Raw genomic sequence first — 138,346 nt, 5'->3', positions numbered from 1 at the left:
GTCATGAGGCTGGGACTGTGTTTTGATAGAGAGGCATCGTGGTGATTAGATTTACATTGTGTCGTGAATTTGTTGCAAGAGGGCCTAACATTGAAGCTCTAGGTAGGAAGGAAGAGGTATTCTATGGGATATTATAAGTAGGCATAATTAGACACCAATAAGATATATGAGATTATTCACGGCATGGTATAGACTTATGGATGTAAATCAACAATTTAGACAAAATCTAATATGTAGCAATTACTACATACAACCTGGAACTTCTACCATCGGTGAAATGCCAATCGCTGCCGTGGACATCAAAAATCATATACACGTATAACCATACAAAAGTGACCAGAACATGTGTTGCCACCGCCGTCATCATGGGCCTAGAATCGACGCACAGACAAAGAGAACCCTCGAAAACATATCAGAGTATCCTTCACCGCAGGGTCCTGCAGGTAAACTGCAAACACCCACCACCATTTGTGGGCACCCGATGAACTCGGGAAAAGTGCCTGAACCACAGCACACATATCAACAGTAAGAAGTAGAACGGTCGAGGAGAATTTGCTTTAGTCGTGAACCTTAGATTTGGGAGCTGCGAGCAGCAATGTTGAGTTCTGAGCAATGTTGAGTTCTGGGACTCATCCGAAATGTCGTGAATGTATTTTGGAGTCGACGTGCATCTTAACCTTAATACCAAAGCCGGACGTGGCCATGAGATAGGCAGAAGATTGTCCACCATGTTGAGAAATCGATTGCAAAAGAGCAGACAATGAGAATGATGTGATAGGAAGATCGAGTTGTGAAATTTAATTGATGCTGAATCCAAGGCATGTAGTTGTATTGTGTGTAATGAAGTTGAGGTCGAGGGACCGACTGAAGTAAAGTATCAAGTAAGTGTAGTTTGGGATCATGGACAAGATATAGATCTAAAGGTGCTTCAAGTCTTTGTCGGGACGTCTCCGTTCAAAGCTCAAAAGCACCTAAAGATCCAAAACGAGTCAACACGATCGATTATACCGCAGGTAACTGTGTGTTCTTGGTGCTGAGTCTCTTCTTATGGTTTGTCGATATTGAGCTTTCAGCAAACGGGGACCGAAACTTTGGAATCATTCATCTGCCCATTAGAGCTGAATCCACCTTAGGAGAGCCACTCCCAAGGCTTCCTGGCTCCCTCTGGGCAGGTTGAACATTTTCTTGTTAACCGACGGCCTTGCTTCGTTGCTCGGGCGATTCGCGTCATGTGCTAGACATGCTGATCTAATGGACAGTCTACTGCCTACGGACATCTTCAAGTTAGTTGCTGGGCTTTGTACAAGGAAATTTAGGAAATGAAGTGGCAACTGACTTTGGATGTGTAAAGCTACCTATGGAGATTCCTCAATTGGGCCAGGAAAAAGAGGTATGTCAGGTGTATCCCACAAACGGCGATTAGACTCATAAGTGTTGGGTGGATCCGGTGACTTGGTTGTGACTGATGGTGAGGCGTATATGAGAGGGACGGAAGAGCCGGTTCTCTGGATTTGTCATTGTGTTAGCAAAAGAAAACTAAAAGTAGCCTCTAGGAGACCTTCAAGGTTGCAGTGAGATATTCTTACCTTTGGGTTTGATGACCTCGAGCCTGCGTCAGACGTTTCTTCAAGTACTTCGCTCATTCTCATATCTTCCGGAACAACTTCAACGGACTCGATAACAATATCGCAGTCCTTGACGACATTATTACGGCGATCCTGCAAAACTTTCTGCAACTCGGCCGCGGTCTCGTCCGCGAGCTTCTTTCGCTTTGCTGCCAGCTCCTCATCTGTAAAAAGCGGTTTACCGGGATTAACAGATATAAATTCAGGAGACTAAGCAAAGTTAGCAGAAGCATTCATCCCTCACGATGAGGGAAATCTCACTTTTCGACCCTCAAACAATGCATAAGAAGCCTGGTTGACGTCTATAGCTTTGAGTGTCTTGTATTTGGCTTCAAGTGTATCGTATTTTTCTTGTAATTCCGCCAGCTCTGTCTCCTGTATTGCCACAACAGTACATTGCTCTTCGAATTCAGTCTTGACTGCTTCATGTTCGGCTTCGAGGGTTTTATATTTTACTTGTGACTCAGTCGTAACTGTCTCAAGCTTGATTTCAAGAGTCTTGTATTTCTCTTGCAAAATATGATAGCTTTCAAGACCACCAGAACTTCTTTCTTTCCAATATTCGGCATCTGAACGGTACTTCTCAACTGCGTCTTTTAGCTCTACCTCACGAGCAGCATCCTCGATGTAGAGTTCATCTCTGACCTCAAGCTTGATTTGTAATCTCATTATTTCTTCATCTTTCTGCTCAAGAAGTAGTTTGAGACTTTCATGATCTTGCTCCTTCAAAATGTCCTGAGAAGTTGCGGACGTGGTATTCTGGGCGACTGGGTAAACCATGTGATGATCATTAGCAGCAGGTGAAGGAGAAGAATGGCTGCGAGGGTCATCAGATAGACTAACAGAGACATGACCAGTGGAGCCTTCGACGCGCGAAGTTGTAAACAAGATTGGCTTAGATTTACCTTCGCTTTTGCGTTGTAGATGGTCGATTGAATTTTTGGAAGGAGTGATCGGGGACTCCTCGCGTCTAGTACGCTTGGTGGGTTGCTGCTCATCGTTGTTATCGAGCTCGATGTCATGCTTGCGGGTGTCTCTTGACGATGACGAAGTGGAACCCTGTGTGCGGCGAGCATCTCCAGAAGCTTTATTGTTGGTAGTGAAATTCATGTTGGCAATTTGTAGAATGATCTGTCAAACAAATGTGTGACTTCAAGAATTTACTAGTAAGTAGGGCAAATTTGAAAGGTCTGTTTCAAAGAGTCATTGAAATTTGGATTTTTTGTGGATGTAAGTTTTGGTCTTTGAGATCTGGAATTTGTTACTTTGTAATTGTTGCAGGTCCAGATTCTGAAAAGTGCGAGATTATATCAAATCATGAATTTCGAAGCTGCCGTGTCAATTTTTAGTGGAGCCAAATATATGCGATTTGAACGCGCAAAATTAAGGACGATTAGCGAAGTCTCATTTTATTAATTACAATATAAGTGAATTTTCGAGATTCAACCAAATACTTTCATGATATTGCCTGCATTTTTTAAGTTACTACCAATTATAGTAGAGAAATAAGAGCTACGAACTCCAGTTGCTCCGCTACCTATGAGTATTCTCAAAATTCTCATGGCTACAAGTTACTGCTTCTAGTGAACCATGGAAAACAATGAGTCCAATTAATACCACGGAAACCTTGAGAGGGTCTAGTATGAAGTTGTCCTCTCTAAATTCACTTCTCAAGTGACTGCAAGACGGAAGTATGGCGCCGAGCGTATAATTTTAGAATGACTGAATGCTTATAAGTGCCGTTTTCATATAGAGACATTGCTGAGTGATATGGAATCTTGATGGGAACTCAAACTAAACAGCCAATTACGTGGCTGAACAGGTGAGTAGATGCAATCCAAATACACAAGCGTTAAAATATGTGCAAGTACGCTGCGAATTCTCATGACTCTGATTAAATAATATGCAAATTTCATGAAGAGAGGAATAATGGTGATTCACTATGTACTCATCAACTCCATCCTGCTTTTCACTTACACCTTTTTGTCATTCCACAACCAGCTATCACTTCTTGGTAACAATCATGCAGAATATTAATCCCTTCTTTCAAGAAACATGATCTCAACTTAAGACAAGCAGAAGGCTCTTGAAGAATAATGGTAAGAGAAAGCAAATTAGTTTCCTTATGAGAATATTCTATACTCAGTTGACATAATTCTGCAAGCATTAATGAATGATAAGATGAATGTAGTGCATAGAATCTAGCTTCCTCTACTTTTAAGCATCCATGATTCGGAACTCGCCCCTGGGAAATAGAATAGGAGGAGTAAGATCGCTTATAGTGGTCATCAATATTGTCATTCATGTGGTTTATCGAATATAGTCAGCAAAATTCAGAGCTGGGCAAAAGTGGTTTCAAATTAGATCATGCTGCTTCTACAAACGGGAGAATTCGACTGCGATGATACTTTCATCTCTATAGCAAACCCAGTTTAAGATCCCATACATACCCTCAATGAATGATATCAGTACCAAATTTTGATAATGTATTTGCATGAAGCCTTTAGTACTGATTTCCTACGGATAATGATTCTACCTAATTTACCCCAGGAATTGTAATCCTGATACGCACAACTTCTTTCGTCTATTTCTTCCGTAATAGCAACTCTATAAAATGCCAGTAGCACTCAAACAATCGCCTCACATTGCACGAGACATCCAATTGGCGGTCATAAGAGACAAGCACAACTTCCAAGCGCAACAACCCTGGTCCATGCTGCTCTCATCTCCATCATCACCACCACAGAAAGGACTTTTGATGAGCACTTTCGAACCATTGGCATCCGTCGATCCTCGGCTTCTGAGTGTCCCATCTTGTTCCGTTTTGTCTGAAATGTCTTCCATATATAGAGGCTCCCAGATAGGCATGTGTGAGCGACGTTCTTGACTGCCAACTGAATCTAGACGGGGCATATGCATGGTGTTGAAAGGCGTAAGATTCGCTTGCCGCTCAGAACTATGCGAAATAAAAGACGAATCACGGGCCCATGGCTTAGAATCTCGTCGAGGACCTTGTCTGGTTTCTTGATGTGCAGATATGGCGGTTTCATCGTTAGAGGAAAGGGAGTTGGAGCGATGGCCTTGAAGGATCATCATCGCCAATGGCTTATTGAATCGACTTGATAGTGCGATTCAGATAGTGACAAGCAACTGGGAATATCGATGTATCGTGAAGTGGTTAATTAAGAATCTTTTGAAGTACTTGATACGTTAGACCATGAAACAAAATGTGAAGGCCACGGGAAAGATGATCAACCTTATCGACAAATATTCATACCGGTTTAATAAGTGTATCTTCCAAGCGTTCGAACGGATTATGGGTTATTCATGTTACCAGATATGAGGGATACCTTCAAACTTGGGACAAGAAGTCAAGTGAAGTATTAGCAAAAACTACAAACTTTCGGTAACTGCTATGGGCGTCCATAACTACTCTGGAAGGTGCTCTATGATAAGACCTGCCAGATCTTATCATCACAATCTTCTAACCCTTCTTATAAGCAGATCCTCTACTATAGATTGAGGAAGGTCGAGTCTTTCATAATTTAAACATCAAATCCTTGACATTGAAGCACGGATATGACTAATTTGATCTCCACCCACCCATTTGACTCCACACATCTCCACCCACAAAGCACAAGTGATATATACTCAAAATTCAGTCCTATCCACAAGAAATGAATTAAACATTCGTCTCCTTAATCGCTTCTATAGTCCAATGGTTAGGATTCCACCCTTCCAAGGTGGAGGTCGGCGTTCGATTCGCCGTGGTTGCATCAACTTTTTGACTTTCCTTGTTAAGAAATTTCCACACATTTAATCACAAGCCAAATCTGGCTTACTCTCTTCTCCATGTTTGCCGCAAATACTATGTTTTATGTGTGTTCGTTATGGAAATACATAGATCCTCGATTCATAAATCGTGTTTTGTTGGTCCGTGGATTCGTTTTCTCGCTTGATTGCAAAGGGTGGGGTGACGAAATAGGGGATGCATCTACGTCCACGGTTGTGGAGTGGCTATTCTAAAGTGGGAACGACTCATACCACCTCGTTACATAGCGATAAAATTCACGACCTTAGCTGTACATGAATCCGGCAACAAGCAATAGATTGTTATTCCCTCGGGACGTGTTCTCTGAAGGTTTCCTTTGAAATTGACTGCTTTGAAAACTCTCAGCACCGACTGCTGCGGTATCGCCGAAGCGTTTGGGATTGGTAGCTTGTTTGTCTTATCGTTTGATTTTTTATCTAACTTTACGAAGCTGACTTCAGCCTCAACATATCGCCGTCCTTCATTTTCTTGAATTCCGACATTCAGAATTCTGATATCATTTCCCAACTTGCCTTTTCGTGACGTGGTTCGTTGACTAGGTATCGCACGATGTTTCTCAAAACAGCTCAAAAGGAGTAATTCACTTTCCGGTCACAACTTCAAATCTAACTTGGAGTTCATCTCGCGAGGCTTGGCGAATTGGTCTTTGGCTCCTCGTGGTCCTTATCAACTCGTACTCAACTTTCTCCAAACATTTCCTCTCTTCAATCACAACTTTTCTCTTATTCATCATTCGGAACAATAGACAATCAAATTCTCAACATTGATCAACCTGATCCCAAAACCTCAGTTTCAATTGTAAGGTCTTCTCGTTCGTTGAGTCCTAATTTCACCTCTTCGAAATGTCTCTTCTCAACAGTCTCATTATTTTTGTAATCTCTATCTCCTCGCTCCTTCCTGCTGTCATGGGAAATAGCTTGCAATTTCTGTCTCAAGACAACATCGAACGCACCATCTTCTTCACCCCGAATGCCGGCTCTGCTGAAGTTTCCAGCTTATTTGTTCCAGCGACTTCTGTGAACGGAAATGCAGTTGTTCGCTTTCCTCAAGGGTAAGTCTACTACCCAATGAAATATCAAGCCTTCATGTTACTAATGAGAATCAAACTTAGCTGGAGCGGTTCCTTCAAAGCTGTTCTTTCAGGAGAAACCCCAGACGTTCCCAAGATCACTGGTGAAATCACATTCCAGGGCTGGCAAGAAGAAACTTACTACACTGTTTCTGCTGTTCAGAATTGTTGCGATAACTCGGGAATTCGAACCCTAGCGTCCCAATTTACCAGCCCTGTATCTGGTTGCATTCTAGGCCCGTTTCCCTGTACTGATTCTTACTCCAGACCTGGTGATATTCAGGTCAAGAGTTCTCCGCATGTGGATTTAATGTGTCTCTTAGGTGAATTCTAGTTGTTGTCAGTGCAAGTCTTCTAATCCTTCAAACGCAAATTTCTTATCGTTCTCCTCAATTCCATCTACAGCCAAATATCCCCAAGCTAATAGTGGGATCTGCAGTTGATCGAAGGTAAGCTAGTATTGAAGGATTTTCGGGAGACAGTAAACACATCTGGAATTGTGGTAGCATGGACAACACGAATCTGGCAGGAACAGGAATTCACCGGTAATCAAAAGTGGCAAAAGTTGCATCACAGGGCTGGCTCCAATGATTTAGCTCTTATTTCAATCTTCTAATAGCATTGCATACTCGGAGACCAAAGATTTTCATCATAATAATAGGTACAGACCTTTGTGCTTGTTGAATGCTGTTGTTTTGAACCTTTGAGTGAAAGAGCTCATAAACAACAAGATGAAATTATCATAAAACCCACGCAAGATTTCTTATCAGGATGGTAGTGTCTTGATCGTATGAATTTTTATAAACATTTAACTTGGTTTGTTCCCACGCCGCATTCCCTGCCTCGGTTTCAATGTTGCACTAAGATATAGTTTCGTCCCTTCAATGGCTATTTGTAGTTTTGTAACAGAAGAGATGGGGTCTTATGTATATGCCATTCTTCCTTCAAGATTGTAGAAACTTGTGTCTCGATTTTATAGGTGGTCCTCCTGAAATCTCATGGTGAGTGATCTCCTAATTAGCTTTCTTATGTTATCTTTGCTTAATCTATGGGAGGATACGGAGATTGAAAGCCGATCTAAAAACGAGTCATCTGGAGCATTGTAGATGGCAAGCATATGAGGATTTGGTTCGTATTGATATTGTTACATTTGGCTGGCTGTCAAGTACTGAGGCTGCTAGGGGCTGATGGGTGAAATCTGAATGGAGCTCGATGATGATACAAGTGAACACGCACAAAGACTAAAACACAGGTATTAGATTATTACATTGAGTCTTTACGTAGATCTAATCAGTATGTTTCAAATAGCAATATAAACCTTGGTAGGTTAATGCCACTTAACCCTTGATCGACAGTCATTCACGTGAAGACTGAGGAATCAATCCCGACTTCATGATTCACTCTATAGAATAAACGTTGTGGCTATGATGATTCCTTGTTGTATATCAAAGAAACAATTTCTTCGACTAGCCAGATATGTACCGGACTTTAAACTAAACCTCTTCAAAAGACAAAAGAGACTATTGACGCTGATTGTTTACCTTACGATACAGTGGTTGCGACTTTCCTACATCTAGTCAGAATAGTCCCAAACTTATCTTCGAGTAATAAGCTTGATCTCAGGTTGTTACAAATTTGGTCTTATTTGAAGATTCCAAGCCATGGAGTCTCAAGAATTCACAACCCCCAACCCTTCTTTCTATCATCCTAGCCAGCAAAAAGAAATGTTGTGCTCTGTTGAATCACTGGTGAGACTTGACTCACCAGAGCCATACCTAACAACGAAGAAATGTGATGTCAGTCAAACTACCGCAAAAACGATCACTATAGCTATCTCGGGGTGTAGCTCATCAGGCAAGACAACGTTAGCATTACTACTTTCAGAGATCTTCTCTTCTTCTATAACCACAAAACACTCGACAGGCAATGAATCTCTACATATACCCAAGGAAAATAATCTAGACGATGCAAAAGCTACGCATCCCTTTACAACCATAATCCATCAGGACGCTTTCTTCATTCCGAAAGCTGGCTGTCCATTGGTCCAATTCGACAGCGCTCCTAACGACGAAAATTTTATAAGAGAAAGTCTTGCTCCAAAAAATAAGAATCCAGTCTATTTCTACGCCCGAACTGGCACGCATGGGGAAGAAAATGTGCAGATCACAGGACCAAATACTGATTGTATGGAAGCGGTCGATTTTGGCAATCTACTTCGAATGGTTCAAGTTGCACAGGCCAATAATGCTGAGCCAGAGTTGTGTATTCAATACAAAGATGACGCAGACAAGAAGGAACTGATTGAGCAATATTCCGGTGTCATCGAAAGCATGCGCAGAAGAGTTAGAGAGTGCTTAGCCGTTGGAACAGGTAATCGTATGAGAAACAATGTTGTTGCGGACTATAACTATAGATGGGTGTTTGTTGAGGGATTTCTATTATTCAGCAAAGCTTTGCATTCTGACGACAGAAGCTCATGGCTGGATACATCCTCAGAAGTCGAAGACCGTTGTATAGAGCGATCAGAAATTGTACAACAAGATTTCAAGAAAGAAGCTGCGTTGAAGAAGTGTAAAGTCATGAGAGCAAAGGAAGAGAAAGTTGTGGCAAAGGCAGCTTTGATGCAAGAATTTGATATCAAACTATTCTTGCCTACTAGCAAGGAGGTCGCTAAAGAGAGGAGACTGAGCAGGTTCCCATACATCGATTTTCCAGCTGGTGGGAGATTTCCTGGACAGATGTGGAAGTCAGAAGGATACTTTGAAGAAGTTGTTTGGAAGGGCTATGAAGATTCATTCGATTGGCTGTTGAGAGAGACCGGAAGGGAGAATGTCGACGGCGTGTTTGTTAGAACCACTGTCGATGACACAGTTGAGAATACTGTTTACTGGGCAGTTGATATTATTCTTCAGTTTTTGAAAGCAGGCAGCGAGCTGGCGTCGAAGGACAATGCTCGAGGATTTGAGATCACAGGTACTTATCTCGGACCAGAGGGGGTTTTCTGAAGTCTCGTAAGATAGTGAGGATCGCCCTCTTGGCATCTAGGCAGTGAGGGGAGTTGTGTTGGTATTTGGTATATAAGATAAACGAGATTCCTCTAATACCAGCTGTATTTCATAGATATTAATAACAATCAGAAGTCGTAAAAGCGTTCGTTCCAAACTCGCTATTGCACTGTGTTGAAGTTATGTATGGTTGTTGTTGAAAAAATGGCAGCCTTGCGCAAAAGGCTACAATTATATTGATATCTAAACCTCAACAACGTCGCAACCTACATTCCCTCATTTCTTTACAAATAGCAACCATGTCACACCTTTATAATCCTCTTGCAACAGCTCAACAATTATACCAAAATACCTCAAATAACAGACTTCCATCTGAACTTCAAGACAGCATCCGGTTTTATGCCGCACGACTTACACAAGCCGCAGGCATTCTGCTTGGCCTTCCCCAAGATATCACAGCTCAAGCAAACGTTCTTCTCTACAGATATTGGCTCGTGGATGACTTGATGCAATATGAATATAGCGTACGTGATAAATCGGAAGTCTGCCATTGATTTGTTGGAATAACATGCTCTCAGGATGTCTCAGCAGCTACCCTCTACCTGACTGCTAAAGTATCCGCGTCTCCTCGATCCTTTCGTAGCATAACGAATGTATATGCTTATCTCCTCTCTCAATCCGCAAGTCTCACAAATTCTTGCGTGCCCGAAAATATTTCCTCGTCGTACTATCTTTCCGAATCTGCCTACATAACCTACCGTACAAGACTCCTCAACATTGAAGGCCAAGTCTTGAATGCTCTGGGTTTCAACACACACGTCGCTTTACCCCATCCTCTCGCAATTACGTATCTCCAAACTCTCGATATATTTTCACCGGCACATAAAAATGGCAGTGGCAAAGCGGTCGCGAAGAAGACAATACAATATCTAAACACAGCGTTGCTCAGCCCGCAGATGCTATATTTGACACATCAGCCATGCGCATTAGCAGTAGCGGCAATATACCTAGCAGCAAAGGAAGAGGGGATCAAAATGCCAGAAGATGAATGGTGGGAGGTGTTTGATGTTGAGAGGGAGGAGTTAGGGTTCTTAGTAGTTGGGATGAGGAGTTTGGAGGGCGTGGCACGGAAGGGGAAAGAAATATTTGGAGAGAAGATGATGATTGCTAAAGATGATATTATGGAAGAACTGGGGAAACGGGGGCTGGAACCAAGCAATGGGAAGAGTAATGGCCATAGCAAGAAGATCGACGAAGAGGATGAAATGATGAAATTGATGGATGAGAGGATGGAAGATTCATAGACCTTGCGAAACGCGGAAGGATTGGATCTCAAGATGGAAATTGGCCATTTCATCGTATGAAGGTCAACGAACCGCCCCCGAACTTATGATCTCTACAATCATATAAATGTATATTTGTCGGTCATGCGGGGATGCAACATAACCTTGACGAAAGCTATGTAAGCTTTCCAGCTACCAACGCAGAAACCAGCCAGAAAAGCCAAGACGAAGAACTCAAACCTTTCAATACCGCTGGCTAAAAATAAAATCATAGGGAGAAGAGCCAAAGACCAGCAACAAGCATACTGGTCAGGAACACTACTACATATTTAATTCAAAAACTACTGTCAACTTATCAACCAATTTGATCGATTTCTATCGCCTCCATTATCCCAGCCCCTTTCCCTATCTTATTGGCTTGATTGACTTGTGCAAGTGTAGATTGATCCACATTTAACCTCTCATCCGAATCGTCCACTCTCGTTTGTGTTCGCAATATAGAATCATAAACGTTGCGCTTTGGTTTTGATATTCGTTCCAGACGGTAATAACTACTGTTTTCCGTGGAATCGTTCGGGCTTGGAGATTTGAAGAAGGTCATCTTAATGAAGGATGGGAGAAATGGTAAACAGCCGCAGATGATGCCAATGTTCACCTCAGCAATACTATGTATGTATGTAAGTCAATACTCTGAAATGATTTAAAAGGAGTTTCACTTGCCTCCAGAGGAGTATAGGTACTAGGCTATAAGTCTTGTCCATAGTACCGCCAAGATGTAGCGTTTCATAAAGACGCAGAACACTTGCGGTACAGGCTCTGTTGAAAGTTATTAGACTACATTTCTATTTGCGGAAGATACATACAAAAGGCCGGCTCCAAACACGATCGAGACCCCAATCTTCCGCATTGTGCGAGTTTTCAATCCCCAAATTACTGGTATTGGTAGGAACAAAATCGTAAAATCACTGACAATACTCATGGCACAATCCGCAAGGAATATCGAATTCTCGTTAAGACAAGTGCCTTTTCTAGCTAGAGGATCCCAGAAATGGGCGACCGGCCAGCATATGAATATCTTTGCTGCTGTAGCAGGAACATAGTATAGTGCCATCAAGCCGATGAGCGCTCGTATCGCCCACAAAATCTTATTGCTGACACCAAAGATGCGAGACAAGAGAAGTAGAATTGCGACCTTGGCCGCAAAGACCTGCGGCCCGCATAACATCTGAGTTACATAAACTAACTTTGCATGCGATGTCAATACAGCTTTACCTCGTATATTCCTTCAACTCACCTTTCCAAACATTTTGATATCTGTAGCTGGAACATCCCATTGATGGACCCCAGCGCCATACTGGTTCACTATCGTGTATTAGAGTTGTTTATGTATGTATCTTCTTCTTGAGAACTTGCAAGATAAGGCCATTCCAGAATATACAAGGGTGCCAACCTGCATGTCCAGTCAGCCGTTCAAAGCTTCATCAAATGTTTCGCTGAGAAAAATTACCCAAGCCACTATGCAAGCATCTTCTCACATCAGTAAGTTTCTCGACATTCAAGATTGTAAAGCTTACAGTCATCCCCCGTTGTTTTTCGATGTATAAAGACTCTCGTATGCAATCGTATGAGTACGAATACAGTGACAACCGGTACACAGACTGCCTGACAAAGAACATTATATTTAGCAATGCTGGGTGGGTTGACAAAATTTGGAGTCACTCCAGATGGTGAAGGAAGAGCACCTTCAATCGCTTGCCGCCCAAAGAGATTCATGTTGGTGTTTGGTGTAGTATAATGTATTTCACTGTGGAAGAATCTACCGCGAAGTGTGGGTTACACCAGGATCATTGTTTTCCGTCCGCGGATCAAAGTCATCACTTTGACCAAGAGAGAATACCAATGATTAGGGCACTGCCCCTCATTAGGAGTGAAAGTTACCAAAGGACTCTCTATGCGAGATTATTTCAACAAATATTACAAAGGTAAGCAGCTGGGTACAAATCCGCACATCGCTTTTGAGCAAGTCGCAGTTCCAAAACAACAGGATTTACAAAACAATGACTGGTACGATGAGATGCGATATCAAGGTAGCCAATCAAGAAACTGCAAGGATTACCATGCGAGGGTTTGATACCGATCCTCTGGGTCCAATTTAAAAAAAAATTGCTAGCATCATATTCGGTGTTTAGCCTGCTTTGATCTGAAGGTGGGAAACGTGTATGGAAATTCAGGAAACCAGGAATTGTCGTCAACGGGTTTTCCGAAAACACGGGAAGGACGTAAGATTCTCATCTCAAGCGTTCATGACTTTCTATTGAGAGTGAAGGAAAATGTGCAAATATCGTCGGCTAAGTACACGCATATGAGTATATTTCCGGTTAAGTAAGGTTGAGATTCAAGATAGTTGGCAACATCAAAGTGGTAGATGCCATGCGGCACAGCCCTAAAAGTAATGGACAATACAAGCATGGATGTGATTCTTGCCTGAAGACTAATCCGCGCCCCCAAGTCCCTGCAAGTGGGAAATCTCCAGGATCAATGAAGTCCGATAGTGATCAGGTCACTTAAAGCTGGTACAAGCTTCATGGAGTATAGCTGGGTAATATGGATTCAAGGAAGAGGGGAAGTATCTCTCCTTCTGTATCTGCCAAAGTGTCCACACCTTATAAATGGGGATGTAGCTCTATTCTATCAATTTGATTTATATCTGTTCTATTCCTATGTTGCAAGGATGTATTCCAGGGGACAGATAATGATTCACAGATAACACACTCTAACAATATGCAACAGAGGATAAGAATGTACCACGGGACCAAGACCGCGATTCTGCATTAAATTATGTTCCTTTCATCTTACCTTCTGTGCTTGCCGGGCCCTTATTGTTAGATCAATTTCAGTCACTTCATTACATCGAAATGAGCCCGTAAATTCCAACTGTTGAAGACCCCCCTTGTAATGCTGTGGAACCAGTCAATATCAAGCATTCACAACATTCGTCAAGGATCTTTCGTCTTCAATGTGTTCACCCTCTGGGGCCCTTGACCAAATTCCATGCACGTCCGGATTCTTTCTCGTGTAACCGTATCTTCCTTAAGAAGGTCTACCAGAAAAGCCAGTATCTATACTCAATAGCGTGTTATTTCCGATCATCCCCTGGTAGAATGGAAGCTTCCACTCGTTGACAAAGTCAAGCATCACATAATTAAACAAACAGAACTAGCTAGTACATGAGTGGACAGTCACCGATTGGAGCTCAGTCTCAAAACTAGCATAACCGCGGGGCTCCATAGCTGTAAGCTCATTTTCCAAGACGCGTTACTCGAGATCCCCCACCAAAAGCAAAGGAAGTATTAGTTGATAAGATAGCGCAATTAAAAGTATATTTTTGCAGTGTGGAAGCCTCCAACCTCTTTGGCTCAACCAGAACAGACAAAATTTCATTAGAAAGCCCCCATTAAAGTATACTACTCTAATCATCAGCATAACTTCCAATATCACGATGGGTGAGAACATAGTTCGGAGGATTATATGTTCAGTCGAGGATTTCGAGATTCGGCACGGTAGCTGCTCCCCAGATCTAATCGGAGGTAGTTGCAGGCTTTTTACTGATTTGGATAAACTTCATATTCAACATCTGCTGTGGAACATACGCTTAGGATGGCTACCTCATCCATCAATTCTCGTGCCGAAGGCTCCCCAAAAAGAGGATAAGTTCTCCATTGCTGATGTAGGAATTGGCAGTGCGTAAGTATTTCGTCAACAAGTCAATTGGATACCAACACTAAACTGAACTTTATCAATGCAGAGATTGGCTGCTGGAATTATCACAGATAGTCTCTCCCAATTTGCAGCTTCATGGTTTCGACATATCCAAGGAGCTTTTTCCAGCAAAAGAATATCTCCTCTCGAACATGAAGCTTGAGATTCTTGATGCTTTCGAAACGTTACCAGAGTACTTGAAGGGAAATTTTGATGTTGTTCATATTAGGGCTTTCATAATTGTCGTAAAAGGGGGCCATCCTGGAGTTCTGCTAGACAATCTCATTGCTATGCAGAGTAATTAAATCATATCATACTTCGAGAAGATGGATGAGAAGATTAGAAGCCAATCCATGGATGAAACTTCAGAGCCAGGAGGATATCTTCAATGGGATGAGATGGACTCTGCATCTTTCAGTGCCCATTCCCCTAATGAATTCACACCCAAAGTGGATATGGAACTAGTTATAGACAGGTTTCAAGACATTTGCAAGAGTGATCTAGATTTTGGGTGAGTTGCTGATCCTATCAACCCCCACGTTAGACAGAGAAATGACTAACCAAACCCCTCTCATTATCAGATGGGTCTCCAACCTGGCAGAGATATGTATGTAATCAACAAGGGTTAAAACTCGTCGACAGTTTCCGCCTTCCGTGTAACGATATTTTGAGACAAATGTCAACAGATAATTTTTTAATGGGACTTGAAGATTTAGGATATATCGTGTCGGAGAGAGCACTAGGAGAAAGAGCAGCATATAGACTGGCGTTTAATAAAGCTGTGTTGGAGACGAGAAAAGGGGTCAGCATTTCTATGGATATGGTTGTTGTTGTGTGTCAATTGGAGAAGTGATTGCAAAGGAACCAGGTAATAAGTGTCTTATAATCACGAACTGCAATATTTGATAAGTTATTCAGATCAAGCCGTGGAGATAAATCTATTTGATTACAAATATTCCTACCTAATTTCTCAAGACTTCAACTTAATATGAAGAATCGATCCAAGAAGCCCAATTACTTCCCCACAATGTGGTCTTGCTGACTGTTCCAGTAGCAGTCGTTTCCTAGATCAATAGTAAGTATGTTTTCTCTAATTCGTTCACATGTCTATTTTACTCACATAAACCCTCGCCGATGTGCTTGAGCCAGCTCCGGTATTGGCATATTCCATGAATATTCTAACTAATGTCAACACTTTTTCATCAAACAAAAATAGGGAGTGAAACGTACGGTGCAGCATTAGCGGCAAGTGTAGTCCACCCCGCGGCATTAACAACGTCTGTCAATACAGAGTTCTGGAAGATCACACGAGCAAGCGCTCGCCATGGTCGGCCGAGATAGACCTTTCCTGTCAGACTGAACCCGTCTGCTTGGGTGATCTACAAAAGTTTAGAGATTTGTTCGAGAAGTGGGGTGGGATATCTTACGGTACTGCTGTCAATAATATACCAACCAGAATCAGTGGCAAGTGTCCTGGAGTTTGCGGTGATTGCACCACCTCCGTTCGAAGCAATTGTACCTGGAAATGGGTTAGAACATTTGGCTGGCATCTATTAGGTTGTCGCATTGTCCGAGATAACATACATTCACCAAACCAAGCAGCAGCATTTCCAAATATATAATCCACAGCCCCTTTTGTGGTCAGCGATTTCCATTTGTATTCTTCCGGTCATTCAAAGACCTACCTTCAATATAACAATTCGAGTAATATTGCTTGCCAGCTTTTGCATATAAAGTATCTTGGTAGCCCGTAAATGAGCATCCATAATATCCTTGCTGGTCTCCATTGGCAGTTACAGCAACGGCCTAGAAAGAGTCATATTAGTCAGTCAATTTCTCACTGCTACAAAGTTTAGGTTGAGAAAATAGCGAACCTGAACTCCTGCTCCATAGGTATTCGCAAAGTTGACATTATAGGCCTTGAAATTGGCGCTTCTGATATTTGCTGTAGAGCTAGCATCGAGACCAATAGTTGTGGAGTTAATGCCATGCGTAATTGTTACTGTGTTACTTTTGTATGTTCCAGTGCTGGCACAAGTTAGTTGCTTGTCCCCCAAAATTGTCAAAGGGCTTCTACTTTGTGGTATATCCATAGACAGTGAGGTTTCCTCCGTAGCTGATCGTCAACTGCTCGTTGTATGTTCCACTGTATATGAAAATGCATGCCACTGCAGTCGACGACCCAAGCGCAGTCAATGCAGCACCAACTGTGCTATATTCGCCGGAAAGAGTACCGCTCCCTCTCACTGTTAGGCATCCAGACGGTGGGCTAGTTCGGCTGGCTCTTTTGTGCAGTACTGCCGATGCATCTATGGAACCAACAAATAAGAGAATGGCAAGTAAAAAACTAGGAATGTATTTAGAAGCTGCCATAGTTTCAAAGGTAGACCTCAACAGCAAACGGTGAAGTTGGTTGATGTCAATTGAGGAGCGTGTTCTAAATTGTAGAGTAACAGTATTTATACATAATCTAATTTTCCTAAATCTAGCGAAGGAATGAAGCTCGTTCAATTCCTCACCCGCTCCAATTGAGATTTCGAATCTACTTCTCTGATTCCCTAAGGCAAAATACTGTAAATGGATACATCTGCTGGTATTCGCAGGGAATGGTACGGAAACAACACATACGAGCTTATTTTGCGGGGAATCAATCCCCATTTTTCCGCATGCGTGGTAACGGAACATTTCGAAAATCCACACTTCGGTACTTCATTTAAATCTGAAGGTAAGAACATGTCGCTCTCGGTATATTAAGGGGGCGATAGTGACCACGCACATGCCACATGATGATCCTGTATTCAGGCTCAATCCATGACCATATAATTCACGCAACGTTTTCGCGGATCGTGCGGAGGTCAAAAGCATTTTTAAACCTCCGTATCGCAGGAACGTAATGATAGGGTATGAAACAGATAGATTTAAACGCCTCGAAACAAACTTGTGGGGCTGATCCTTTCCCACATTGTAATGGGAATACGATGCCTATACGTGGAAATACTCCAGGAATGGACAATACCTTTTAAGTTCCTTCCTCCTTCTTCGAGAAGGTCGTTTTGTACTCATTAAGCAAATGATCCACATAGATTGATTCATTTAAGTGAACAAGAAAAGCCCGTCGAGCCATCCAAGACAGCCAGCCGCGAATATAAATTTGTGCTCTTCGAACTTGTTGCTCGATCTCAACCACTACATCTGCAATCATGCATCACAAATTTGAATTTTTGGCTTTAGCAACATCGGTCTTCTCGTCAGCCTATGCATCACCAACTGCAGTGAGAAATGAAGCGAACGGTGTCAGTCTTGCCAAACGTGCGACTTGCACTCCTGCTTCTGCTGGAAATTCCGGAACCGATGACGTTCCAGCCATTGCTGCCGCCATCTCATCATGCGGAAGCGGAGGAGTCATTCAGATCCCGGCCGGCGTACAGTATGCAATAAATAGTGTGGTCGACTTCACGGGATGTGCTGGATGCACCCTGAATATCGAAGGTACACTCAAAGTCTCGGACGATTTAGACTTTTGGGATGGGAAACGAGCTATATTCTATATGGATGGCATCAACAAAGCAACTATCCAATCTGTCACTGGAACGGGTGTGATAGATGGAAATGGGCAAGCAGCATACGATTACTTCGCTATTAACTCTTCATACGCTCGCCCAACGTTGCACTATATAACCGGGGCATCTTCCAATATCGCCATCAAGAATCTCAAGGTCAAGAATCCACCCAACGTTTTCTTCAGTGTTACTGGAGGTTCGAAAAACGTCGCATATTCTGACTTAACAATGACAGCAGCTTCAAAATCGACAACGGCCCCAAAGAATACGGACGGATTCGACGTTGGTGACTCGACATTTGTTACATTAAACAACATCAAAGTTACAAATCAAGATGATTGCGTAGCTTTCAAGCCCGGAGCAAACTATACAACTGTGGATACTATTACTTGTACTGGATCACATGGACTCTCTGTTGGTTCTCTTGGAAACAAAGCAGGCACAACCGATTCAGTAACAAACATATACGTCACTGGCGCAACGATGGTCAATTCTACCAAAGCCGTTGGCATCAAATTGTACCCCGGAGGAAGCTCGCACGGATCAGCCATCGTCAGTAACGTAACCTTCAATGATGTTACAGTGGAAAATAGCGATTGGGCGGCTCAGATCCAAAGTTGCTACAACGAAGATGCAACTTATTGTGCCAGCAGTCCCAGCACTGCCTCAGTTACAGACGTATATTTCACAAATTTCAAAGGAACGACAAGCTCAAAATATTCTCCAGATGTAGCGAACCTGAACTGTCCAGCGGGCGGAACATGTAACATCTATTTCTCCTCTTGGTCGGTTGCTCCAGCATCTGGCTCTGCCACTTTTCTGTGCGCCAATGTTGATAAATCAACGGGCCTGACCTGTACTTCCGGTGCGTCGGGATAAGTGGTAGTTCGTGTTTTTGGGTGTTGACAATTTGTTGTACATATTTTGACAGGCATTCATGTCATGGATTATTTTCTTGCTGCTGAATACAGCTTTTCGGTACTGATCCCAGGTAGGAACAGTCATTTCTTTGAGGCCATACTTAGCTTATATATATATTCTTCATCCTGGACCTATAATTATACGTTGGGTATGCTTGTGAGTGAGCCGCGTATTGAAAACTATAATTAATGGATGAGATACAAATTCTGTTCTGCTGCAAAAGATCGAAATCGGTGAACTTCAAGACCCGAGAGGTCCAGGCTAAATCAGCGTAGATCACATCCACCGTCCAACGCCTAACATTGAACTATTTTGACTGAATGGCAAAACCGTGCCCGACTCCGAACGTACACAGCAGCATTGCCATCATCCCATTCTATGCGTCAGAAAAACACATGATTCCAAGCACCTGAGCTACAGCCTCGGCGGGCGCTAATCCGAAACGTAATTCCACCCTCGAATTCACCCCTCAAGATCTGAAAAGAAACTTGCGTAATTTAGCTCAATTCCATCTGAACTATCTCTCGGTACTTCTGCCAATATCTCTTCCCTTATATTCATCTGGATAATAGTTTTGACATCATCGATTCTTGTCAGTACTGCGATTTTTCCCCTTGTGACTTCCTCCTTTATGCCTCAATACTCAAGAGTAGCCTACAAGTTTGGACCATGATGAAAACTATGAGGTAAAGCATACTAACCCGATGGGACTACCTCGAGAGTGAAGTGTACCCTGATACTTTGAGGTGGGCGATGGTGTAGATCGGTTATCAAAGTCGAGGGTGCGCAAGAAGTTACTAAAGAGAGGTGCGAAATCCTTAGTCGCTTGCATTAATCGCCTATTTTTAATGTCACATTAAGACATTAACATCAAGCAGCCTCATATACCATATCGTAAATGTTGTCTGGTCCAGGGTTATTTTTGCCGGCCCTAAGCTCAAGTTAGTTTCTCATGCCACTCGTGATACTACTCTGTAGCTTCATCGAGCAGCGTTAGAATTCTAAATTTTGATGGTTCTTTGTGGGCAGATTTCTGGTAACCAGTAACGAAGCGACTCGCCTACTTGACAAAGTCTAGAAATTCAAAAATTGATCTGATTCGAGGCTTGTATGTGCTGATTTTGGGATTGATTGACTCATTTTAGTCAAAGACTGATTGATACCTCTGAGAGAAATACGGCACTGACTGCGGAAATAAAGAATTTGCATCCAGTTATAGTTCCATGATAGTTTGATTTCAGCGAGAGTTACTCAGGATGGGCATGATACAAAAGGCTCGAAAATATCGTTAAGTAGATGAGTAAATTCAGTAATTACACGGGGCGATGAAGGCAACAACAACCAGAGAAGTCCTACCTACCTGTTCCATTTTGGTTATGGTCAGTAAAATAGGATGGATCTAACAGTGTCAAGCTCATGAGTATCATTCTGTGTGTTGAGCAAAAACATAATTTCGATGTCATGAAGCTTTTGTAAGTCTTAATTAAAATCACTTTTCCGCTGCACAAGGAGACAGGAGTAGCAAGCAAATCCGCTCGAAGTAAGCAGTCATCATTTAGACTGAAACGATGTATCCAGTTGGCATCCCTAAGTCTCATTACTACTACAAAATTAATACGAGTTTTGGAAGCTACAAAATGACCATGAACAACTCACAGTTCCGTCTTTCTATCAGAAGTGGTGTCTCTCTTTGCCTTCTTTGCTTCCGCTTGTGCTTTCGATGGAAAATGTCCTTCCAGATCCATCCATTCAGCAACAAATGCTGTTACTATTTTAGCCCAATCCTCTACTGTACGCATGTCTAAATGCTCCCCGTCATCCTCAATATGATGCCAAACGCTCGGAAATGGGTTGGGTATCATGTGTAAAATTTCCACACCACGGGCCATGAAAGGTATATGATCATCTTGTACACCACCGAAACCAGAAAAGGTAGTCCGACCGACATCAGGAAGGAAATGGTGTTCGACTTTTGTTTGAGCTATCCCAAGCCATCGTAAACGATTTTCAATGGTAGCAAGACTTTTGTATGCCCAATGTGTAGTTTCGAAATATGAAGGAATGCTTGGATTTTCGTGCCCAAGAAGATCAAGAAGAAGAAACAAGCTAATCGAGTCTAATGGATTTTTGTAATTCGACATAGCTGCATGCGCCGTCGCTTCCCATGTTTCCGCCAATGCTCTGAATGGGTTAGAATAAGAATTGTACGGATTGGAAAATATCTCACCTTGCGCCATAAAGAGAATCATCATTAGTCCAGCTCAGGAATGCTTCTTCGCCGTCGAGGAACAGTATTTGAACACCCTTTTCTTCTTCCAAACCAATATCACCTGCCGTTTTCATCGCTTCCCATTTATTCTTTAATGCCTGATCCACACTTCTAGCTGCATGCATAATCATCGCACAAGGAGCTGCGCTGTCAGTTGCGCCAATAAATCCCGTAGGGGTGAGTTTGCTATCGTAGTGTGCCACCAAGGCCAATCTTCCTACATCTCCAGATTTCGCCCAAGGAGGATCGCGAGTTATAATGATATTAACAAATGGCACTTGTTTGTCGCCGGTGACGGGAGTCTTCGAAGTCGAGTTTTGGAATTCAATTGTCCATTCTGGAAGATGCGTTGTAAAGAAATCAACGAAGTGTCTTTGAACAGTTTGAATTCCTGGGGTTCCTGGGACTCTAGGGATCAAAATCGGTGAAAGAATGGCTCCATTATGTATATCAAAATCTGCGCCTGCAGATGGGAGACTACGAAATGTCTCATCGGATAAGGGAGTGTATGCCGTGACGTTAATACTCAAGATGCTGCAAATCAAGATAGCGACTGTTGCGATGTATTGCGAAATCATTATACCGAGTGAGAAGGCGAGCGCCTCTTGTATTTATCTGCAATATCTCCGCAATATCATACTTCCCTAAATGTTGTGTGAGCAGACACTATTCGTTCCTAAAGTCTAACGGTAATCTGTTACAATGATACCGAGATATGTAACCGCGGCTAAATGTCGCGGCCCGTCGCGTCAAACGCGCTTGACTATTGTATCAAATTTATTTCTATGCTGTATCCATCTAAACAATATTTGAAATATTACACAGCTGTCAGATATTGAGATTCGATTCGAAATTGGATCAGCCATCCGGCCACAAGCAGAATAATGATTGATTAATAATTAGTTCCCAAACCTACTAAAAGACACTCTTTCCCCTCGCCATACCCGTGATCAAAAGCAATGATAATATTGCTCGCACGATTAGCGGCGCCCAGGGGGCTGGCTAGCCAAAGACCCTTATCATGTTTTAGAGCAGGTAGTTTCAGACACGCTAGTCAAATTGCGAAGAATAAAATACCACGAGCAGCAACACCACAACCTGTACCAACACCGCAATATGCAAGCAAAAGGCCCGGTCAGTACATCTGCCCCTTTGTATCATTCAAACTAATTCTAAATAGCCTATCCCGAACGTCTGCTTATCTATCATTCTGGGACTGGAAGAACAGTGTTCCTCGGCTGCTTGAAAGTTACAACTATTTTCATATTTGTATTTTTTACTCTAGTTGTAGCGCCCGCACATTACTATGCGGAGGATGAACCTGAATGGGTGGCACCTGCTGGTAAGTTGATGCTAAGCTTTCGAATCTTGCGGAATTTGAGTGCAATGACATCAAAAATTACCGAAGTCTTCTTTTTACTTTCAGAAACTAATATAATTCCAAGTTCTACTATCTGGAGCTGTTCCGGTGGTGTTCGTGGCATACATAACATCACCATTTGTCAATTACATCCATCTCAGATTGCCCAATTTTGCTCGCAATTCACGCGATCTATTGATGAGATACTCAAAGAACCCACCAAAAGATGCACAGGTCGATATCACTACGATGAACTTTGTAGGGAAACCAAGGGTAACTAGGCTCGAAATCTCCGAATTGAAAGCTGTAAAGCAAAGATTTGGCGTTGTGAATTTCTCTCGAGATACGAGAAAAATTAACGCCACGAGAAAATGGTGGATGCCAAAGGCTGTACGAGTATTTGGGGTGCATGGCGGAGCAGGAAGAGTAAGGGAAGGGGAAGCCTGGGAAAACATTGCCAAGAAAATACGAAAGGTCTCTTGATATTGGTAAAAAAAAAATTAAAACCTCAACGGCAAAGCATCTGCACATGTAAAGAGATGTTTTAAAAATCAACGTTATTCTGCTATAGAGTCATCTCACTATCTAACCCGCTAAGCACAATCTCAATCCTCAGTTCCGTATCACTTATGTAACCCCCCACGAAGAGGAGCCAGAAGTGCACCTAACTTTCGACTAGCGCAAAGCCCACTTAACACCGTCTAGTCCATGGAACAACAACAACTTTAGGAATCTTGACTTCCGCAATCTCATGTTTAGTATGTGACTGTACTCCCCACTCAGCGAGTTGTTCACCGACAGCGGTATCATCATGAATGCGCTGAAAAAATGCGGTCATCGCATCTATGCTTTTCCTTTCCATAGATTTAGTCCACGGCCTCCCTCGATGCCTGCTTCTACAATCTGCACAGAACTTTGGAAGGTATTGCGATGGATGATGTAGCATGAGACTTATTTCCTCAAGTTGTGTGAAGACTTCTAATGCAACAAAATATGGTGTTTGTAGAGATTCGCCAATCCTATCGTGCCATTCCCAAGAGCGAACCTCCAAGACTCTTACATCTTTGAAGCAATCTCTCCCTAGGAATCGATTGGCGAGTAATGGGACCATCCAATCAGAACGAGTACAGCACAGCATGTCGAAAATGTCTGTGTACAAAAAGTCCCGCGATGGATCGAAGCAAAGAGGTTTTACTTTGCTGTTGAAAGTGCCTTGTGTTTCTGGCGTCATCCAAACAAGTCGATAGTGCCTGAGTGTCTCCTCTCGACTTTGCTGGTTGACATGCAGTGTTATAGGCAAAGGAGCCGTGTGTTTGGCCCTACATTTACACGAAGGGCAGTGAGGCTCCTTTTGGCGACAAAAACGATTAGGTCGTACTTCGACTCTTCGTGGAGGAGGAAAAGCGAATTTCCATATTTTGATTTGCAACTCCTTGATCAGAGATGGAAAACAGTGAAATGTGTCAAGCTTGTCGGCCTTTATAGGGTCAAGGATCTGAGGTATGATTTTCCCTTCTGGGTCAGGGATATGTAAAGAGAAGATCGATAATGTTGATATCATCACATCTTCTTCTGAGAAGCATGCCATCTCTGCCACTATTTTACAAAGTAAGTGATAGTCTTTGAAGCTGTGTCCATAATTTTGGGGGAGAAACTAACTCGGGAGGTGAGCCTATAAGCTTTTACGTTTTGAAACTGATTTATGATTTCTCTGTTGAAAGGGGTTAAGATAATTTGGAAAAAGGATTCGAGTAGGTTTGAAGCAACTATATATCAATGGACAACAGTCTGAGTCTGACATTTTCTATTCACTTCCTGAAATCAGCTCACACTCTCCCAGCCTCAGATTTCTCCGATCTCAATTGTAGTGAGGTGCAGAGGCTATATTAATTCGTGTCAATGTGGTATATTTTGTGTTTCAGCAATGCAACAGAATCAAATCTTTATGAGGGAAAGCAGGTATATATCACAAAAAGCGTTTGCTAGGTACTTACGCATATCAAAGTAGATCAGCAATTGTGAGAGCATCAAAATTTAGCCGAGAGTGTGAAGTTTTGGATGGACTCATGCCTGATCTAATACAGCGTAGAAAAAGCCCATTGTATCAAGTATTCTCAGCATACCTGCTGTCTCAAAAACCGACTCTTAAACCAGAAAAGGAGAATCGGTTCTACACCTCTATCATGTCTTAGATGCTGAAAAAACAGACCTGCCGGCTTTCTCGAGGATTGAGCATATGGTTTGGGAAATTTTCTTTCTGGTGCGCCAAAGAGCTTTTCTTCATATGTTGTAGTTGGAATATTCCTGTCTTCAATCCATCTTGAGCCCTTACTCCAAGCCAAAAATTGGCGTCTCGGATTTGTGGGCAGCGCTCTTCCGGACAAATCATCTCCTTATACTAACATTCTATCATTCGAAAATAGATAGCAAGGTTTGCTCAATTCATAGTGTGCTTGGTTCGCACAGGTCGCCCGGTGTCTTCTATATTTTTTTTTGATTGGGTTGCTTGAGATATCCCAGAATCATGGACCGTGTAGCTTAAACAGTCCGCCCTGGAACTCAGATGAATCAGTATGGACCATTCATAACTCACATGTTCCAATTCTTCTGATGACTAGGAAGCTTCCCTTCTCTATGTATCAACTTTTGAGGCCCCGCTAGGGATTGTATTCTGGCAGCTTGTTTATGAGTGAACCCAACCCGCTCAATTACTAGTACAGTCCGATCGCTCGAAATGCTCGTGTTCCCGTCAACTTTTTTCAGAGGCGTTAATGGCTTTGCTGGTTTCGGGCTTAAACCTTGTATCTTCTTCGAGTAGACTGCCAACCCCTTTATTCTCCTCGCATTCTTTGCCGTTCACTTGCCCCTCATCTTTTCCTGCACCCGCTACTTCTTTCATATATCGTTTTGCTTCTTCCTCTTTCGCCCTTCACAGAATTTCTCCAGGCAAACGAATGGTAAGTCCAGAGTCGTGTTTCCTCATCAAGTAGTGTGCCTTAAAGACTCTTTCCATGGCATCTATTGACTTCCACCACTCTTTTCCTTCAACACCCAACTAGTGTGGCTCATCGATCCCATTCATCAATCTAAACTTCATGGTGTATTCCGTAGGGTCCCCGTAGTTGGTCGGCCACTGTCCGAGGGTATCTCTCGATTAATCATTCTCGATTCGGTGTTTGATTTCGATTAATATCTTTCCTCTCCGCACCCTTCGCATGAATGTAAATGGATATGGTGACTTGTTAAAATTTAGCCGATTTCTTTAAGATTACTGACTAAGTATCGAATCCCTTTCATCACCCGGAGCTGAATGAGAAGTTCATCATCGATGTGAGGTATGCCGAAATTGACTGAAGTTGGTATAGTTTTCGATTCTCTTCTAAGGGGCACTCCAAGATAAACCGAACATAATATGGTATGTGCCCTGAACTATGTGCAATCAAATGTCAGATTTCGTTTCCTTCAAGCGGCTGCAACGTTTTTCTTCCCAAATCTTGGAAGCGGTCAATGTCCAGTGTCCCACAATGTACCGTTCATCGCTCGGGACCATCGCGCAGTGTCTAGGCCCTGCTAAATTAAGGGCATTATCGGGCAGTCCTGTTCATGCTCGTCTTACTTTCTTCTTTTGTTTGTTGTCGCATTTGAGCATCCAATTTAAGCTAGTTTCTCCCTATTTCTCATTCAGTCGCTTGGCGCACTCTTCATATTTGTCGCAACAAGACGGGATTAAACTGGCCAAGGTCGATAAAACTTATCTTCGCGTCTGCTGAGCTCTACTATCGTGTTCGTTTGAAATTCGATAAAACCCATCTTCGCCTTTCCAGTGAAGTTGCTTCGAAGCAATTCATCTGCCTTTTTGTTACAGAAGTCGATTAGGCTCCTTGGAATCCATATCTGCCACTGTCGTATCTAAAGTTATGGCGTCCATCGAGTCCAGTAAATCATCGTCGCGAAAGCCTGCTGATCAGATTTCATCTCAACTTAAGACACACAAGTCGCACTAAACCGCAATACTCTTATAGTAATCTGAACATCAGCATCGCACTGATATAGCTCGAGTCCGCGGACTCTAATTGGTTCTTCTCTTAAAATTCGAGTTCCATGGGATCTACAGAGTCCATCAATCACATCTTCTCCTGTCGTCGAAATTGCAGTAAAGCCACCAAATCCATCGACCCTTCTGTCGCACAAGCTGAGAACCTCCACAGTAATCTTGTATCTCTGTGTCTGTATCAAAGTCGCTTACACAATATCCGGGAGGTCGGTTTCTCCTCATAGATCGCCAAAGTCGCATTCCTACCATCCAAGTAATCCTATCTTCTGACGTAAAGTTGTATCGAAGCCGAACCTTTTCCCATTTAACCCAGCCTATCGTAGAATACTGCACAGGACATAAGTTCGAAGATAATGGCCGCATTCGTTGATGGTTGGCGTTTGATGATCACAATCAGTATATTCTGTCGAGGTTGAACAAGATTTCAATGTAAAGGTTTTCCAACCAAAATCAAGTTCAAGAGGTTGAAGGTGAATAGCGAAGCCGCGACTTCACGAACCCTAATCACGTGTGACATTCTTCCTAGCTGGCTTCCTTCTTTGATACCTATATATCCTGCGCCCAATAAGCTTTCGAGCGCAAAGCTTGGGTCACTTTCTTCTCTTCTGCTTTCTTTTGCGCTCAACGAGAGCCAACCATTTCAGAAGACGCTAAGAAAAAGATCAAACACTCAGACATGCAACAAGACTTTCCTGATTTTTGGATGTACCCAATAGACTTACGAGCGCAAAGCTTTGCTAACTTTTTTCTCTTCCATTTTCCTCTGCGCTCAACGAGAACCAACCATTCCAAGCGACGCTAAGAAAATTGTCAAACTTCCAGATATGCAACAAAATTTTTCAACCTTTAAAACCATCCAGTCAACAACGAATATCTCTAAGCGTGCTGCGGGAAGTAGTGCGACGCTAGCTATAGCTCCCGCTGCTAGTCTGCGGCTTCTCATCTTCAAATGTTTGCGCTCGTGAATCTATTGGGTCCTTTTGAGCATGACGTCAATCTCGATGTTCCTCAGATATGCAACAAAAAGAATTTGATGGCAATGTAATTCACCTTGAACGCACGTTCATAAACTTCAGACTACACTATAGACTTGCGCTCGTCAGTCCATTGGCTCCCTACTGAGTATGACGTCAATTTCGATATCCTTCAGATATGCAACAAAATGAAATGGTAGAGACGTAATTCAATCCAGCGCCACGTGGAAAGCTTCGAGAACTTTCGGAAGAAACTAGTGTACGATAAGCTGTTCATGAGTACCTTTAGTGGTTTCAACTTGCGCTTGCAAGGTCACTGGCTCAAATAAATCTGTCATCAATTTCGACAGTTCCTACATTTACAAGAGGGGCAATTGAGTAAAGTAAGATTTACCCAAGCAACACAGGCTAATGGATTGCCCCATTGACTAGTAATTTAATGGGTAGTTTAACTAGGTACTTGTTGATATTCAAGTAAATTTTGTGCCTCTTTGCGAGCTAAGAAGTACTTGGCAAGACATTTCCTAAATTCATCAATTTGTACTCTAGAGGTCCCGATGCAAATTAATCAGTCATTGAATAAGCTTGCACTTTGCTTGAATATTGAAATATCCTCGTCATCGAGGCTCCTCACTATGGATCTGTTCCTGCCAAGTCCTCGCATTCTCCGAAATTCGTGCATCTTTTCTAAACAAGTATTCATTGGTATGTTGAAACCGCGACGCTTCGGGCGAATGAGTCGCATGGCTGTATAAACACCACTTACAAAGACAAGTACTCGGATCATCGGATCCCCAAAGAAACGGCAAATCAAAAGGGCAATAATTACAGACGGACGATTAGGATGGAGGATTGAAGGTATACAAAAGATAGGAAAATATTCAGCATAAAGCTAATTGATAAAATCAGGACTAGCGACAGGTTTGTTGAAGGAGCATTGTCGGTTTTCCTTTGGAAAAAAGGTTTCCTTTGGAAAAAAGGTTTCCTCATGAAAGTTGCGTCTTCTAGTGTCACTGGGCATTGCAGAGTCTGTTTGCTCAGAAGGTTTCCAGCGCCGATCGTGGTATCTGCGTCCTTTTCACTTATATATTGGCAAGTTCAGGCAACTGCTTTTACTACCATCACCTCGAGCCTGACATAGAAAAGCAATGACAAGAAGTTGAAGTCGAAATTCTCAGTTGTATATCAGAAAAGCAAACACCAGAATTCGTTAATCTACCACTAAGCACTGGTGTGAATAGCAGAGAGCCGAAATCTATCAGCACTAGACAACTGACGCTTTACCTCCTTCAAACAGCCCTAGAGATGCACGCAAAGAGTACCGCAGAATCGTCATCGTCTATTTTGGGAGGAAGTTGAGAATATCACGGAGAGCAAGGTCATGATTCCAGCATCGAGGAGCGCAAAAATATGATGCAGTTGTCCATAACTTGTACATTACGTCTATCAATTTGGGAGGCGCATCTTTTAGGAAGCACACTATCCAAGAAAGCTTTCACACGTTCGTTCGCACAGGTCCTATTCGCGCAAGCGTTGTGCTATCTCGTCATTTCACTCAGCTTTGGACAAATCCCTTCTATCGTCAAAAAGCCCTTGTTGAAATGTTCACAGTCCTCAGTACATTTTAGCTAATACATCACTTGATTTTTCTTGCCGTAATGCTGGATGTCTGGTGGTACTTTTCACGAGTTGATGTTTCATCGTTTCACAATGGGTTGTCGTCTGGATTAACCTCATCCTGCTTACTCAGCCCCACGCTCACTTGGCCCACACGGAATGTGCACAGACCCCCGTCAAATCAATCTCGAACATTTTCATCGAATGAATCATGGAATTACTACTACCGCATTCTGAGGTTTCCTCACGTCGAGATTTTCCAATGATTGGACTAATAAGAGTGTACTACCGATACCATCTTAAAAAATCCACCTACATTATCGCTACCGCCATGATTAATCCCATAGTTCCGAAAAGTGCAGTCCTATTTGAAGATTGGATCGATCCGAGACTGCCACACCTCCTAACACCTTCTGGAATGAGTGGAATGCACCTATAAAACTTCTACCTGCCTTATTGAAAAGGGTGGTAGAACTCTCGTGATTTCAAAGCAGTAAATTCATACAAGGTCCTCGATCTCCTGGTTCAAGATGCTCTCAATTGTACTTTGAATCGTTTTGCCTGGCCAATAGCTTTCATTTTGACAGTACGAAGCCAGGGTTTCAATAGGTGTTGCACATTCCCCGGCGTTCGACAATATAAAATCACACACCCAGAAATTAACCGTAGCAGGGTATAGTTTCACCGGCTCTACATAGGAGAAAAAAGAGGCCCAAACTAATCACCCCAATAAATTCTATAATAAATTAATCGATAGTAAAAGTATAAAAGTTAAGAACAATAAACAAATTATTGAGTAATCTTCAATTGTACAGTTATTTAAATATTTAAATTCTCCGGATTGGAATGAAAACAATTGGATTATTGAAGGCCTTTGCCAGTGGTCAATTCCGGCCTGGTTTTTCTCCTAGGTAAAGACCGGCAATTCTGTCCAAATGCCCCACAGGTACTGTAGCATCGAGTTACAATACCCTGCACAAAGTTCAATGAATTTTATGCAACGAGGGAACACATTTAGCTATCGAGCTTTGCTTCCACTTCAACGGAGATATAGATCGTCAGGCATGTAGACAAGCGTCAACTGTGGATTCCAACCTTCTATTTGCTATGAGTTGATTTGCCGAATTACATTACTATCTTTTGATGTGTGACGGTCCTTCCCGTCTTTCGGCACATGTTTGGACGAGGTTTGACCGCGACTTGGCACGCACTGGCGGGTATTGGATCTCCACCACATCTCGATTTCTTCAATATTTTTCGTCTCAATGTAACAACTACTACTTGCTCATCACACTCATGTAAGCTGGACTTCATCATCTAGTAGCAGACCTAAATTCAAGCTGGCTTGGTCGATACCCGTCTATATCACTTGCTTATTTTTGAGAGCATCAACATGGCTTGGGGTGTGTTGGATGATTACAAACTGACGAAAGTTCCGGGAACCACTTTGTTCAACAAAGAAGGCGTCGATTTGGCAGATGGTGTTGAAGTCGATCCGAATATCAAGAAGTCTGGCTCAATCATTCTCATCCCTCAACCTAGTGATAGTGTGAATGATCCTCTGAACTGGTATTTGCTGATGAGATCCGGAATATGGTTTATCACTAATTGGGTCTAAGGTCCTCCACTCGCAAGAATGTTATTATTTGGATCCTTTCAATCGCCTCTGGGCTTACTGTATCGTGTGTATACCCACCTACTCAGCAAACAGTAGAGTAACTCTAACAATACTTAGACTCGGTCCTATGGTTACTCCAGGGTTTGGGGAAGTGGCTGCTACATATCATGTCAGCTTCAACACTGTGTCAATAGCTTTGGTAGGGGTTTTGACTTTGGTTACGGGTACATTCACATTCTTCACTTCCGCTGCAGCGACAGTGTGGGGAAAACGACCTCTGTTTATCATATCTATGGTTGTCCTGCTGATGACTTCAGTCTGGGGATTCTATGCCACTGTAAGCTCAACTTTTCTATAATCCCGAAAAGTCTTTAACACAAAGTCAGAGCCTCGTTTCCTTAACGGTGATGCGGGCAATTCAAGGTGCAGCTAGTGCTCCGGTAGAAACGCTGGTTACTTCCACAGTGTCCGATATCTTTTTTGTTCATCAACGAGGGCAAAAGCTGGCAGTATGGGGACTCGCTATGCTTACAGGTGCACTACTAGGGTAAGTCATCTTGAATCTACTTTTGAATTGTTTTTGGACTCATCAGTTTCAGTCAAGTCATTTCAGGGGTAATCATCGACACCATGGGATTTTCAGCATCTTTTGGAATCACCTCACTTTTCTACATAGTAATCATTCCTCTGATGTACTTCTTTGTTCCAGAGACGTCATACCAACGGAAAATATCCGAGCGTACTTATATCTCGGAGAAAGAATCCACAATGGAGATTGAAATCCAGGAGATAGAAGCAAAGAAAACATTCGTTGAAAGACTTTCTCTGTACAACGGTCGTATCTCTGATGCAGGCTTTTGGAAAACCGCAATCAAACCTATTCCGCTTATCGTCTACCCCGCCGTTGTTGTCAGCACCTTTATTTATGCATCATGTACGTCTGCACATACATTCGCCCATCAATAGTGTATGCTAATCCTGTTGTTTTAGTTCAAACATGGCTGATATCCTTCTCTCTCCTGTCCGTCAGCATTTTCTCGGCTCCACCTTACAATTTATCTTCATCACAAATTGGTCTTACAAATCTTCCCCAATTCTTCATGGGGATTGCCGCAACAATGTTGGCCGGTTGGGCCGCGGATAAGATTGCTGCATTCATGTCTCGTCACAATAACGGTGTTTATGAGCCGGAGTTTCGCTTAACTCTGATGATACCAGCAGTCATTCTTTCTACAATAGGCTTTTTCGGCTTCGGTATCTCTGTAGAACGAGGACTACCTATCTATTGGCCCGTAGCATTCATGACGATCAATTCCTTAGCTGTACCCTTTGCGACTTCAGCAAGCTTCACATATGTGATTGATTGCCATCCCAAAGATGCAAATCAAGCATTTGTAACAATCAATTTCGTCAAGGCGATTATGGTGTTTGTCTCCAGCTCTTTCATCAATGGGTGGCTGGAGACGGCTGGGGCAAAGAGCGTTTTTATAACTGTCGGTTTAATTAATGCAGGCATTAGTATGCTGGCGGTGCCAATTTATGTTTACGGAAAGAGACTTCGAAGCTTGGTATGCAATTAGTTCACTTCGTCCGATTCTTTCTCCCTGCTAACAGGTTCATATAGATCGCTAGAAGCTCATTGGCCAAGAAACTTTGAAGAATATGAGTTGATTATGATTTATTTATAACAGGTCTCGCGTTGTTTAATTCAAATAAAATATATCGCGAAAGTCATTTATACCATCCTGCTTCTCATCCTATGATCCGCGAAGATAACAATACATTTCTATTTCCATCCACTTCATCTCAAGATGGTTCACTAAAAATTTGGGCATCAAAGCGCATTTCTCCGAATTGATAATTGCAATAAAAGTGGCTGATGTTTGGCGTTTTCATCTATCTGACTGCCAGGTATTGCCAAGCTAATCGAGAAGAACTCCCTGAAGCGTAGGAAGTTACGCATTGAAGTTGTGTGGCGACTTTGTTTTAGGATGTGGGGATGATGGGATGAAAATCGGTATTTTGGTGGGTCCACGGGGAGTTGCGCAAAACTCAAAGCTACAATAAATCCCTTAGGACAGGAGATTTAACAAAGTCCTGTTCTTTTCGTCGTTGTCTAGACACCCTTCATGGTTAATTTCATCGATGCGTATGTCAATTTGGAGACGGGATGGCGACCAGTCTTTGAGTTGTCTAGTACATCCCCATTTCGGCTTCGAAAATGGCTCAGAAACACCCCGAGATAACTTATGTATTTATCAAAGCCTTTTATGATCGGCTGCCTACTAGGTAGCTCTCAGGATGGGATATAAATTCAAGAACGAAAAGCCATTGTCATGGAATTTGTTGATCCTGTACACAGATATCACAGACAATGTTGAGTATTCAGATCCACCAGCATCATATTGCTCATTAATCGGTTCCGAAGTAACGATAAAACACAGAGCAGATACACCAAAATTACATACAAAGCATATCTAGCTTCATAGCATCGATGTTTCTTACCGATCATCAATCCACAGCCTCCATCCATATCCTAAAGAAGCCCTTCAAAATCGTTGTACGTTTTCCCCATAGAAGATCAGAAAATGAAGAATAAGACATTGACGTTGGAATTGAGAGATAGCGCCACCGATGACACTATAGCTGCTCCAATCTACCTTTACGCTCTGGCATCTGTGAAAGGCCGGCGAAGCACCATTTTGTTATGGTCGTGTTGGTAACGGAAGAAGATGTAATGTAATTTTCCACGTGAACTGATTCGCCAGCCTGGAGACCCTGTGCAATATTCTAATCAGACTGTAGTATAATCTGAGGTTTCTGCTTTGAGGTTCTGAGGTATTTGCCAAAATTAAAGTTCGAGTTGTTGATTTTGAATCGTTAGATGGGGAAGTTGCGACGAGAACTTCAAAGTTCATCTCTACACGGATTTAGAAATATACTAACGAACTTCAAAACCATGCCAATTCTGGTCGAAAGGATGAACTTTCCCGTGTAACTTCTCTGGGCCGATAGAGCTTGCCTCGTTGTCATTTGAGTGTCCTTGAGGTAGGATCCTTGCGATTCTCATCTCGAATCACAACCCCTCGAAGACACAACCAGGATACAGATCAACATAGCCCTCCCACACTTTGAGAACCTATCCTTCTCATCAAGACCCAAGCTGGAAATCATTTTCATTTCTTAGGATACCATTGATCACCGACAGAAGGTCCTCAAGACCCGATATCACATCACCATGAAGAGTCAAAATATCCACAAAGATGAAGCCCATATTCCAATGAGATTCCGCATCTTAATCTACGCATTAGAAAGAGGAATCACGCAGGCTGCATTCGTGCAAGCTTACAGCGAAATACTTTCCAATGTTGAGGAAACAGAGTACGATTTATCACCAGAGATGCGCCAATCAATGGTAGAGCGCCAAGTCTGGATGGAACTTTGTATGCGATCCAACTATTTTGATTTGTTGGATGTATCTAATAAATCGAACAGTCCCTGATGAGACTTCTCCGCCACCACTCGAATTTCCAGTTGCAGAGGGATATTTCGATCCGCCAGTTTCCCGAAAAGCAGTTGAGCAATATCGAATCTGGCAAATAAGTTATCTTGATAGTCAGCAAAACCAACAGAACAATAGCGAGCCACAATATAACAAGATGCAGCAGAATGGGAGACATGCTAAATCCAGCTCTGACATATCAATCTCTCCAGTAATACAGTATGACACGAGAGTAGACCCTGGTACTGAAATTATGATGAATAACTCGACCAGGCTTTCTGACCACATTGCCCCGACATCTGATGAGGATCTCCGCCCAGACCTACCACAACGCGCACGAACATATGAAGAAGCAATGCATAATAGCGATATCATATCAATAGGAGATCCGGCTGTGGATGACTTGACCATCATTCTAAGAGTTGATGAGGGCGGAGCGAGTATGCTCAATCAGTCAATTAGGCCTTCGAGATCCACATCATCGATGGTTGGCCATTTCAATCAACAACTCAATATTCAACAGCCAGAAACCCCAGAATCTGAAGCCGACCTGTCTAATGGTGAAATGGTACAGGTTTGAAGGGTCTTCTTCGACTGATTTGGACGCACGTATTTCGCAATTGAATCAAGACCTTTAGTTGAGAGATCATAGAGGTAGTGAATCTAAATGAGGTCTGTCTGGGGAGTTTGAAGAATACTTTGGAGGGGACAAAAAGTATTGTTGTAGCAGTGGGTGGATACAACAAAGCAAGAAAGAATTATAGGATAGTGAAATGGTTTTCCTTCCGCTTTTGTAATGATTCTCCAATTGCTTGTGCGAAAATTATTGGAATTTTGTTCTGACAGTGTTCATGAAGTCAAGGGATCAATAATGAAAACCAGTCTGCCAAGGAAAGCGCAGTAATAATATCACATTGTTACTTAATCGTGATGTTGGGTATATAATTACATTAGAATTAAGTTATACTGAGTAGTCTACCAATAGACAGTCCAATTTCTCATCACCACTCTGCCAGTATCTTAACAGCTCAAATCATACTTGAGGTTACCATTTCCATCTACAACACCGAACGATGGGCTGGCATCAAAGTCCTGAAGAGAGTACCAGAAAGTGTGTCCCTGGTTGAATGCCTCGCAAGCAACATTCTTCCAGTAAGTACGAGCATTATCAACCGATGCAACAGCCGCATTCTCCTGGGCACCTGCAGTAGGCCATCCACTCTCCGTAACCCAAACCCAAGCGCCACTTTGAGCGTTCTGAACAGTCGAGCGGACTTGGTTTACAGAGTCCCAGAATAGTTGAGAACCCTGGCTGATATCGTTGTTTTGTGTGTTTTGGAAATAGGGGTAACCGTCCAATCCGATAAAGTCACATGCTTTGATAACTTCAGTGTTTCTTCCATCAACCCACATGGTCCATGTATCGACGTGTCCAACTTGTACTGCGCTACTGTATCCTGCAACAGTGCTCAACATTCCTCTAACGTCGTAGATCTGTTGTGCGAGTGTGGAAGCGGTAGTATCTCCTCTGTACAAATCTTCCGAACCAACGGATACTGCAACGACCCAATCGAAACCATAAGTCTGAACGGCGTGCAACAAAGCTTGTTTCTCGGCATCGTAATGAGCGGCATCCTCGGTCCAAACACCTAAGAGAACTTTTCCGCCGGTGGCAATAGCAGCTGGGGCAACGTTGGCAATGGTGTTACAATCCGATGATGCGTAGACTCTTAGACTGTCGAATCCACCGGGGAATGATTGGATGAGGCGGAAATCGTTTTCCCAATCAGCTTGGGTCTTGCAAGCACCGTTTCCGAGGGTAGCTTGGGAGTTGAAACCTTTCCAGTATGCGTTTGCGCCGGTGAGGGTGCTCGCAAGTGCGAGGGCAATAGATGTTGACTTCATGATGATGATATAAATAGAGATTAATTTAAACGATTGTATAGAGTGCAATGAAGAACTCTGGGTAGGTAGGTATGTGAAGGAGGTAGTGGTAGGTAGATTATATAATAGATATTGAAACAAAATAGAAAGAGGCAAGAAGGGAAAACATGAGATACTTATTCAATTGCCAAGAACGACTATTACCACATTTACGAGTCCCTGACGTCTTGCATACCTAGTAAATACTTACTTGCATATGAAGTGTCTTTTTTTCTCGTATTTTCGATGTCGTGTGAACATCGGACTGGGTTATCCGGTGTGTTCGTATTCAACGTCATTTGTTTATGTTGCCTTGTATAAGTAAGATGAAGAATCTTTTCTAGAAGATCAGCATTTTATGCTTGTAAGACCAGCTTGGCGTTACTATATATAGTTCCCATAGCCAATTGGACAATCTGACAGCTGTGGAAATAGTGGGGATTATCATCTAGGTTAATCTTAGAGTTGAATGGTGGTTGGAATCTGTTCAGATGAATTGTTTATGCTTAATTTCTGTTGTGTAAATGGAAGATGTAAGGCAAATTATGAATGGTGTAAGCTAATGACTATTGGATACCAGGGGTATCAGCTACCGGACTCGAGAGAAAAGGAGAAGAAGTATCAGCTGGACCAATCACGAGTCTTCGGGTACGACTGGGCTGTGCAGTGTTACTTAGCAATGGATTCATTCCAGTATTCCGATCTCCAAGTGATGATCATGGCTCGATTGTTCATTCCTTCAGGAGACGGAGTCGAGAGTGTATACAAAATTTCAAAGACTAGCATGAACCTACCACTGTCGGTGGGGTTAATGTCTGGTTGAATTGGCTTCAAAAACAATCAGTAGCTTCGAAAGGGGTTCTCTGAAGTTGATACCTACCGTCTTTCGTTATGAGACCCCCTCTCAAAATCCAGCTGGATCATTCTTGTGCTGCACTATATATGCTTCTTATATGTTCCCATATTTGTCTATATTTGGTAATGATTCCTAGTCTTTAAGACATAGATCTATTTGGCACAATCGTAGATTAGGTCTAGAAAGTGAAAAGGGGGCCAAGACCCTCCTGTACATATTTTGCCGAAAGTAGGTTGTCTTTCATTTTGACATCCCGTCCTCGAACGTTATATTCTGAATGATTCGCCCAGTTGAATCTAAGAATCTTCAAAGCACTGAAGCATTGACACGCGATTGGGAATAGTAAGCCAAATCTAAAGTGAGAGACGTCGGCTTGGCCATTTTTACCTCCTAGTTCTAGTACAGGAGAGAATGAATCGAACGCCAAGCCCCAATGCAAGACACCTTCATCCCATATGATACATAGACGTTCATTTGTTTCTTTTATTTTTGCCCCCTTCCTCATCCACACCCACTGCTCATTTCCTTATCATGAAAGATGTCCAGCCGCCAGACTTCGGCTTTTGTTCTTCCCCGTCAGTCCCTATCCTATCCAGCGGTCCACCATTTCTCTGTCTCTCCTTCTCTGCCTCAAATGCGGATTTGGCCTTATTTTGTATTGCCATTTTCTTCTCCTCGATCGCTCTTAGCACATCACTTTCCCTCTCCCCAAGATTATCGTCCTCTTCGCTCATTGCCTCGTATCCTAGCCTTCTCTCACTCGTCCCTACATCATCTCCCTCTTCTTCTTTCTTGAGGCCCGAGAATAACCAATCCTTACTCTTCTTCCATGCTCCAGGTGCCTTCTTTTTGGCCTCTTCCGCAATCTTCACTTTCTGTTCCCGCTCCTTTTCTCTATTCAAAAACTCGATTTGTGATTCGGTTGCGGTGCCGGATGCTGCGGCAGCTTGTGCACTCTCAAGTGCCATAGCATATTTGAATTTCTGTTCTGCGTAAAACTCGGCGCGCTTTTTGCGATTATATACCATCATATCTCCGAGTGCATAGACTGTGACGCCACCGGCAATGACTAAAAGGAATCAATTAGCACATGTACAGCTTAAGCTACCAGGCCCTCCAGAGTCAAATCAAGAACAATAGATTTCCAACTGAAAGCGGACAACAATGCGGGGAAAACATACATGTAAGTCCAATCAAACTGAAAGCTGTAAACCTATGCGCCTTATCCGCCCATACTCTTCCCCTCAAGAGAAACTTGTCGAAAGTCGAAATTTGTGCATCTCGAGCTCTATCTGCCGCAGCTCTTAACCTCTTGACTCTCTGTTGCGGTGTCTCTCCCGGTGGTCCTGGATTTCTCGATACGGGTTTTGGTTTTGTAGCAGCGTGTGGGGTCGTCGAAGTAAATCGTGTTGCATCTGTTGCTGAGCGCGCCATCCTTTGAAATATTAATCAAGAGGATCTGGAATTGGAAATATCGTAATCTGGTGGTGTCGTCGTATTAAAATGGAGGAGGATTATGATAGAACTTTCAATATCGAATGATTTTTTTCGAGATGTCAATGACCAGTGGGATTTCTTAGCGGCGGGTCATTCCGCATCCCTGCAAGAAGGTTACCATATCTTACCACACAGACTTGATGATGGAAGCTCTTTGAATAATCAATATATACTCGAGTACAATATCAATTCAAATCACATCGTAGCCAATTCATTCATCTTCGGTACAGCATCTATAGATATCAACATCTAGAAGTGATTAAGCCTCATAATTCATGATAGAGACACTTGCAAGGACGATGATATAAACTTCGCGATATTTGCGACCTCTAATCCTTCCTTCAGTCATTATCATCCCCAATCAAGAAAGAATAAATCAATATAAATTTATCAATTCGTCACAATGGCGTCCAATAATACAACTCCAGATCTTGCTTCTGTAATGGAAATCTTAGCAAATCTAGCAAAAGCCAAGAATCAACAACAAGCTCAACCTTCCATGCAAACAGCTTCAGCTCAAACACCAGATATCACGTCACTTGGTCAAGCAATCCAGCAGCAGCAACAACCACAACCACAATGGTCTCAGTCTGCAGCCCCTTCAACAATACATCGTGAATCTGGTCAGCTTCAAGCTCACGTACAGTCTACCAATAATCCAAAGGCCGTTGATCCAGCTACTATCATTGACTGGAGTGCGGGCCTGCGATGTGTTATGAGGACGTTGAATAAACACGATCATGTACTCCAGGAAATTAGAAAGGTTGGTTCTATTTGCTATCAGCAGTTTGGCTTGCTCTAGTACCTGGTTGTAAAGCATTTTACTTGAGCTTACATATACATAGATGATCAAAGTGCAACATGAGCATGAAGAGCAATGGTGGAAATCGAGAGAAGCTCTTATAGAGCGACAGGTTGCTAGAAAGGAAGGACAGAAGAAATTAGAAGAGGTGTTGTGAGTTATCCTACTATATTGATTGAGCTCCGGTGATGCAAATGGCTGATCTCGATATAGGAAAGCTGTAGGTGGAGCCACATCAAGCGGGACATCTAACACCAGTCCCGAAGAATTGGCCAGAGAGCTCGAGACATTCGACATGAAAGTTTACAAAGCTCAAACTCAAATGGTCAGAGAGATGAATGGAAAATTAAGGAATTTAGGAATACCATTCTTCGGGACGAAAAGTGAGTTGGTTAGAATTCCTGGGAAGAGTGATGCCACGAATAGGGCAGCAACAACTGGCACGGAGGGGGAGAAAGGTATGATTGATGAGGATGAATTGGTGGAGCTGCAGAAGAAAATGCTTAATATCCTGGAAGATATGTGCAATGACTGAGCTGGGTTACAGCTAATCAAACAAGCATGTTTCGAGCGAGCTCTTTTGTTGCATGTCGTCAGGAAGAACTCCTTCCATAAAATTTGGCCAAAAGGAGAAATTAAGGAATAGGAAGGAGGCCAAAATGTTTGATTTGAACCCCCGAGTCATTTCAACATCAATGCCAAGGTCGGGATTATTATTTCATGCATACATTTCACCGTGATGGAAGATCGCTTCAAAGGAATTGTACCTGCCGTACCCATTCATATCGATATTCTAGAAACTACCCCAGGAGTTTTGCGGGCACGACAGACAATGATTATATTTTATATTACCATTCCGACCGGCATCTAGATCTCGGACTTCGAATTTCATGTTCCGAGCTTAAAGAATGAGTGCTGTTGGCGGAAATAATAAATAACATGAATGTATGGCTGGAAGAAGACGTTCCGTATTACTTTTCCGGATGCGGATGAAGCTGCTGCGTTTGCGTGATATCCCGCTCCTAAGGCTGGAAGCGAGACGGTTGAGGCTGGGATGTTAATATCCCCTGTCGGTTTGATGTTACTCCAATCAATAATAAGTGTATTGAATTATGTGGATATAGATTTTGGGTGTAAATAATTTATAGGAAATGGGTATTCTTCTGGGTCATGTACATATATCAGAGATATATTAGTGTGGAAAGAATGCGGTGTGTCGTTTGTCTATTGGAATGAATGGGAGGATAACGTAACTGGGACGAGGTGAGATGGCAAGCTCCGGTCTTCAAATGATCTATTTAGTCTTTCTGGGTCAAGTCAAACTTTCATATCACATTCCTTCACCGCAGTTTAACACGTATCTATTGGAGAAGTTTGAAGTGTTGAGATGTGTGTCCCTGAATAAGTGTCCAATCGGATCTTCACACGATGCATGAAAATCGTCCTACATTTAACATCGCATTGTTTCTATCATCCACTTAGTGTTTCTTCTCGTGTTGAAAATCATCCTTTTAAATATATCAATATCACAATCATGATTATATTCACAGTCACAATTTGTGGTAGTAAAGTCCTTGAAAAGAGATTAATTAACTACACTAATTATGCATCACCAAGGAGTCTCAACCAATCCCTCCCAATCACGGATTGAAACATTGATATTTCTTCCCAACCCTAACCCTCCACCCCTAAGAAATCTTTCTGTCACTGGTTGTTACGGCCCTTTCCTTTCCCATGCCATGTCGCAAAGTCACATCCCTTCCCATAATTGCCTCCGAACCACAATCCCGCCCCGCATGTGGTCAGTTGATGTTTCCTCTAATTAGTACCTATATTCCGAGAGAGTACGGGAGAAGGAAGATTTCCTTTCTCATTTATCTTTTCACAAAGCTATCCATACCATGATATTAATGTTTTTCAGGTCCTCAGTGTTTCCCAGGAATGGTCCTTCAGTAATGAAGGCTCTCTAGTCGAGAAGACCGTATATTGGGGAACCTGATGTGCGAGTAAATTATTGAGTCGAACACACCTTTTGATGAGAAGAAGACTTTAGTCTTAAAGAAGACATTGGGGTCGTCAAGAACGACGACAGGACCGATGAGATAGAGTCTTTAGATATTTGCACCCGGCCACGCCTGGTCAACGTTCTTCCCAGGCCAGATAACATCATTAACATTTTCATAGCTATCAATGATGGTATGAGTCTTTCGCATTTCAAAAGGCCATGGATAGAGTTCACCAGTGGTGATGTTTCCCATATCCGGTTTATTTTCTTCGACCTCGCGAGTATAGTGATCCCTATAGTCATCTCTCCAGGTCTTCCTAACTTGAATGTCGGCAAAGGTCTTGAAGAGTCCCTGGAGAGCTTCATCTGGACTAGTAGAAGAAGTCGTGGCAGGCTTGAAGATGACCAGTGTCTCGGCATTCGGATTTAACGCCTTGCCGCATGCAATCATCTTAGCCGGATCGATATCTTTTGAAACTGAGGTTTCTTCTAAAACTCGAATTGCAGAATGTTTGAAGACTTCACCGGTACGCTGGCTACTGGGCTCGGGTGACTGAAGAATTTGGATAGTAAGTGGTGTCCCATATCGATCTCTGTCCAGGATTTGATCAGCCATAGCGTTGATCCGATGAGTGAGGAAATCCGTTGCGTCCGCCGAAGTTGATTTATCGTTCTCATGGAAACATGATGTGGGAGTGTGGTAGCAGAGCTCCTTGCAAGGGAAACTTGTGGTTATAAATCGAGCGATGTCTGCACAACCGGTGAATGAGTGGCCCCAACCTGGTACAACTGTGAGTCTGTCAAGTTGCAGTCCTTGCAAGACCTGCAGTCCGTACAATTGTTCTTCGCCCTCGACGGTCTCAGGGGCTTCAGGCTCCTCACCCTTCATGCGAATGCGAACATTACGGATTCGGCTGATGGTAGAGATTGGTAGAAGGGAGAATTTGTCCAACAGTGGAAAAGTATCCTCAAAGTCGAAGAGGACCCGGCTGATCCAAATGTTGCTAGTCTCTTGGTACATCTGTTTGCAAACGCGGAGGATAGCGAGTGCGTTGCGTGCTGGTAAAACCTTACGATATTCAGAACTGACTTGTCTATGTCCGAATGTAAGACGAGTTGAGTCAAAAAGATGTCCGACAATCATATCCCGTAACTCTTTTGGTAGGTTCAAGAGGCGAGATTCGGTCTTTGGGCGCGAGCTCCTAGTCATGGCCCCGCGATGATTTCTAAGTGGTGATCGGGAGCGATAGGAAACCTGTTGATTTCTGCCAGGGGATCTGGAACGTGAATCTCTTCTGCGTTCAGAATTGTGTTGATTGTCCATGTTGTTGTTGCTGGAAGATGATTGAGAAATTGTGGATGTTTCTCTGTTGAGCGTTGGTAGACGGGAGAGTATTATTGGAATGTCTGAATGGTTTCTTGTTTTTAGTAGAATTTTTTTAGTAGATGATTGAAAGTTGTTCTGTATGAAAAGGTTTAGGAGGAACAGTGGGATAAACTACTCTTTTAACCAGAAATGAAATGGGCTTGAAAGCTCTCTTGCAGCGTAAGTTACGGCATCTTACCAATCATCTAGGCATCATAGACCGTAAACATGTTTTCAAGTTCGCGCAAAGTGGCTATCGACTGTATGGTAGCAATAATCAAAGCGAAAGTCTCGCTTAATTGTGATGAGTGGGGTAAAATGGTTATACTTAGGTAGTTTGAAACGGTGTTTTTTGTTAGGTCACACTCGTGAGACTGCCAATTAGCCGTATATACGCAGAAAAAGGGCCCGTTTGTAATCATTCAGCCTTAAATTTGTAATCATGGGGATAAATTGGCGGTACGGTAGCAAAATGGGTATTACCTAGCATACGCTAAACACTGCTTCTACAATTGCTTGTATGAATCTAAGCGTACATATCTCCTATCTATGATTAAAGAATGTGAATCGGTAATCGTCAAATCTAGATAGCCGTACGGTGATACTGTGAAGCTTAGTATGATACGCTCATTAGTTCATTGCTCATGTAAAGGTAATGCGGCATGAGAAGCAGACAAGCCGTAATAATATGGGTGACCACAGAAGGCAAGAGAGTCAATTAGTGGCTAGTGGTTAGCGGAGGATGAGAGGAAAATGGGATAATTAAGAGGAAGTCACCTTAGATAGAACAGGAGGAGGGATGAGGGAGCAGGGAGGCCGTTTCTTCTAGGGGGACCTGATAGTAGCTTTGTCAACTCGTAATACTATCGATGAGATTTGCCACTCTCTTGTGGATTCACCTCTCTCAATAATACCATTTGCCCCTGTCATCATTCTTCGTTGCCTTTGACTAATCGGAAATCGTACCGCTGAAATCCTCACGAAGGCATTTACGGATGCAGTTCTATTTCTCACTGCATGAACACGCTAAAAGGTTTCAATGTACCATGAGGACTTGCAACAGAAGTCAATACATTTCAGAATATTTGATTGAGGGCTCTGCCATTAATAAAGCTCTAAATTGATTGAACCCCTACACGCTGTGGTGGCCTCTTTGTTATGTCCAAGCTGGATTCCTACATTCAGGGGCAAAGGTTAAGTGGGCAAATGTGCTAACTCATGCTAGGCTTTAAAATAATTGGTTGAGGCCTCCACCAAATGGTTACATTTACATGGCGGGACATTTCACTGGAAAGATTTCGAAGTGGAGGCCTCTAGAAGTTTTACTTATAAGCTTGTGATTGTACCCTCCTTGTGAGATATGCACCATCTGATGAGAGCGTTTTTAGTATCCAAGTCCTCGCTGTGCCCCTCTGAATACTATTCAATCATTTTAGATTTTGCAAACCTGCTACAATACGACCGGTGTCAACAAAATCTGTTCTTCGTGTCTGATAGGGTACGGAACTGCTGATAGATGGGATTTTCACTCGATACCAATGAATGCCGCTTGGGCCTGATACTCTCACCAGCAGTCCGGAAAGCGACAAATTATCAATTTCTGCTCCAAGTGCCTTCAATAGTACACCTATTACTCTCTATTTGTTTCAATTTCTGACATGTCTAAGGTTCGATCGTTCCAAGACTTGCAGAATATACTACACAATCGATCAGTCCTGCATATGATGCCTCTGAGGCTAAGCGCGAGTCTCAAGGTCTTGTAGCTCCATTGAGGAAAGATATACCGTGGAGGTTTCGATCTAAAAACACCGAAGAAACTGTTGAGGATGATTCTTGCGAAGATATGAAAAGACTCGGCATTGGGAGGCCTCAGCAATTTGACAGTCTTTTGGATCAATTCGGCTGTTTTAAAACGTCTAATGGTTCAGTGGCTGTAAGCATGGATGTGGATTGGAAAACTGATATACACGTCAATTTGCAAGATATAACCTATGAGCAGGAAGAAGAGAAGACAATTTTTGCTGTTGAGAGAATTAGCCGTAGAAATTATTATCTTATTGGTTGTGGTACACATTTCGAGACATAAAGGGAGAAGAGCTGGTCGCTTTTTCATTTGAATTTGGATCAATTAGTTTTCTTTTAGTTGGTATCATCAAATAATCTTTCATTACAAGAATTGATTGGCAGTATTGGTACCAGAGGCTTCCCCGTTGTATACGGTATTCAACTATGAATGTCGCCAATGGGAATCATTACCATGCTGGTCCCCAGACACGAATTGAAGCCAAGATAGCACTTCCCCTTGTTCATTCTTGAAGTCGCCGCTCTTGTCACTGGAACCGGTACAGGAAAGTTCTATTCAAACTTTCAGTATCTGCATTCAGTTAACTCCGGAACTTGCATCGCCTGCTTCTTGATTTTCAATTCAGGAAGATCTCTAAGCTGCTCCAGCTGTGACGCGTAGGGATAGGCACTCGGTCAGATTTACCCCAATATGCCCAAATAAAAGTTCCGGGTATTTTGATGGATATTCGATTAGCTGCATATCATATTGTGTAGTGTCCATTAAAACCAGTCATCGATATTTATTACTCATAGGAAATTGTGATAGCGACAGTCAGACCTTGACTCTGACTCTGACTCTGACTCTGACTCTGACTCCGACTCTGACTTCGACTCCTACTTAATTTTTTCGACAAATATCGAAATACAAGCCATGGCAGAGACTGCTGGTCTTGTTATTGGGGGTATTTCACTGGCATCCCTTTTCAATGCGTGCGTGGACTCATTCAGGCTTGTCCAGATTGCTAAAGATGCTGGGATCGATTTCGAGACATGCACGATTCAACTAGATCTTCTGCAACTTCGGTTAATCCGCTGGGGATCTGATGTCCATATCGAAGAGCAAGAGCCTGCCATGGGAAGCGATGACTGGGCAAAAGTGTAAATGGGCCGTGCACACTGCAGAAGGCAGGCAAAAGCTGTTGAATGATATCGTCCTCATTCTGGACTCGTTAGAGAGAATAATACCCTGCTCAAAAGCCATTGAAAATCTTGCACCCATCGAACTCGATGAGCTTTCAAAATTCAACAGCCAGAGTTTAGAAATTGTGGATCGAGCCATGGCGAAGCGCTCCGTTGATCCTCTACTTGAGCAACAACTTGAGAATCTCAATCCACGTCGGTATGCAGCCAGGGCCATGGTCGCTGATAATCATGTGGGAGCGTTTGCGAGATCCGTCGTCGGAGATACAGGAAAGATAGACAGGGGCGTGAAAGCACCTAGACCTAACTCGAATGGAAGCGATGTCCTTGGCAATAGCGTTGACGGAGAGAGGAGAATGCAGGTTGGCGATGATTATATAAGACGCAGTATTTGGGATTGGCGATTAATGAATGAAATTTTTTGATTAGCAAAGGTTGACTTATTCATAGGTGGCATTGTGGTATCGTGTTTTGAGGGAGATAATTAAAAGGCCTAGAATATCAACTATAAATACCCAATCTCAAATTTCACTTCTCTTTCAAACTATGAACTTCAATGTAATGTCTATGAGTGCATAGGAAATATCTCGCTCTTAATCTAATCGTCGCAATTTTTACAGAGCCATGTCACTCTTACAATAAACTACTATAAAGATTTGTGTGCTAGAGGGAGCAATACCTGTAATATAGGTCTAAAGTTTATAGAAATTTTGATTAACTATAATTAAGGTGGTCAGGGTTGATGATTAAGTCTCTCTTGACATATGGTTTTCGGAAATAATTAAAGTATTCATCCTTGAAGACCACTACATATTAGATTTAATGCAACCCCCTACATTGAATTTATAGTAGGTTATAGACTAAGTCTCTGAAGAGATGAGGAAACTTCTGAATGGGTAGACACGCAAGTGTGGCGAGCCTTTTTGCAAGAGTCTTGGCTTTGCCTTGTCCTTGTCCAAAGAAGAACGCCGTAACATCAAGATGAGGCACGAGAAGTGAGAAAAGCTTGAATGTCCCTATCAAAGTTGCCAAGAAACTTTCACCCGTAATGATAATCGGCACAGACAAATTATAAAGCAGCACTCAAGCAAAGCCAGTTAAGTATGTTTAATTCACCAAGAGAAACTTCTGAAATTTGGATTATTGAAATTGAACTGACAATAGCCAGTTTTGTCATACCCTCCGGAAACTAGTCCCCTATTCATCAATTCACTCATACATTCCCGTAAAATATAGAACTAGGTGTTACGTTGAATACTTTTAGATTCTAGAGCCCTTGGTATACGACAAATTGACGAAGACCATGGTCTCTAGCATATTGATTTGCTTTCGCTACGACCCAGGCAGGAGTGTCGGACACGCCCAGATAATTGGCTTTGCCGGAAGAAACGAGGTCATTGAGCGAAGTCATGAGTTCTGGAATGGTGGTTGCATAATCCCACCAATGTACATAGAGAAGGTCTATGTAATCAGTTTGGAGTCTCTTGAGTGATGTTTCAACGGAATGTCTGAGAGACTTAGTTCCGTTGCCTCCAAAGTTCGATTGGATCTTCCCGGAATGATGCTTCTGACAAGGGGAGGAATATTTGGTGGCAAGAACCATTTCATCTCTGCAGTCCCTTGACTTCATCCACTCTCCAAGCCAGGTTTCAGATTGCCCTGCTTGATATCCGTTGGCGGTATCGATGAAATTACCACCTAGACCTTTGAAAGTATCGAGTATCTCAAAAGAAGTTTCCTTGTTGCACTCTCCCAAACGAGCCTTATCTGCATCACCAAAGTTCATGGCTCCAAGGCAGATTGGAGAAACTCGGACATTGGCTGTTGGAGCTAGTTGGCGATGGCGGAAGAGCATAGACTCAGGTGCTGGTGCTGGTGGGAATGGTGGTGCCATTTTGATAATTGTGTGTGAAATCGAGATTAGAATTGAACTGTTGATGGGTTGGACTATGAAGAAGAACTTTGTTTTATGGGAATGATATGTACATCAAGGGGAAGGGATAGAAGAGAACTTTATACCTAGACAAGGACTTTAGATATGACATCTATCTGCCATATTTGCATCATACGCTCGGAGATACAGACGGAGTTCTACCTCTCTAACTCCATGAGAATCATCTAGCATACATCTTGATGAAAGAATGTATTCACCCCATGAACTTTGACTTCATAGCTAGCCATACACTTGTTGCCGAATCGTAGATATTGATATTGATGTTGGTATCCTTGACTACTCCAGGTTGTAAAACCCTAGGGCATTGATATTCGTCCAGGCCCGCAATACCCCCACTGAAGCGCCATTCATTGGTCAATGGCCTATGAATACCACTGACGTATGATAAGCAGGTTGCATAGGACTAATAAGTCGAAGTAAGCTCCGCCGTGGCCCGTGGGGAAGGTCCTTCTTCGAACTTAGCATTATCCTAGGCTTTTGGTTGGATCTTTCAAATTCATCACCCAGAATTTTACCCCTCCAGCTTCTTCAACAATCGCCTACTCATACGAGTTTTGGTTTCATCCTCATTATGCCCGATGTCGTTTGCAATACCAAACTGTAATCTCTAATTCCCGAAAGATTCATTCTCAATTTTCGGACGAAACATAGATGGTCATCGAGAGCTGATTTGCATCATGCCATCCAAAGTCGAGCTCACACGTATGTCTCAACAGACTGGGACCAAATGTATGGACGATGATTGGACCGGAACAAGCGATTCAACAATCAGAAGGAAATTACAGAATCGCTTGAACCAGAGGATATACCGTGAGAGTTCTTCCTATGGATTGTTGGCCTTGAGACTTGGTATTTGCTAAAGTGATTGTCGCTAACTAATTGTTCTGTACGTCCTGTTAGGTCAAAGACGTAAAGCGTTATCGAAAACTCCTGAAGACCGCGAAAACGATTCTTTGATTGAAGCTCCACAGCTCCAAGAGCGATCAATTCTTGGTGAAGCCAAAAGTACACATTCTGCGAACCCCTTATCGATAACGACGAGCCTCCGTAATGAGGAACAATCCAGTCAATTCGAGCGACCAAGCAATTCTTCTACAACATCATCGGCAGATATAAGTATAAAGCGATGGACAACAGGTCGCGTGTCGAGATACCAAGGGTTCTGTGAGATTCGACTGATGCTGGCCACATTCGAAGAAGAAGCTCGTAGGAATTATTCGATGGGCTCTCCACAAACAGATCAACTTCTCACCCTCATTCAATTCAATGTTTTTCGCGCGTTGATCAAAAACACGCGAACAATGGGTTGGAACTTGGATTGGCTAGACTGTACAATCGATCCTCTATCCCCGTGGCTCAATCTTTCCACAAAGTTTGTGCCGGGCGCGCATTGTCCTCAAGCACTGTGTCCAACAAACATTCAGCGCACAATCCCTCATCATCCATGGCTAGATCTCTGGCCAATTCCTCAAATGCGCGACAACCTGTTATTGCATGCTGGAAGTTACGATGAAGACCGGTTGTGTAATGATCTAGTGGAATTTGGAGGCCTCATGAATGAACAATCCGGCCTCATTGTCTAGGGAGAACCGTGGGATATTTCGGGGTGGGAGGTTAGTGAGACTTTCTTGAAGAATTGGGGATGGGCCGTCGAGGGTTGTACAGAGTTATTGGCTTCAACAAATTCTTGGAGGGCGAAAAGAGGAGAGGAAGCTCTTGTTTTTGAAGTCTGAACAAACTGTCTGGCCTTGGGGCGAAGCACCGCATGTTATTCTAAATCAGACATTCACTAATGGGTACTTCCTTCCTACTCGTGCAGCCAGGTATCATATCCAATATCGTATAGCATACACCACCAACACCGCCAACACCCCAACAACAAAGACTACGTGGATGTTGAGTAAGCGTAACCACGAGATAGTCTGCTTGACAGAAATGGCAGAATTACAACTCCATTGGAACACGCATTCGAATAAGGCCTTCCAGGTACCATTTCAGCTAACAATCCATACGCCATATTCTACAATCTACGGGGAGAGATTACGTTACGTCAATCTCAGTTATGGGGGAGGGGAGGGGGCGGGGGGGTATTATCACTCCCAAGTGTTGATACACACGGAGCATCAAACGATCTAAGCTTTATTCATACCTATATAGTTTCGCTGGGTTCAAAAGCTGTTTACAGTTCCAACCTCTCAGGATAAAACTGTATTTTTTCGCCGCACAGCAACATGAGAGAAGGTTCAAAACGCAGAAGGTTCAGCAGGCTCGTGCTATTGAGACAGAGCACAGAATTGACCAACCTCTTTCTCATGGCGTCCCATGATTGGATTTGCGAATTGAAGAGACGAACAAGAATGATGCTAATCAAGGTAACATTTTACGTAGGATACTGAAATCGGTCGATCGGAAGTAGCCTTTCATTGTTCATTCGACCGAGCTGTAGCAGATAAATCTGATTAAGTGAATTTGATTCTCTAATGTGACTTCCATTTCTATTCCCATTTGGTTGTCTTACTGTCAGATGCTCTTGGCACGAGTCAATATTCAACAATATCTCGCGAATCGGCTTGGGCCAAGTTCGGAAAGAACAAACATTTGAAAGAATGTAAAGTTTTTCAATTGCTGTTTGATCTAAATCTCAATTACGACTCGATTTATGGTTTCAAGTGCCAAAGTTAATGTTTCAATCGAGGGCCTCGGAGGTTTAACAATGGCACGGCCGAGTCAAGTGGCTCAGTTGCATACATCACAAAACTCAATGGTTTGAATCAGCCGACTAGCACCAGGACTAAGGCACAACATCAATAATTCTCCACAATTTAGGAAGCAAAGTAAGTACCTAGGTACTAATCGCAACATGCGTCACACGAACTACAAAAATCAAAAGGGTCAAATGGTGGAGGTGAATTGTCCAGGCCTTTCCTACATGACCATAATATGACATAGTCTATTTGTCAGTTCAAAGACATCTCCTGCCTCGGCAGATAAGAAAGATTTTCGTTGTCCAATACAAACTATTGCTTAAAGTTTCTTTTGAATGCCTATGTATCAAGTGATCTTCAATATGCCGTCGATTGGCGCTCTTTCCTGTGGAAACCCGCAACTTCTCATCCCAAAGTGTTCAAACTACCTTATTAAGTTGAGACCTTAAAGATTGAAGAGAACCGGTCTGCACATACATGGCACATATTACCAACCATTTGCAGTCTTGCAAATATTGACAGCTGCTGGGTCCACACTTTCAACGCGCGCTGACCTTGTTTCATTGATTCTTAAATCTCTTGTGTACTGGAACACCTAGCCTCTCTATCCACGAAACTGAATAAAAGCATTGGGGAATCCCTCTTCCTAGAAGAAAATTGGACCCATCCACTCAGGCTCTTCCTTCCCACTCTAACAAAACTTATGATGCGTCGCTCGCTTGTTTCTCTGTGTTGTGTGCTTGGCTTAGCTGATATAGCCATCTCACAATCTACTACCACGCAACAATCTACCGCCAATGCAGAGGCTGCTTTCAAGCAGTTGCAAACATGGTACAACGCCACTTCTGGACTCTGGACCACAACAGGATGGTGGAATTCGGCCAATTGCTTAACTGTCATTGGTGATCTCGCTGCCGTCGATTCAAATGTCAAGTCAGCCGTCACCCGTGTTATGTCAAACACCTTTATTCAAGCTCAAAAATCAAACCTACAAATGATGAAAGTCGTATTAACAGACTATAATTACTTATCAATGTATGGAGATTCTACTGGTGACATGAAAAGCCTTGCTCTGGCAAGTGAATTCCCAGTACATCTAGCAACGATTGTGAATCCTTCGGGCTTCTTGAATGATTACTACGACGATGAGGGGTGGTGGGCATTAGGTTGGATTCAAGCGTACGATATTACAGGAAACGGCGACTATCTGACTACGGCCGCGGACATTTTTGCCGACATGAAAAATGGTGCAACCACACCCTGCTCAACTGGCGCTGCGGGAATTTGGTGGGACAAACCAAATACATATGTAAACGCCATTGCGAATGAACTATATTTGAGCGTGGCTGCTCATCTTGCTAACCGCGCAACGGGATACGATAGTTCGAATTATTTGACCCTCGCCAAAAATCAATGGACTTGGTTTCAAGGGACGGGAATGATCAATGCACAAGGAACAATCAACGATGGCTTGACGAGTTCATGCCAGAACAACGGAGGAACCGTTTGGAGTTACAATCAAGGCGTTGTTCTTGGAGGACTCGTCGAACTTTCCAAGGCAACGGGTGACTCTAGTTATCTTGGTACCGCGAAAAGCATTGCAACAGCGGCAATAGCAGCACTTTCAGACTCAAACGGAATCCTTCATGACGCATGCGAACCAGATTGCGGAGCAGATGGTGCACAATTTAAAGGAATCTTCATGAGAAATCTCCAGAAACTTCACCTAGCATCACCTGATTCCAGTTACCTCACATTTATTGCAAATAATGCAAAGAGCATATGGGCAAACGATAGAAATACAAAGGATAACATCTTGGGTGTTAATTGGGCAGGACCGTTCATCGCACCGGGTGATGCAAGCACGCAGAGCTCAGCGCTGGATGCTCTTGTAGCGGCGGTTGCGGTGGGTGGTGGAGGGATTGCGAAGGCAAGGAGATGGGTTGCTTAATGTGTATGGGAAGTGTGTGTGAGGACTTAAGATGTCGTAATTTTGAACGGTAATAGGGATCCATGGAGTTTAGGTGTAAGCGGTGTTAGGCTATGGTTTTGGGTGACATGGAGCTCGTGTCAATACTTGAGGAGTTTTACGGGATGGATATCTACTCTACTGTGGATACTGGATAGGCAACAGGTGGCATTGTCATGTTGATACCTTGTGTTTTTGAATTGAATACCGAATTGACCATACATCAAACGCTATAGAAAGCTTTCCTAAGTTTCCCCATACAGCAAGTTTCTTTTCGTGATAAGTCGTGGAAATATCCAAGCACATAGTTGTGTGGCAGCAGCAAGAACTTCAGAGTAATAGGTGAAAACTCACATCAAACGCACAAGACGCGTTCTAGATCCACAATCAATAGTCTACAGCGTAGTCGATAGAACTGAATATGTATAAAACTCATCCTTGCACTTGCGCCATCAGGAGAAAAAGAGTCCAAGCTGTGCATTGACATCGATAGCTTCACTATCGCGATTATCTCATGTCCGAGCACCAATCTAGTGGGCGAGTATCTATTGAAGATAAGAGACCCTCGAGCCTTAGAATCGGAGTAATACATGGTAAGTACACTTGGCTACTGATACATGTAATGGATACAGTCTGGACATCGTGAATGCAGAGGCCGGCTTTGTTTCTGAGCGCGTGCTTTATTGGACTTTGTTGAATCTTGTCTTTGTGAAGGACGCAGTCGCGTTTCGTTTCATAGACACAACATCATAAAAAATGAAAGAGATTACAGTATGTATCATGATAGGACATTATTCGTTATTACTGTTCAATCATTAATTACCAATATGGCGTCTACCAAACTGTCTGTCTGTCTGTGTATCCGTATATGCCTGTTTGTACATCAAGATCTATCCAGCAAAATTTTCTCTCCTCCTATTATTATAAATCTTTTCTCTGCTCTCCGCCATAGTAACTCCACCCATCTATCAAACCTCCTTACATACCAACCCCAGATCAGAATTCAGAAAAGATAAAATCTACAACAAAAGAACTGCTGCACCAGCAATCAAAGCAAGCATTGAACCAGCTTGAACAGACGTCGCTGCACCAGTGAAGACAGGTGTGGTAGCTGTGCTTGTGCTCTTTGGTCCGGAACCAGTACCCGATGGAAGGACGCTATAGCTTGGTTTGCTGGTACCGGTAGTGGAGTTACTATATGTTCCTGGAGAACCAGAGCCGGAACCAGAACCGGAACCAGAGCCAGAGCCAGAGCCAGAGCCAGAGCCAGAGCCAGAGCCAGAGCCAGAGCCAGAGCCAGAGCCAGAGCCAGAGCCAGAGCCAGAGCCAGAGCCAGAGCCAGAGCCAGAGCCAGAGCCAGAGCCATGACCTCCTGATGGAGATCCCGAGGGACCAGAGCCAGAGCTGCAATCGGTTGGGGCAGGTCCATCGGCATAGACTGTTACGGTCTTTGGTGGGGCGCACATGGAACCGATGGAAGTAGGTTGGACGAACCAGACGATGGGGTTGGTGAAGGTTACAGTCTCGATAACTTTGGAGATGGCGGTTGTGGTGGCAGTAGAGAAGGCGGTAACAGTTGAGTTCTTGGTCGCGTACGCAGTGGTGGTAGCGACGGAAACAGAGGAAGAGGTAGTGGGGTCAACGCATGATCCGGTAAGAGAAAAGGCATTGGACTGGGCGTAGATGACATAGGTATTGGTTCCGTTGATGAAGTTGAGTTGCCATCCATAATCACTGCTCACGTCACAGGGAATAGTCACATCGACGCTCTTCGCGGATTGTGGAACATTTTGAGCGAGGGAGATGACGGTAGGAGGCCAGTCTTTGAAGTTGACGAGGTAGATGGAGAATTGGGATGCATCAGTATCGACGGAGGACCAGGTCACACTGGTGGATTTACCCTTTGCAACGGTGGAGTTGAGAGTTGGGGTAAGGACGGTGTATGCGGAGGCCGCGGCCACCAAAGTGGTGAGAGAGAAGATCTTGGAGAACATTATGAATATGAAGAAGAATATGAAGATTGAAGAATATTAGTTAATGGAAATTTGGAAAGAGTGTAAGTTGGCAAAGCCTGAGTTGTTCTAAAGAGCGTGGGTGGTAAATAAAACCTAAAGGAGAATATTCTCAATTCTTGAATAGAGAAAATATCTGACAGAGGAAGGATTGGCAAAGAGTGGGTAGCTTGGATGCTTTTGTATTCATCAACCATCAACACCATAATCTAACTAACTCCCTTGGACCAAATCACATTTAGTCATAAGTAATATGTAGGTAGGATGCAAACTTGCGGCACATGTTTGTGTAATTTCCCTTCATACCCCTGATTTTAGTACTGATCTTACTTGCCTAAATCCCATCAAATCAACGCCAGGATTACAACCTGTGAGGCACAGTTAAAATAAGATGGTAAGATGCAAATGATGGATGGATATTTAGGATGAACGGATGGATAAATTCATAGGTTAAACTTTTTCCATATTATAATATTTACATCGACACATCGAAAAGTCGTGTTGAGTAGGGATATATACAACAAATCTCTAATAATATCGGTCGATATAGATATGGATTTGTTTTATCTATATGAGATTTAATGAAACAAAATCAACGACAATAGAATTTTTTCGACTTTCGACTTTCGAACGATATAAGGCTGCTTCAACGCTTTGATTGATTGACATGTGTAGCGGGGTGTCGATCTAGAAAACCCCTGATGAAAAAGCAAACAATAGACTAAGGTTAAGTGAATGCATTAGATAGTCTTGATAGTCTCGGTGGACCTGCAGTTATCCGGTCCCATGTAGCCGAATGTATTCAATATCTAGCCAATCTGTCTCTGTTCGTCCAGTTTGGTGGTACAGAGCGAGATAACATGTACATCACGATTAACCGTAATTACCATGCATCACACAATGATACAATGTTGGGCGACCAACCTCAGGGTGTACACACACACACGACCATTAAATCCAAATCAATGGTTCATAATCGAGAGAGGTTTTGGTTGGAATTATGGCTGTGGTTCGAGCAAGAATTTCACTACTATACAGCTCGTATCGTTCGAATTGAGCAATTTCAATATATTGCAATTGAAGTCGACAGGGGTATTATACCATTAGGTTACCAATCAATTGTGAACCCTATGGACCAGGAAATATAAGAAGGAAAAAAAGAAAATTGACCGCTGGCCAGTGCAAAAGTTTAATTTCCACAAGGATATGCACGAGGCTGCATGACGCTGCACGTACGGTTAACGGGGTCTAAACGAGAAAATCGTTGACAAATTTGGTAAGTTTCTATCGGAGATGTGATTGGAATTGAGTTTTGGGGTAAGCAAATATTGGGGAACTCTACTACGTACAATACCACAATACTACAATACCATGTTCCTCTGCCTATGATTATGGTAAGGAACCTTATTTGCTTAAACGCCTTATGGAGTAGTCGAGCCTCCTGCAGCGTGTGCTCGAACTGAGCTGAAGGATTGCTATGTGACTGGAAGTAAAGACCCGATTCCTAGGGAAGGTAAATCAATGCCAGACATATCGATACCATACAAAAATACACGAACTAACCAATGAAAGTGACTCGGGGTAAAGGCATAAAGTCTGACCATCTGAACAATTTTCTCTTCCTCGGCCCTATCCGAATGAAATGATTCTTGATCCATCAAGCTATCCGTACAATACCACCCTTGCTGCTTCATCTACCAAGCAACTACACAATGTATTGTACTCCAAAACAAATCCATCTTATGCGAATCCATACATGTTCTTGATGATGTCGCTTGCCTTCTCTGCAACAGCATACAATGTACTAGTCAAATGTCCACTAAGCTGATGAGGCAAAATGGATGCATCGACTACTCGCACATTACTGGTACGATAGACCTTCAAATTCGAATCCACGACTCCGCCAGACGTTATCCCCTGCATAGAGCACGTGCCAACAGGATGATTGTTTGAGCCAACTAAATTATTATCTGTTTAGCAAGTGCAATCCTAAAAGCTGAGACGAGATGATAGCCTAGAATCCTCATGGGGAAGGGCTTACATGTTGATTTGATCCAAGTTTCCCATTGCAAATCCGTAGCATTTTTGGGAACAACAGAATATCCTGGTGACATTTCCGTAAATGCACTCGCCAATGCTTTGGCTGCCCAGAATTTCCGTGTCCATTTTGCAATAGCCACTTGGACTTTCAGATCAAAGTCCACGAGAAAGAAGTTCGGATTAATAGCTGGATATACGGCAGGGTCCGCAGAAGAAACATGCACATTCCCTCGAGAAAATGGTAAGAGGGTCCAAAAGGCTGTATAGAGATATGTTCCGGGCCCAGATCCGGTGTTTACTGTGTTCCCAAAGATGACCTCGATATCAGGGACATTTTGGTTGATGAGATCATTTTGTATGGTCAAGAGGTAATTCATGGCGCCAGGTGAAATTGAACCATTGATTGCTGCAGATATTGAGGATGCCCAAGCACTGAGATTCGCAGCTGGCACACTCGGAAGGATGGAAGATAATGGAGCATATGTTACATATGGCACTGTTCCGTTGTATGTGGTGTTGCTTTCATAGGCAAATGCGTTGTTAGGTTGATCTTGAAGATTTTCTCCTACGCCAGGAAGAATTATCTTGGTCGGTATACCATATTTTTGCAAGATGCTAAGCTTGTCAGTCCTGTCGCCTACTCGCCATGATTTCAAGGACCTACGTTGGATTCCCGATGCCGGACAGCTCCAAAATCGCTGGGGATTTTAAACTTCCAGCTGAAACAATAACCTCCTTTGTCGCATTAATAATCTCAATCTCACCGTTTGTGTTTAAAACTTCTACACCACCTGCCGTATACGTTGCTCCCAAATTACCAGCCCAAGCGATTCTTCTGGCGGTAGTATTCAAAAATACATGCAAGTTTGGCCTACCCTGTACAGGATAGTAATAAGCTCTCGCGGCATCTTCTCTAATATTCTTCTCTCGGTCCAGCGTAGATGGTCCCACCATGTGTCCAGTTACATTTCCGCCATTTATATCTCGACTTCTCTTCACGCCGAGAGATTCCCACGCTCTCCCTACTTGGGAGAAAAGTGTGCCGTTGTTAAGATCATACGCATATCCAACTTTAAGAGGTCCATTTTGTCCGTGAAACGCCGGGATATACGATGCGCCTGCTGCTGTTTGAGCTGCAGTTGGAATTGTAAAACTCTCGCTCTTCTTGTAGTATGGATAGAGTGTAGACCAATTCCAACCGGTATTTCCAAGTCCAACTTGCCATGAATCAATTTGTTGCAATGCTGCGCGTACGTAGGTCATTCCTACCATTGATCAGTTGAAGACTCTAAGCTATCGTTTATTATGAAAGTACTTACCATTGATCGTGCTCGTTCCCCCTAATGCTTTTCCAGCATTATATCCCAGTATTCTACCACCGGCATACGTCTGACTCGTCGTCGCATATTGCCAGTCAATTGCTGTGTTGAGACCTAATGTAAATCCATCTACACTGCTGACATTGGTATTGTTAAGAACCGAAAAGCCGGCCTCGATTACAGCGATAGTAATGTTGGGAATTTCTGATAGACGATTGGCTACCACGAGACCAGAGGTTCCGCCGCCAATTATCACGAAATCATATGCAGAGACAATGATATTGTAAGATGTAAAGAAGTGTCCCAAAATAATGTGAGACACCAAGGAACGAACTGAAGAATTTTTCGTCAGGAGCATGACGGGCGACTTGCTCCGGTCAATCGTCTAACGTACTTTCAAAGTGGAGATAATTGAGATATAATCAGAATCAAAGTTCGTAAATCCACACAGGGCAATAGTGCACATATATACTCTTCTTGCTGGACAGTACGGGCCGATTCCCGTGCTCGTCGTCGCTCGTGAATTCCCGAGCAATGAAAGATGACTGCAAGGTACCCCGCACACGGAATCGCCCACCAACCCATGCACTCTACATAATTGATGTTGATCAGCTACGCCAATCACATTAGATCTTCTGAATGCTTGTGATAGGCTTCTGGCAGTTATTATGAAAAGAAGCCTCACGATGACGAGCAAATTAAAATTGGAAGAAAAACTAGAATTGATGAATATTAACAAAGTATCATACGATCCAAAATATCCAAAATCACTGGAATATCCTTTCGACTACTGCAGATACGAAGAATACCTAGGTGGTACAAGTTCAGGCACCAACGAACCCCTAAATTTGATCAAACCAAACGCCAAATAAAGTACAGATATTAAGCAAGCCAGAATCCATGACCGTCCAAACTCCAAAGTAGTACAACAGCCACTATGGTATCCAGCCCTTATATTCATTGGAATGAGACCTTGCCGTATTTATCCTCGACAGGTCTTTCATCGCCAAAGCAGAAGTAGCCTCGAGAACTTGGGGTCTTCGTATCTACGCCTCCTTCGCTTGCCCATTGCTTCTCCATTTCTTCTCTATGCTTACTCTTTGGCTTCCCATCCCTAATGCGCAACTTCTCGAAAAATACATAAGCAGCATAGTATGTAGAACTAGTGTTTCCAGCACTTGGTCCCTTCTTACCCAAGAAATCATTCAAGACTTTAGATTGGATTTTTTTCTCCTCGGGGTAGGTCTTTGCAATTTCACGGAGAAAAGCAGCTTGTGTCACACCGGGTTCGCGAAGGTAGGCACGTATCTTCTTGCGAATTTCATCGCAGCTATCATAGATAGGAACGGAAATCGTGGATTCTCCATCGAGCTTAACGGCGGAAACATCAAACTTCTTCACTTCTTCGGCTTTGCTGACCTTTGGCTTTTTGGGAGGCTTGACACCTTGTAATCTGATTTCTATTAGTCACAAGACTAGTACGAGGATCTGAGTGACTTACTCCCGCTTTTTAAAGAAAATAAACGCGTTCAAGTAAACGTTGCTCTGATCTCCCTTGAATTTGCCACTTTGGCCCATGAATGCACCATAACTTCTGCTATTGGTGCCAATCTTTTTCTGAAATTCAGTGACTTTCATCTCGCCGCTCTCGAGAAAAGTGCGGATTTTGCGACGAATTTGATCGCAATTTTGATCAACAATGTGAAGTCTTTCATCATCACTATCGATTTCTGGTAGGTCTTGTGGTTCTTCAATTTCAGAAGCTTTGCGTTTGTTATCCGCAGCTGGTTTCTAGTTACAGCGTTAGATTATGTATAAGGAGGAAGAAAAAGTGTCATATTTACAGATGCAGGGGTTTTGACTGGAACCTTGGCCTTTGACTTTGGGGGGGGAAGGATTGGAGCGGGGGGCGTTCTAATGTTGCTGTCTGCAACATTCAAAGGTTGCTTTTCTGCTGTATCACTCATGATTAACCCAGATTGATAGTGATATTTATTCTGAGGGTGTTTTACATAGGTTGATTGTCAATGTTATTGAGCAAAGAGGACAGGAACAAAAAGGATAAGATAAGGAGAGGTGAGAGAAATGACGTTGTAAAACTCGAACGCGTAGATATGGTCATGTGATCACAACACAAATAGACCAAGCGTTCTACCACGATCTCTCCTCTCGATTCACATAATCACCAAATGACCTCTATCTTTTAGCTGAATTATTATAATACCACTTCTCTGTGAATAGAAATTGAACTTCTAACTCGAAGATTGAAGCTACAATTTGATGAAGCTTATTCGACGAAGTATTCGAAGAAGAGCAGCAAGTTTGACCCCCTTCAATGAGATCTTACACTTAGCATTCGAGGCACACGCTCCCACCTACCCATCAAAAACAAAGACTTAGATTGAAAGCCTTCCACAAATTTCAATCCCCGTTGCACTGACACCCGAATTTTCTTGAAATACGCGTTTGCCATATTAGAAGTCAACTTTTCGAGACATAGAGAACTCCATTTGCTCCACAAACAGCCCAAGGATATATTAAGCTACGATCGTAATACTGCCAGCTGGTCGGGCTACGCTCGACCCTCACATCTCTCTTCCCTGTCCGCCTGGAATTTCCTCTTCAATACCTAACCCCTCCTACAATTCATCCTTCACATCCTTCTTAGGGCCTCCCTTAACAACCCTCTCACAAACCGCCGGAGTCCCAACATCCATCCGGTAATTACACTTTTCCATCTCTACAACCTTCCAAATCTCATCTTTCTCAGCACAAGCCAACACAACAGTCGTGGCCCTATTCGGTCCATTCCAACAATGTTGCCCATTCTCATATACCAAAGTGGTTCTGACCCCCTTACCAAGACCCTTACCCTCGGCATCAACTTCTTCGTCAACTTCTATTTTATCGAATCGGACAAAGTTACCCATGCCAGTATTTCCACCACCCTTTTTGGATTTTTGTGACGTCTTTTCCATCCAGCAGAGTTCGTAGTCATATTCACCTGAATCTTTGGATACACAGGAGCCTTTGAGAGCGCGGAAAATATCATCTACACCATAGTCTTTCTCAAGGTCGGATTTGAGATTAGAAAGGGTGTTCTGTTTGGTTCCAACATCATCGCTGACAGCTTGATAAGCATTTCTCGCATCTTGGACAGATTTAGATTCGGAGCCAGAATTGGCGTTATCAGCCAGAACACCATTTTCAATGAGGATGATACGGAGATCGGTGACCTTTTGGTGAACCCAGGTACGGATGGATTCTGGGAGGTATTCTTCGAATTTGTAAACTACTTTGTATTAGTGGTGATATGAACGATAGATAAGAAATCTTCCAATATGATGCTCCGCTGGCCCGTCGGGGCAGCTGCCTTGGAGACGGACTAGCAGAAAAAACCACCACCTTCAAGAGCAACAAGTTGTGGTGTCTAGGGGCTTGCCTTAACTGAAAGGGTGGAGGAAGGGTCAAAGATAACTTACGAGCATCAACATCGCTTTCCTCCTCATCGTTCTCCCAGGTCTCCCATTCAATCCCATCATTCTCAGCCTTAGCCGTCTCATCCACAGCAGCATCTTGACTTTCAGTATCTTCTGCTTCACTAGCATCCTTAGTAGCAGCATAATCCTCCCAAGCTTTGACTGCTCTCTTGACACCTTCATCGTTGAAGTTGGGGTTACGCTCCTCCTTGAATCTTGCCAGAATTCCTTCCAGCTCATTGACCTTATTCTGCAAAGCCACTTTCTTTGCTTGAACACCTGTCAAAGCATCTCTCAATTCTGCAACTCGAGTTTTAGCCATTAATGCCAAAATTGAGACCTTGCTGGTCTTCCCCTCCGAGGTCTTAACAACCTTCCCTCTCTCCTTCCTCTCCACCTCCTCATATTTTTGCTTGAGCTCCTCTTCTTTCTTCTCCAATTGGCTAATCTCCAATTCCGTCCTGCCAATACTCATCTGCACATCTGCTCTCAGCCTCTGCGCTTCATGAATCAATTCATCCCTCTTCTTGTTGGCCTTGGCTTGTGCCTTCGTCCTAATATCATCCAATCTCCTCCATTCCTTTCCAATCTCCGCACATTTATCCGCACATTTTGTTCCCCCAACATTCTCCCACTCATCACTCCCATCACAGCACAACTCATAATCGCAGACTCCATCATTTACATATGTAAAAGGAACATAAGTTGGTATGTGACCCTTGTTCTTGCAGTAATATCCTGGCAAGGCTAAACTTGTGTTGTGTGGACTTGAGCCAGTAGTGCCTTGTAATGGTTGAGGAGGGGACAATTTGGATAGATAAGTACAAGCACTTGTGCCTGGCTCGTCACTTCCATCTGGACAATCGCAGTAATCATCGTTCACTTTGGAGATATCGATTGAAATGGAGGGGTTTGAAAGACATGTAAATTTGTCTGCTGATTTGTAGAATTTCGCAACTATGTAGCAAGAAATAAGATATTAGCTATTGGGCTTCCGGACGTAGTTGTAACCTTTTCAGATAGACTGCCTTCAACAGTAGTCTCCAGATGGCCAGCGGAACGACATTTCCATTAGGGGTCTTGCTTATTCCGTTGCTAGAAACGAAGACCAATGCTCAAATCCGCCATTTCTTCGCTGCGCCTGACTCTCATATTTCATTTTTTTACTTACATTCAGGACCAACACCTCTTGGTCTCGAAGCTTCAGCCGCAAGAACCGAAGTGGAAATCGTGCTTAGAAGCACTAATGCTTTTGCTGCCACCATTCTCTCACAATTTTGAGATTCAGTATATAGGCAAGTTGTATTTTGCGAAGGACAATATATAAAGAAATTATTGCTTATTGAACTATGACATTTGGAATAGGTAATCGAGATAAGCTTGAGTTCAAGCTGTTTGTGGGGTACAATGTAAAGATGCCAGCTTGCCAACTTAGCGAACAGACCTACTATGTAACCTCAAACCTCAAACATCCAATATTCACGTCCGACTGGTGATCCAATCAATTAATCAAAGTCAAAGTCAAAGTTGCACAGTACTATTATTGAAATATAGGTTTGTGTCCAATGATCGATGTTCTCACTTCCGTATGATTACACAAAAAGTCATCTTAATCTCCACGATAGTGGGCCGGTATGCATCACAGTTTCATAATGAGTCCCAAGAAATTGTGTATATTTTTTCAATTGTTTTCTTATGAATTCTGATGATGGCTCGAATGCGTACTGCATGAGCTCTATCCTCATTCGATACCGGTTCAACTACACACCACCCAATCCACCATACGCGGCCAGCTCACAAAATATCCATCAATCCCATGCCTAATAACCCAGTCCTGCTGCGCCATTAAGTTATCCCAATATGCTACATATTCCCTCCCTCCCATTTCATCGACCTGTCTCCCCATTGTCATTGTTTTCCAATTTTTGGTATGAAACAAAGAGACACTTGGTCGAATTCCTTCTTTGCCGTTTCAAAAACTCCAATATGCCGCTGTCCTATTTTGTTGCCGCGAGGCAGATGTACAAAGAAAACAGTTCATGTAAAACATTAAGATCGAATAAATAGAAATTAACATGGCTTGTTACCATGATAACGCAATTAGAACATACTTCCATCCTGAACTGGTGTCGGTCCTCTTACACCTCCAAGTCCGGGAGAAAATTCTGGCATGGCCGGACTTGGCGCATTATAAGCCTTCTCCCTGGCCTGAACATTGAGATTACCTCCCTCGCTAGAACTTTTTCTTAATCTCTGCTTGTGTTTCTCCCTGGGTGTTGCCTCTTCATCAGAGAAGGTGCTCATTTCTTCGTTACTCTGCGAAGACAATGGAATCTCATTTTTCTCAAGGTGTTCTGAAGGATCCTTTTTTCCCATAATCGCATCAAACATGGCTCTCGTCTGTCTTCTTCTTGGGTTGACTGCTGGAATAGGTGGGGGTGTAGTGTTTTGAAGGCTCGATCCAGTTGGAAGATTGATTGTTGAGATACGAGAAGTGGATGATATGAAAGTTGGTTCCGAGATTTCGGACTTGGTAACTGACTTCTTGCGAGCAGCTATACGGCTATTTGCCTGAGAAGTTGTTGGAGTCGCTGATCTTGACCCAATTGGTGATGGATCAGCTAAAAAAGGTGTAGAATTTACTGAGAAGGGGGTGACAGGCGATGGTCTAGGCGAGAGACCAATTTCTAATGCATCACCAGTCTGGAGAGCGTGCATATTGTGTGGATCAAAGTAACTCGAGGGCTGTGGCTTTCTGTTAGTCCTGGGTCTCGAGCTCATCGCTGGGGATGGAAGTGGGGATGGGCGACCGGAAACACCAGGTGACAAACTTGGAGATGAACCAAGAGATAAACCGGACACGGTAGGTTTGAGCATGAGGCGAGCATTCTGAAGATCCTCAACGACCCCTTGACTCGACGTGCCCGTTCCCTCGGCCATTGCTTTAGCTAAATCATCCTTGTATCTACCATTGCGACTTCTAGATCGGCCAGAGGCATCAGAACCTGAACGATCACGAGAAGTACGGGATGCAGGTCGTGACCCGGAATGATTCGTACCTATACTACCCTTGCTCTCCCTGTTTACATTTCGTTGGGAATGGGTTACTGGTGGGGGCTTTCTCTCTCTACTTTGAGCTCTGTGACGTGGTGCCAGATTACCAGACACATCATTCATTCCCTGCATTAGTCTTGACTCATAAGGATGCGCTTGTCGAGGGTCGCTAGGTCTTGGATTGGACCAATTAATCTCATTGAAATTGCCGTCACCTTTCTGTTGATGTCTCATGGCTATTTGATGCTCACGATCGCGTTGAGCATCTCTCCGAGCTTGTCGGAAGGCTTTCATCTGAGGAGGTGTTGAAGAAGTAGCGACATTTCGAAGCATCTCTTCTTCTTCCTCCTTCCATGAGCTATCATCAATTCTTTGCTTTGGTGGTTGGGGAGGGCCGTTTTGTGCGACTGGGCTGCTGCCTATTCCAAACATCTTCATGGCTTTGGATTGACCAGCAGCTTCTTTCTGCTTCATTGCCAACGCACCAAGGCTGGCCTTAGTTTTCAGCAGTACAGCAGATCCTGGAGTAGGCGAAGTAATCTGACGCTCAGGCTGGCGCTCAGGCTCAAGTACTAGGCTTTTCAGATTTTCCTGAACCTGCTTTCGGCGTTGAGCAAGTTCATTTTTGAACTCTTGACGCTCTTGTTGGGTGGCTGAACTTCCATTCCTGTTGTGACGTGTTTCCATCTCCCTCTCCCATGCAGCCTTTGGGGGAGATCCAGGATCGACATTCGATTCCGTTGGTTTCACTGCGAGAGGTGCTGGAACGGCGCTGTTTACTTTAGCCAAAGGACTTACTGGGGTTTCATCCCAGTCATTAATGTCCCATGGGTTTCCTCTCTCATTATAGCCGTGAGAGGGCTCTTCAACGGGATCAGATGATGGATGTTCATTGAATCCCGACGAAGTTATCCCATATATGGATGAGCTGTCACTGTCAGATCGTAAATGTGAACGGACCATTCCACTCAAACCAGGAAGCGTTGGAGAGTCTGCTGGAGATTCAGGCAGTCTTTCACCATCATAAGGTGGTGTAGTTTTAATCTCCAGGGTCCTTGGCGGGCTACTTGGGGGCGCAGGTAGTGGTTGCTGTGGGCCTCGAGGTGCTGTGGAAGGTGGCTGATAGGCTGGATGTTGAGATTCATCGGGTCGTGGTGTCATTAATGGATCATTGTGATTACGGTACTTCAGATTTGGGAAGCTACGAGGCTGGGGTAGTCCCCATGGTCGACTCATTGGTCCTCCCTTGGTAGGAAATTCAGACCTAGTAGGGGATGCTACTGAGCGAGTAATTGGAAAACCCATGAATGGTGCTGAAACGGTTTCGCTGCCTGGAATTATAATTCGTTGTTGTCTTGGTGAATGTGGCTCGGGAGCGCGATCTTTAGGGGGGAAATGTCTTTGATTAGAATGGTTCTCTTGCGTTGCATTAGAGTCATTTCGAGCTCGTGAGCCAGGCTGTGGTCGTGGAACGAAGGGTCCCGGCGGGGAATGCTTTCTTGGTGGCGGTGTCTCTCTTCCGTTCTTCATGTGAACCTGATTTCTATTCTCATGATGCTGTTGACCAGACTTAGGGTGCGCACTGCCAACCATCATAGCCTTGACGCGGTCATTGACTTGTGATGGTGGTGGAGCTTCATCATTTTCGCTAACTGGAGGACTCAAAGGAGGGTTCGAAAATCCATACTGTGACTTTGGCTCAACTCCCAAATGTGCTGATTTAGCTGTTGGGCCGAAATCAAAGCCACTGATTGGAGACGGAAGATTATGATTAGGTGGTGGGCTTGCAGCACGTAGATTAGGCATGCTACCTTTGGCAAGTACAGGCTTGCGGTCCCACTTGTCAGGTGCATTAAAGGAGGTAGCTGACGTTGGTGAATGCATTGTCAGCGGAGGTGTCTGAGCACCCATACCACGTTGTCTGGTCAAGGTATCTATTCTGTTCATGGTTGAGTGCTGTTGGTCATGCACATGTTGGTCCAACCCAGTCTCGTACAGTCGGCGCATTTTGGTTGCAGACCTTTCCATGCCAGAGTTTGTTACAGAGCCTCCGGCTGAAACTGGTGTGTGAGATCCACTTAAAGATGGTGTACGTTGTGAAGTAATAGATGTTGCTGCTGTAGAGATTCTTGTGCTCACTGGTCCAGAAGAAGTGGTAGACGATGTCTCTCTATTACGATTGTATCCAACAAGTGGTGGTGAGCCTGCTCTCGAGTGCTCTGTTGTTGATACATCTGCGATATTATCCTCATCGTCGTTTCGCTCCTCCCATTGTTGTTCTCTTTCCTTTTCCCTCAATTTCTGGAAAGCTGATTGACTAACGTCGCTTTCATACAATACACGACCCCCAAGGCCAACCCCATCAGCTGAACTCTTCGATCCCGAGGGAATTTTATAAATCTTTTGACGGCCACCAAAGAGTACATTGCCCTCGCCTGGCTTTGGTCGACTCATAATACTACCAGTGTGTAGGGATTCATCATCCGTACCATAGCCATCTGCGACCGAATCGGCCCTAGAAAAGGGAAACGGCGGTCGAACGGATCCATGTATTGAGGAAACCTCTGCGATATCAGAAAGACCGTGTCCTTGAAATCCGAAGTCGATCAGTTTCGAAGCTCGCTTGGGAAATAATACACTGTCATCACTGGCTTTGCCAATTTTGGAAGTTGGGTCGTCTTGTTCTCGTAACATGGAAAACCGAGCTGATAATCCATTCATCAACAGACTTGTTCGAAAGTCATCCGACGATGGTAAAGCATTCTCAAGGTCCAATTCCAACTTTGGTTCCGGTTCTTCCTTCTTCTTCCCAAGTCTAAAAGTTTTTGATGGTTTGACAGCCAATGTGTGCTCGGTATCGCTGGATCCTCGACCTACTCCTTCTGCTGCGTCCTTGGCATCCTTCTTCTTACGGGATCGAAACATGATGCTCAGTGTTTCGCACTGTGATTTACAATTGTCTAAACCTCAAAGTATAAACCCGATTCTGGCCAAAAAATATTGAAATACAAGCTCGGGCGAGATCTGGTGAAGAAACTTTCCCAATTCTCGTTTCAATGGATGTCGTTCAACTCGAGATATTGGAAGGCAAAAAAATGACTCGAGACGAAAGACCAAAGCGTGAACGACAGGAAGAAAGTTGGGGAAATGGAAGATAAGCTGTTTTGACATGCAAGCATTAGCCTTGAAAGTTTGATAGTTGTTTGAGGTAAAGGAGTTCTCGGTGAACTACGCACGGAAGAAGTGTAACGGGTCGGGTATGATCAGACGAAAATTGTGAGCAATTGCCAATAGCAGAGATGTTTCGTTTTGCAACTTGACAATTACCAATATCGATAGCTTGAACAGCGCAAGTGAAGGAATGCTATCGGCAGTTGTGCTTCACAGATTGTAATGAATGTATCGGGGTGTTTCGGTATCCCTGAGGAATGAAATTCGTTTCGCGGTGCATGAATTGAGTTGCACGGAAAGTCTGATGTGATAAATGTCTTCGTCAATATGCCGTCAGTCAGTCGAATAAGTGACCTGCACGAATTGTATAGTATGGAATTCGAGATGGTTCTCTCAAGGGGCCGAACAAGAAAAAGGAAAGTGTAAGGCAATTGCTGTTTTAAACGTCAAGGTCGGGTATTGATAACCGCAAAATATGTAAGATATGCTGGACAGCTAATTTTGTGACAGGAGAGATTGAGATTGTGGTTCTGCCAAAGGGGTATGCCAATGAATGAATGTTTGGATGCAAGTGAATATGCGGCGGGTGAAGTATCGTCTGAAATATTGTAATGTTATTGTCGAATCCGCCGTCCGTCTCAAGTTTGCCTCTACCCTTTCGTCCCTTTGGTTGGCGTGAGTATACCGGTACGTCCAAAGAAAAAGAATGAATGTGGTGTAGATGTCAAGGGATAGAATGGGAGGGGAGGAGGAGTGAGTGAAAGAGTGGAATGAGAGAATGAAGGATTGAGCGATTGATTGATTGATCGATGGGGAAGAAGAGGGACAGTACGTCGTTTAGCTTGTCTCTCTCTACCTAGTATCTACTCTTTCTCTATCTCATTGCAGATAGCCAAGGTTCCTTGAGAGTTTGCCAAAATGCAATCCAATCAATTTGTTGAATTGATATGTATGGATGGATGTACGGATGAATAATTAATTAAGAGGATTTGGATCAATTGATAAAAAGGGAATTATGCATTGGGTATCTGTAGGTACCAGGCCAAGGAAGGGTTTGTAAATAGAACCTTGCTCAATTTGTACTAAGGTTAAAATGTGGCCCCTGGTCCCTCTTCTTTTCTTTTCTTACGCCAGTGCCACATCACACATCACATCTCTCTCTCTCTCTCCCCCCCCTACCCGAGTCAAATTTCTTTCTCTACATCCATCTACTAGGGACTATGTACCGTTCATCTGGTCTCTCGAACCGCTGCCATACCCCTGACAAATTCCATTTCTTTAAAATGATTTTGTTTGTTTACATTATTTCCATTTGGTGACAACGCATTCAATAGTACACTTTGTCTATGGTTTACCCAGATAAAAATAAGATAGCAAGTGGGTTGGAATGCCTAGATGAGCTCCGTGTACGATGTTAGGATAATCAATCTTAACACGGAAGTGAACGACAAGTGAGTACATACAGTCCTCGGACTCCGTGAATTCGACAAACAATGGTGATGGTGGCGGGTGGTAAGATATACGATGAAGGGGGAGGCAAAGACAGAAAGGGTTTTGTGGCAGCTAAATGAAGATGAACTGACTGGTGAGGTGGTATGCGGGTATGGCCTCCAATGGGAAGTGGTGATATCTCCCTAGAGTTTTTCTTCAGCAGTTACCAAGATGGCTCTTGTGCAAGCGTATATAAGTGAAGCAGCGGCGTAGAAGGAAGCGAATCAATTAGAATCTTTCAAAATGCGTGTGAAGAGATGAAAAAGATCTCCTACTCCCTTGTCATACATTTTCAACCGCTGATCGAGCCGTCTCATAGGTCAATTATCAACCAAACCCCTTCCACAGTTTGTGCCCCCAAACTCTATCTATTATCTTAGCATATCGTGAATGTAGCGACCGGCCGTCGAAAATAAGCTTCGATGCAACTACGTTCTGCATACTCCTGAAACTAAGACTTGACAATCTAGCGGCACGGCTAACCATTTACTCCGTAGATTGGTTCTTTGGGATCGCTTTCCATTTGCCTGGAATCAAGGAGGTTACTGTAAGATAGAATAGAAAACGATGTGTCCGTTGCTATTATCATGATCATAAGATGGTTCGGGATCTTAATCAATGGGTTTGTAGAACATTGATCACTAGGCCGAGGTTTACTTTTCTTGCAACTGTTTGATGTATAATTATACTTTCTTACATCACGATTTGCTTTTGGGGGATGAGCATCAAATGTGTCACAGTAAGGGTTATCTGAGGTTTCAAACTCATAATAAGAAAGTATTATAGAGTACTGAATATAGAGTATACATAGGGCAGTTGCTTTAATGGCAATGTGATTTTGACTTAATTCAAATTAGATGAGATGAGGTAAACTCAGAACTGTATACCCTCGCGTCGATGAATAAGACAAAGGGGGTGTCAAATTCACGAAAAAGGGTTCGTTAAGTATACCACCTTAAGCTTTGAACTAGGGTTTGACTTGCCTGGCTTGCTTGACTTGCTTGACTTGCTGGATCACAACAAGCGTACGACACTACAACACATAATTACTACTATAATACTAGACCATAGACTAGGTACCTAGTTAGTCGTAGTCTGTAATCGTGATATGCAATGCATGGGACGGATTTCACCCGCGAGCGAATCAAATATCGATTGTACCTGAAAGTATCTGAGCGTACCTGACACTTGACCAATTTAAGACATTCTTGACGGTTAACAGCTTATCAATTGCATTTTCCCTCTCTTTTTTCCCTTCTTCTGTCCTCTAGCCTCTCTCTCCCCTCAGCATGTTCCGAACATTCATCCAATCATCCTTTTTCGGCAAGTACGAAGTAGTTCGATAATTCACTCGACTATACACTAGCGTTCATATCACGCCTCTGTGAAAACAAGAATATACGGAGGACAGAGTACAGTTGTCCAAATTACAGATGAAGAACATCTTTATTTGAAACAAGAAGTCAAGAATTATCCAAGATACTTCCATATACAATCCTACTTTACGAGGATTTTAAGTTCAACTGTCATCTCATGAACGCATCCAGCCAGCCTTCATCGCCAGAGTTTTTCGTTCATCGTCTGCCTCCTCCTCCAAGCTCTACTGCGCTTCCCCTCCCTTTCTAGATTGACCCCGTGAATTCATTTGATTCATTACTATCACAAAAGCGCTCAGGAAGTGGGTATCATTTTCTTGTCTCATAAATCATAAATCATCGGGGTACTTGCTTTTTGTCTCCTATGTCTTACTTTACTGTCTCAACATCAATCGAGAAGCTCACGAACCATTCATTCACAGCTTTGATTCACATAGGTACTGTGTATAGTCATCAATCAGAGGCAAAATGCTTGAAAACTCAAATGGTTCGGAAGAAGTCTCAATGAGTGATGGGTGACGGATGACCGAGGTTTCACCCCTTGATCCTAGCCGATGTAAGATTTGTCCACTCATAAGGCCCGAGTGCCGACCAACTTCCAAGCATTGATAGAATTACCCAAACAAGCGTCAACCTCGAGGTATAGAAAAGTGTATACAAACAGTATTGAGTACCGGTACATGCTACACACTTTACATAGAAACTTGTTTACTATAAAGTTTCAACACAACATCCAAGCTCCCTGTTCGATGTAATCCTCAAAGTATATTACATACATTACCGCGGCTCATGAATCCTTCCTTCACGTCAAAGCAGTCTCCAAACTCAACATGATCCGTCTCACCAATCAAGCCTTAAGATCGCCAGGAATATTATCAGGCTGAACGATCTACCATCTCTATTTGCCTGGCCAGGAATGGTAATTACTTTTCTCATTCCCGGTTCGAATCATCTTAATACATGGCGATCACCCAGGCCTTTTATTACCTGCCAGCAGAAATGGAACGGCCGAGACAAGAAAATCACGGAAATGAATTCTTTCCCGAGCGGGGCGAAGGCGGGGGGGAAATAACATGACGTTTGAAATCTCTTGGGAGCTGAGCGCTCCGAATCCTTGGGTTCTTGTCAACTATGTAAGAGCCCTCGGTGTATTGGTGCTTCTAGAAGGCCTGCAAGGCTACTCAGTACCAGGCTAAAATGATACATCAAATTCGATTTTCATAACTCATCCCTCTCTTCCACCATCATAACATCGGAGATTTGCGTTCTGTCCCGAAATGATTTGATTCCGAAAGGGAAACGCAATAACACGCGTTAATGAAAACAATGAACAGTCCACTATTTCCGTCGAATTGGCAAAGGTACAGATGCTGCAAGTTGCCGCTTTAAATTCTGACACCTGCAGTGCTGTGAACTACTTCAAAGTGCACACCATATGTTTGTGCCATGAATGCAGGGTATGGGCAACGCATATCGATAAGCGTAGAGCAAGGCATTTTCTCCATGAGGAAAGTCCTCATATGCTCAGTTCACAAGATAGACCTATCCATTCTAATCACAATCTCGAATATCGGTGTTGGTATCAACTTGGTTGATAAGTGTAAGTACTTAGTTCTATGGTGGTTGTATTGTTCTTGATCATTATTATCTATGGGAAGCTAGTACTAAATATAGGGAAGCGCTATCGCGACGCTAGCTAATACAGTGCCCTCTTGGATCACATGATCAATGTCCCGTCAATCGGGAAACGTTCAATTCTTGTTTGATATCTAAGTCTAGATTCAACATAATGTGGTTATTCTTAGCTCATATATAACTACGATTTAAAATCAAGTGTTAAGTACCCGAGTGTCGGCATGCGCCGTTATCTGCCAAATACCTAGTAGCAGAGGATATCAGGCTGGTTGCATTGCATGATAATGGCGAGAGCGGGAAGATACCGAGGTGGAGAGGATCAGGTAGGCAGATCTAGTAGATCCGGGGAAAGTTGCCCACCATGAGTTGTTTTTTCTTTTTTTTCTTTCGGAAATCAACCCACCTGCTGAAGAAATGATCATCTTGTGCTTTGAGTCCATACTATATTGTGAATGGACAATACCTTCTTAATACCTCCAATCAAGAATTTCACTGTCTGCTTTGTTATTCTATTCTTCTTGGCCATAAAAGCCTATGTACCCCCATTATTTCCGAAGCTTTCACTTCACATCTTTATCTCAACCAGGATATCAATCATTAATATCGAAGTGCAGTGCAACAATCAGGATTCGCGGCTAAATCCACATACTCGTACGAGTGCTCGTACGAACATCAAACTCCCGTGAACACAATTTCATGCTGCCCGCCCCAAATATGAGAGAAAACAAATTAGTAGTCCAACGAGGCTTGCATGCAGGGTACTACATCGTGAGTGTGCTTTGTCAAAGCATAGTCTGCATACGTTTCATGGCCTGGGTCTGTTACGAGTTTAATAGTCGAGGTGAGGCGCTCTAATATTATTGGTGTAGGAAGAATTTCTATTAAAAAAAGTGCTCTACGTTCTGATAGAGATCAAAGACAATCATTCTAAAACCAGTGTATAATAGCAGTATTCAAAGACAGGCTGTGAGCTGTATATCTCAAGCTATCGACTTCATTAGTATGCAATCTGCTACATCTGAATAAAATCTGCTGGTGTTTGTCAAAAGAGTTCCATATTGCATGCGCGTGGTCTAGGACATGTTCAAGTATGTTGCAGCATTTGTAGCCACTCAAACGGAAATTTGGGAGCACAATCTACTTGTAACTTGATACTCTAAAGGCTCTCTTATTGACGACAGGTAAACAAATGATTTGTAGCCCCTGGGGCAGCTGGTACTGTAGCATAACATACGTTTTTCCGTCGGTCTGAGTTCGAAATCTACACTCATGCCATCTAACTTTAAGGCTTTCTGGTGTCATTAAAGAAGAAAAGTAAGACGAGCAACAAAACTTGAAAGTGTAATGATTGTTGGGTCCTATCAGTCGCTCTCATTTTACCAAATTTATTCGTGTGAGATCCGCAAAATGACAAGTTATACGGTCTGGTGATTTGAGTTGGAAAAGTGCATCTCATTGAATTGTGATATGTACTCCGCTATGCACTATTCTGTAACATAGACGACAGCATCACTACATTCTAGTGTACCGTGCACTTTCTTGCTGCTTCGCTTGTTCAATGAATCATGTCATTTACATACAATTCATGATTCATGATCACAGAGGCGGGGTCTAGTGACACGCTTGGGTAGCTCAATTCTTATGCGGCTCCAACAAGCTTTTCAATGTGATTGCAGACTTGATTTATTTAACACCAATTCTTAACAGCATTCTGTTTGATGCTTCGAAGTGGGTGAGATTTCAAGTCTACCATTTCCGTTTAGTTCCTGGAGTGATAGGGAATCATCAATATGTACTCTCTGATTCAACACTCGACTAGAGAACGAACTTGTGCACGATATTTTTGTTCTTCGAAGAAACATTATCATGTCTATTTCTAAGTACTTTCATCAGTATCTGAACTTCCAGCCGATCCCAACGTCGCCAGCATTTGAAGTATTTCGTTTCACTAACTGAAAAACAATGTGAATGAAAAGTCCGAAAAGCTTATTCAGGCTTTCCAGGCATGCCAAGAAAGTGGTTTCTTTCTCTTGGAACTGAGAAATGGTAATCAAGGTGAGACTTTGTGGGGTGATGCAGAGAAGATGTTTGACATTACTACATTAACACTTACTCTTGACCATGAAGTATTGAAGGAATACGCATAGCAACCCACACAAAGTATCTTGATGTAGATTTTTATCTCACTCTATATGGAAGTGTTCCCTTGTTGGTGGTGAGAATCCGGAGATATTTCCCAACTTCCCACGTTTTGTGATAAATTCAGTCTCTTCTTGAAAAAGACTGGAACCTCCGTATTGTTTCGTTGACTAATCTTATACTAAAAATCCAAATTTCGCAGCACTTGAATGAATCTTTCAAGAGTTACTGCCACTTTCAGTTCTTGCGGAAATCCATTGGTTTGGGCACTCACTGCTGATTCAATATTTTGAACTTGAGAAGGAATGGACGGTGAATGCAGCTACACTACCTCTGACTATGAAGCTCCTGGTGTCTCGAAGACCGATGACGGTAAACTCGATAATATAGCAATTTATTCCTCGGACAAGACGATATACTCGGAACAAGTTCGTCATGTGCAAACCCCTTGCCAATCGAAGTTTCCGTGAAGATTGCAAATCGTTCTTCTATCACGCCCGTGGAGTTCTAGACGTCATTTTAACCCACCTTTAAAAGCATCTGCCTCTCGCACACGGCACCCTAGTGTCCCTGAACTCTTTAGACAAAGAATTATGTACTTTTCTACGTATGCTAGTTAGTCGTTCACAATCAATCACAAAAGATCATCCGATCATATTAGGCGCCATACAGATATTGGAACCATAACGATGCTGGGAGAATGGTAGGAAAACTCAATGGAGGGGTGAAAGCTGGATCGATTTGAGATTAATGGGATTTGGATCAAAGTTACATAGATATGATGGTGAAATGTACTTACTGAAAACTTGTCCCTTCACGGGCCTTATTTGTCGCTGTCGTAAGCGTTCGGCTATTTAACGTAGTCATGTCCCATGTAGTGCAAATGCTGGTCTTCTAACAAATAAAAGGGTCAACCGCAGTACTTGCACATCGCTCTCGATAATATATTGTCCTGGTAGATTCGAGATAGGGATTCAAAACTACTTAAGCACATAAACAAAGCAAGATGATTAATCAAAGTGGAATTTGCCCTTGCAGTCGCTCGGCCAAGCTCAACTTCAGTATGCAACAGTGGAATGAGCAAGAAAGAAATTGGAGAATTAGCGTATAGATGGAATGAAAGCGTGAGGTCGAAGATGAATATCATTTGGGATGCATGGTGAGCAGAAAGTGTACATATGACAAATAGAGGGATTTTAGGATAGGTCCAGGTTAGTCAAGTCTCAGGAACCAGAATGCTTGACTGAATACAAAATGTACTTCTGGCCGATTGTATGAAAGAATGTAGAATTGAGAGGATACGAAACAAGCAAAGTATATTAGTATATAGAGCAATTCCGTACTAACAGAGAGGCTCTCATGGTTCTGATAGATATAGAGAAGAGGAAGAAGGTTGTGACGACTGATTTATCCGCACCCTCAAAAGCTTCCGCAACTATGATACTGCTCTGGAGATGTCATGCAATTGTCAATTGGTATATGATGTACAAATCGGAGACGACATCCCACCGAAATCAAGCTCCCCTAACCAATAACACCTAACGCCACGCTTTCTCATCTTTCCTGCACCGTGTTATCTTAAGATTTCTTGTTCATTGAGAACCCTCTTGTCATGAAATCTCCACCCTTTTGATTCTGTGCATTGTATCCGGTATTCGAAAACAAACTCTTAAGATTGTCATTCATCCCCAACTTTCGTCTTTTGTTTCGTTCCTCTTGCTCTTCCAAAACTTTGGCTGTTAAGCTTGCCGCTGATGCATTTTTTATACCTGAAGGTGCTGTGGATGACCCATTATTTGACTTTGTTGTCGCTGGCCCATTTCCATTCTCTTGCATTCGAGCCTGGGTCTTGTCGGCAGCTCCATTTTCTTTCGCTCGAGATTGGTTCTTGTGAAGGGAGTTTTCTTTCCTGCCGTCCGAGGGGACCGCAGACTCTGTTTCTGTCGCGTGCTTTCTTTTTTTCTTTCCCCCTGGAGCTTTCTTCAGCGAATGAGTTAACCCTCCCTCCTTCAGCTTACTCGCTCGCAATGCTAATCTTGAGATATCTTCTTTCGATATGGGAAGGATAGATATGACATTATCCGCAGTATATCCCTCATTACACTCCACACATGTATCACTTTTTAGCTCTTTGATTGCAACTTCTGAGAACGCATGTCCACAAGGCACTAAATAGACAGCTCTGGTACTAGCTCCCAACTCCTTACTGGTTATAGGACATATCTTTTTTTCTTCTTTATCTTCCTTGACCGTGGAGAATTTGACTTCTACAATATCGCGGAGTCCCTTGACCCGCCCCTGCAGAATCTCTTCCTTTTCCCTTATGACAGAAGCGGGGACATCGTCGTCTTTGGGAAGTAATTGTTCGAGAATGGCATCTTTGTTGTAGAGCGTTCCGGCGCAATCGGATACGATAGGCGTAGTGAGAGATTTACTGGAGAGAGGACAATATGTCCAGGCGTGTGTCTGTGATTCGTGAAGGGTGGCTTTCAATTCTGAAGTATTTGGATTGCGGGCAGCTTCTTTTACAAGTTCGCGACGAGTAGGAATACTTCCACCATCGTTACCCATGACGAGGAAATAGATGTGCTCTGTATTGGTATCAATTCAAACCCTTGAAAATATGGAGCGAACTGTTTCATGGAGCGACTTTTTGGTGAGTGATACGATATAAGTCTTTTTTCTTTTTTGATGTAGGAAAGATGAAGGATGGCTTGTCATTTTGAGTGAGGCGGTCTTCGAAGTTCTTGAGGCGGTCTTACCGTTTTACTGATAAGGTCGTTATCGCCACGCACCGTATTAGTGAATGTGTGATTTAGCGTACTTTTCACCTCGAACTCGTCTGTTCGGCATCAAAACATCAAGCTCTCCGTCATTGACAACTACCCAGGTATCTTATAAGACAGTGAGCATCTTAAACTCTTGCCTGCCCATAATCGAATTGCAGGTCTATTCAACAACAAATACCATAACGAAAACAATTACTAAGCCGGGTAGCCGCACAAAGACGAGGACGTGGACGAGGACGAGGACGAGGACGAGGATGGAATGCGCATAATACTGTTGCTGGTTGAACTGCAGACTCATTCATTGAGAGAGAAGCTTTGAAAAGAGGCCAAGATGTCGCAACAATCCAATCAAGCATTTGATGCCTTGAATCGCATTGTGACAGATTTACGATCACGGTTAGCTTGACGCAACAAAGTATATTGCTATGCGGTGTTGGTAGCTAATAATTCGGATGTAGGAGTGATGAACAACGAAAGAGAGCAGCCTTGGAGTTGAGAGAGTTACTAGAGGTGGCTTCTAGAGGTGAGGCTCTCATTTCATATTGGTCTATGGGACTGGGAACTAACCAATGTTCTGTTAGACTTTCCCCAGGAACGATACACGGAGTTTTCTAATATCGTCAGTGGGAAAATCACCAGCCTCATCGGTCACCATGGAGATGTTGAGCGAACTGGTGGTATATATGCTATCGATGCGCTGGTCGACTTCGACGGTATAGAAGTCGGACAACGAGTCACTCGATTCGGACAATCCCTTCGAAATATATTGAGGGGGAAGGATCTTGCTCCTATGCAACCGGCGGCAATGGCATTGGGGAAGATGTGCAGGCCTGGAGGTTCGTTGGTGTCGGACCTGGTGGAGAGTGAGATTAAAACCGCCCTGGAATACTTGCAGTCTGATCGAATCGAAGAAAAAAGATATAGCGCGGTTCTGGTTTTGCGAGAACTGGGCAGAAACTCTCCAACGCTGGTTTACACTTTTGTTGGACTAATATTCGATCAAATATGGGTAGGTTTGAGAGATCAGCGACTTCTCATCCGACAGACTGCAGCAGAAGCTATAAGTGCATGCTTCCAGATAATAAGGGAGAGAGATCCAACTCTACGACAGACATGGCAGGCAAAAATATACGATGAAGCTGTTCAGGGTGTGAGACAAGGGACTGTGGAATATATCCATGGATCCCTTCTTGTAATTAAGGAGCTTCTTCAGCAAGGTGGTATGTTTATGCATGAGCATTATCCGGAAGTGTGCGAAATTGTTTTTCGACACAAAGATCACCGAGACGCACAGATTCGTAAAACGGTTGTTATGCTGATACCCGAATTGGCGAACTATTCCCCTACCGAGTTTGCCCAATCCTACCTTCACAGGTTTATGGTATTCTTATCCGGTATGCTCAAGAAGGACAAAGATAGAAATGACGCATTTCTGGCCATTGGAAATATCGCCAATGCTGTCAAAAGTGCTATTGCCTCTTATCTAGATGGAGTTCTAATATATGTCAGAGAAGGCTTGTCGCTGAAGTCGTAAGTTATGGCGGAATCTTATGTATATATGCATGCTAACCATTCGTTTCAGGAGACGACTCGGCACAGTGGACCCAGTCTTTGATTGCATCAGCAGGTTGGCAGTCGCAGTTGGGCAAACTCTCAGCAAGTATATGGAGGCACTTTTAGACCCCATATTCGCATGTGAGCTAAGTCCCAAGCTAACTCAAGCTTTGGTGGATATGGCTTTTTATATACCACCAGTAAAGCCTATCATCCAAGAAAGATTGCTGGACATGCTGAGCAAAGTTCTCTGTGGCGAGCCATTCAAACCGTTGGGAGCCCCAACACCAAACAACATTGCTGCTGCGCCAGTCGTGCCAAAAGACTCAAAAGACCCACAAGCATATGAGCACCGCCAAAGCGAAATCAAGCTAGCCCTTAATACTCTAGGCAGTTTTGACTTTTCTGGACATGTTCTAAACGAATTTGTGCGCGATGTTGCTATCAAATATGTCGAAGACGAGAATCCAGAGATTAGAGAGGCAGCTGCTTTGACGTGCTGTCAACTTTATGTCCGAGATCCTATTGTTAATCAAACGAGCCACCATGCTATTCAAGTCGTTAGCGAAGTTATTGAGAAATTACTTACCGTCGGTGTTGGGGATCCGGATCCTAGCATTCGAAGAGTGGTTCTAGCTGCTCTTGACGAACGATTCGATCGACATCTTGCCAAAGCAGAGAACATTCGAACTCTTTTCTTTGCTTTGAATGACGAAGTATTCCAAATCCGTGAAGTTGCTATCACAATTATTGGCCGCTTGACACATGTAAATCCTGCATATGTCATTCCTTCTTTGCGAAAGGTACTCATTCAAATGCTCACAGAACTTGAGTTCTCCGACGTCGCGAGAAATAAAGAAGAAAGTGCTAAACTGCTCAGCTTACTCGTTCAAAACTCACAGAAATTAATCAAACCATATGTTACTCCTATGATGGATGTTTTATTGCCCAAAGCTCGCGATCCTAGTCCAGCTGTGGCTGCCACAATTATGAAGGCTATCGGTGAACTTGCCTGTGTTGGAGGAGAGGGTATGATTCCATTCATTAAGCAACTCATGCCTATAATCATCGAAGCTTTGCAGGATCAAAGCTCTTCTGCCAAACGTGAAGCTTCTTTGAGAACTTTAGGTCAACTGGCGAGCAATTCAGGCTATGTCATTAAGCCATATCTGGAATACCCTCGACTTTTGGAAATTTTGCAAAACATCATTCGAGGAGAGCCACAACGAGGACCATTGCGACAAGAGACTATCAAACTAATGGGTATTCTTGGTGCTTTGGATCCATATCGACATCAACAAGTTGAAGAGCGATCTCCAGAGATGCAATTACGTCTGGAGTCAAACCAGATGACTGACATATCTCTCATGATGACGGGACTGACACCTTCCAACAAAGAATACTTCCCAACTGTTGTGATAAATGCCCTTCTCAACATTCTGAAGGACCCGTCCCTTAATCAACACCATGCTATGGTTATCGAAGCCATCATGTCAATTTTCAGGACCTTGGGACTGGAATGCGTTTCTTTTCTTGATAAGATCATTCCTGCATTTTTGTCTGTTATTCGAACCTCTCCACAAACCCGCCTTGAGTCATACTTCAGTCAATTAAGTTTGCTGGTGACTATCGTTCGACAGCATATCCGTAATTACTTACCAGAGATTGTTGTGGTACTTCAAGAATACTGGAATGAGTCCCCGCCACTGCAAGCTAATATACTACACCTTGTTGAGGCTATCTCGAGATCTCTAGAAGGTGAATTCAAGGTTTATCTGGCTAGCTTACTGCCACTTATGCTGGGCGTGCTCGAAAAGGATACTACAACAAGACGACTTCCTTCAGAGCGTGTACTACATGCTTTTCTCGTGTTTGGTCCTAGCGCCGAGGAATACATGCATTTGATCGTGCCTGTTATCGTTAATGTATTTGAGAAACCTCAGCAGCCCTCATTTATCCGAAAAGCCGCGATTGAAACTATTGGTAAGATTTCAAGACACGTCAACCTAAACGATTACGCCTCGAAAATCATACATCCCCTCTCGAGGGTCTTGGCTGGCAGCGATAGCTCATTGAGATTGGCATCACTTGACACCCTTTGTGCTCTAATCTTCCAGCTCGGAAGAGATTATCTACACTTTGCCGGCACAATTAACAAAGTTCTCAACAGTCACCAAATTCAGCATCAAAATTACGAACTGCTGGTTAGTAAACTCCAAAAGGGAGAACCTTTACCGCAAGACCTGAGTGCTGAAGAACGTTATCTGAATCAATCTGATGAAGTCGACTTCTCGGATGTTTCAAATAAAAAACTGGACAGCAATCCTGTCCACCTAAAGGCCGCTTGGGATGCAACAGGGAAATCCACCAAGGAGGATTGGCAGGAGTGGATGCGCAAATTTAGTGCATCCGTATTATTGGAGTCACCAAATCACGCACTTAGGTCATGTGCTCAATTGGCATCAGTATATCCACCCCTTGCAAGAGAATTGTTCAATTCTGCTTTCGTCTCATGCTGGGGAGAGCTATTCGAAGGCTATCAGGATGATCTGATACAGAATATTGAAATGGCGATCAAATCTCCTCACGTCACTCCTGATCTTTTGGGCATCTTGCTGAACCTTGCAGAGTTTATGGAGCACGACGACAAAGCCTTACCAATTGATATAAGAGTTCTGGGACGAGAGGCTGGTAGGTGCCATGCTTGGGCCAAGGCTCTTCACTACAAGGAACTGGAGTTTTGTCAAGATCAAACAAGTGGAGCTGTTGAAGCATTGATTCAAATTAACAATCAGCTACAGCAGTATGATGCTGCAATCGGTATTTTACGAAAAGCGCAACTCTACAAGGATGGTATCACATTACGAGAGACTTGGTTTGAGAAGCTTGAGAGATGGGAAGAGGCTCTTGAGTTTTACAAAAGGCGTGAGGAGGATTTCCCAGACCAAGCAGAGACTTTCGATGTTATAATGGGTAAAATGAGATGTCTACATGCCTTAGGAGAGTGGGAATCACTCTCAGCCTTGGCTGAAGATAAGTGGCATACCTCGTCACTCGAGATCAAGAGAGCCATTGCGCCTTTGGCCACAGCAGCTGCTTGGGGTCTCAGAAAGTGGGATCTTATGGATGATTACTTGAGTGTCATGAAGAGTCATACACCAGATCGATCATTTTTTGGAGCGATCCTTGCCTTGCATCGCAATCAATTTCGCGAGGCTGCTCTTTTCGTCCAAAAGGCCAGAGAAGGGTTAGACACAGAATTGAGTGCCTTGGTTAGCGAGTCTTATAATAGAGCCTATACGGTTGTTGTTCGGGTACAGATGCTCGCAGAGTTGGAAGAGCTCAGTATATACAAGCAGAGTAACAACAACCCAGCCAAGCAGGAAGTTATGCGTCAAACCTGGGAGACTCGTTTGCTCGGATGTCAACGAAATGTTGAGGTTTGGCAGAGAATGTTGAAGTTACGAGCTTTGGTCATAACTCCAATGGAGAACATGCAGATGTCTATCAAATTTGCGAACTTATGTAGGAAGTCGGGAAGAATGGGCCTGGCCGAGAAGCACCTCAAAACTTTAATGGGCGGCGATGAGAGCCTGGATGTGGTATTACCTCAGATTGTGGAGAGTGCAAATGGAGATCGACGAGTGAGGGTTTCAAATAAACATATTGAAGCTCCTGTTCAGTATGCTATATTGAAGTTCCACTGGGCTGTCGGCAAGCAATCTCAAGCATTGGAGGCTCTCAAGATATTCACATCTAGTCTAGCAGAGAAATTACAACAAGCACAGATCGCAACTCAAGGGGGCATCATAAATGATATGCATGCTATGAACCTTCATAATGGTACGAACGGGATGATGAATGGAAATGGTTACACTAATGGTCTCGGAGCAAATGCCCACAGTCTGCTAACACCAAAGGGCTTGGCTGATCATACCACACTCCTTGCTAGGTGTTGTCTTAAACAAGGAGAGTGGCAAGTTGCCCAGAAGAAAGGTAACTGGCAAACCGACAATCTTAACGATATCCTTGCCTCGTATAAAGCAGCTACTCATTTCAATCCACAATGGTACAAGGCATGGCATGCCTGGGCTTTGGCAAATTTTGAAATTGTTCAGGCTGTTCAGACAGACCCCGGGCACGAGTTACACGATGTGAATGGTGGTAATGTCGTCGTTAATCACGTCGTTCCTGCTGTCCGTGGTTTCTTCAAGTCAATTGCTCTATCGCAAGGAAGCTCTTTGCAAGATACATTGCGTCTTCTCACTCTTTGGTTCGCTCATGGTGGCCATGTAGAAGTCAATCAAGCCGTTACCGAAGGATTTTCTTCTGTTAGCGTTGATACTTGGTTAGAAGTAATTCCCCAACTTATTGCACGCATCAACCAACCAAATGCTCGCGTTCGCGCTTCCATTCACAATCTGCTTGCAGATGTTGGCAGAGCTCACCCGCAAGCACTAGTCTATCCATTGACTGTCGCCATGAAATCCGCCCCTAATACACGTCGTTCACGATCAGCCATGCAAATTATGGATAGTATGCGACAACACAGTCCAAAATTGGTAGACCAAGCAGATCTTGTTAGTAAAGAGTTAATTCGTGTGGCAGTATTATGGCATGAGCAATGGCATGAAGGTCTCGAAGAGGCGTCCAGACTGTATTTTGGCGACCACAACATTGAAGGCATGTTCAACACTCTCGCACCTTTGCACGATATGCTCGATAACGGCCCGGAGACCTTGCGAGAAATCTCCTTCGCTCAAACGTTCGGTCGGGATCTTCAAGAGGCTCGAGAATGGTGCATTACCTACCAAAGAACGAAGGATCTTGGAGATATCAACCAAGCTTGGGATTTGTACTATCAAGTTTTCAGAAGAATTGCACGCCAATTACCGCAACTCAACAATCTTGAGTTGGCTTACGTGTCTCCCAAGCTTCTCAATGCCCATGATCTGGAGTTGGCTGTCCCTGGAACGTATCAAAGTGGGAAGCGTATCATATCGATCGTCAATTTCGATAGCAACTTCAGTGTTATTTCTTCCAAGCAACGTCCAAGGAAGCTTAGCCTTAAGGGAAGTGACGGTGTCGCTTATGTCTTTTGTCTTAAGGGACACGAAGACATTCGACAAGATGAACGTGTCATGCAATTGTTTGGTCTCTGCAATACCTTACTCACCAGCGATTCGGAGTCGTATAAACGTCATCTTAACATACAAAGATATCCTGCCATTCCATTGTCCCAGAATTCCGGTCTCCTTGGTTGGGTGCCTAACAGTGATACTCTACATGTCCTCATTCGGGAGTACAGAGAAAGTAGGAAGATCTTGCTCAACATCGAACACCGTATCATGTTACAAATGGCCCCCGATTACGATAATCTTACCCTCATGCAAAAAGTTGAGGTCTTCGGTTATGCTCTCGATAACACAACTGGTCAAGATCTTTATCGTGTTCTTTGGCTAAAGAGCAAGAGTTCTGAGTCCTGGCTCGAGAGACGTACAAACTATACTAGATCGTTAGGAGTGATGTCTATGGTCGGATACATTCTCGGTCTTGGTGATCGTCATCCTTCGAATTTGATGCTTGATCGAATAACAGGTAACATCGTTCATATCGATTTTGGAGACTGTTTTGAAGTTGCTATGACTCGTGAAAAATACCCCGAACGAGTGCCGTTCAGATTGACTAGGATGTTGACATATGCTATGGAAGTTAGCAATATTGAGGGAAGTTTTAGAATCACATGCGAAAATGTGATGAGAGTATTGAGAGAGAACAAGGAGTCTTTGATGGCAGTTCTTGAGGCTGTAAGTTTGATTCCATTTTCTTTAGAGACACATTGCTGACAAACTAGTTCATCCATGATCCCCTCCTTAATTGGCGTCTGAACGGTGAAGCTTCACCCGTAGGACCTAACTTCCGATCTGAGCGCCGGGAATCTATTATAGCTGCCCAGAACCGTAGACCAACAATGGATGAATTCGTTCAACCTGCAGCGCTAACTGCGGACGCTGGAGATCCTATAGCAGCTCCAGGTGGCCCACCAGCTTCACGTCCTCGTGCAAGAACGAATTCCACAACTCAAGGCCCTCAGGATATGGAGGCACACGAAAACCAGAATACGAGGGCAGTGCAAGTATTGGTGCGTGTCAAGGAGAAGTTGACGGGGCATGACTTCAAACCAGACGAGGAATTACCATATATTCAGCAAGTTGACAAGTTGTTGATTGAGGCGACAAAGTTGGAGAATCTTTGTCAACATTATATTGGTTGGTGTAGTTTCTGGTAATTCTTTGACTGAGGGTGATTGGCGAATGGGAGTAGCACGCAAGATTTACTTGCACATCCAAGTTTTTACATGATGCATGGGTTGGGCGTTTAGGAATGGGAATTCGCGATATATGGTGGGTAAATCTGGACTATAAAGCGAAGTGAAGGAAGGAAGACCTGTGTAATACTCTTGTGCATCTAAATAGCTGGGTTTTAATTCAAATCAGAAGATTGTTAACCGCCTTACACTTTTATATTACGGCAGATTGGAGCACAGGGTGTTGGTAATCAGGGGTTTGAAGCGATTCATAGCTATGTTAGTTGAGAGTTAATGGTCATATTTTTAGGCACATGCTTTCAATCAATCAATATAAACTCGAATAAACTAGTTGAAATTTGATAGTAGTTTGTTGTTGTGAAACTTGATGAAACTTTAAATCATAATGAGCATGAGGTGGGGGATGATGTTTTTTGTTCTTTCAATATTGCTCGTCGTATGTCTGCTCGACAAATTTGATTCGGAAAAAGAGAAAGAACATTGGAGTGTGTTCTCTGTCCGCATAGATATTAGATGGAAGACAACGCATTCATGATTATATTTTTGAATGTGTAGCATTTTGATCTGAAGAGAGCATTTCGAATGCTTATCTGATTATAATTACTGCACTGATGCCATCCTCTCTTCCTCACACGTTTGTCGGAGAAAGACCTCCCCGTCCTCTTATTTAGTTGTCTTGAACCAGAGAAGCAGATTATAGAGGAAGTGAGGTTAGCTGAGTAACCCGTACATTTACATCAAGTATTCACTATTCCCTAATCAATATGGCTCCTAGGCCCAAATAAAAAGAAAACTTGAAAGTTGCCGATCAGGAAATTATATTATTCACACAGGGCATGCAATCATCCATCTTGCATACACAGGACAAACGACAAAGGCTATTATTCAAATTTTGGTTTGCGAGAGATCCCAAATCTTTGACCTGTCACTTTTGTTTACTTGTGGTACTTATAGTAATATTGTTTCTTTATTTCGCATTATTCTTACATTCTCAATTGGAGACCAACTTGATTACAGTTTAGATCTGCCAAATACATCGCTATCTTACCACAGATTCGACTGTGGAGAAGAGACATTTGAATCATATTTAACGATGCCTTTGGTCCCAGATTTCGATCTTTATGAGGCTCTCGAGGTCCCCAAGAATGCATCCGCACAAGACATCACAGCTTCGTACCGTCGACTAGCAAGAGTCCATCATCCGGATAAGAATCTTGAGAATACCAATGCCACTGCCACATTCCAAAAAGTGAGTTAGGGAAATTATACAGGCCGCTCAATGCATCAAATTTATTGCGCTACCGCTCGTGTTTCACTTCTTAAATTTACGTAGCTAACTTGATGTGCACATAGGTACAAGCTGCTTACGAAATACTCTCTGATGAGCGTCAACGCAGAGAATATGACCAGCCAGTTGTTTACGACCTATCTAGTGAATTAGGAGAGCAGTACAACTCACGAGAAAACTATGAAGATGAATGTGATGAGATGGAGGAGTTGATGTTCGACCAGTTTTTCCGCATTTTCTTCACTGGCGCATCACGAAGACCCAACTATGACCGATCTGCTGAGTTCGGGGCCGAAATAGAGCGTAGAGAACGCGAAAATAGATTGAGGAGAGAAGCAGAGGCTGCCTGGGAAGCTAATCAAGCCGCTTCACGACTCGAACGAGCGAGGCGAAACGCTGCCGAAAAGGCCAAACGTGACGCCAAAGTCGAATCAAAGAAAACAACGGAAGATGCTGCAGCTAGTCTGAAAGAGAAGATTGAGATAGAACATAAATTGAAGATGGGACTTATTTTTTCTGCCAACGGTTGTGTCACGGATGCTGAGAAGCAAGTATGCTGCGAGCATTGTTCTTTTTGGCCAAAGGAACAAATGAAGAAAAAGTTCAAGTGTTTGACTTGTGGCCAGAAGAGAGGTATGACACAATATAAATTCCCATACTGCGCCTTGATCCTCTGTCAGTTGTGTCTTGGTGCAAAACGGTTCACAAAGAAATTCTAGAAATCAGGTCATCAACTGAACGAAAGAAACCGCAGATCAGCACGAGTTCTTGTAAGACCCATATCACTCCCCTCTATATCAAGTCATGACATGGAACTAACAATTATTTAGATGTTCTATGCTGTGGTGAAAGTACGACATGTAAAGCATGGGTAGAATAATGGTTGGTAGTTCATGACCGGTCGAAGGCGAAATTTAGTAAAGCTCTAAGAACGTTGAAGTTGCTTCACAATCTTCATAGTCCCAAGTCGGAGAAACGAAATGGGAGAGAAACATCTACTCAAGTCGCAGGAACATTGACACATCTTTGGTCATTACGAAGTGAGGTTTTGATGTTTCCGGTGTTTGCATGATGTTTCAATTTCCAGTTTGATTAAATATTGAATAAGTCAGGTATACCACGTCGAGAAAAAATTATAAACATGGTATCTTATCCCAACCAAGTGAGAATCCCGAGAAAAAATGTATCGCTAGACTATTGACTCTTGATCCAAACTATGAATTGGATTAATCACTGCACTTTCGTGCCGTATTAGTAATTGATATTACAATTTTTGATCATCTTTTATGATTGTCTTGCTCTAGATCTGACATGCTGTCATAGCCCAACTTACTTCTCAAGAATGACCACAAAAGGTGCTAGAACCTCTTTTAAATAGCCATCTGCTCCGAACCATTCACAATTCCCCTCATTTATGTTCCTCACCAAATACGGCCGTGGATTTGCTTCATATCCTTGACATTGATATTTCTCCAGAACATGGTTGAAATGAGAGTGACGAAGTAAAGACAAGTGGCACAGATTAACATCAGCATTTGAGTATCCCCATAGGCTTGATTTATAGCTTTTCTTGTGTCACTTCCTTGTGGATAGCTCGACTGCACTACCAAACTACCATAGATTGATGTGAAGTCGGCTTGAGATGATGCAGGAAGAAGCTCGGCAAGCTTAACAGGGAATATGTCAGTCCAAAGTGCAGCTGCAATGGTGGATCCGATGGCCACACCAACACTGGCAATCATGGCTTCCATAGCAAGAATAGCGGGGATGTGTTGGTGAGAGGAGACAGCCATGACGGTCATCTGTTCGCACATAACCAAGGTTCCACCACCGAAAGCAATAAAAGTTTGACACATTACAATATATCCAATATTGGTATCGGCTGGCGAAACTTAATCAAGAGACCGACAGCGAGAATAGTAATAGGCACACCGAAGTAAAGAGCCAGCCACTTGAGGCGTCCATTAAATCTGATGATAATTCCAACGACTAGTGCTCAAAAGCAAGACCCAATAGTGTAGATGTTTGAGATGTATGTAGCATTCGTAACAGATTGGTTGAATATGACGATAAGTATGGAATAAAAGTATGAGTCCCAGATGTACCAAGCTGATTGATGTCAGAATCTTGCCAAATTGTTGCTTCTTGTGAAGGTCTCCAATAATCGGGGCTATTGAACATCTTGACTTTAGGAATCAAGTTGGGGACAAAGAAAGGAACATACCGCAGTAAAGACTAGCAACCATTGTATAGGTGAAGAATACTGTTCGATCCTTCATCAAACCCCAAGGAATGAAGGTCACTGGTGCAAGGTACATTTCGTACAAAGCAAATGCAACGATCAATAGACCACCAAAGATGAAGAAGAAAATGACTAACGGGGATTTCCACTCGCCCTTCTGATAGCTGTACAAGCTGAATGTTAGAAGAAACAGAGCAAGGCCAGCTGCAATAAGCAATAGACCAATGACATCGGACTCCCTGCAGTGATAGATAAATGATTCAGTCCACGTTCGTCCGCTGTCAATCTTTTGAATCAATCCTTGCTTTTCGGCTTTCTTCTGATGATAGTAGAAAAGTCCGAACAAAGGTATACAGATAATCTGGAAAATGATGGCCCATATACCAAAACCCCATCTAAAACCTATCGTTTTTAAAACATTTTTAGCAGCAGGTCCATATGCCCAGACTGTAGCAATCCAAGGTGAAGAAGAGAATGCAATCCACCCGGCTCGGTTCTTTAGTTGGGTTGTATCAGCGATGAAGATAGTAAGCGTGAAGTTAATTCCATTGTAACCAACATAGTAGAAAACTTGAGCTGCGCAGTATGTTTTAACATCATCACATCTGGCCATCATAAACATACCAAGAGTAAATGAAGCGACCATGACACAAAAAGCTTGAGGACGACCCCAAATATCCATGAGTTTCGCATATGGTAGTTTATGAGACTAGCTATGAGACTCGAGATGATGGAAGTTGTTGCCGTGAGGGAGTGGGCCTGGAAAGAAGAATTTACATAGGGTATAAGTGTGCTGGTCAATCCGGACGCGAATGTCAAGAGGAATTCAATAATCCAGATCCTAGATTAAGAACTGTCAGTTAAAGACTCGACGAAAAGAATTTTATAATCAGGGCCATACTAACAGAATATAGGCCAGAATTAAATGATTTCTAGTCCATACTTGGTTGATGGCTTCGGCAGCTTGCACTCCATGCTGAAACTTTTTGTTGATGACCTCGCTGTCATTTTGCTAGAGAACATTGGCTGTGGTTGTAGGCGTTTTTTCTTCGTCTATGGATGAGGGGTGGGCCGTATTTTCCGCAATTGGTAGCTCATTCGGAGCGAGATTATTGAATCGAAACTTCATTTTGCAATCGCCTGTTTGTTTAGAAACCAATGATTCAAAACTGAAAGATAATGGAAAATGCAGCGATCGAAGAACAATAGAATAGAGGGACTGGAAGGGTATTCATTCCCAAGATCTTGAGAAATTGCGATGTAGACAATGCTCTAGATCATAATAGTGGAAAGAAAGAATTTGAGCGCCAAGGAACACTCAACATTGATTTTCCGCATATTTCACCGTTCTTGTGCAGCTTTAGGCCGGTTAAGACGGAAAGTTTCCTACTATGCATATGAGCATCTTAGATAAAAATCGATGATATGTCCCGGTAATTGTCCCCAATAGGTGTCAACATCGAGCTGCATGCAGTTCGACAAGCAAGCTAAATTTGGAGATCGAAGTACTTCCACATGCTCAATCTGATGGAGCGAGTGGATCCAAACAAATTAGCGGCCGGCTTTATCTCCATTCTGATCTTATCAGATCATCAAATCGTGTGACTAGTAGTTTCGTATGACTAAAGCTCTTTGGTGACAAATTGAATGGTCCGTTGGTTTGGAATTCATTCAAAGATAACAAAACCGAGTATCCTCAACGCACCGAGCCCTATAGAACAAAGAAGTAGGCCACTAACCCTACAGCCGACATGACTTCTATCTTCAAAATCTGAGAAGAATGTTGGATGGGAAACGTTGAGTGAGGACAAGCAGGACATTGTCGTGCAACGGATGTTAAAAGATGGATTATTAAAGTGAAGAATTAACTCAATCTCAGATGTGGCATTTAACTTTGCGTGGCTAGACCATTGACAGCCTCATCTGCCCCTCTGGAGTTAAAACCCCTCCCCAATATTGAGCATAGAGTTGAAAATTGGATAGAGTGGCAAGATATTACAAGCTTGAGAAATAATCTGTATATCAGAATTACACTCAAACGACCAAGAATTGGTCCAAGGCACAACCTCCAGAATGGTCTAAATAAGCTCACCAGTAAGATCTCTCAAACATCTCCATTCCATTACCATATTACTTAGTCTAGCGGCACCAAACAATAACTCAATCCTATCTCCGCAATGAATCCATCATGATGGCATGAGAAACAACCGACTCCAACCATGAGCATTGAATATCACATATACCTCTACATATATTTGAATCCCAGGGACTCATACTTCAGTCCTCACTTGAAATTACCTGCCCTTTCCTCTTAGGCAACATCCAAATTTCGTACATCCTACACTATCTCATCTCGTCTTATCAATCACATCTACTTAGATGCTCATTTGTGTCCCTTCATGAGTTGTACCAACAGTAGTGCTCAACATAACCCACTCTTATCAGTTATCAGATGGGATACCACAAATTTCAAGGTGGGGGCTTTGTCAAGCACTTCACCACAACTGGGTTTCGGGCCCGAAGGACTGCACTTTCGCACGGTTTGACCCTCCGAAACTAAAGTTCTCACCTAATGACCGGGTATCAAATCTTCTCCCGACGGATACATCCAGGTGATAGTTGAGTTCTTCCGGTGAGATTGATGTGATAAAATACCCAATTTGACGTAAAAACGGCCTTTTAGTTCCCTTCCCCTTCGCATACGGTTAGATTAAGGTTAACGCAAGCATTCTAGCATGTACTGTTTACTAGGTAGTCAGGTGTATAACAAAAAAGTGTTATCTGATCTGATCTGATCTAATCTAATCAGACCCCAACTGGTGCTAACTATTTTGCGCAAAATCACGAATGAATATTAGTATCACTGACCACGGTATTCGCCATGACGGTACTCATGATCCAAAACTAATAAATTTTGCTGAGACGGAGTCAGTGCTAATGATGTTTTCTCAGTCCAGCTTTTCCAAATGAAACAGGAGGTTTCTCAGAGCTTGAGACATAGTCGATAGTTTTGAGCACCATCAGATTTCAAATAGTCCCAACAAACCTCTCGAGCAGCTCTATAACTGTTGCACTTCAAGCCAGATGAAAGCCATCAAAATTCTCAAGTGAAAATGTATTAGTCGAAGCTGGAACAAACTTTGAGAGATGGTCATTACCATTAAATTGAAGACAAGAGGCTTCGAACGAAATAATCTGGCCAATGAACGATGAACTGAACTCTTTTGTTTAAACTGCTCACGCAATTCATGACTTCTTATTCAATTCTGGGAAGACAAACAGTCATTCTTTTCACAAAACTCCAAATCATGATCCACGGGGCTCAATATTTCAAATGGTTTTGCCAAAATGACATGGTAAGCATACCGATCAAGCGTTGTTCTAATAAGCCATTGTTTATCCGTGCTCGAGCTATGCTACAAACATAGTAAGCTTTACCTCGGCACGTGCTCGTCAACCTCAAATACCTAGCCATCACCAAATTCCACTCCTCATAGCAACTGCGTCTCCGTATTTCAATTTCTCTTGACCAATCATGTATCCACCCCTTCGTATATTGCTTCCTGGTAAAGGAGCTCTATTAGGCCCTGTGATCAAGGACAAAACTACGAACGTATCAAAATGCTATCGCTTTTCAAGAGTACCATATGCTCTACCACCAACAGGTAAAAGACGATGGCGAAAGCCGCTTCCACTCCCTTCAACCTTTTCATATGGTTCCGAAAATAATCCGCAAACTTACAATAAGCCGTCTATTCCATGCCCGCAATCTCCACTACTCGTATCACCAGGCAGCTCGAGCGAGGATTGTTTACAGTGTAACATCTACATCCCACTTGGTGAACCGCCATCAGGTGGCTGGCCAGTGTTCTTCTACATTCGTAGGTGTCTTCTTCATGACTATCCCAGAATCTATGACTAAGAAATTCAGATGGTGGTTTCCTTCAATACGGCTCGAATAACTCAGATGACCCTTCTTCGTTATTGGCCGAGACAGATGTGAAATGTATTATTGTATGTCCCAATTATAGACTTGGAGTTTTTGGATTTCTAGCTGGTAGAGAACTCTGGGACGATACTTCGGCCGGGAACTTAGGCCTCTGGGATCAACGAGCCGCTCTTGAATGGACATATGAAAACATCGGGTTCTTTGGCGGCAATAATGAGAATATCACAGTCGGTGGTTTATCAGCTGGATCTTATTCCACCTTTCATCAACTAGCGTACGATATCGGTCCAAATTCCAAACGCCAAATCATTCGAAGGATTATTCAATGGTCAAATGGATGTGGAGTTGAGCCCAAACGAATTTCTGAGGCTCAAGAACAATTTGATGATTTACTTTCTGTTTTGGGAGTATCTCGGTCTTTGAGCGCAAAGCAGACTGTGGAAGTTCTTCGAAGTAAAAGCTCTGATGAATTGATAGTTGCCGTTGGAAAAATGAAGCAGATTTTCATTCGTCCGGTTCTCGATGGCGAGTTCATTTCGAAGGATTTGTTCACTAGAATCTTTGATGGCTCGTTTGGAAAACGATTCAAAGAACTTGGCATCAAAACCATCATTGGGGATCTTACAAAAGAACATCAGCTCTATAAAAACGTGTTCCCGCCGCATTCGTATGAAAGATTGATTGACCGTCTGTCATGGGATTACCCACGAAGTATCGCCAAGGCCGTTTGCGCTAAATACAAACCGGACCACACTTCTCCAAGCTACCCTAAGGAGTATTGGATTGAAATTTTTGGTAAATTGTATGCTGAAATGCAGATACATTCCACTATGCGCGGCTTCCTCGTCGCAATATCTTCTGATGTCCCAATCCAGAGTATCAACCGATACAGAATTGATTGGAGAACAGAAAGTGTGGACAAAAGGTTGCCTAAAGTTGTTGGAGCCACTCACGGGACGGACATGTCAATATGGTTTTTTGGGAACGGGGATGTCTTGAATGACAATGAGAAGGTTCTATTGAGAAACTGGTTGAAGCCGATGGCTGATTTCATACAAGGTAATGACTTCATTTGGGGTACACGGTCAATCAAGGAAGTGAAATTTCTTACTTCAGATGGGAATATTCAAATCAGGAATGACGATATATTTCAAGAAAGTCTAGAATTGTGGAATCTTTCGAAGGAGGTTATTGAATCTCGGAATCAAAGTAAACAATCTAAAATATGAGATTTCAGATTCTTCTCGTTGAAATTACTCTAGTCATCGAGGTGATTTTACTCAATTGGTCCTATGTATTGTAGCTTTACAAGCGGTACCTGATTTCAATCAGAGCATCAGCTATCTTCGAGTGGTTTCAGAGTCAAGAAAGTAGTACCTTGTACCATTCAGATTTATAACCGTCAGACACTGAGAGAAAACATGGTAGAATATAGAGTGCTCGAGGATAAAGCACTCGAAAGTATAAAGTCGAAGTAATGTTTGGGTATCACAAAAGCTAAGCATTCATATATAGCGTGCAAAGTTGTGTCCTTAAAATGTATCGCGAGAAGAGCTCAAGTAAGGGAAGTTTCTATCGCAGGGCTTCTCCTGGCTGGATCATGAGAAAAACTCACTGTGGTTACCAGAACACGAAAGATTACGACATCTAGGCATACGGGTCCCTGGTAAAACTTGTAAATATGAAAGCCCTAATTCACGCATATTTTGTGAATAGATGGTAACGTTTTAGACACGAGATGATACCCTCAAGACCAATCGATAAGCAGAGAGAGAACAGCATCCAAATTTCGCACTAAATAAACTAATCTTACAATCATCTAGAATTTCCAGCTTCTTGAGATATTGCCTGGTGTAAAATTGAGCGCTTTCCTCAAATCTCAACCTCTATTATTTCCACACAACAATCAGAAAGCTCTATACCATCTTTCAGGACCTGTTACCTATCTAGAATTTATTGCTCGGAGCAGCTGTACTCTACTCATTCCTTCTTAGGATTCCCTAAGTTTTGTTTCGGGCAGTCTCACATGCTCTTCCAGTATTTACAATCTTCATAAGTTTTTGTTCCATCTAGCAACAGTAAATTATCCGCTGCGGCACACAAGGCATACTATTCACAGCTTCCATCGAATAATACACGATGAATATCACCAATCATGAAGGCAGAGCTGTACCTTTGGCACCAGTTCATACAGTTGTCATCTGTCCAACAGCGGACTACAAGGCCCCAAACTATATCTGCTATGATCATGTTTGTCAATACTGTCCCAAGGGAGACCAAGGAGCTCAAGTCCTTTACTATTTACAAGAAGCCGTTGATCCACATCAGAGTGGCCACGATCACAGGTATCAGGTGTATGCTACCAATGAGCATGAAATGCCTCCTCAGCATTCTAAAGCTAAAATCTGTCACTTTTGGTGTCAACATGAGGTCAGTCCGACATCTCATTATTGCTGTATTCCTAAAAATACTGATCGAATTCATTAGATCGACAGAAGTCCTTTGATCCAGCGTACCTGGTATTATGTTCCATGGAGTGACCCCATTCCTGGCGTTCTTCAAGACGATGGAAACATGACTTTCACCGATCCCGTCTCCGGCCATACCATAATCGATAGTTCTCCTGTCCTTGCTGGATTCAGGCCCTACCGCGAAGGAGACACTCCATTCGACACAGACTGTCAAAAAATACCCTCCTCTCCATCATTTCAACTTGGAACCAAAGTTGCCACTCCCAATCTTGATATTGGTTCGTCGCGATCCAGATCATCTGAATCCTGTGACATTGTTGTAACTCCTCGGAGCGAATACAGTATCCCAGGAACACATAGATTGCCTACTAATCGTCAGATACCAGCGGAACCAATCAGTCAGACTGAGATTGAGCAGCTCCATCGTGGTGGAACTGCCTTTGTGTCGCAGTTGACGGGAAGTGAACGAACTCCAAATAGAGCTGTCTACGGAAGACGAGGTGGAGAAGGAGGAAGATGTACAGAAGTAGCAGTCTCTCGCGTGATCACTGGTGGGGTTGGTCGTGGCAACGGCATTGGAAATAACAACACAAACCCGCCAAACGGCCCCAGAGGTGGAGGAAATGGTTGGGGCTACGGTCGCGGTCGAAGAGGACGTCCTACTAGACTTTGGAATTGGCATAATTGATTTTGTTGATGAGTAATGGAATGGTATTAAGGCTTGTTGTTTAGTGTCTGCTTCTCTTTATTGTGGCTAGCTATAGTATCTGGGAATTTTTACTCATAATGCAAGCTCTCTCATATTCTTGTTATTCTCAAATATCATTGTGGCCCACGGTATGATAATGACCCTCTATTTTACTTTTTGGCAATTAATTCATGGTCGGATGGAAGATGTCCAGAAGAGCTAGATCGTACATCACTGGTAGATCCAGGATTCTATGATCTTTTAGAAAGCTCAATAGCTAAAGAGTTGTAGGATGAGTTATTTGAAAATAAATACATCTAATCTAGTTCTCAGTGAATATTTGACTAGACAATCAGACAAGTTTTTACATCGGCACTGTTTCTCAACTTCGCGGATTTAAAGTTATATCCGGCGCTTACTCTCCCCGTACCCGAAGAATGGGGAAAGGATATTTATACCATCTCGTTGACTACCACATCTTGCTTCTCTCCACTAGCGACTGCACATAAAGTCGCCCGAGTCGCCATGCCCTTTCCGAGCCGTGGATGTCATACATGCAAGAAGCGACGTGTAAAGGCAGGTCTTAAAGATATCTCATTATCATTCATTGGTCTGGAGACTTACAAAAATAACATAGTGCGATGAGATAAAGCCATCCTGCAATCGTTGTTCAAGAGCAAGAATCAGTTGTCAGGGCTATAGTGGTATTGAAAGATATGAGTTCTTGAACGAAAACGAGGCAGCGAGTGGTAAGATAAAACGACCCCGAGGTCCCAACCTGCGACGGTCAATACAACTACGTTCATCATTTCAATCTCCCGCACCGGAAGAACAGAAAAGACATGTCAATAGGACGATAGATGAAGCCAATTTGATCGAACTTTCAAGCATTCTACATGTCACTGTTCTCTTCTCATCGCCGCGACCTCCTCCCACAACACCCCTACAAGAACAAGTTATTGCCTACTATACAAGACAGTTTGTCGAGGCACCCGAAAAAATGTTTAATAACCATAATAGCCGTATTGACTGCTGTGTCGATTCTTTCGAGCACTCCTCAATTTTCAGCCTTGCATCATCAACAATTCGCCGGCATCCTTCTTGGCCTATTACATCACCGGAACGAGCATATCATACCAGATCTACCCGCTCCACATTACAACTCGCTATTCTTGCGATTGCCCACACGACTTTCGGGCGATCAACAAAGAATGTTGCTGCTTTAACGATTGGGAGTAAGATATACTCCCAAGCCCTAGCGGCGACGAACCTAGCGCTGAGAAGCTCAGAGAGAGTCGTGATGGATGGAATCATTCTTACCGTTCTGCTTTTAAGTCATTTTGAGAATTCGATGACCCAAAAAGCCCAATTCATCACCGAGGACATCAAAATTATAGCTGCGAAGGCTTTTAACCACCATGATGGCGCGATCGCAATTTTAAATTTACGACTGCAACGTCAGCAGGAGCAATATCGACCGCTCTGTTCAATTCTTCCAACCCATACGAGCAACTCCAGCACCTCTCATGAGAACGCTGGATCGGAATTAGACAAGATTACAAGACGACACTTGGTTCGTTCGCTCTTGCTCAGGAGCATGCCGATACCAAGTTGGTTGAAGAATGGAAGTATCTTTGGGGAGATAGGCTCAAGTTTAGTTCTTGATCAGTGTTTGATTGAAGTTGCCGATTTGAGATATTGTGTGAACCACATTTCTATTGGTCTTGACGATATTCCTGCAAGTGAAAGTGGGCGGATTGCTACAAAGATGCGCGGCGTATTGGTACTAGCACAAGAGTTAGAGATGAAATTGGTCAAATGGGCTAAGGAGATACCGATGGTGGATTATTGGAGTACTTTCCAAGTAAGAGATGATGATGATGACGAGCCGGGCGCAAATGATATATTTGATCAAACAGTTCATCTATATCCCTCGATTAGCCATGCTGCAATGTGGGCTCAATATCGTGCTATCCGTCTTCACGTAAATGAAATCATACTGAAAGTCTTTCACCGCGAAATAGAGTCTTCAAATCCTGACACCAAGTTCTATAAAGATATCGTTAGACTGAATATGGAGAAACTAGCTCTGGACTTCTGCGCGAGTCTACCGTTTGTTCTGGGATGGGTTGAACTTGGAGAGATAGGTATGAAAATGATACGCAAGGGACGAAGGAATGCAGTTAGAGCTAGCACGGCTAGTTTGTTTTGCTGGCCATTGACTGTCTCAACAATGATTTCTGAGATTCCAGATCAACATAGAACCTATCTGAAGAGCCGTTTACGAGATATAAGTGAACTTGTCGATGATGGGGTTTTGGAGACAATTGCTCATTTATGATCGATGTGTGTTAGACTTTGAAAATTAAAACTGGGGTCTAATGAAGATTGGCACTGGAAAAGAACTGTCCGTTTTCTCCTTGTAGTCACAAATGCAAAAGACAAGACAAATCCAAAAATCAATTCTATTACTCTTCTTAGGAAGATCGAGGCGTCGACTGTATCTCCGCGTCGGGGTTTCTGGCCGCTACAGCTGTATTCATCCGGGCAACTTTATATGTAGACTAATGGCAAAAAATAAAGTGAAGCTTTAAACGCCAATTTCGGTGCCCTGGGCTGACGTCATATTCACCATCCTACCATGCAAACTGCTTTGTGGCTTTAAGAAGTCGCAGGTTATCTCGTTTTCATGACCAAGAAATTGGACATATTGACCTACAAATACGCGAGGTGAGCAACTAAGTTTCGGACTCATCAAAGGAGATTTTATGCCCTTGCACAGCTCTTGCCGTTTTTCTCCTTAAATTACTGAGTGAACCTCTATTGTGCAGTTTTTCATTCCGGTGCACTTGTACATCAAACCTTCGGATTGGTAAGTCAAAGTACCAGTTAGCAAACTTGCTAAGAGAACTTGTTTATACTTGTCTCTAGCAATCAAATCCGGCCTGCCGCGCAAAATCTTGAACACAGACTACACTGCGGATGTTCTTCCGCTGTGTTAATAAAGGAGTGTGACCTACTTTGATGTTATTCGTCATTTTTTCCATTACACAGCATGCAGTAAGCTGAAAAGCGGGGAATTTGACATTAAGCCGATGTAAGGGACTTCTTTTTTCAACCCTTGACACAAAACCACCAGATTTCTAAGCAATATCGAAAATCATAGTGATAGAAATGTTGACCCTGCATCTAATGACGTGATTCATCCATAAGACTCATCTCGAAACCCGGAGTACATGAAGCTGCCACTGCCACTGCCACTAAACGCATCGATCAAGGAGTAACATCTGAGCAAAGTTTCACGTATTTCTACAAAGTAACATCAATATCTTCTGTCTACTGGATTCGTACCGATTCTCTACAATTATTCAGAAACACTTACAGCCATGGCTCATCCCGAGATTAAATTCTATTGGGCGCCTGGCGCTTGCTCTTTATGCCCTCATGTTCTTCTGTTCGAAACCGGAGTTTCTTTTGAATCAATCGCCAACTTAATCACAAAAGAAACGGTAGAATTTACTCCAAACTTCTCGTCCATAAATCCCAAGATGCGTGTTCCCGTTCTCTCACTTGAGGGTGAAATCATTACAGAGGTTCCTGCTATTGCAACAGCGATATCTTCATTTGCTCCGGAACTGCATCTTTTAGGGCGTACAACAATGGAAACGATAAGAGTGTATGAATGGATGAATTGGCTTAGCGGAACATTGCATGCTCATGCATTCGGTGGCTTATTAAGACCGGAGAGAATGAGTGATGAAAAAGCAGCGTTGCCGGGTATTGAGAAAAAGAGTATGGGAAATGTCCAGAATTGTTTTGATATGATTGAGGGAAAGTTGAATGGCCTGTACGCAGTTGGAAATGCATTCACAGTCGTTGATTCGTATCTTTTCGTTTTTCATCGTTGGGGAGGAGGACATGGCTTGGATATGAAGAGAGCGTATCCAAAATACACAGCGCTTGTGGATAATCTGGTGAATCGTCCTTCTGTTCAGAAGGTTCTGGAGCTCGAAAAGTCGCAGGCCGATTCTTAGACGTCCAAATCTTCCTAGGTATTTGTGCCGACACTCTTGATTGTTCAACTGCTTTCGGCACCAAGGGATGATAGCATCTGCCACTGTCTTTTCATCTTCAACGGGCGCGGAAAATGATCTGAAGGTCAGAATGTTCAGTGTTCCATTCGGGTGCCCGGAGTCTTTGTATTGTGTGAGATCCGCATTTCACACTCTTTATTTCCTGTGTATCGTCCCATTCATATATGCAATTTTCACTCGCCAACTAATGCCATGTTGTCGCTCGCTGATCGTTGGCCATTCGCCATGGATCGCACGCGTTGGTCCAAGATTTATTTAGAAAAACTAGCCCATCTACAAGCTTAAAGATGTTGAGGCTTTAGAGTAGAAAACGACGCAGTTAATTTGCGCAATATGGGCAACTAATTATCTTCGATATCGTATAGTAATTTGTGAATAGAAGACGTGATTGAGGAATATATTGCGCGTTGTGCGATTGCTTTGATGAGCGATCCGAATTTTGTCTTTACCTACCTACATAGTAGGTTTTTCAAGGTTGCTGAAGATTGCCGCAAAAGGGAATTCAACAGATTATGTAAGCGGGGGTGAACTGGTGAACTGACCGTCTATCTTCCGAGGTTACTTCCCTTCGTCAGATCAGCATCCACAACAAGTCAATGTAACAACAAATTCGATATTATCCGACCATAAAATATCAGTATGACTATAAAAGTCCTCATCGTCGGTGCTGGCGCAGTTGGTGCATTCTACGGATCTCGAATCGCTCAGGTTCAAGGCACTCAAGTCTCCGTTATATGTCGATCAAATTACAAAGCAGTCACCGCTAATGGGTTCAATGTCACCTCACCAAAATTTGGAGAATACAAATTCATTCCACATCAAACCTTTGCGAACCCACAAGAAGCTCGAGGTTCGAATGAAGACTGGGATTTTATTGTCGTAAGCACAAAGGCCCTTCCAGATGTGAATGATGATTCCGAGATTCTTGAAGGCCTCGTGAAGAAAGGTCACACATCTATCGTCTTGGTCCAAAATGGTCTTGGTGTGGAAGAACCATATTCAAAAAGGTTCCCAGGGTCCACGATATTAAGTGCTGTCACTATTGTGAGCGCCGAACAGACTTCTCCAGGTCTCATCAAGCATAATAGATGGACACGAATAAGCATTGGCCCATATTTACCCGATGTCGTTGAATCGACGAAGTTGAATGATGATCAAAACACCGCTGTTCAACGGAACAATACGTTTGTGAGGTTATTACAAACAGGCGGCATCTCGGATGCCCAGGAGTACTCACATTGGAAACTTCAAATGGTGAGATGGCATAAAATTGCCATTAATGCGAGTATGAATCCTTCTGCTGTGCTTTCATCTGGGAGCACAAATAATGATATGTCGCTCGATCCAGAGCTTTACATTCATTTGAAAGGTGTCATGGACGAAGTTTTAGAAACAGCCCCAAAGATATTGGGGACTAAGCTACCACAAGAATTTGCAACTTCTGAACAGTTGTTGAAAAGTACACAGAAGAATACTAGTGGAAGTAAGCCAAGCATGTTATTGGATTGGGAGCAGGGGAAGACAATGGAGCTTGAAGTCATTTTGGGAAATCCAATCCGAATTGCCAGAAGTCATGGACTAGAAATGCCAAGGCTACAAACATTGTATGCTTTATTGAGGAAAGCTCAAGAAAATAGGACAAAGGGGAAAGTTAGTAGTAAACTTTGAATATCATACTAGGACCTGTAGATTTTCAAATGTATCTGGAAATAAGAAAACTTCATTTCGGTTCATAGTCTTAAGGAATCAGGAATTTAATGAACTAAACTTCGTAATTGAGTTAAAAGTCACATGTATAGTAATGGGTTCAATTGTATATCATAAGATGAGTTGTAGGTCTTTTAAGACTAGAATAAAGCTTTTCACAAAGAATACTATTTAAGTAAATTATTTAAACTCGCTTTCTAATTCTCTGAATTTTATAATAATTAAGACTGATGTGTCTTGAATTGTTGGATTGATTTAGTAAAGGAGTGTAACGTGGTTTATCAGTGAGTGGGTTATATTAATAAATGAGTTATTTCGAAAACTATCTAAATCAAGCTTTTTAAAATATTAATATTTTTTTGAATAAAAGATCTTAAAAAATAACTAAAATATAGATTTTCTATTAATCTAATTTTTATAAAATAATTTCATCATTTTCTAAAAAAAAAGGAAATTGTTACGATTTTTATTATAAAAAAGCTATTTTTATAATAACAATTTTATAAATTCAAATTTCTTAAAACTAATTAAATTTTTAAAATTATTTTATATTCAAATATTTTATATCAGATTTTCAGAGAATTATATTTATAAATAAAGAAAGTGTATAATTATATATAAACGAATTTTGTATATAAAATAAATGATCTATTCACTAATATAACCTGCTCACTAATAAACCATGTTATATATATAAAATATATAGGATTAAATAATATTGAAATTCATATCTTCTTCATATGAAGAAGGTATTACTAAGCTATATATATGATCTACTTGAATTAGTTTATTTAAAACTATAGTATAGAAACATTAACGTGGTTTATTAGCATATGGCTCATATTAGCATATGGTTCACTTTCACCTCAATTTACACTTTCAAACTTATATTATTCAACAATAATCAACTCAATTAATTAAAACTATTAAAAATCTAATAATGTAGGATCTATTATATTATTCTAATAAATTCTTATATTATATCCTATTTTTCTATATTTATTATAATATTTATTAAAAAATACTTTTTTATTAGAATTCCTTTTTTTTTAATATTTATTATATTGAATCTAAATATTAATTTTTTATTAAAATACTATATTAAGAATCTTTTATTTAATAAATATTTCTTTTTAATATAATTAAGTTCTTTTTATATATTAATATTTATTTAATATTTTATTTATTTTTCAAAATATATAAATCTTTATATTCAAAAGTATATTTTTATAAGCTAATTTTTTTATACTTTTAATTAGAATTAATATAATTTCAAATATAAATATAAAGAAACTTGATTAATAATAAATTATTCGAGATTTAATTAATATTAATTAAAAAAAAAGCTTTAATTAAATTATAATAAATTTAAAAACTTCTTAATTTAAATCAAAAAAAGAGAAGATAAATATATAAATTCGAATATCTAATTTTGAGAATATAGTTTTAGAATTAAATAATATTAAATCTATTCCTTGGAATTCTGATTTTATATTTTAAAAAATAATTGATTTTTTATATACAATTTTAAAAACTATAAAGAATTCAATTTTTGAAATATAATAAATATATATTTTAATAAATTCATTAATTTGATTATTATATAAATATTTTAAATTACTAAAACAATCAATACTAAATGATTGAATTAAATAACTTGAATATAATAATAAATATAAATATAACGTGATTTATCATCGAATAGACTATATCATCGAGTGGGCTATTATTTTTATATACAAAATTCATTTATATATAACCATACACTTTCTTTATTTATTAATAGAATTTTTTAAAAATTAAAACTATGAAATTTAATTATATAAATACTATAAAAATCTCATTATTTATTAGAAATTCAAATTAATATAAGAATTATTATTAGGAATATTTTTTTGTAATGAAAATCGTAACAATTTTCACTTTTTTTAATATAAAATGAAAATATTAATATAAAAACTAGATTTTTAGAAAACTAATCTTTTATTATTATTTAATCTTTTTTTCTTTTTCTAAAATAATAATTAGTTATTAAAATACAAATATTCAAAAAGTCTTAATTTTGGTATATTTTGAAGTGACCTACTCAATGATATAATCTATTCGATGATAAATCACGTTATAATATTATTCTTTTTATAGTATACCTAAAAAACTATTAATTTCTAATTTTTATATCTATTTAATACTAATATTTGATATTTATCTTTTCTTCAACTTTTAATATATTTATTGAAATATTTCAATTATTTTAAATCTATTTTATTATTTGTTCATTTATTAAATATAGATTTAATAATTTAGTTTATAGAAAAATCGATTTTAATATATTAATTAAAGAAATAAATCTATTCTAAAATTATTAGAAATAAAAGAATAATTTTATCCTCCTTATTTCCATATATTATTGTTATAGCTTATTTTTGATTATTTAACTATATTGATTTACTTTTGTTATATCTTCTAGTATTAATAATAATAATTATTATATATATAATCCTTATTATAAAATCTATTTTATCAAAATTATAAAAATCATTATCCAAAATATTATATTTTGCTTATATATTTGCAATTAATTAAAACTATTCTTTAATAAATTTAAAATCTTTATAAAAAGTTTTTTAAAAATTATAAATATAATTAAAATATGTTTTTAATTTGATTTAATATTTTACAAATTAATATATCTAAAGCTTTTCAATATTCTTTATATTTCTTAATTTGAGAATATAATTTGCTATATTTTCTATATTTCTAAATTTAAATAAAAAATCTTTTAAATCTATATCAAATATATATCCAATAATAATATTCTCTTCTAATTCTAAAAAATTATAAAATTTATATTAATATTTTATACAAAAAATAAGATTATTAATTCTATATTATAATATTATATATAAAATATTATATATATTAACAATCTTTTGAATACTTTGTTTTTTTTTCTTTCTAAATAGCTTTAATAGTAAGGAGTATATAAACTTCTTAATTATTCGAATTTATGATAGCTTATTAATAAAACACATATTGAAAAAGAAAGATATAAATTGAGATGAAAGTAGACCACATACTAATATGAGCTACATACTGATAAACTACATTATTAATATTTATAATATATTTGTTTACTAATTTCTCTTTTGTTTATTATACAAATTATTTGGTATAACTATTATAATATTAATTAATCTAAAAAATATATCACAAAATTTATTGTTTTGTATAACAATATATAATTGAATATAGTATTTCTTCGAAATGTCTATTTCTATAATTATTAAATAATCTTTTATTTAATTAATATATAAACTCTAGAATACTGATTTAGGCAATTTTATTACTCGATCAGGATATATAAAGTAGATATGATTCTTATGATCATATTTCAAGTGAATCTAGTTTATTATCACTATATATACCTATTATATAATCAAAGTGACCAATCGATATAGCTATCCCTTCGTGATATAATTAAAAATCTATATATATAAAAATAATTAATAAAATTCCAAAAGATTATAAAAATTATTATATAGAATTATGAAATGTTTAATAATAAAACATATTGTTATAATAAATTTTAAAAATTATTTAATAATAAACTAAAAATATAAATTATTTATAGAATATATTCTTTTAGTTTAATTAATTATTCTAAATATATTAAGATTATTAATATTATCTCTCAGATTTAGTAATAATTAAATATATATTAAAAAATCAATATATATATAAGTATATATATTATATATTTATATTAAATTATTGAAATTAGCTTTATTAGAATTTTTAAGGTTTTTTCTAATTCTATTTTGAATATAATTTAATATATCAATTGATTATATTATATCTTTTTTTAAAAATAAATATTATAACTTAATATATAAACATATTCTTATAATAATATATAAATTAATAAAAATATATTATTTTATTAATATAGAGATTTTGATTATAAAAAAACTAATTAATATATTTATTAATTGAATATATATTCTATATAATATATTAAATGATATTATCTTGAATTTAAATATATAATTTATATTAGGATTTTAGATATAATTATTAAAAAGATTAATAATAAATTTTGAGTACTTTTTAGCTTTTTACTTACAAATAAATAAATAAATAGAATATATTAATTTAATTTTCAAATAATATTTATATATTTTCATTAATTTCTATTAAAATAATTCAATAGAATAATTATTATTAATAGAATTTATTTTTAATAATATAATTTCGAAAATTATAGAAAATCTTTTATTTTGTATTAATTAAAATTTGAATTTATATATTAATATTAAATTAAGCATACTTTATTTATTAAAAATGATATTAATTTAAAAATATAATTTCTTTAAAGGTAATAAAACGGTTAATAGAATGAAGAGAATTCTGAATTAATTCCAAGTATTTATTAAATAAGTTATAAATATATATAAGAAATATATAAATTATTAATAAATTGATTTATTATAATATTATATAGAATAAAATATATTTGTTAATATAAAGAATATGAAAATCTCTTAAAAAATAAAGAAATTGGATAATAAATAAATTAAATCTTATAAAATTATTAAAATCTATTCATATTCTTATTTTGTATAATTATTAAAGAATATATAAATCTTCTTTATCTTTTATTATTTTTTATTTTTATTAATATATAATAATAAATGATTTCTAATATAATCTTAAATCAATAAAATAAAAGCTATTATTATATAAAATAAAGTTTTTGAAAGAAAAAATAATAAAAAGAAATTAATTTAGAAATAGATATTCAAAGGTATTTTAAATAATTATAATAAAAATAGATATTATTATTTACTTAAATAAAGATATTATACCTTAATTTAATAATTAATCTTAGATCTTAAAAATAATAAAAAGATTATAGCTTATTATTATTATTTATATTCAAAAAAGCTAAATTTATTAAAATAAATATTAAAAAATCTAAAGGCTAAAATAATTTTAATTTTTATATAAAAAGTTATAGAAAAATTTGAAGAATTTAGATATTTATTATAATAAAGGAAAATATAATTTATTTAATATATTTTCTCTTTTATTTTATTATTTCATTTTAATTTATTTGGGATAAGTAAGTTTTAAAAAGGGGAATATTATTACAAATTTATTAATATAATAGATACTTAATTATCTTTATTTATATAATACTACCTTTAATCTCCTTATAGAATATCATATATCTAATCTAGTATCTATCTCTTACATCGTGATAAATAGGAATTTTTATTTGAGCCTGATTAAAACTCAAAATTGAGATTTCAAATTCAAAAAATTTATCACGATTTTATTAATCAGAATAAACTCTAATGAATATAAAATTAAGATTAATTATATTGAACTATTGAATCAATAGAGAAAAGATTTATTGAATCTATTAATTAATTAGAGGGAGAGCTCTTAAATGAGTCAATATGATTAGTCAGCTACTATACTAACGACATTCAACAAATCACAGTAAGCTATCAAAAGCATTTTCTTTAGTATAGAATCAAGATACTCAAGATTTTTTTGTAATAACGAAGTATTTACTTCATTAATTATAGATCTTATGATTATAACACCTCTCTCAATCCAAACAAGATAAAACAAAGCCCTTAGATAATATCAAATAGAAAACTATAATTCAATAATTTGAATTATAATTCACTTTTAATTAATTTATATTATAATAATATAAAGACTTGAACTCTCCCTTTTATATTCTATTAATAAAAAGATAATTTAAATAATAAAAAATAATATAAATTCAAATATATAATTATAACAAAAATATATACCCTTATTTTAAATAACCAATCTGAAAAATAAGAAATCTAGTATTTATATTTGATTCTTCAATACTTATTTTTCTTCTGCTGCGGCAACTCCTAGAACTAATCCTCCGTCCGGGTTATCAGCCTTCTTGCCTTCCGGAGGTTCCCCTACCTCGGTTTCCTTCAGAACCTTCTTAGCCTCATCCAGGGTTACCTTAACCACGGGTTGGGGCTTAGAGTTAAGCTTCTCAACATTCAGATCCTTCCCTTGGGCGAGCTAGCTAGGGTCAATAAATTTCTCCCTCATTTCAGCAAAGCACTTTTTCATATCTTCCCTAAATGAATCCGTAAGCTTAACCGTGGGGACCCAGAGGCTAAGTTCATTCCAGAACGCCTCCTCATCTTTGAACGCGGTCCAAGTTAGGGAGAATGCGATAGTCATAAAAGGACCTGGGCCAGGAATGAACCCAATAGCAAACACCATTGCGTTCTTGGTGAAATTTTCTATCCAAAAGGTTTTTTCGACAGACTTCCACATTAAGTCAATCCCATTATGAGCTTTCTGGATAGCTAGCCAACTAATATCACAGAATCACTGTAAGACTTGTTCACTGGAACCGTCTCGATCCAGTTGTCGGGAATGATTCTAATGAGCTTTCCTGAGTAAGGGTCAACTTTACGGAATTGACGTGGAATAGAGAGCAACTCCACAAGCCTGGTGAACTCTAGTGCAAGGAGCCGATCCTTTTTTAGGCCGAAACGTGTCGACTTGTCGGTCTTATACTGCTCGACTCATAATTCCGAAAGCGATTACCACTCGTGCAGAGATTGTGTTGAACTCGTCTCTTGATGTCACTCCCCCCTGCACCATAGCTAACAGGAAGATGTGTCCAGTTACCGTAGTGTGTGTCCCAAAAATCCCCTTGTGAGACTTTGTATCCGGAGCGGCGATGTGTGTGACCTAGGCCAGGCCCAAGCACAGGCACCTCCATTCCGAGGAAGGACTTGTAGCTGACTGAGATTGAGTTCGCATTTTTGCTACCATGGTATGCTTCGCGGTTCCACACGTATTCGATCATGAAGTGAGAATAGAATTGTTTCTCGTCGTCAACACGGTAGCCATTCTTCGAATTTTGCGCAAGAACCTTTCGGTCAGAGAAGACTTCTCCTTCTGGGTATAGTATAGCCATCTTTGTAACCTTGCAGGTTAGAATTTGAGTGAAAAGATTGGTAAGGCTCTAAGTATCAACGAAATGCTGTCTATATGATGGAAAATGCTTGAACACAGCGGTCACTCTTATAGTTTCCAAGTGGTGAGAGGCCGTGAAGGCCAGCGAGCCCATAGCAATCACCTATCCCTACATCTGATGACATCGAAATATCTAGCGATCTGCGATATCGCCTGGGTCAGAAAGCCAGCAGGTAGAATCAGCTGGTGCAGCGAGAGGGATAGAACTGCTTGATGAGCTAATTGCTATAGCGGGCTACGTAATACAGTTAGTACGGCATGTAATGTGCCGCACTTGGTGAGGGAATGGTACAAGCTGAATCGAGAGTGGAATATAGAAAAGGCTTATAGTTTAGGAGCGCAGAAGAAAGAGCTAGGGGAGTGCAACTAATCATATAGTTTTATATCCAAGAATTGTTATAATTGCGCCAAGAGTTAATTTGTTATTGACAAGGATTGGGCTTGATTGCAATACGATCGCTTATATGTACAATCATTTGCACATAGTTAATAATATAAGTGAACAATTCACAAATTTATATGGAATAATTTGTATTGGTTTTATATACAAAAAAAAGTCTATGGTTATGTTTTTACTGATTAAACGCGCCCAGAATAAGAGATAGGAATCTGCATATCAAGGTTCCCTAGTAATAGGTAGATATAGGCCTAACTCATACCAATAAAGTACTTGTATCATGCCCAAAAAGCTTCACAGCATTATCATAGGCAAGTTTGTTTCGCATGGATTCATCTAATTGACCAAGGATCTGTCGAGTGAATGAATCATCTGTCCAAGGATAGTCTGAGCCTGTGAGTAAATGGTCCACCCCAACAATCGAAGCGGCATGGAGGATATCAGACACTTCTGCATTATTACAGTCGTAATGAATCATTTTCAGATAGTGGTCGATGGGATGAGGAAGTATCTGTTTGTTGCCCTCCAGATTTGTGTACCACTGATCGCCTGGGAATCGGTTCGACAAGGTTTTGAACCGTCCGAGACTTGTTAGAATACCACCACCGAGATGTGTAGCAATGATAACGAGTTTTGGATACTTTTGGAGGGTCCCTGCCATGACTAAGTCGAGAAGTGTCGTTCTCTGATCATTCAGGAATCCAGAGAAGGTCGGAATGTTCTTGCGACGAATAAAGTCTCCATCGACAGGATCGACTGCGGGATGAATAATAATAGGAACTGCTAGCTCTTCAGCCAAGGCAACATATGGATCATATGCAGAATCTCCCAAGAATACTCCATCATAATTGGAAGCGAAGAGGATTCCCTTCAATCCTAATGTTGTAATAGCATAACGTAATCCGTTTGTGCCCTCTTTGGCGAACGATTGCCCGTTTGGTGAGAGGCCTGCCTTGGCGAGGAAAGGGGGCGAAGGAATAGATGCAGTGCCAATCAATCGAGGATTACCTGCAGTCTTCGAAGACATCCACATGTTCAGATCATCGACAATCTTCAGCATTGACTGAGCTGGTAAAGTCGGAAAGAATGTATTAATGGTAACAACTTGTTTGCCCTCTCGACCAAGGGCCCTGCGTCGTTCACTTCCACACAGATCATCCGCCAATTTCTTTCATATATCGTTTGTGATGGTTTCTATCGTTGAATCTGCCAAGCCAACACTGGCTCGTACGCCGAAGGTTACTACATCGTAAGAACTAGGCTTGATAGCATGAGCCTGCACATCGAAAATAGGGCCACTGTACGGTCTACTCGTGCTGTCGACCATGATCCTCTTGTTTATAAATGCTGCAAATAAATTGAATAAAAGTAATGTTATCGAGGCTGAGGGAATCTTAATTCACGGCCATTCACAGTGCCAAGCCTAGCTTTATATAATTCACTGTTTCGGTAAATTTAAATGCTGCTCGCTCTCCGGATAGCGAGTGGAATACTCAAAATCCCGAAATCCGAAACCCAATTCTCTCTGTCCAGGAAAATGCCGCATTATACGACGGAAGCTGTTGAATTGTTCTAGTCAGATTCAGGTGATACAATTACTTCCTTGGATTCTTTGATATGGAATCTATAAACTGAACGGAAAATGCTAGGAACGTATTATAATGTACATAAAGCAATTCATTATCGACCGGACTTTATTACCAAGTAAGTCATGTTCATTTCAATTCACATTTTCAAGTATAATAATTGAATCATTTGATGTGCGCGAAAAACAGGTGTTGGTCACATGATTAACCTGTGTTCAGTATTTATCCCCTAAGGTGCCAACAAATGGCGCCATCGCTTAATTGGTCAATACTGATCAATCAGAATGTTGAGATTTCTCGAAATCTCGATGTTTTAGGGTCTTATTTTATAATAACTATTAAAACATTTATTATTATTATATAAATAAATATTGTATTTTTGATATCCCTATTTACTTTTATATTTATTATCTTTTAATTTAAAATTATTAAATATTTCCTTTAATATAATTTTTTTTATATCAAAAAACTAATCCTTATATATACAATAATCTCTTTTCTTCCCCAAATTCATTAAATAATAATCTTTTAGTAAGCTAGAACCCTTAATTGGAATCTCTAGATTATATTTTAGATCTCTATATTGACATTTAGATTCAAATTCAGTAATCAACCCTTGAGAAATTAATTTTCGAAAATCATTATACTCAAGAGATTTCATTATATTATACTTTAAAGCAATCTTCTTATAAATCAAGTAGCAATTGATTAAAACAATGATTAATAATTATTATTCTATTACTTAATGATTTCCACAATATTAACATTGATATTCTAATATTAACAAATATAATTGATCCTTTATATCAATAGAATTCATATTGAAATTATAGTTATTATAAAGTTTTGGGATAGATAATATTTTTTCCTATTTATTTTCAAATAATATTCTAATTATTTTAGTTTTTGAAGAAATAGATTATAATTATTTATATAGTTTTCGAATAAAATCTTTGTTATTATATATTATAGATTATATTAAAACTAATGTATTATCTTTCCATACTATCTGATATACATTATTTAAAAAAAAAACCCTAGAAAACACTATTTTCTATAATATATCATTCTTTTTTATATCTCGAATCTTTAAATCAATTAGATCTCGATAAATTCCTGAATTTGTTTTATATGTTTTTGTTATAGTGTACCCTAGATAATGCATATATTCTAATAAGTTGTAAGAAACAAATAAATTATTAAAATAGATATAATATAAAGCTTTAGATAATTTTTATATTAAATATATAATCACTGTTTGTATTTTATTTAAAGATTTCTTTTTATTTGTTAATCCTAAAAGAAAGGGAATTGAAACTTTTATAGAATCATTCTTTTTCCCTAGTTTATGTCAATTCCATATTATGAAAAACCCTCGATCTATAACAACTCATATTTTAAAGCTAGTAGATATAGGTTTATTTTTAATAGTTGTAATATATGTTGATTAGCCGGTGTAGTATATAATATATTCATTTATTATAATTCGACTTTAAAACTATTAAATTGAGAAATTAATCTTTTAAATATAATTTAATAAAGAATCTATTTATAAAGAATTATATTAATATATTAATTTTAAATAGAAAAGTTGATATTTTACTTTTTTATAAATATCTTTTGTTTTAGAAGATATAATACAATATTGTATATAAAGCTTTTGGAATCTATTCCTTAATATGAAATATATAAAAGAATATATAATAGTATTTTTATTATATTTTCAATAAGTTTTAATCTTATATTCAGGGTGAATAGATATATATATATATATGCCTAAATATAAATAAATTTTGTCTATTATTATAGAATATTACGAAAATACTCGCGAATTCGAAAGTTCTTTATTTTCTAATATTTATATATATAAATTTATTTATTTTATAATCAATTCCATTATCTTAATAGAAAAATAGAAATAAAATAAAATGAATATATTATAATCTCAAGTATTGATTTATAAAATGAATTCTTAATCGAAATTCATATAATTTATAGATTTGAAATAAATCCTTATTTTTGAAATAAAAAGGAATATTTGAGTGTAATATCCTTATATCAATAGAATCAAATTATATATTATCTGGAGGTATATTAATGGAATTGTTGTGTATAGTGTATTTATTGATTTCTGTATTATCAATATTATTCACGAAGTTATTAATGTTTTTCCTCAACGCACAGGCCACAATTGGCGCCATTTGTTGGTACCTTAGGGGATAGGTCTTCTTTATATCCCCTGAGATCTCAACTGAGGATATCGTAAGTAGTTAATATACTCTCACGATCATTAACAGGTAAGTAAATGAAGGTCTATATAGAAATAGACATCGAAATGACTTTTAAGAGCTAAAGAACTACCTAGGCTATTCGTAGGAGAAAAAAGAGGCGGAATTTGATCATTTATATAATGTCTTTACAACTCAATTGTATCTCTTGAATATTATATAAAATAAAGCTTTTAGACATTATTTAAGTAACAAGAAGCTAAATTTTCTTTAATTTAAGCTGAATTTATATAAATCATTTGTAGTTGACTTTTAATCCAATTGACTCGAAAGATTTCAATAAAGATTTGAATGATCAAATCCCGCCTGTTTTTTCTCCTACGAATAGCTAGGTACTCCAAGTTATTTCAGTGCGCACAGACTACTTCCATAGCCGGTTAGTCCTTGCCAACGATTAGCTAATCATGCTGCCCAGACCGCTGGTGGACCACCAGACAACACTTTGTCTTGGGCTCCCCACATCTTTACCATCATCACCACCATCGCAGACCACTCGCCATCAACATCATTTCTTATTCTATTCCGGCCGACTCCAAAGTAGTTCCAAGGTACCTTCCGTGACAGCAGGTAACCGTGTACCGCTTGCCTACCGTCCACTACACTCCCGACGACCAGTGTCTCGCGGCCAGCACCAACTTTTGACAGGCTTCTACCCGTCGCTCTGCGGACGACGGAAGACCCTGGGTGCTGGTGCATCTTGCAGCATTGGAGCTCGTCATATAGAGTGTATTGTGGCTAGGCTGGGCGTGCAGGAATGAAAGCGACCGAGGCCTCAATCCCATAACCGTTTGGTTAATCTCCAAACAAAGCCGATTACCATCACTTAGCCCAGCTCTATCGCAAGACGGGACCGTCTTGACGTGTTTTCCGCGCCCAGGTTTGTTGTAAGTAGCCGTTAGAACTGACAGTTGATAGTACAAGAAATTGGTCACTATGATTGCCAGTACTGCAGAATGTTCCTCTCCCACCGATCCCGCGTCCTCACCCTCCCCTCGATCGATTACGTTTGGCCCCACGATGAATCCGGATACGCCTAGGCTCAGCCCAGATCTCGAAATCGAACAGGAAAGCCAGACCGCGCAAACCCCTGACGAAGCACGCCTCAATCGATCGCCAATGCGAGACGAAGACATCGAGACTGCGTCTCACAGTACTCGTGCTTCCCCTTCTCTGTCGCCTAAAAGTAGCAGCTCTGGTGCGCCCTCTCTGGGACACATCGAACCAACATGGCCTAAAAAAATCGACGTGACCAAGATATCTGCTCTTGCGTCGTGGGGGAAAGGGCAGCGCTTGCCTGGCTTGCTCTTCGACTTTCACTGGGTGCTGTCTTCCAACAAGGCCTTCTTCACATTGCGCGCCTCTGTCCAGCTCAAGCAGGCACCTGGTCCGCGACGCGATGGCAGAACCAACATCTTCATCCATATCTACCCTGAACGCATTCAGCAGCTGTCTTTTGAAGCAGAGCCCGTAGACAAGATAATGGGAAATGATACTGTAGCATTCGTATTTACGCTGTCTAGGCCGCCAGCCCTGGTGCTGCCACCTACGCCACTTGAACCCAGGAATAAAGCATCAGGGTCTATCATCACCTCCTTTTTTCATTTGGCTAGACAGATGTCGTGGACCGTGTACGCTGCCGTACCGCCACGGACTCTGTCTGCTGCACGGATACGACAGTTCTGCGAAGCTGTCTCCGAGCCGTTAGCTGGTAGCATCGTTGCGTTTGCGAGTGCAGCTACATTGTACCAGGGCCAAGGGGGCAAGATAATCGAAGGAGACAGCCTGGAATCTAGCACCGCGGTCGACGCCGATGATACTGGCAGTGAAGTGCACGATGATCCTCCAGAATACGAAGCGTCAGGCTCTGCCCCTGTCTACCTTGACCTCGACAAAGGCAAAAAGCGTCTTCGTCAAGGCAGCAGTCCGGAGATATGCCAAGAGCAGAAATCGCGACGCCTAGCCGACACAGAGGATCCTCTGCAGTCGCGCCTGTCAGCCCTTGAACAGCGTTTCGATGATGCACTTGCGGCCCACAAGAAGGAAATGGTGGAACTCGTTGGGCAGGCCGAGTCACGAATAATGGACACGCTCCGTAGAGAGATGGACGAACAGTCGGCTGATTTCGAGGAGTCGTTGGACAGGAGGGTCAAGGAGGAGATAGCAGAGCTAGAAGAAACGGTAATGCAGAACATTAGCGAGGCGCCACTACAGGCCACTCTGACCTTTCCTGCACATCCTTGGTACTGAACCATTCCCCATCTTCTGGGCCCATCCTCTCTTGGGCAGACTTGTAGCACTATTGAAAGGATCAAGTCCAGGTTAGACGAATGGCCAATTTGTATAGAAGCAAATTGGTCCAAACCGTTGAGCACTAGATTGCTAGAGGAACAATCAATCTTGAGAACTGAACGAGACTAATTGTTACGTCGTCGGTATGCTAGCCACGCGGATGTGGTAGAAGGACACTGGGGCTATATATTAAAGCAGTCAAGCAGAGATTGCATCATTGATTCGTACCTAGTATTAACTAAGGGATTAAATTACTATATTGAGTTGTATACGAAGCTCCATATATAAAGGAAATATATTCTTACTTTTATAGACCTTAGTATTATAATTAGTATTTTTTCGTATTTTGAAAACGCCTCACTTTAGTGGTATGTATCAAATTCCTTGAATATGTTTCAAAACAGTTTTTTCATTAAGTATCTTTCCTATTATCATATTAAAAGTAAAGATATCTCAACTTTGCTTTATTATCTAATCTCTACATACAGATTTACTACTACTAAATAGTGGCCACCCTTTGAGCCTAAGATCCTCAGGCATCTGTATGAGCTAGAGTTATAATAGCCAGAATGGTTAGTTATATATCATAAAAGTCACTTCACTTCGATAGAAGTGGCGTCACATTTGGTGGGTTAGGGATAACGAACAAACTGCACAGACAACGAACACCTGTTACGGACAATGACGTCGAAGCACATTTGAGCCACCACAGTGACCCTTGTGGAAGATAGCGAGGTAACCAAAACATCGCTGGAGGTCGTTGAGCTTATCATTAAAATACAGCTCGAGACACGAGTGCCGCGAGACAATTCTGGTCAACTATTTAGTGAAAGTTGTTCAGCAAGTGGTGCAAGGTAACTTGATTTGATACAAGCAAGTTTGATTGAAAAGCTACAAAAAAATAGGAGCCATCTCTCCATGTTGTGAAATAGATGTCAATCGATCATAAGTGAAGGCATCCGGAGATCCTCCGAATCCTCTGGATCTCTGTGCTCCGCAGGAGGATCCGATGCATGATTCACGATTAGTGTCCCACTCTAGAATATCTTTTTTTCTCAATTTTTGCCACTGTTTGAAGGATACAACCCCTCTGTTTTTCATATAAAGTGTAAAGAAGTAGAAGCAAATAGGGATCCAGTTTTTTTCGTCAAAATGAATAACCATTGGTCCGAACATTCCATTTTTTGCATCTCATTTACTTATACCCCTCAGTTTCCAGCTCTTTGACCCAAACAGGTTCCTTTCAATGAATCCGCCCTAGCTCAAACATTGGGAATAATACGTATTGGAAATTTGACAAGTTCCCTGTGCGCAGCAAGTTATGCCTGTCCATCCAGAACCGCCACATTGACCATAGAGCGCTTGACAAGATCCAGAGGGACTGCTAGAGGTAGTTTTAGAAGGCGAAGAGGTTTTAGTCGTAGGCCCAGAACTAGTAGTTAGAAGATTTCCAGCTCCAGCTGTTGACTATGTGCTACCATTGTCAAAGCGCCACCAGTTGAAGTTAAGCAAGAAGCCAGTACCGCTACCTGCAAAGACAAAGTACAAATCTTGGGTTCCTGTGGCTCCACTTATCGGACAAGTCACAGTCTTCCATGTCTGCCAGCTGCCAGTGCCTGATACAGTGCAAGTTCCAACAAGAGTGCCCGAAGTGCTCCCTAGGCGCACTTGAATTGTACCTCCGTTGGTGGCGGAAGAAACGCGAGCAGAGAAAGACTTAGCCCCGGTACCGAAGGCAACACCCTTAACCTTGATATAGTCGCCGTTATTAATACTACTAACGTCCATGCCGCCTTCACTGCAGACCTCCGTCTCTACACCCTGGGACCAAACTGCTGTCTCTGCCTCCTGCTGCACAAAAGGATTCAAAGTGCCAATCTGCGGGGGCCCAGCTGTTGTCATCTTAGTTGTAGGAATAGTACCATCAGAGTTGTAGACAAATTTTTCAACGCGTGCTGACCTCTGGTAACCTCCTCCGCCAGGCAAGGCACCATTGTGGTAGAAAAAGTATGAGTTACCCTTGTAATCAATGATGCCTTCGTGATTTGTAAAGCTTGAGCCGGCACTTGCCATGATAACTCCTCTGTATGTCCAGGGCCCTGTGGCACTAGGGGCAGTGGAATATCGGATGTCTTCGGAACAGCAATTTGCTGCGTAAGCCAGATAATAGGTGCCGTTGCGCTTGTAAAGCCTGGTAAATGAGAGATTATTATTAGTGCACCATTTTCGAGAATTTTGGAAGAATCAAAAGATTGGGACATAAAGTCGTGGGTTGCAGACGCGTATTGGTTAAGGATATTGATGGGAGAAGGATGGTCTTCGGAAAAAAATGACTTACCAAGGTGCTTCTTCAAATGATGTCGCTCGCGACGTACTGCTACCAGTTCTTGGCCCAAAGCCAGCAACTGTGAGCAAAGTCTTCATTATACTTCCACTGTATGAGATCATATCCTGGTTCAACTTGACGTAGTACAGGTCTGGATTTCCCCAGTACAAATAAACTTGACCATCATCATCGATGAAGACCGTCGGGTCTATCTCGTTATTCTCGACCAGAGGCTTTCCCAAGGCATCTTTATACGGGCCGGTGATGGTGGAACTTACGGCGACTCCCACGGCCATTGCACCGGTAGTGTGGCGCATTGGGGCGTACATATAGAACTTCCCATTACGGGCAACAACTTGCGGAGCCCATGCATTGGCGTTGGCCCAGCTGAAGGTGGCCAGACTGGCAGGAGATCCGTGATCCTGCCAGTTTGCCATGTCTCCTGTTGAGAAAAGACGCCATTCTGTCATCACGTAGGTCGTAGCGCCATCGTTGTCATGGTCGAGAAAGGCATAAACACGATCATTATAGACCATCGGTGCCGGATCTGCTGTGTAAATCGTCTGTACAAAGGGATTGTCAGCTCCAACAAGTCCAATTTTGCTCAAAAGAGGGCAGAGGAGTAGTGCAGCTGTTGCAACGCATTTCGCCTTCCATGAAATCGAACTCAACGATTGAGGCATTTTAGCGGCGCGTCAACTCCCTGAGATCCGACTGTGCTTAATGATAGTTTTGTAACTCGGAAAGATAAAAAAGCTTGCAGATACATCTGAAACTCGTAACAAAATTTCAGTGGCATAATATATCAGGGAGTTGAGATGAAGTATGAGCAGTTTATACGAGAGCTCCACTTTTGGGCATCATCAAATTATCCGCCGCTCCACTTTTCCTGATCTTCTCCATCCATATTAGTCTATTCGCGTCCTTAATCATTGGTTCCATACGGGGAAAAGTATGGTCATCTGAAAAATGCCTCTTGCAGACACTCAGTATCCTTCCTCAATAGGAACTATGACATAAGATTTGGCACTCTTGTGTCTCCATTAGATTGAACTAACCGCCTTCATTCCTTTCTCGGCTGGAACCTAAGGAATCTTCTGCTGATCTTGGTACTGATGATGGTTAAATGTTGGAGTTAAATTAACCTTAAATTAACCTTAAATTAACCTTAATCAATCTCACTTTTAAATATCCTAGCGAGTTACCCCGCGTTGACATTAAGCCTCAACAGTAAGATTATACGCCCCAATCATGGCCCAATTTACTGACTGCCGGTGGCAGTATTTATCTTTTTGGTATGGGGACGAGAAGCACCAAGGTTCATCTTTAATCTACTAGTATCCGCGCCGATGATGTTCGACTTTAGGTCCCAACTTCCAACTAATGACAGTCTTTCTCCTCAAAGAACAAGAGATCTCAATATCTGATTTACCTATCCTGTCTGGTAAGCTGCAAAATCTACAGCTTTACGTTCGGACAACGAATAGAGCAGCAAACTCTAAAATGTGGAGCATATAGTATTCCGGGGAATACCTCGAGCGAAGTGGTTGTACGGCTATATTCAAGAATGGTCCCAAGTGATCTAAATTAGTAGACTCAAAGGTAAAATAATATCATATAATGGCCACATTCGTGGTGCATAAAACGATTGATTTGGCAGTTTACTCCATTCTACAACTTCTTACTCCATTCCACAACTTCTTACATTATTCTAAAAGATGCGTTTTCAATTATTCCCCGCCTTCATTGTAAGCTTCCTTGGTTCTACCGTGGATAGTCGCAATTTGGAAGTGCGTACCAGCAATGGCCTTGGTCGTACTCCTGCTATGGGTTGGAACAGCTGGGTAATTCCCCATTTTCACTATTCCGTACCCAGACTCACAATTACTGATTCATCCACAGAATGCCTTTGGATGCAATGGTGCTTCAGCTTCCTCGGCAATGACTGCAGCGAACCAGTTTGTAAACCTGGGGCTCAAAAAGCTTGGCTACATATACGTGAATATAGATGACTGCTGGAACACCAAGTCCCGCAACTGCTCCGGCAACCTTGTCGCTGATCCCAATAAATGGCCTAACGGTATAACATACACCGTCAATCAGATTCATGGTATGGGGCTTAAGTTTGGATTATATGGTGATGCGGGTACCATGACGTGCGCAGGATATCCAGGCTCCCAGGGACATGAGCAGCAAGATGCTACTTTACTAGGAAGCTGGGGGGTCGATTACGTAAGAATAACCTGCTTTACTCTCCTGTTCTCCAATTTCCTTCGAAGGTGTTGAAGCTAAATATCACTCTTTCAGTGGAAATATGACAACTGCTACACACCCTGCAACGGACAAGTTCCACAAACATGCTGGATTGCACGAAACTCGGAAGCTTGGTACCAGACATTCGGTAATGCCTTGAAATCCGTGTCTCATCCCATACTATACTCCTTATGCTCTTGAGGAGTGGACAGTGTATGGACCTGGGGCGGATCGGTTGGGAATTCCTGGAGAGTCACTGGTGATATTCAAAACACCTGGTCCTCCGTCTCATCGATTGCCAACACTGCGGCAGGGATCTCGAAATATTCCGGTCCTGGTGGGTTTAATGACTTGGATATGTTGGTAAGTCAAGCTGCCTAGCTTAAAGACATTCCCTGTTACGGCTTCTCAGATTGACTGAGCATAGGAAATTGGCAATGGTGGTCTCTCCGAAGCCGAAGAACGAGCACATTTTGGTCTTTGGGCAATCGCTAAGTCTCCATTGATTATTGGTACGAATCTCGCCAGCATAAAGTTTTCTTCCCTAGCTATCATCAAAAACACAGTAAGTTTTTCTTCAGTGGTGTCTACTTTCCACGTCTAACGAGATCAGGGTATAATTTCCATCAATCAAGACTCTCTTGGAAAAGCAGCTACCTATTTCACTCCATCGGGTCAGGCGGGGCCGAAATCTGGACAGCTATATCCCTACTGGGCTGGGCCACTCTCCGATGGTGTCGTGGTTGGTATCGTAGCTGCAAATGGTGCGCTCAACTATAACGTTGCACTTAGCAGTGTTCCTGGATTAGGCTCTGGCACATGGAGCTGGACAGAGTTCTACAGCGGTAAGACGGGATCAGGAACTGGCATATCTGGATCTTTAGCAAGCCATGATATGGCTGTTTACAAGATAACCAAAACTAGTGGTAGCTGAACGACAACTTCGGTTCAGTGTAGACAATAGTATACTACAGTGAAACTGTGGCGCGTATTAGCATATTGATATTGCAGCTAATATACATAGAAAGGAGGTTATATCACTCTCATATATATTTAGTTATTCAATAATATTAATAACATATTAAAATACTGGAATCTAATATGATATTTTTATTCCTATTCAAATTAAATAATAAAATTCTATTTCTATATAAATTAAATCAAAAATAAGAGATTTTATTATCTAATTTGAATAGAAATAAAGATATTGTAATAAATTCCAGTATTTCAGTATATTACTAATAATATTGAATAATTAAATGATAACGTGATTTATCATCGAGTAGACTATATCATCAAGTAAATCACTTTTATCTTCATAAATATAATCAACTTCAATATACGATTTATTAATCATTTATTATATAATCTAATAATAAAGAAGTATATTTGCTTTTAGTTATTAAAACTATTAAAAACAATAAAAAACTAAATCTTTGAATGGTTTTTTAATTATATAATATTTCTTGTACAATTTTTATTTATAAAATAAATAATTTGATTTCATATATCAAAACTCAAGTAAATCGATATAAATTTAAAAAATTTAAAAAAAAAATTATTATTCAATATATTTTTGATATAAATTTAAAAGATTTTTTATTTAAATTCAAAAAAATAAAAGATATAATAAATCATATTCTTAAATTAAAGGATACAAGATATATTAAGAAACTTTGGGTATATTAACTTATAAAATATTAAGTTAAATTAAAAATATATTTTAATTATATTTATAATTTTCAAAAAGCTTTTTATAAAGATTCTTAACTTATTAAAGACTGATTTCAATTAATTGTAAATATATAAATGAAATATAGTATTTTAAATAGTAATTTTTATAATTTTGATAAAATAGGCTTTATAATCAATATAATATACCCCAAAATAATTATAATTAGTATTAAAAGATATAACAAAAATAAATCAATATAATCAAATAATTGAAAATAGACTATAATAATAATTTATAGGAATAAGAAGAATAAAACTATTCTCTTATTTCTAGTAATTCAAGAATAAATTCATTTTTCCAATTAATATATCAAAATGAATCTTTTTATAAAATAAATTATTAAATCTATATTTAAATAAATAAACAGACAATAAAATAGATTTAAAATAATTAAAATATTTTAATAAATATATTAAAAATCAAGAAAAAAGTGAATATCGAATATTGATATTAAACAAATATAAAAACTATAGATTAATATTATTTTAAAATTATTATAAAAAGAATAATATTAAATATATATATTTATTATTATATTTAAATTGTTTTAATAATCTAAAATATTTATATAATATTTAAATTAATAGATTTATTAAGGTATATATTAATTATATTTTGAAAATTGAATTCTTTATAGTTTTCAAAACTATATATCAAAAATCAATTATAATTCAGAATATAAAATTAAGATTTCAAGGAATAAATTTAATATCTTTTGATTTTGAAGTTACATTTTTGAAACTAAATATTCGGATTTGTATATCTATTTTTTCCTTTTTCGATTAAGATTTACAAATTTCTTAAATCTTTTATAATTCAATTGAAGTTTTTTTATAATCAATTTTAATAAAATTTCGAATAATTTGTTATTAATTAAGCTTTTTTATATTTATATTCGAAACTATATTAATTTTAATTAGGGATATAGAGAAATTAGCTTATAAAAATATATTTTTGAATATAAAGATTTGTATATTTTGAAAAGCAAATAAAATATTAAATAAATATTGATATATAAAAAAAACTTAATTATATTAAAAAGGAATATTTACTGAATAAAAGACTCTTAATATATTATTTCGATAAAAAATTGATATTTAGATTTAATATAATAAGTATTAGAAAGGAAGGAATTCTAATAAGAAAATATTTTTTAATTGATATTATAATAAATATAAAAAGACCGAATATAATATAAGAATTTATCAAAATAATATAATAAATCCTAGATTATTAGAATCTTAAAAGTTTTAATTAATTGATTTAATAATTATAGAAAAATATAGGTTTGAAAGTGTATATTGGGGTGAAAGTAGGCTGTATAGTGATACAGGCTGCACACTAATAAAACACGTTATAACAATATAAATACTTTTATTAAACACTAATATATAAATACTATAACAAACAATATTTAATTAATTAAAAACAAATTTATATAATAAGATCTAATATATATTGATTTTATTATAATAAATTATTCTAATTCAATAATAAATTTTATTATAAAAAGCTTCAATGAAACTGAAAATTTATAATTCGCAATTATTCATTTAATATAACATTAGTATTTCTTTATCATATTCATATTAAAAATCAAATCACAAAAAAAGGCGTTATATAATAATATATTATACAATTTAAGATATTATATAATCGAATAAATAATTATCAAATAAATACTAATAATAATAAAAAAGTTTTGAATATATATTATTTTTTTATTATAAATCAATTTAGGATTCCTAATAACTATTTATAGTATATTGATATATTTGGACTTGATAATATAATTAAATTGAAATCTGTTATAGGAATAAATAATCTTTTGCTTTTATTCAATTATTATTAAGTATATAATACTTCGATTTTCCTTATAAAACGATATTATATACAATTTGTATTCATTCTATTTATTCTTTTTGATATAGACTATCAGTTTATAAAACTAATTAATGTATAGAAGAAATCAAAAAAGATATCTAGTATCGAGGACATATCTAAAGGCGATGAGAGCGATAATAATCATAAAATGAAATTCGATAATAGCACTTTTAACAAGAACAATAATAATAATAGTAACAAAACTAAATGATATAATACACTATACTATAAGGATATTCATTTATTAGTAATATGAAATAGCAAAAACAATAAAAACTATATTCTTACTATAAAGATGATATTGACTTATTATAAAGAGTATAAAAGATATTCAAAACTATATGATGTATTCTATATAATTAAGATATTTGTATATTATTAATCAATATTTATAGTACAATATTCTTTTTTATTAAAATCGATAATCTAATCTTTTATTCTATTATTCATTTAATAATTTTAATACTTACAGATAATACATTCAAAGTATTAAGTTTATTAATTCTTAAACTAATCTTTAAGTATAAAATCCATAAACCTGTCTTTTATATACCTTTAAATTAGAAAATAGAAAAACCAAAGATTTCAAGATTTCATTAATATAAAACTATTAGTCCTGATAGTCTAACTATCTCTTTTCTATATTCTCAATTTATACATCTGCGAGCTTAGATTGTACTAAGCCGCACCTTTCAACTATATAAGCTCTAGTATCAGATACAGCTATAATTATTATCAATGGCATAAGCGCTATGGCAATTATCCCTATAAGAACGCTGATCGTAATTAATCCCTAATTTACTTATAATCAATTATTATTCTTATTTTTATTATTTAATTATAGTAATATAAATATTTATAATATAGAAATTATAAAAGCTATTATATTAAGTTTATGGATAATAAAAGGATTCTTTATTATAATTCAATTTAATATTTTTAATAAGCAAATATAATTCAAATAAAATATTTATAAAATATTCAAAATAATACTTTATTAATTTAAAATTAATAATATATTGGAGAAAATAACTTTTAATAAAGAAATATATAATATAATAATAAATAATATTAAAATTAGATTATTATAAATTATAATATAATTTATAACTGAAAATAAGAATAATAATAATTCAAATTATATTTATATAAATATTATAAAGACTCTGAAAAACTCAAGTATATTTATAAATGCAATTATATATATATAAGAACAAATTAATAAATAAAAATTAATTAAACCCCCAAAAATTAGAATGAATATTCATTTATTAATAATAGGAATTATTATATTAATAATAAATTACCTAAATATCTATATATTTAAAAAAACAATTAATAAGATTATTTGTAATTTAAAAGATATTAATATTATAGTTATTATTCTTATAATTATTAAATAAATAGTATATACTATTAATAATATTATATGTAATAAATTTCTTAAAATTGAAAATATAGAAAAAATCAAAAAAACTTGAAATTATAATAATCTAAAATAATCTATAATCTAATATTATTATATACTAGAGAAAATCCCAATTTCTTTTTATAATTCAAATAAAAATAGAATATTTATTATTAAAAAAATAATAGCTAAGAAAATATTAATATAAGTAGATATTTCTTTAATTAATTATTGAATTATTATTTGAATAATCAATTCTTATAAGTAAACCTGAATTATTAATCTACTAAAAAAAATCTCTTTCTTTAGGTTTTTTAATAGTTTTAAATGAACTTAATATATTAAGTTAAGGTAGTATATTATTTATTATGATATAGGGTATTAGGATTTCTATAATCTAATTATATATAAAAATATTTTAAGATATAATAATTATTATATTCTATAAACAAATTATAATAATCTATTTAAATCTAAATATAAGATTAAAATTGAATATATAAATTATATAGAATTATTCTTAGTTAAATATAATAATTATTCTATAATATTATATTAAATTAATAAAAAAGTTATATATTTTATAAAATTTGAGGCTTATAAGATTAAGAAATAAAGCTAAAAAACTTATTTAATAGTTAAAATATTAATTAATAAAATAGTTATTCTAATTATAACAATTTCTTAAAGTATTATAATAGAAATATTCTTTTCAATTTATAGGGAATATATTATTATATATAAAAATCTGAGTAGCTTTTAATATACCCTTTAGAATATCTTTTTGGTTAGTAGTTTGTCTAAGGACTCTTATCGTTCTAAAAGGAAGCATTTAAATGAGGGTAATCTGAATAAAAAGATATTTTTTAATGCTATACTATTGTAATATATTAGTATAAATATTGATATTAATTTGAATGAGTAGTCATTCTTTTCGACATTATAATATTAATTGTTAGATGGCTGTAATTCGATTTACATTAATTAATTAGATAAATATATAGAAAAAGATAGAAGTATATAACGTGATTTATCATCGAATGGACTATATCATTAAATGAGCTATTATTTTTATATACAAAATTCGTTTATATATAACCATACACTTTCTTTATTTATTAATAGAATTTTTTAAAAATTAAAATTATAAAATTTAATTATATAAATACTACAAAAATCTTATTATTTATTAGAAATTCGAATTAATATAAGAATTATTATTAGGAATATTTTTTTGTAATAAAAATTATAACAATTTTCACTTTTTTTAATATAAAATGAAAATATTTATATAAAAACTAGATTTTTAGAAAACTAATCTTTTATTATTATTTAATCTTTTTTTTTTTCTAAAATAATAATTAATTATTAAAATACAAATATTCAAAAAGTTTTGATTTTGATGTATTTTGAAGTAGCTCACTCAATAATATAATCCATTCGATGATAAATCACGTTATTATAATATTATAAATGGCATATAAATAAGAATTGAAGGTTTTATATATATAAAAACCCTTTATATATTTTAGAATTCAAATTTAGAATCATTTGAAATATAATCTCTTTATACTGATGAATAACTGGGATAATCTAAATAGTTCCGAAAGTAAAAGAAAGAAATTAAAAACAATAATATATATATATAAAAGCAAATGGTTATATATTTAATAAAAATGTATTCAATTATACTAGAATTTTCTTTAAATAGAAGTGAATAGTATGTAAATTGTTAATATATATTAATAATTGGGTACCAAGGAAATAATGGATTTAGTAGTTTTTATAATATTTCTTAATTATATAATAGTAGATAGCGATTTCAATATTAAGTATAATTTATTTAAATTTAGTATAATTTTAACTGATTAAGAAGCTTTTCTTGTAAAATAATTTTTTTTGAATGAAATGGATTTTATTAGGATTCTAAGGGTTTCTATTTATAAAGTAGATTATATAATTAATTTAATTTTTTCTAATATTTTTTTTGTTAATATTATTATTAATAATAATCTAAAAAATAGTTTTGATTATAAAATATAAATAATTATAATTCTAAATTTTATTAAATTTATTATTAAATCCTTTAATTATATAATTAATGAGAAAGATCTTTTAATCTTTTAAAAAATTATAAAGAATAAAATAATTTATTTTTCAAATTTAATAAATATATTTGTTGCATAGATTAATAAATTAATAGGAATACTAAATTCTTTATTTAAATTAATAATTTATTTAATAAAAAAGGAAAAAGATATTTTTAATAATTTTATCTTTTAATAAATAAGTGAATATAGAATGATATATCAAAACTATAAAATAATTAAAACTAAGAATATCAATTAAATAGAATATCAATAATAATAATTAATAATTATAATTAGAAAAGCGAAATACTAATATTAATACAAAATTATCAATAAAATAAATTATAATAAAGATTTATATAAAATAATTAATTAATATAAGCTTATTATTAGTCTTAAAATATTATCTTTGATTATTAATGATGTAGTAATTGAAAATATTATAAAAAAGGTTTGAATTTTATAAAAAAAGATTTTTAAGCATTTTGATAATAATAATAATCTTATAATAACGTGGTTTAATAGTAGCTCGGTCATATTAGTGGATCGGCCACTTCAAAATACATATAAAACCAGTCTTTTTTAATATTCATATTTTAATTATTAATCATTATTTTTGAAAAAGAAAAGAATATTAAATAACAATAAAAATTTAATTTTTTAAAAAATCTAGTTTTTATATAAATATTTTTATTATATTATAAAAAAAGTGGAAATCTTTATAATTCTCATTACAAAAAAGTTATTCCTTTAATAAATACTTTAATAATTCGAATTTCTAACAAAAAATTAGACTTTTATAATATTTATATAATTAAATATCTAATAATAGATTTTTAGAAAATTATATTAATAAATAAAGAAAGTGTATGGTTATACACAGATGTATTTTATATGTAAAAATGGTGACCGACTCACTGATATGGCCGAGCCACTGTTAAACCACGTTAGATTTATTTTGGTTAGGTTATATACTCAATGAATTTCTATAATATATAAAAGTATTTTTTAAAGAAATTGAAAATATTTTATTGGGGTTTAATTAAATTATTATTTATTTTTTAAAGATTTACTAAAACTTTATTAAACTAGTAATTACTAGGATCTATAATTAATATTTATAATTAAATTACTTTCTAAACAAATAGAAATATATAAAAATAATAATAATCCCTAAAATCAAAAAGAAAAATAAATTATTAATATAATTCTAATAATTAATAATATTATTTTTATATATTTCAAAAATCTAGAATATATAATTGTCTAATATATCTTATAGATTATAATAATAATAAGTATATTTAGTCTTTAATATAAAAAAGTATTCTCTAAGCGAATAATAATAAATCTAGTTATCTTATTTATATATAATATCAAAAAGATTTTTACTTATAAACAAAAAGTTATAATAATTATATTGAATAACATAATTTATTAGTGAATAAATTATATTAGTAAATAAATCATTTCGAAAATCATTTAAATCAAGCTTTTTAAAATATCAATATTTTCATAATTAATTATTATTTTATTAAATGAAAGATTTTAAAGAATAATTAAAATATGGATTCTTTATTAATTTAATTTTTATAAAATGATTTTATTATTTTCTAAAAAAGAAAGGAAATTATTACAATTTTTGTTATAAAAAAACTATTTTTATAATAACAATTTCATAAATTCGAATTTTTTAAAACTAATTAGATTTTTAAAATTATTTTATAAAAATTAAATTAATAGAAAATCTATATTTTAATTTTTTTTAAGATCTTTTATTTAAAAAAATAATAATTGATTAATAAAATATTAATTTTTTAAAAAGCTTGATTTAAATAGTTTTCGAAATAACTCATTTATTGATATAACCCACTCACTAATAAACCACATTATACTAATAAAAATGATTTTACTTTCTTCTATAATTAATTTAAGTTTTTCTAAGCAATTATTTAATAAGAATATAACTGGAAAATATAATTATAAAGTATAATCGTATCAAATATAATATTTTATAAAACTTTTTATTTTTATTTATATTATACATTCTATACCTTACTAAACTTTTGAATTAAGATATTAAATTGTATTTTGAATATATTGATAATAATTATATATTTAAGAACATATATAAAAATATTAGTTTTCTTAAATATAATTTCTACTAAATCTTTTAATAAAATAATTAAAATTATATAATATTTATATTAAAAAAGCTAAAAATAATACATTTTTTCAAAAAAAGAAAGGTATAAATTCTATATTTAAAAGTGACTAATAAAATAATAATTTGTTTTATTAATAAAATAAATAATAAAACTATTTAATTTGTTTTATATTAATTAAAAGTCTAGTTTAATTAAAAGCTTTTTTTTAAAAGATATATAATAAAATATAAAATGAAAATCTATAAAATTATAAAATATATTAAAAAATTTATATAGATATTTTATAATTTATTAGCTGTAATGTTATATAAGGTAATAGTTATTTGTATTTTATCTTTTATTTTTTATAAATTTAAGATATGATATATAAGTTGAATTAAGCTAAATCAGGCTAAAGAAATTATTTATAATATAATAATAAATATAAGATTAAATGATTATATTATTAAGAATAATTATATAATTATACTAATAAGAAAAAGAATTCTATTTATTTAATATATTACTTCAATTATTATAATCCTAAAAAACTCAGAATTATTGCTTAATAAGCTAGTATTTGAATAAATATAAATAAAATTTATACTCCGATTTTATAAGATAAATAAAAACTATTCACTAATAATTCATTTAGTATGAATATTTTAATATAAAATGAATAATATCAACCTCCACAGACTAATCAGATTAATTCCAAAAGCATTAAAACTAATACTTTTTCCATTATATTTTTCTATAAGAAATTATATTAATTTTATTAAAAAAAAAAAGGTAATTATATTTAAATTTATATAATAATAAAACTATCTGTTTGACAATTATATTACAATCTTTTTGAATAATATTAAATAATACTATTGAAAGTAAAAGATAATCGGCTACAACTATATGCTCTATTAGGAATAATTTTTAATGATATTCAATCATAAGGTAATTAATTTGCTCTTATATATCTTTAATATTAAGATAATAAATACTTTAAAAGATTTAGAATATATTATTTGATTAAAGTTAGCTAAATAGATTATTATATATATTAATAATACCTCAATTATCTAATATATTAAGAGTAATATTTCTGATTTATTTTAATAAACATTTTTATATTATTATAAGATTATAAGAAATAAATAAATAACAATTTGATAATTGTTTGAATATATTGAAATCCTTGGAAATGAGAAGACTAATAAATTCGCTAATATAGGCATTTATAATAATTATATTAAAAATAATAATTTATTACTTCTTATTATTAATGGGATAAGCTTAATAATTAAAATTCTTAGATAAAAAGCAAAACAGAAATAGTAGAAATAAAATGAGATTATTCTTATTAACTGATATTATTAATCATATCTTAATTATTAAATCAAAGAATCTAAGGAATTTATTTTTTTCTGTTTTATTTTTTAATAATTAATAATATTCAAAATTGAATATAGGGATTTTACATTCTATTATTAGCATTTCTAATATAATAATATTATTTCAAAATACTTCTATGGATATAATAAAGAGTCTGAACACCTAATACTTTACTAATATTTTTATATCTAATTTGATAATTAACTAAATAAATCTAATTCAATTCTGTGAAATATAAAGAGTACAATTGATTATTTTTTTTTTTTTGAAGATTCTAATAAATTTTATAATCTTCCTAGCGATTATCAATTATTTCGAGTAATTATACTCAATTTCTCTAACGAATCTCTAATCTCCCATTTTTATATTATTAATTGGGGTTGCACCCCCCTCCCCTCTATTATTATATATAAATTATACCAAACAAAAACTGATAATGTAGGGTTTTATAGTTAATTATAAACCTGGGCTATTTAGTATGAAATAAATTGAATAATATTAACATTGTAAGTAGGAGATAAGTGGCAGGAGTGTACACAATGCCCCTGGCTGCTTTTCCCCTAGCTTACATTACAGCTATAAAAGAATGGAATGCGTGACTATGCTAGTACTCCCGCTACCATAATCCATTCATAATATCCCCTAGGAGGTCGTAGCGAGTCCCTACGGCTTGCCCCCCGGATGTAAATTAATATAAATAAATAAATAAATATATTCTCAATTTCGGGATTATTTCAATCATTTTGGATATATAATAAACTTCCAAGAAAAATTAATTAACTATTGCTTTCATTATGGAATAACAAATGTGGTTAATTATAAGTAGATAATTATATTCCAAACATAATATTATCTATTTCATTAATTTATTATTTGTTTCTAAAAAAAACAATAGAAGTTATTATTGGTATCACCATGGGGATGGTGAAGATAATATAGTACTATGGTTCACACTGTTGTAATATTGCTTGAGGTTCTAAAAGCTAGGGCTACGATACGTCTATACTAAAGTGCCGAGGCACTAGCGCTTGCGCTAGTGCGGTCACATGATCCCTGTCCCGACAGTTATTTATAATCAGATTATGAAATACAAAGTTATATCAGGTGTATACAATAAAGCTTATATTAATAAATAAATTCGATTTAATATTCAATTTATTATTTTTGAGTACCTCTCTATAAATAGAATGTTATATATACTGATTCATATAAACCTTATATACAATCCTTGTATTTCAGTTGTAGTATTTAATGATATACTTGCTGTATTTCTATCAAATCCATATATTATTATATTGGAATAAAAGCGATAGAATTTAAAAGACTTTTCTTATCAAATTCAGAAAACAAATATCAAAGCAAAAGTTCATTATCTAACAAATAAAATTGGAAATACTAAAAACAAATATTATAAGATTATCTCTGAAAAGTATAGAACTGATTATCTTTACTATTATCCTATTAAGGATATTGAAAGATAAAATAATAAATATAAAATCAAGGAATATTTCGAATCTATAATTGAATATCAAATATTAGAAAGGAAAGAACTAATCAAGCTTCTATATATACATTTTGGAATTATCAGGCTGTAAAATACTATCAAATTCTATATTCAAGTTGTAAATCTTATATTAATATTGTATAATTACTGTGAGATATCTCAACATTATATATATTGAACTGAACTATTTGTATAATCAATTATCGAAAAAGAACTATTTGAAATCAATTCATTTTTCTTTTTTGTTTATAACAAAAGTTAATATCCCTTTTATATTACAAACAAAACAAGAAGTTATAAGCAGTATATTGATTCTTTTTATTATTCTACAAAAATGATAAATTATATTAAACAAATTCATTTCAAAGGATAAGATTCAGAAACCAAAATGAAATATTGCCATCCCATTTGTAAATCTCAAAGGATTGTTTTCAAATATTTGAAATATTTCAAAAGTTATATATAATCTATTCACAAAATCATTCTTCGAGCATAAAATACCACTTTTATTTAAAGAGATATATAAAGTTTTTTCATATTATTTAGATCACTAATGTTACTACAATAAGTCAATAATCGAAGAAATTTTGTTTGTAATCCTATCAGGTGATCTAGTAGTCTTGGAAATAATAATTATAAAATATATATTACAAGTATTGCGTTTGAATATTCCAAGACTAAAAATTAAAATTGTAGGTGAGCATTTAATTTTGAATACCCCTCCCACTTTCTCTCGCAGCTCACACTGTACAGCTTCCTAGATCATAGTTGCTTTGGGCATTAAAGGTCTCACATGATATCCATCCCTGAGTCGAGAGACACAGAGACAAGTCATCAATACTTTGCATTCACTTGAATCTAAACTTACAAACATATAGAAAATTCTTATATTTTGGTGCTAGCTATAAAATTTAACCATTTCTGAATAGTCCAACCACCAGTTACTTGAAAAATTGCAACCACGTCGGCGCTAGTGCCCATAATTGATGAGGTGCCAATCTATCCCCTAAGGTGCCAACAAATGGCGCCAATTGTGACCTATGCATTAAGGAAAAACATTAATAACTTTATGAATAATATTGATAATACGGAAATCAATAAATATATTATATACAATAATTCCATTAATATACCTCTAGATGATATACAATTTGATTCTATTAATACAAAAATATTATATCTAGATATCCTTTTTATTTCAAAAACAAAGACTTATTTCAAATCTATAGATTATACAAATTTCAATTAAGAATTTATTCTATAAGTTAATATTCGAGATTATAATATACTCATTCTATTTTATTTTTATTTTCCTATTAAAATAATAAAATTGATTATAGAATAAACAAATTTATATATACAAATATTAAAAAATAAAGAACTTTCAAATTTATAAGTATTTTTATAATATTTTATAATAATAAATAAGATTTATTTATATTTAGGTATATATATATATATATTTATTTATTCTAAATATAAGATTAAAACTTATTAAAAATATAATAAAAATATTATTATATATTCTTTTATATATTTTATATTAAGAAATAGATTCTAAAAACTTTATATATAATATTATATTATATCTCTTAGAATAAAAGATATTTATGAAAAAGTAAAATATCAATTTTCCTATTTAAAATTAATATATTAATATAATTCTTTATAAATAGATCCTTTATTAGATTATATTCAAAAGATTAATTTTTTAATTTGATAGTCTCAAAGTCGAATTACAGTAAATGAATGTATTATATATTATATTAGCTAATTAATATATATTATAACTATTAAAAATAAACCTATATCTATTAGCTTTAAGAGATATAAAAAAGAATAATATACTATAAGGAATAATATTTTTTAAGGTTTTCCCTTCAAATAATGTATATTAGATAATATAAAAAGATAATACATTAGTTTTAATATAATCTATAATATATAATAACAAAGATTTTATTCAAAAACTACATAAATAATTATAACCTACCTTTTCAAAAACTAAAACAGCTAGAATATTATTCGGAAATAAATAGAAAAAGATACTACTTATCCCAGAGTTTTATAATGATTATAATTTCAATATAAATTCTATCAATATAGGGGATTAATTATATTCATTAATACTAGAATATCAACACTAATATTATAAAGATTACCAAGCAATAGAATAATAATTATTAATTATTATTTTAATCAATTACTATTTGATTTATAAGGAGATTACTTTAAAGTATAATATAATAAAATCTCTTGAATATAATGATTTTCAAAAATTAATCTCTTAAAGATTGATTATTGAATTTAAATCTAAATATTAATATAAAGATTTAAAATATAATATAAAGATTTAAAATATAATCTAAAGATTTCAATTAAGGGTTCTAGTTTATTAAAAGATTATTATTTAATGAATTTAAAAAAGAAAAGAGATTATTATATATATAAGAATTAGTTTTTTGATATAAAAAGGATTATATTAGAAAAGATATCTAATAATTTTAAATTAAAAGATAATAGATATAAGAGTAAATAGGAATATTAAAAATATAATATTTATTTATATAATAATAATAAGTGTTTTGATAGTTATTATAGAATAAAACCCTAAAACATCGAGATTTCGAGAAATCTCGACATTCTGATTGGTCAGTATTAACCAATTAAGCGATGGCGCCATTTGTTGGCACCTTAGGGGATATTAAAATAGGAAACTGCATCTTATAGAAATACCACAAGCTCTTTCCTTTCATCGAGCTCACAGGACAGTTTTCTTGAGCCCCATCTCCATTCTGTGTAATCGCTGTTAGCCTTGTGATGACCTTCGTATTGACAGTCTTGGTCGGTATGTCGAAAATCAACAACTTAGATCTTGTACCGTTGATGAGGGAATTCACTGTCCTTACCATAGATGTTCAGCATATTCACGTAGTGCTATGTATTTTCTTAATCATGTAGCACGTCAACATGGATTGACTCTTTGAGATTAATTTGGGGTGATATCAGTCGATGTCGATATTTTTTTCGTTATTAAATTATTGTTCACTATATTTGGAGGGTTAATGTACTTATATATTAAATCGTAAATCTTGTAGCTTAGACGTCATCACATGGTATGTCTCAAACAATCGCCTTCCATATTGCAATCTGTGTGCGATAGATCTATCATCGAAGTTATCCTGATATAAGCTTAGCCTCTTAGCACACCACGTTACAAGTTTATGTACCTTGTTACGAGCCTCAGCTAGCTGTTGCTTGTTCACGTTCTTACGAGCGGACTTCGTAGGATTACCTTGGTTATTTGAACTGCGAAGAAGTCGATCCGATATTGCGACTAAGATTGAAGAGAAAGAGTTGAGAGAAGAAGAGAGAGAAGTGGGTTCGAAGAGTTGTTTATATGTTTCGTTGGTTTTGTACAATCCACGCGTGACGACGCCTAAGAATGCGAGGCTCGACAGAACGTGTGCGTAGATATCACGTGCTACAGTCACGTGTGTATAGCTTATATAAAGAGCTCTTCAGGCTACGAACGTCTTCGCTCTGTGGTTACAGATTCTAAGTATACCTTGGAACTCTAATTTGTAGTTCTCACGGCCTACTTCGTAGTTCTCATGAGAAGAGCGCCACATATCCCTTTGCCCAGATTTATAGTCGTTTCCTCATTTGCTATGTAATCGGCTTCCTCATTACCTCTGGTGTCAGTATACTTTATGGCTCATTTGATCAAATATGAAGGACTGTCATAGAAGGATTCAATTCTAACCTAAAATCTAAAGCTAAGAAAGGAAGAAAGAATAGGAAGAGAAATGTAAGAGCTCTGAACTATATACACTAATAACGGTCACGTGGCACTCTGGTGACGAATCGTCACAATTATACGTCCTGGCAGCAGAACCTTTTTCTTCGGTATGCCCTGCACAATCTGACCTACTCAGTCGATTTTGGCCAATTGTGCTTTCAATTCACGAAGTAAGTCTACTTCATGCCATCTTCACCCTCAGCCCTTCGTTTTCTGATTTCATTAGAAGATGGTCTATTGTACATTCTTCTTGTAGATGCTAAATCTGCTTCTTCCCCACTCTGACCAGTTTGCATGATAGATGAGTTTGTTTTTGAGGTTGCAAGAGATTGCGCAATTGCAAGCTTCCCATCAAGAGCACCAAAGCGGCTGCTATAACGATCTTTAGACATCTCTCGGAGCGTGTCAGCCGGCATTGAGCCAACCATTTGCATAGACCTGCCCTGTGCTTTCACCGCTCCGACATGAAAAAGATCTGCAATAGCCGTCACAACCACTTGATCACAATCACCATCTGCAACAACCTCCCCAATGACGTGTATTTTTTGGGCTGATACTTGATTGGTAGCCTCTTTGCATACCTCTAAACATTGCTTTGAAAATTCGATTTCTTCCTTTAACTGTAAAGTGTCGTTTTTACGGTCATCGTCACGATTGAATGCCACAGAGTTAAGATGTTCTTGTAAACGACAGATTGTCTCAGCCAGCTTATCGCGATTTTCGGTGAGTGTTTTTTGTGTTAAAAGCTGTGCTTCGAACTGACGTAAGATATCTCCGGCGTTCTTTCCTAAGGATTCCCTCTGCAGTGTAGGCTGCTCATCCTGTAGGGACTGGATGTAAGATGTTGCGCGTTCACAAATCCGAAGACACTGTACTGTTACAGCTTTCTCGTCTTGAAGATCGATGCTTGGATCTTCTAGTAGAGTTGGATGGCAAGAACTCAGAACCGCCATTTTCTCATCAATTCGCTGAAGACGTATCTCAAGATTGTAGGCTGTATCCTTGACCATTTCACCATACTCCTCAAATACCTGCTGAGTAAGTCTAGAAGTATGCCTTAAAGATTAGTTAGTAAGATACCAACAACAAGGGCAATTATATAGCAAAGCTTACATATTGACCGTCCCTAAGCCGATCGTAATTGTTGATTTGTAGTCTGCGAGAGTATCAATAAACTCATTGATATCCCCTCTCATAAACTCCATCTTTGCCCAATCTTTTAACCCTAATTTTGACTTGGTATCGAATGTTTTCATAGCGGCTTCGAATTCACGGGATACCTGGGCGCACCGACTTACAGGGCCTTTCAAAAGTGCCAAGATTGGAGAATCATCGGTAGCCGCCTTTTTCAGCGATTCTAGAATGCTGATAAGGTCATTCAGGCCCCCTTGAAGTCTAGCTAACGTTTTGTCACGACCCTTGTATCGTCCCACAGTTTCATTGAGCGTCTTTATTGTTGCAATCGTCGCTGCGATCACAGTCAACACTGAGGTGCTAATACTCAAAGGGTCCATATTCAAGAGGAACAGGTTGACATAGTTATATGAAATTACTTGGGGAAGTTCTTGATTTTAAATGCTCAAAGATGGGGAAACGCGCTGTGCTTACTGTAGACGTTCTGAGGGGTTGATCGTAGGCACCAATAGCACGAACTCCTTAAGCGCCATAATTCGATAATCACTAGGACCCTTGTTGAAACTACCCGAATCGCAAGGTTGAGTCTTCGAAAGATCTAAATGTAAGATGTTGACAGATGCTATGCGGGCTACAGCAAACGGAAATTTTCATTATTGGTCTTTGTTTTGATCTTTGTTATTTTCATTAGATTGGTTCGACATTGAAGTAGCGGAATAAAAAATTTCCGGTCTGGCTGTATGAAATACGGCAGTAAAAGCACACCAAAATTAAGGGGGTTTTTAAGGTATTCAGCTTTTAATAAATAACGATCATTTCAACTTCAGAATTTGGGTCGAATATATGTTTGTTTTGTTGGGCTCCAATTACAGCAGTCGAAGGTATTCTGAACCCAGAGCGATATATCGGAGACAGTCACCGTTTCCTAATCTTTAGAAACCGAGAAGATTTGATTTATCCCTCATTTATTTTAGTTTGAGACTGCTGTCTCTACAAACTATTTATTCTCCAAGTATGTATCATTATCATTGACATCATTAATATAAATGATGTTGTGAGCGGGGTAGCAATGATGACAACAGGGGCAGTGTTGGGGGCGGCAGCAACAGTAATAAGAACAATTTAATAACCCTTAGATGATTTAGTTGCCTAATGCCTATCTTTGAGGATATATAGTGTATATATAGTGATGGATCCGGGTATAGAATAGGTATGTGTAGGTGGAATTGCTACTCTTCTATTTTACTATTAAGGCTGAAATGAAAGTTATTAAGAAGAAATAGAAGGGTTAAAGTTTCCATTATTTATCAAATTATTGGGCTGGTTGAATTCTTTGATTTGTTAAATTATAAATCCAAGAGTTTGTTATAATGCTAATTCAAGGACTGTTGTAATGTTAATAAATGTGGAACGAGGTGGTTATGCTGTGGAAGGTATAATGATTGATTAAAATTTGGGGATGCTTTTGATTAAGGATTAGGTGGAACGAGGCAAAACCCAGAAAGATGGATCTCGTTGATGAACTTACAGTAGGATCTGGCCGAGCTCTTCTCGAAGCTCTGTATGTAACCTTATTTGTAGTAATTGTGGCTTTAATAACATTAGAGGAAGCCAGAAATAAGCAACGACAATCATACTCCACCTACAAGCTTGATCCCTTTAGAAAGTTGGTAAATGTGACGATTGAATCAATGGGGGCAGGGGTGGCTCTAAAACTAATGATCA

At 39.0% G+C, this 138,346-nt stretch overlaps 44 protein-coding genes across 44 annotated transcripts; 22 read left to right on the top strand and 22 right to left on the bottom strand.

Moving 5' to 3' along the window:
- Positions 1-1,355: 1,355 nt before the first annotated feature.
- On the bottom strand, positions 1,356-2,735 carry EAE97_011540 (uncharacterized protein; the record flags this gene model as incomplete). Its single annotated transcript, XM_038882055.1, has 3 exons — positions 1,356-1,505; positions 1,587-1,835; positions 1,887-2,735. 3 exons carry the CDS (start codon positions 2,733-2,735, stop codon positions 1,356-1,358), a joined length of 1,248 nt encoding a protein of 415 aa, XP_038727106.1.
- A 1,530-nt stretch (positions 2,736-4,265) lies between these two features.
- On the bottom strand, positions 4,266-4,721 carry EAE97_011539 (uncharacterized protein; the record flags this gene model as incomplete). The annotated part of the gene is made up of 1 exon (XM_038882054.1): positions 4,266-4,721. The coding sequence occupies one exon, from the start codon at positions 4,719-4,721 to the stop codon at positions 4,266-4,268; it is 456 nt and encodes a 151-aa protein (XP_038727105.1).
- A 1,578-nt stretch (positions 4,722-6,299) lies between these two features.
- EAE97_011538 (uncharacterized protein) lies at positions 6,300-6,860 on the top strand (the record flags this gene model as incomplete). Its single annotated transcript, XM_038882053.1, has 2 exons — positions 6,300-6,508; positions 6,569-6,860. 2 exons carry the CDS (start codon positions 6,300-6,302, stop codon positions 6,858-6,860), a joined length of 501 nt encoding a protein of 166 aa, XP_038727104.1.
- Positions 6,861-8,187: 1,327 nt separating this feature from the next.
- Positions 8,188-9,531, top strand: EAE97_011537 (uncharacterized protein; the record flags this gene model as incomplete). Its single annotated transcript, XM_038882052.1, has 1 exon — positions 8,188-9,531. One exon carries the CDS (start codon positions 8,188-8,190, stop codon positions 9,529-9,531), a length of 1,344 nt encoding a protein of 447 aa, XP_038727103.1.
- A 299-nt stretch (positions 9,532-9,830) lies between these two features.
- EAE97_011536 (uncharacterized protein) lies at positions 9,831-10,835 on the top strand (the record flags this gene model as incomplete). Its single annotated transcript, XM_038882051.1, has 2 exons — positions 9,831-10,055; positions 10,110-10,835. 2 exons carry the CDS (start codon positions 9,831-9,833, stop codon positions 10,833-10,835), a joined length of 951 nt encoding a protein of 316 aa, XP_038727102.1.
- A 334-nt stretch (positions 10,836-11,169) lies between these two features.
- On the bottom strand, positions 11,170-12,587 carry EAE97_011535 (uncharacterized protein; the record flags this gene model as incomplete). The annotated part of the gene is made up of 7 exons (XM_038882050.1): positions 11,170-11,479; positions 11,535-11,630; positions 11,678-12,057; positions 12,109-12,176; positions 12,228-12,264; positions 12,322-12,341; positions 12,389-12,587. The coding sequence occupies 7 exons, from the start codon at positions 12,585-12,587 to the stop codon at positions 11,170-11,172; spliced, it is 1,110 nt and encodes a 369-aa protein (XP_038727101.1).
- Positions 12,588-14,313: 1,726 nt separating this feature from the next.
- EAE97_011534 (uncharacterized protein) lies at positions 14,314-15,188 on the top strand (the record flags this gene model as incomplete). Its single annotated transcript, XM_038882049.1, has 4 exons — positions 14,314-14,558; positions 14,620-14,870; positions 14,943-15,084; positions 15,155-15,188. 4 exons carry the CDS (start codon positions 14,314-14,316, stop codon positions 15,186-15,188), a joined length of 672 nt encoding a protein of 223 aa, XP_038727100.1.
- Positions 15,189-15,556: 368 nt separating this feature from the next.
- EAE97_011533 (uncharacterized protein) lies at positions 15,557-16,946 on the bottom strand (the record flags this gene model as incomplete). The annotated part of the gene is made up of 8 exons (XM_038882048.1): positions 15,557-15,637; positions 15,694-15,751; positions 15,804-15,952; positions 16,001-16,092; positions 16,158-16,205; positions 16,259-16,379; positions 16,448-16,601; positions 16,651-16,946. The coding sequence occupies 8 exons, from the start codon at positions 16,944-16,946 to the stop codon at positions 15,557-15,559; spliced, it is 999 nt and encodes a 332-aa protein (XP_038727099.1).
- An 827-nt stretch (positions 16,947-17,773) lies between these two features.
- EAE97_011532 (uncharacterized protein) lies at positions 17,774-19,012 on the top strand (the record flags this gene model as incomplete). The annotated part of the gene is made up of 1 exon (XM_038882047.1): positions 17,774-19,012. The coding sequence occupies one exon, from the start codon at positions 17,774-17,776 to the stop codon at positions 19,010-19,012; it is 1,239 nt and encodes a 412-aa protein (XP_038727098.1).
- A 1,629-nt stretch (positions 19,013-20,641) lies between these two features.
- On the bottom strand, positions 20,642-21,901 carry EAE97_011531 (uncharacterized protein; the record flags this gene model as incomplete). Its single annotated transcript, XM_038882046.1, has 3 exons — positions 20,642-20,657; positions 20,711-21,235; positions 21,282-21,901. 3 exons carry the CDS (start codon positions 21,899-21,901, stop codon positions 20,642-20,644), a joined length of 1,161 nt encoding a protein of 386 aa, XP_038727097.1.
- A 381-nt stretch (positions 21,902-22,282) lies between these two features.
- On the top strand, positions 22,283-23,166 carry EAE97_011530 (uncharacterized protein; the record flags this gene model as incomplete). The annotated part of the gene is made up of 3 exons (XM_038882045.1): positions 22,283-22,457; positions 22,504-22,665; positions 22,769-23,166. 3 exons carry the CDS (start codon positions 22,283-22,285, stop codon positions 23,164-23,166), a joined length of 735 nt encoding a protein of 244 aa, XP_038727096.1.
- A 208-nt stretch (positions 23,167-23,374) lies between these two features.
- EAE97_011529 (uncharacterized protein) lies at positions 23,375-24,271 on the bottom strand (the record flags this gene model as incomplete). Its single annotated transcript, XM_038882044.1, has 1 exon — positions 23,375-24,271. One exon carries the CDS (start codon positions 24,269-24,271, stop codon positions 23,375-23,377), a length of 897 nt encoding a protein of 298 aa, XP_038727095.1.
- A 6,296-nt stretch (positions 24,272-30,567) lies between these two features.
- On the top strand, positions 30,568-32,603 carry EAE97_011528 (uncharacterized protein; the record flags this gene model as incomplete). The annotated part of the gene is made up of 7 exons (XM_038882043.1): positions 30,568-30,897; positions 30,948-31,010; positions 31,064-31,283; positions 31,333-31,493; positions 31,546-31,880; positions 31,937-32,514; positions 32,571-32,603. Exons 1-7 carry the CDS (start codon positions 30,722-30,724, stop codon positions 32,601-32,603), a joined length of 1,566 nt encoding a protein of 521 aa, XP_038727094.1. The 5' UTR covers positions 30,568-30,721.
- Positions 32,604-34,184: 1,581 nt separating this feature from the next.
- Positions 34,185-35,328, top strand: EAE97_011527 (uncharacterized protein; the record flags this gene model as incomplete). Its single annotated transcript, XM_038882042.1, has 2 exons — positions 34,185-34,389; positions 34,442-35,328. The coding sequence occupies 2 exons, from the start codon at positions 34,185-34,187 to the stop codon at positions 35,026-35,028; spliced, it is 792 nt and encodes a 263-aa protein (XP_038727093.1). The 3' UTR covers positions 35,029-35,328.
- A 140-nt stretch (positions 35,329-35,468) lies between these two features.
- Positions 35,469-36,353, bottom strand: EAE97_011526 (uncharacterized protein; the record flags this gene model as incomplete). Its single annotated transcript, XM_038882041.1, has 1 exon — positions 35,469-36,353. One exon carries the CDS (start codon positions 36,351-36,353, stop codon positions 35,469-35,471), a length of 885 nt encoding a protein of 294 aa, XP_038727092.1.
- Positions 36,354-37,745: 1,392 nt separating this feature from the next.
- EAE97_011525 (uncharacterized protein) lies at positions 37,746-38,661 on the bottom strand (the record flags this gene model as incomplete). Its single annotated transcript, XM_038882040.1, has 2 exons — positions 37,746-38,296; positions 38,409-38,661. The coding sequence occupies 2 exons, from the start codon at positions 38,659-38,661 to the stop codon at positions 37,746-37,748; spliced, it is 804 nt and encodes a 267-aa protein (XP_038727091.1).
- Positions 38,662-39,127: 466 nt separating this feature from the next.
- Positions 39,128-40,061, top strand: EAE97_011524 (uncharacterized protein; the record flags this gene model as incomplete). The annotated part of the gene is made up of 3 exons (XM_038882039.1): positions 39,128-39,487; positions 39,570-39,679; positions 39,740-40,061. The coding sequence occupies 3 exons, from the start codon at positions 39,128-39,130 to the stop codon at positions 40,059-40,061; spliced, it is 792 nt and encodes a 263-aa protein (XP_038727090.1).
- Positions 40,062-41,637: 1,576 nt separating this feature from the next.
- EAE97_011523 (uncharacterized protein) lies at positions 41,638-42,855 on the bottom strand (the record flags this gene model as incomplete). Its single annotated transcript, XM_038882038.1, has 1 exon — positions 41,638-42,855. The coding sequence occupies one exon, from the start codon at positions 42,853-42,855 to the stop codon at positions 41,638-41,640; it is 1,218 nt and encodes a 405-aa protein (XP_038727089.1).
- A 1,584-nt stretch (positions 42,856-44,439) lies between these two features.
- EAE97_011522 (uncharacterized protein) lies at positions 44,440-46,370 on the top strand (the record flags this gene model as incomplete). Its single annotated transcript, XM_038882037.1, has 5 exons — positions 44,440-44,518; positions 44,565-44,830; positions 45,509-45,840; positions 45,992-46,269; positions 46,333-46,370. The coding sequence occupies 5 exons, from the start codon at positions 44,440-44,442 to the stop codon at positions 46,368-46,370; spliced, it is 993 nt and encodes a 330-aa protein (XP_038727088.1).
- Positions 46,371-47,149: 779 nt separating this feature from the next.
- On the bottom strand, positions 47,150-47,776 carry EAE97_011521 (uncharacterized protein; the record flags this gene model as incomplete). The annotated part of the gene is made up of 1 exon (XM_038882036.1): positions 47,150-47,776. The coding sequence occupies one exon, from the start codon at positions 47,774-47,776 to the stop codon at positions 47,150-47,152; it is 627 nt and encodes a 208-aa protein (XP_038727087.1).
- Positions 47,777-48,513: 737 nt separating this feature from the next.
- EAE97_011520 (uncharacterized protein) lies at positions 48,514-49,419 on the top strand (the record flags this gene model as incomplete). Its single annotated transcript, XM_038882035.1, has 2 exons — positions 48,514-48,685; positions 48,737-49,419. 2 exons carry the CDS (start codon positions 48,514-48,516, stop codon positions 49,417-49,419), a joined length of 855 nt encoding a protein of 284 aa, XP_038727086.1.
- Positions 49,420-51,247: 1,828 nt separating this feature from the next.
- On the top strand, positions 51,248-52,492 carry EAE97_011519 (uncharacterized protein; the record flags this gene model as incomplete). Its single annotated transcript, XM_038882034.1, has 1 exon — positions 51,248-52,492. The coding sequence occupies one exon, from the start codon at positions 51,248-51,250 to the stop codon at positions 52,490-52,492; it is 1,245 nt and encodes a 414-aa protein (XP_038727085.1).
- A 1,037-nt stretch (positions 52,493-53,529) lies between these two features.
- On the bottom strand, positions 53,530-54,504 carry EAE97_011518 (uncharacterized protein; the record flags this gene model as incomplete). Its single annotated transcript, XM_038882033.1, has 1 exon — positions 53,530-54,504. One exon carries the CDS (start codon positions 54,502-54,504, stop codon positions 53,530-53,532), a length of 975 nt encoding a protein of 324 aa, XP_038727084.1.
- Positions 54,505-56,262: 1,758 nt separating this feature from the next.
- On the bottom strand, positions 56,263-58,239 carry EAE97_011517 (uncharacterized protein; the record flags this gene model as incomplete). Its single annotated transcript, XM_038882032.1, has 4 exons — positions 56,263-56,480; positions 56,564-57,177; positions 57,227-57,827; positions 57,882-58,239. The coding sequence occupies 4 exons, from the start codon at positions 58,237-58,239 to the stop codon at positions 56,263-56,265; spliced, it is 1,791 nt and encodes a 596-aa protein (XP_038727083.1).
- A 599-nt stretch (positions 58,240-58,838) lies between these two features.
- On the bottom strand, positions 58,839-59,848 carry EAE97_011516 (uncharacterized protein; the record flags this gene model as incomplete). Its single annotated transcript, XM_038882031.1, has 3 exons — positions 58,839-59,334; positions 59,383-59,672; positions 59,726-59,848. 3 exons carry the CDS (start codon positions 59,846-59,848, stop codon positions 58,839-58,841), a joined length of 909 nt encoding a protein of 302 aa, XP_038727082.1.
- A 672-nt stretch (positions 59,849-60,520) lies between these two features.
- On the bottom strand, positions 60,521-62,625 carry EAE97_011515 (uncharacterized protein; the record flags this gene model as incomplete). The annotated part of the gene is made up of 3 exons (XM_038882030.1): positions 60,521-61,173; positions 61,364-62,317; positions 62,532-62,625. The coding sequence occupies 3 exons, from the start codon at positions 62,623-62,625 to the stop codon at positions 60,521-60,523; spliced, it is 1,701 nt and encodes a 566-aa protein (XP_038727081.1).
- Positions 62,626-63,460: 835 nt separating this feature from the next.
- EAE97_011514 (uncharacterized protein) lies at positions 63,461-67,339 on the bottom strand (the record flags this gene model as incomplete). Its single annotated transcript, XM_038882029.1, has 1 exon — positions 63,461-67,339. The coding sequence occupies one exon, from the start codon at positions 67,337-67,339 to the stop codon at positions 63,461-63,463; it is 3,879 nt and encodes a 1,292-aa protein (XP_038727080.1).
- Positions 67,340-73,953: 6,614 nt separating this feature from the next.
- On the top strand, positions 73,954-74,913 carry EAE97_011513 (uncharacterized protein; the record flags this gene model as incomplete). The annotated part of the gene is made up of 4 exons (XM_038882028.1): positions 73,954-74,022; positions 74,064-74,213; positions 74,617-74,739; positions 74,764-74,913. The coding sequence occupies 4 exons, from the start codon at positions 73,954-73,956 to the stop codon at positions 74,911-74,913; spliced, it is 492 nt and encodes a 163-aa protein (XP_038727079.1).
- Positions 74,914-75,804: 891 nt separating this feature from the next.
- EAE97_011512 (uncharacterized protein) lies at positions 75,805-76,797 on the bottom strand (the record flags this gene model as incomplete). Its single annotated transcript, XM_038882027.1, has 1 exon — positions 75,805-76,797. The coding sequence occupies one exon, from the start codon at positions 76,795-76,797 to the stop codon at positions 75,805-75,807; it is 993 nt and encodes a 330-aa protein (XP_038727078.1).
- A 549-nt stretch (positions 76,798-77,346) lies between these two features.
- On the top strand, positions 77,347-84,858 carry EAE97_011511 (uncharacterized protein; the record flags this gene model as incomplete). Its single annotated transcript, XM_038882026.1, has 5 exons — positions 77,347-77,411; positions 77,474-77,538; positions 77,597-78,545; positions 78,598-84,376; positions 84,424-84,858. 5 exons carry the CDS (start codon positions 77,347-77,349, stop codon positions 84,856-84,858), a joined length of 7,293 nt encoding a protein of 2,430 aa, XP_038727077.1.
- A 1,132-nt stretch (positions 84,859-85,990) lies between these two features.
- On the top strand, positions 85,991-86,904 carry EAE97_011510 (uncharacterized protein; the record flags this gene model as incomplete). The annotated part of the gene is made up of 2 exons (XM_038882025.1): positions 85,991-86,146; positions 86,251-86,904. The coding sequence occupies 2 exons, from the start codon at positions 85,991-85,993 to the stop codon at positions 86,902-86,904; spliced, it is 810 nt and encodes a 269-aa protein (XP_038727076.1).
- Positions 86,905-87,606: 702 nt separating this feature from the next.
- EAE97_011509 (uncharacterized protein) lies at positions 87,607-89,556 on the bottom strand. The gene is made up of 3 exons (XM_038882024.1): positions 89,333-89,556; positions 88,410-89,268; positions 87,607-88,294 (listed from the first exon to the last, which is right to left on the bottom strand). Exons 2-3 carry the CDS (start codon positions 89,107-89,109, stop codon positions 88,182-88,184), a joined length of 813 nt encoding a protein of 270 aa, XP_038727075.1. The 5' UTR covers positions 89,110-89,268; positions 89,333-89,556; the 3' UTR covers positions 87,607-88,181.
- Positions 89,557-91,918: 2,362 nt separating this feature from the next.
- On the top strand, positions 91,919-93,848 carry EAE97_011508 (uncharacterized protein). Its single transcript, XM_038882023.1, has 2 exons — positions 91,919-92,308; positions 92,359-93,848. The coding sequence occupies exons 1-2, from the start codon at positions 91,963-91,965 to the stop codon at positions 93,603-93,605; spliced, it is 1,593 nt and encodes a 530-aa protein (XP_038727074.1). The 5' UTR covers positions 91,919-91,962; the 3' UTR covers positions 93,606-93,848.
- A 667-nt stretch (positions 93,849-94,515) lies between these two features.
- EAE97_011507 (uncharacterized protein) lies at positions 94,516-95,535 on the top strand (the record flags this gene model as incomplete). Its single annotated transcript, XM_038882022.1, has 2 exons — positions 94,516-94,806; positions 94,864-95,535. 2 exons carry the CDS (start codon positions 94,516-94,518, stop codon positions 95,533-95,535), a joined length of 963 nt encoding a protein of 320 aa, XP_038727073.1.
- A 525-nt stretch (positions 95,536-96,060) lies between these two features.
- On the top strand, positions 96,061-97,876 carry EAE97_011506 (uncharacterized protein; the record flags this gene model as incomplete). Its single annotated transcript, XM_038882021.1, has 2 exons — positions 96,061-96,171; positions 96,230-97,876. 2 exons carry the CDS (start codon positions 96,061-96,063, stop codon positions 97,874-97,876), a joined length of 1,758 nt encoding a protein of 585 aa, XP_038727072.1.
- A 1,045-nt stretch (positions 97,877-98,921) lies between these two features.
- EAE97_011505 (uncharacterized protein) lies at positions 98,922-99,569 on the top strand (the record flags this gene model as incomplete). The annotated part of the gene is made up of 1 exon (XM_038882020.1): positions 98,922-99,569. One exon carries the CDS (start codon positions 98,922-98,924, stop codon positions 99,567-99,569), a length of 648 nt encoding a protein of 215 aa, XP_038727071.1.
- Positions 99,570-100,268: 699 nt separating this feature from the next.
- EAE97_011504 (uncharacterized protein) lies at positions 100,269-101,297 on the top strand (the record flags this gene model as incomplete). The annotated part of the gene is made up of 1 exon (XM_038882019.1): positions 100,269-101,297. The coding sequence occupies one exon, from the start codon at positions 100,269-100,271 to the stop codon at positions 101,295-101,297; it is 1,029 nt and encodes a 342-aa protein (XP_038727070.1).
- A 5,931-nt stretch (positions 101,298-107,228) lies between these two features.
- On the bottom strand, positions 107,229-107,678 carry EAE97_011503 (uncharacterized protein; the record flags this gene model as incomplete). Its single annotated transcript, XM_038882018.1, has 2 exons — positions 107,229-107,417; positions 107,499-107,678. 2 exons carry the CDS (start codon positions 107,676-107,678, stop codon positions 107,229-107,231), a joined length of 369 nt encoding a protein of 122 aa, XP_038727069.1.
- Positions 107,679-107,889: 211 nt separating this feature from the next.
- On the bottom strand, positions 107,890-108,330 carry EAE97_011502 (uncharacterized protein; the record flags this gene model as incomplete). The annotated part of the gene is made up of 1 exon (XM_038882017.1): positions 107,890-108,330. One exon carries the CDS (start codon positions 108,328-108,330, stop codon positions 107,890-107,892), a length of 441 nt encoding a protein of 146 aa, XP_038727068.1.
- Positions 108,331-109,042: 712 nt separating this feature from the next.
- Positions 109,043-110,113, bottom strand: EAE97_011501 (uncharacterized protein; the record flags this gene model as incomplete). Its single annotated transcript, XM_038882016.1, has 2 exons — positions 109,043-109,954; positions 110,018-110,113. The coding sequence occupies 2 exons, from the start codon at positions 110,111-110,113 to the stop codon at positions 109,043-109,045; spliced, it is 1,008 nt and encodes a 335-aa protein (XP_038727067.1).
- A 3,480-nt stretch (positions 110,114-113,593) lies between these two features.
- Positions 113,594-114,907, top strand: EAE97_011500 (uncharacterized protein; the record flags this gene model as incomplete). Its single annotated transcript, XM_038882015.1, has 1 exon — positions 113,594-114,907. The coding sequence occupies one exon, from the start codon at positions 113,594-113,596 to the stop codon at positions 114,905-114,907; it is 1,314 nt and encodes a 437-aa protein (XP_038727066.1).
- A 509-nt stretch (positions 114,908-115,416) lies between these two features.
- On the bottom strand, positions 115,417-117,958 carry EAE97_011499 (uncharacterized protein; the record flags this gene model as incomplete). The annotated part of the gene is made up of 2 exons (XM_038882014.1): positions 115,417-117,140; positions 117,288-117,958. The coding sequence occupies 2 exons, from the start codon at positions 117,956-117,958 to the stop codon at positions 116,417-116,419; spliced, it is 1,395 nt and encodes a 464-aa protein (XP_038727065.1). The 3' UTR covers positions 115,417-116,416.
- A 1,035-nt stretch (positions 117,959-118,993) lies between these two features.
- Positions 118,994-120,412, top strand: EAE97_011498 (uncharacterized protein; the record flags this gene model as incomplete). Its single annotated transcript, XM_038882013.1, has 7 exons — positions 118,994-119,119; positions 119,178-119,507; positions 119,583-119,662; positions 119,741-119,891; positions 119,956-120,093; positions 120,142-120,270; positions 120,338-120,412. The coding sequence occupies 7 exons, from the start codon at positions 118,994-118,996 to the stop codon at positions 120,410-120,412; spliced, it is 1,029 nt and encodes a 342-aa protein (XP_038727064.1).
- Positions 120,413-135,422: 15,010 nt separating this feature from the next.
- EAE97_011497 (uncharacterized protein) lies at positions 135,423-137,062 on the bottom strand. Its single transcript, XM_038882012.1, has 2 exons — positions 136,601-137,062; positions 135,423-136,543 (listed from the first exon to the last, which is right to left on the bottom strand). The coding sequence occupies exons 1-2, from the start codon at positions 136,999-137,001 to the stop codon at positions 135,664-135,666; spliced, it is 1,281 nt and encodes a 426-aa protein (XP_038727063.1). The 5' UTR covers positions 137,002-137,062; the 3' UTR covers positions 135,423-135,663.
- Positions 137,063-138,346: the final 1,284 nt, after the last annotated feature.

This window comes from Botrytis byssoidea, assembly GCF_014898295.1.
Source record: "Botrytis byssoidea strain MUCL 94 chromosome Unknown BBYS_038, whole genome shotgun sequence".
In the NCBI taxonomy this organism is placed as follows: Eukaryota; Fungi; Ascomycota; class Leotiomycetes; order Helotiales; family Sclerotiniaceae; genus Botrytis; species Botrytis byssoidea.
This window is presented reverse-complemented; position numbering and strand designations above follow the sequence as displayed.

What these genes read in the sequence shown, in the direction of transcription:
- EAE97_011509 (XM_038882024.1), bottom strand. Translation starts at nt 89,109, where the DNA reads ATGGATATTTGGGGTCGTCCTCAAGCTTTTTGTGTCATGGTCGCTTCA. An exon ending in GGTTGCTAGTCTTTACTGCG is followed by an intron (nt 88,295 to 88,409) that starts GTATGTTCCTTT and finishes GACATCAATCAG; the next exon opens with CTTGGTACATCTGGGACTCA.
- EAE97_011508 (XM_038882023.1), top strand. Translation starts at nt 91,963, where the DNA reads ATGTATCCACCCCTTCGTATATTGCTTCCTGGTAAAGGAGCTCTATTA. An exon ending in GCCAGTGTTCTTCTACATTC is followed by an intron (nt 92,309 to 92,358) that starts GTAGGTGTCTTC and finishes TAAGAAATTCAG; the next exon opens with ATGGTGGTTTCCTTCAATAC.
- EAE97_011497 (XM_038882012.1), bottom strand. Translation starts at nt 137,001, where the DNA reads ATGGACCCTTTGAGTATTAGCACCTCAGTGTTGACTGTGATCGCAGCG. An exon ending in GGCTTAGGGACGGTCAATAT is followed by an intron (nt 136,544 to 136,600) that starts GTAAGCTTTGCT and finishes CTAATCTTTAAG; the next exon opens with GCATACTTCTAGACTTACTC.